This window comes from Magallana gigas, chromosome 7 (genome assembly GCF_963853765.1).
Source record: "Magallana gigas chromosome 7, xbMagGiga1.1, whole genome shotgun sequence".
NCBI lineage: Eukaryota > Metazoa > Mollusca > Bivalvia > Ostreida > Ostreidae > Magallana > Magallana gigas.
The window spans coordinates 35,786,705-35,908,600 of NC_088859.1; the positions used below are offsets into that span (position 1 = coordinate 35,786,705).

The 121,896-nt window shown below is 33.5% G+C and overlaps 16 protein-coding genes across 21 annotated transcripts in view; 9 read left to right on the forward strand and 7 right to left on the reverse strand.

Annotated features, from left to right (window-relative positions):
* The window catches only part of LOC105329754 (mediator of DNA damage checkpoint protein 1), a 20,660-nt gene extending 13,038 nt beyond the window's left edge, over nt 1-7,622 (reverse strand). The window contains exons 1-13 of one of the 2 annotated variants that reach the window (XM_066067208.1): nt 7,486-7,622; nt 5,576-5,674; nt 5,337-5,400; nt 4,701-4,756; nt 4,004-4,096; nt 3,745-3,837; nt 3,343-3,534; nt 2,524-2,599; nt 2,326-2,382; nt 1,899-1,955; nt 1,710-1,787; nt 1,273-1,345; nt 1,089-1,146 (exon numbers count right to left, since the gene is read on the reverse strand). In XM_066067208.1, coding sequence (XP_065923280.1) covers nt 1,089-1,146; nt 1,273-1,345; nt 1,710-1,787; nt 1,899-1,955; nt 2,326-2,382; nt 2,524-2,599; nt 3,343-3,534; nt 3,745-3,837; nt 4,004-4,096; nt 4,701-4,756; nt 5,337-5,400; nt 5,576-5,665 — 987 coding nt within the window. In that variant the 5' untranslated portion in view covers nt 5,666-5,674; nt 7,486-7,622. Of the gene's footprint in view, nt 1-1,088; nt 1,147-1,272; nt 1,346-1,709; nt 1,788-1,898; nt 1,956-2,325; nt 2,383-2,523; nt 2,600-3,342; nt 3,535-3,744; nt 3,838-4,003; nt 4,097-4,700; nt 4,757-5,336; nt 5,401-5,575; nt 5,675-7,346; nt 7,420-7,485 lie in introns of those variants that run through there. The other variant, XM_066067209.1, reaches the window with a different exon arrangement.
* Nucleotides 7,601-12,298, forward strand: LOC105329726 (peptidyl-prolyl cis-trans isomerase FKBP1A). The gene is made up of 5 exons (XM_011431087.4): nt 7,601-7,750; nt 8,760-8,807; nt 9,019-9,131; nt 9,506-9,579; nt 10,907-12,298. Exons 1-5 carry the CDS (start codon nt 7,714-7,716, stop codon nt 10,959-10,961), a joined length of 327 nt encoding a protein of 108 aa, XP_011429389.3. The 5' UTR covers nt 7,601-7,713; the 3' UTR covers nt 10,962-12,298.
* A 5,183-nt stretch (nt 12,299-17,481) lies between these two features.
* Nucleotides 17,482-20,030, forward strand: LOC105329717 (peptidyl-prolyl cis-trans isomerase FKBP1A). Its single transcript, XM_011431077.4, has 6 exons — nt 17,482-17,698; nt 18,138-18,185; nt 18,537-18,617; nt 18,749-18,771; nt 19,590-19,663; nt 19,783-20,030. The coding sequence occupies exons 1-6, from the start codon at nt 17,605-17,607 to the stop codon at nt 19,880-19,882; spliced, it is 420 nt and encodes a 139-aa protein (XP_011429379.2). The 5' UTR covers nt 17,482-17,604; the 3' UTR covers nt 19,883-20,030.
* Nucleotides 20,031-20,751: 721 nt separating this feature from the next.
* Nucleotides 20,752-24,341, forward strand: LOC105329711 (uncharacterized). The gene is made up of 6 exons (XM_011431064.4): nt 20,752-21,167; nt 22,047-22,094; nt 23,014-23,100; nt 23,190-23,212; nt 23,292-23,365; nt 23,492-24,341. Exons 1-6 carry the CDS (start codon nt 21,080-21,082, stop codon nt 24,186-24,188), a joined length of 1,017 nt encoding a protein of 338 aa, XP_011429366.3. The 5' UTR covers nt 20,752-21,079; the 3' UTR covers nt 24,189-24,341.
* Nucleotides 24,342-26,484: 2,143 nt separating this feature from the next.
* LOC105329692 (peptidyl-prolyl cis-trans isomerase FKBP1A) lies at nt 26,485-28,790 on the forward strand. The gene is made up of 6 exons (XM_011431040.4): nt 26,485-26,642; nt 27,404-27,451; nt 27,722-27,811; nt 27,979-28,001; nt 28,199-28,272; nt 28,592-28,790. The coding sequence occupies exons 1-6, from the start codon at nt 26,606-26,608 to the stop codon at nt 28,644-28,646; spliced, it is 327 nt and encodes a 108-aa protein (XP_011429342.2). The 5' UTR covers nt 26,485-26,605; the 3' UTR covers nt 28,647-28,790.
* A 4,138-nt stretch (nt 28,791-32,928) lies between these two features.
* LOC105329677 (ubiquitin-protein ligase E3C) lies at nt 32,929-43,061 on the reverse strand. Its single transcript, XM_011431022.4, has 24 exons — nt 42,902-43,061; nt 42,067-42,120; nt 41,736-41,810; nt 41,281-41,412; nt 40,946-41,058; nt 40,677-40,810; nt 40,403-40,556; nt 39,768-40,006; nt 39,383-39,513; nt 39,012-39,196; nt 38,729-38,815; nt 38,344-38,498; nt 37,889-38,124; nt 37,474-37,578; nt 37,288-37,372; nt 37,087-37,181; nt 36,699-36,840; nt 36,339-36,583; nt 36,106-36,230; nt 35,719-35,812; nt 35,243-35,341; nt 34,632-34,788; nt 34,263-34,393; nt 32,929-33,800 (listed from the first exon to the last, which is right to left on the reverse strand). Exons 1-24 carry the CDS (start codon nt 42,965-42,967, stop codon nt 33,630-33,632), a joined length of 3,210 nt encoding a protein of 1,069 aa, XP_011429324.3. The 5' UTR covers nt 42,968-43,061; the 3' UTR covers nt 32,929-33,629.
* A 53-nt stretch (nt 43,062-43,114) lies between these two features.
* LOC117684754 (diphthine methyl ester synthase) lies at nt 43,115-45,769 on the forward strand. The gene is made up of 8 exons (XM_034458155.2): nt 43,115-43,314; nt 43,692-43,752; nt 43,853-43,916; nt 44,175-44,283; nt 44,405-44,525; nt 44,717-44,756; nt 44,877-44,983; nt 45,135-45,769. Exons 1-8 carry the CDS (start codon nt 43,180-43,182, stop codon nt 45,353-45,355), a joined length of 858 nt encoding a protein of 285 aa, XP_034314046.2. The 5' UTR covers nt 43,115-43,179; the 3' UTR covers nt 45,356-45,769.
* Nucleotides 45,770-47,984: 2,215 nt separating this feature from the next.
* On the forward strand, nt 47,985-55,694 carry LOC105329660 (E3 ubiquitin-protein ligase TRIM56). The gene is made up of 3 exons (XM_011430998.4): nt 47,985-48,121; nt 49,089-52,039; nt 52,214-55,694. Exons 2-3 carry the CDS (start codon nt 49,096-49,098, stop codon nt 52,471-52,473), a joined length of 3,204 nt encoding a protein of 1,067 aa, XP_011429300.3. The 5' UTR covers nt 47,985-48,121; nt 49,089-49,095; the 3' UTR covers nt 52,474-55,694.
* Nucleotides 55,695-58,888: 3,194 nt separating this feature from the next.
* On the reverse strand, nt 58,889-61,386 carry LOC105329749 (E3 ubiquitin-protein ligase TRIM56). The gene has a single exon (XM_011431121.4). It carries the CDS (start codon nt 61,200-61,202, stop codon nt 59,196-59,198), a length of 2,007 nt encoding a protein of 668 aa, XP_011429423.4. The 5' UTR covers nt 61,203-61,386; the 3' UTR covers nt 58,889-59,195.
* A 1,678-nt stretch (nt 61,387-63,064) lies between these two features.
* On the reverse strand, nt 63,065-72,241 carry LOC105329653 (vasculin). The gene is made up of 13 exons (XM_011430985.4): nt 72,081-72,241; nt 71,335-71,879; nt 70,898-70,992; nt 69,341-69,464; nt 68,940-69,124; nt 68,298-68,525; nt 67,947-68,013; nt 67,686-67,774; nt 67,340-67,447; nt 66,887-67,045; nt 66,514-66,611; nt 66,222-66,318; nt 63,065-66,127 (listed from the first exon to the last, which is right to left on the reverse strand). The coding sequence occupies exons 3-13, from the start codon at nt 70,967-70,969 to the stop codon at nt 65,993-65,995; spliced, it is 1,362 nt and encodes a 453-aa protein (XP_011429287.2). The 5' UTR covers nt 70,970-70,992; nt 71,335-71,879; nt 72,081-72,241; the 3' UTR covers nt 63,065-65,992.
* A 3,831-nt stretch (nt 72,242-76,072) lies between these two features.
* LOC105329639 (NAD kinase 2, mitochondrial) lies at nt 76,073-83,436 on the reverse strand. 2 transcript variants are annotated; one of them, XR_010707765.1, is made up of 10 exons: nt 83,079-83,436; nt 81,388-81,476; nt 80,685-80,855; nt 80,281-80,370; nt 79,230-79,463; nt 78,906-79,057; nt 78,375-78,518; nt 78,180-78,219; nt 77,649-77,841; nt 76,073-77,618 (listed from the first exon to the last, which is right to left on the reverse strand). XR_010707765.1 is itself a non-coding variant. In XM_011430963.4 (9 exons), exons 1-9 carry the CDS (start codon nt 83,304-83,306, stop codon nt 77,706-77,708), a joined length of 1,284 nt encoding a protein of 427 aa, XP_011429265.2. In that variant the 5' UTR covers nt 83,307-83,436; the 3' UTR covers nt 76,073-77,705. The 2 variants fall into 2 exon arrangements, 1 of the variants encoding a protein (XP_011429265.2); XM_011430963.4 differs by having other exon boundaries at nt 76,073-77,841.
* Nucleotides 83,437-83,635: 199 nt separating this feature from the next.
* LOC105347294 (zinc transporter 7) lies at nt 83,636-88,076 on the forward strand. Its single transcript, XM_034458157.2, has 11 exons — nt 83,636-83,804; nt 84,143-84,244; nt 84,602-84,715; nt 85,541-85,628; nt 85,873-85,999; nt 86,378-86,422; nt 86,563-86,736; nt 86,829-86,964; nt 87,189-87,279; nt 87,557-87,706; nt 87,884-88,076. The coding sequence occupies exons 1-11, from the start codon at nt 83,728-83,730 to the stop codon at nt 87,929-87,931; spliced, it is 1,152 nt and encodes a 383-aa protein (XP_034314048.1). The 5' UTR covers nt 83,636-83,727; the 3' UTR covers nt 87,932-88,076.
* A 5,220-nt stretch (nt 88,077-93,296) lies between these two features.
* On the reverse strand, nt 93,297-99,781 carry LOC105347281 (eukaryotic translation initiation factor 3 subunit H). The gene is made up of 6 exons (XM_011456280.4): nt 99,681-99,781; nt 98,647-98,803; nt 94,974-95,141; nt 94,443-94,698; nt 93,898-94,033; nt 93,297-93,595 (listed from the first exon to the last, which is right to left on the reverse strand). Exons 1-6 carry the CDS (start codon nt 99,738-99,740, stop codon nt 93,374-93,376), a joined length of 999 nt encoding a protein of 332 aa, XP_011454582.3. The 5' UTR covers nt 99,741-99,781; the 3' UTR covers nt 93,297-93,373.
* Nucleotides 99,743-102,072, forward strand: LOC105347282 (rRNA-processing protein UTP23 homolog). 2 transcript variants are annotated; one of them, XM_011456281.4, is made up of 4 exons: nt 99,743-99,847; nt 100,068-100,294; nt 101,065-101,204; nt 101,577-102,072. In XM_011456281.4, exons 2-4 carry the CDS (start codon nt 100,078-100,080, stop codon nt 101,949-101,951), a joined length of 732 nt encoding a protein of 243 aa, XP_011454583.3. In that variant the 5' UTR covers nt 99,743-99,847; nt 100,068-100,077; the 3' UTR covers nt 101,952-102,072. The 2 variants fall into 2 exon arrangements, with proteins under 2 accessions (XP_011454583.3, XP_011454585.3); XM_011456283.4 differs by lacking the exon at nt 99,743-99,847 and adding an exon at nt 99,872-99,896.
* A 1,661-nt stretch (nt 102,073-103,733) lies between these two features.
* LOC105347283 (dimethyladenosine transferase 1, mitochondrial) lies at nt 103,734-109,882 on the reverse strand. Of its 3 annotated transcripts, none has more exons than XM_011456284.4 (5): nt 109,745-109,882; nt 105,607-105,896; nt 104,928-105,282; nt 104,252-104,405; nt 103,734-103,993 (listed from the first exon to the last, which is right to left on the reverse strand). In XM_011456284.4, exons 2-5 carry the CDS (start codon nt 105,868-105,870, stop codon nt 103,750-103,752), a joined length of 1,017 nt encoding a protein of 338 aa, XP_011454586.2. In that variant the 5' UTR covers nt 105,871-105,896; nt 109,745-109,882; the 3' UTR covers nt 103,734-103,749. The 3 variants fall into 3 exon arrangements, with proteins under 3 accessions (XP_011454586.2, XP_065922090.1, XP_065922091.1); XM_066066018.1 differs by having other exon boundaries at nt 109,755-109,871; XM_066066019.1 differs by lacking the exon at nt 109,745-109,882 and adding an exon at nt 109,310-109,331.
* Nucleotides 109,883-109,953: 71 nt separating this feature from the next.
* Nucleotides 109,954-116,256, forward strand: LOC105347295 (uncharacterized). The gene is made up of 7 exons (XM_011456301.4): nt 109,954-110,111; nt 110,829-111,012; nt 111,173-111,363; nt 111,543-111,752; nt 112,095-112,382; nt 112,647-112,756; nt 112,940-116,256. The coding sequence occupies exons 1-7, from the start codon at nt 110,030-110,032 to the stop codon at nt 115,508-115,510; spliced, it is 3,636 nt and encodes a 1,211-aa protein (XP_011454603.3). The 5' UTR covers nt 109,954-110,029; the 3' UTR covers nt 115,511-116,256.
* Nucleotides 116,257-121,896: the final 5,640 nt, after the last annotated feature.

A 121,896-nucleotide genomic window follows, 5' to 3' on the forward strand; every position in this document is an offset into this window, starting at 1 on the left:
CTTTGATGAACTTGTTAAATTTAATAAACTCCCAAAACATTACCATAATTACCATACTATGTAAAAATATGTAAAAAAAAAAAAAAAAAAAAAGAAAATTTAATATTACAAACAATTTTAAAATTGCCAAAACACTACAATCATATCAGTAATTTTGAATTTCATTTAAATTAATGCCCAATACGGTCACTTCATCAATTTACTTGACAAATAAATTTAAACAACCTCTAAAAATAGTTTAACTTTTTTATTAATAATTATATTATTTATTTCCTTATAATGATAGACCTTTTGGTTTGCATGAAACAGTTTTAAAATAGCCCCAAAACCATCACCCACTTTACAGATTATCAATTTCCCCTAAACACATGCTCCATCTGAACCATGGCTCAGATAATGGCTCCCTTGGGACAAATGAATTCAGCCACACTTGTCTTTGATGTTCTTATTAGCTCCTAAGAATTTATCATTGACAAACAAAAACTTTGCATTGTCAGTTGATAGAATACTTATAAAAAATAAATTTTTTTTATTAATTAAGACAAAAAGACAAAAAACTCCATCTGGATGTATTTATATAAATATATTTTAGAGTGTTTTCTATTAATTAATTAATAAAATCTGTAAGGATTACCTCCCTTACTTTTCAACATTAGTGTACAATATATAGAATAAGGAAAATGAAAAGTGTCATAAAATCATTAAATCTTGTCTGATATTAAAAAAAATTGCAGGTGCACATCTTCAGATGTTGTTCAACATATGTACAAATTTTCAAACTGTTCCATGCAGTAATAAAAAATTCTATAGGGGGGACAAAGTTGCGTCTACAGACAGACGGACAGACGGACAGACGGACAGACGGACGGACAGACAGACGGACAGGGTGAAACCAATATACCCCCCTAAACTTCGTTTGCGGGGGTATAAAAATTTGCTTTACAATTTATTTAATTACTCAGCTTTTGCCTGTACATGTACTCTTATCTACTACATAACTTTACTAATAATGTTTGAAAATTATTCACTGAAAGAGGTGTGCATATTCAAATTGAAACAAGTAGAAATATGCTCTAGATATTATCTACCTTGTCTTCTTCATTCTCACTCTCAACAATAACCCCTTGTGGACTGCTGGTCTTTTTACTAATCAGTGCAAATAAAAAACAAAAGCACTAGAAATCAAGCACATCATTAGTTTCCCATCAAGTCACTTTGTATATGTGCATTTATACTCAATTTGATTAACTACTTATAAATGCATAAATTTACCTTTTATCTTCTAAGAATGACTGGGTTTCTGCACATAGTATTTTCTTTCTGGGGGAATCTTCTTCAGTAGTTTCTAAAGTTGATAATAAAATGCACAAATATAAACTTCATAGAGCATTTTTAACAATGATTTTTGTACTGTAAAAAGGGGATTATCCAATAACATCTTTCAATGCTAATACTGTAAGAATTTTATAAAGCTGAGAGTACACATGCTCTAATAGAGTTCTTAGCCAGCTGTTGTATGTTTCAAGCTACTTCTACACAAAGCAAGTTCTAGTATAAGTACAAATAACTCTCAAGTGTAGAGATAAGGATATGTTTGATTCTTTTCTTCAATGATAAAGTAGAAAACTCTGATAGAAATTTCTTACTATTTACAAAAATATAAGAGAGATAAAAAGTCCTCTAATCTTATGGTTTTCTTGTAATCTCACCTCCCTCAGTCTCTGCTAAAAAGGCCTGGGTGGGAGCCTGAAGCATGCCCTTGTAGCCTGCTGACTCTTTTTTCCCATCTAAAAAAGTTCACAAATAATGAAGTTGAATATACATATGACATATACATTTTTTAAACAATTACACTGGATTGGTTTCCTGCATAGATTTCTCTGTTTCAAGAGAATTACCTTCTTCCTCAGTCTCTGAGCCCGATTCAGGTAGAACAACTGCTGTACTGGCAAGTCCTAAAAAATATAACAACAAGTGTAAATCAGGGATATTGATTACAATATATTCAGTCAAATTTATTTAACCTGTTATGAGGAGAAAGTCAAGTACCAGGAACTGTAATTCAACTTTCATGTACGAGAACTTTATTTCAATCTACCTAAAATAAACTGGTTCCAGGCGACTAGTTTTCACAAATAAGAAAAAGATTTTGTAGAAAATAATATACCAGAGACATTTGAGAAGTGGTTTGCAGGGAGAAATATTCAGTATGACTTGGCTCTGGTGAACCTTACGAAAATTTCTTGCACCCAAATTAAAGTTGGTTTAAAGGAATTCAAAAAAATTCTTCTGCACTGTACCTGAATCTACACAAAGCCAACTAACCTCTGGTCTTTCTAGGTGCTGGAGTTTCTTTTACAGTAATGTCAGGACTCTTCCTGTCTGATAATGGTAATATCGGTTGTTAAAGAGATTTATAAATTTTACAGTGTGCACTGTAGATGTGGCACATTAGTATTTAGCAAAGATTCAAATAGCAAAGTTTCATGTATTTATGATCATCTTGGCAGAAGAAAATCTCACCAGATTCATCTTCATCTGTTTCCATATCAAAGTTGATCCTGCTTTTCTTGTTACCATCCTGTTTTTGCACATATGCCTGTCATTTATAATAAAAATTCATTCTTAACAATTCCCATACGTTTCAGAATTTTCAAACAAATTTTTCATTTTTTAAGTATCACATATCCAATATTCTCACTTTTATTATGACTTTCTGAACCCTTTTATTGTTTAAATACCTATAGTCTCATGCATAGCATGCACTTTCTTCAGACAAAATTTGATCAAAGGTGGGGGATGCATGTTATACAAAGGAACATAATTTTTCCCCATTTTTTCAGAGCGTATTTCTGGATACCATGAGAGAATGACTGCCTATCACATGTTATGCAAGTTTTCTGAGTCTATACTAAACCTGTTTTGTAAAAAATACCTTATTCTTAATTTTATTTTCATGAATTACAATATTTATCCACTAAAACCACTGTTCCTTGCATTAAACAATTACTCGCCAATGTATTCGCCATTGCATAACCAGCCAACTCCTGACTAGTCACGATATAGTATGATATATTGGTATAGTTTAGATCCTCAAATGTTATTACGTTTTAGCCATTTGAATACATAATCAGCAAAACATGCACATCAATGATTTTTTCCTAAATCTTGACTGAAAATGTTGGGGTTTTTTTATGTGTATTATATATAGAAACTACAGTTTTTTTAGCATTTTAAACCCAATGTCGGGGATGCGTATTATACACAGGTGCATGCAATACACGAGACTTTACATTCTGTTATACATGTATTACATACAAATTTTTTTGGGGTAAGTTGTACCTGAGTTGGCTGAAGCAGATCCACGCTATTGTCACTATCATAAGCCTCCTCATCTTCTTCTTCAGAGTCATACACTAGAGTGGTCACGTGAGAGGTCTTGTCTCTTTTCTCTCCTGGATTGGTTGGATCAGTGGGAGCTGTCTGGAATTCAGACTCTGATCCAGTCTCCGAGTCATCCACATCCAGGTCCTCCTGCAAAAAAACACATCCTACAGGGTTTTAAACCATCCCGAATGTACCAAAAATGCATCCTGAATGTGTTGAAATCATCCAAAATGTGTAAAAAAAAAAAAATGCATACAAACAATGTCAAGAGGCTTGTAATGCATGCAGAATTTTTAAATTGAAATAAAAGACAAAAGACTATTTATGGTTGTAGAATTTCTTCTCTAAATAACTTACTGGCTCTCCAATAATGTAAACACACTTTACATCTCCAAACAGCAATGGGTCTTTATTTTTCAATTCATATCGAACATCTGGGATCAAATACAACTGACCATAAAAAAGAAGAAAAATACAAGTCAATATAATTATGTATATTGCAAACAATTATAATGTCCTCTGATGTGTAATAAACAGAAAATAAAGTCCTCATATCAAATATTGTTTACTAGATCAGTGAACATTTACATAAACATATTAAAAATGTGGCTCTAACCTTTCCCCTTTTTGTTTTGTTTCTGCTTCCTTTATCATATATTAGATGATTCTCTCCTCGCACCTCTATACAAGCATGTTCTCTGGATAAAGCCTGAAAAGAATGAAACCCAAACTATACTAAAACTACTTTATCAGGGCATAAATATCCTTCTTAATGGTTATTTGCATTGCATGCTTGTAATTGCAATATGAAACAAGAGGCCAATAGGCCTTAACAGTCACCTGAGTACCATAGCCCATACACAAACATGTCGAGGAGTCTCATACACTGATCAATCAAGAATTTTAAATTTAAACTTAGCTTTAAACATACCCTGTTTAAATACACCTTGATTATCAAGCACTGATTATTTTCCTAGTTTAGCAACAATAAAACACATTTTATAGCTGATGTAAGTTGTAGTTGTAGTTTCTTTTGAAAATGATGAAGCTTTATTTATTTTACAACGATTGATAAACAAGTTTTACAACTTATTGATATCACTCTTTGGCACGGATGTTAGCGCGAGGGGGCGTTGTTGTGGGAGGAAGTCAAAATACCCAGAAAAATACCATGTGTCCAACTGCCATATCCTATCACATACAAACACTGAGGGATCAAACTTAAGTCACAGCGGTAAGAAGCGAGTGCATTGTCCACTGCACTACTTGGACACCTTTTTAAAATAAAGCCTAGGATCCTACATACTGCTCACCTTTAAAGGAATTGCAACATGACAAACATCCTCCTTACGACCAACAATATTTTCACCTAATGAAATTAAAGTATTGGGAATATAATATAAATAAATGAATAAATTTCATTTGTAAAAACATAATGGCATTGAGATATGATTACAAATCTTCATGTTCAATAATACCCTAGTAATAAATTCCTAAAAAATAGTGGTACGGGTGTCATGTAATATTTTGGACCCTGCGATATATTGAACCCGCCAATACAATATTGAACCCCAGGTTCAATCTATTATGGCCATGATATTTTAAACCCACCTCTGCTATTCAATTCCTATTGGAGAGCAGGTTCAAAATATCAAGGCCACAATATCTATTTCAAATTCCCTGTGGAGAGGGGGTTCAAATTCTTACATTTCCATATTTTATATGGATGGTCAATATTTTGCAGAAATATATTGAACCCGGGTTAATGATATCGCAAAATATATTGAACCAAGGCTCAATATTTTGCAGTATCAAAATATTATATGACACTGGTATTTATTTTAATTACATATCTTCAGTTTCTTTAATAAAATTTCAAGACTTTGTCTGTTATAAATCAAATGTATATTTAAGCACCAATAAGTCATAAGCAAGATATAGAAGATTACCTTCATACAAGGGGAAAAGTTTCTCTGGAAAACCTTCCTGCTTTAATACTTTCAAAAAGGAAACCTGAAGTAAAAATTGTTCCAACACAATTCATGCATGAAAAATAGAAAACCAATCAACATTAAGAGAAATTTTAGGCTTGACTTTTCATTCATTTGGATTTGCCTTTTTAACAACATATAAAATAAGTAATATTTTAAAATATAAGATGAACAATATTGCCTCAAAAAATTCTTACAATTTTCTTCTTTCCATCTTCATTTTCTTCATCAGTTTCTTCGCCAAAATCTTCCAAATAAATTGCTTGAGTTTGCTCCAGGTCAGACATTTCCTATCTCTGAGATCAAAATTAAATTAAAATTAACATCATCCTCCAATAACCATCCCATTAAAGTGAGGACTATTTCACAGTGTCCAATCAGGTGGTATTTGGACATTATACCAAGCCAAATCTATACAGATTACATTTCCAACTGAGAAATTCCCAGGATAAAATAAGCCAAGTTTTGCCACGCTCCTACAAGCTAGTGGGTTATCCCTTGATCTAAGTAAGAAACATTAATTATCATTTAATTTTAAACCAAAGAGTCTTGAATTTATGACTATTTGTGGTCCTTAATTTGTTATAATGGCGCCCAACATTGGGTGAAAAGTCTTAGAAAAACTAAGAAGTCCAATGCCATGGGCCTGGAAATTTGCCAAGTGATATTGCCCGGAGTTGCATTTGTTTATTTTCTCCTACGTAGACTGACAATTATCCCTTCCCAGACTGCCAATTTACTGTGATAATTGCCAGTCTACACTCTCTTAAATGCAACTTACCATTCAATTTACGTTCTATTTGGCAATTAAAGCTTTTTCATTTACTGAGTGATGCAGTGTGGTTGCATTCATCATGTTCATGAAGTATCTAGAAATAAGGTATGTCAATTGTCATGCTTAATGCTTACAATAGTCTTGGTAATAACTTCAATGAATTTTTAAAATTTTTAAAAATAAAACACAATGATAGGCTAATGAATGATTTTTGAAAGCAATGCAAAATTCCAAAGTAATAAAATTTATTCCTGGTTTTCATGATCAAGTATATAGAGATTCATTGGGTAAATCAGGTGCATATGCCAAACAGGGGAAAAATTGTTTTAAATGGTGCTGCATCTTACCGGGAGCCAAGATAACACATAAGGGGGATGATCACATTAGAACTCAAACTCAAGAGGCTTCAGTTAAGACAACAAGTCAAATCTCTATCTACTGAGCTATAAGCTAATCCTACAGTTCAACCAGTAGAGCATTGGTTTTTTAAGGCCCAGTTTTAATAGTATAGCTGTTGTTAACATTGTCATCTCCCTATTTTATTGGTGCACAACAAAATAAGCAATAATGGAATGTTATGAAGAGTCTCGAGTATAAAATTTCATATGCATAGAAAACTCAAAAGAAATGGTAAAAAGTATGATATTGCATAGGCGTCGGAACCGGGGGGGCTAGGGGGGGCTCAGCCCCCCCACTTTTTTTGCAAAGTTATACCTAACCATTAGAAACATAGCATGATAGAGGGTTCAGCCCCCCCACTTTTTCTTGCAGGAAAGATTATTGTTCCTAAATTTACCTTGAAAGATTGAAAAGTTAGATTCAGAAGCATACTAGTCCCCCCCCCCCCCCCCCCCCCCCCCCACGGATTAGGAATTTCATAATTTTGGGAAAAAAATGTGGGTAAATAATTTTTTTTTTTGGAAGTATAGGTATACCCCCCCCCCCACGGATTAGGATTTCCATGATTTTGGGAATTACTTTTTTCTCAATATTTCTGAGGATTAGTCTAGCCCCCCCACTTTCAAATTGCTTCCGACGCCTATGTATTGTGTTTACAATATTAATTAAGCTGATTTGGATCGATCAGCAGTATTCAGTACTCCCATGTTTCTTCTTTTGTCACTATAAGTAGGTTAACCCTTAAAGTATAATTGGTAGTGCTTTGGATTAAAACACCGAATTGATTATTAAACCAAAGGGTCTTGAGTTTGATTCTATAGCTGTCCTTTGTGTCACAATGTCACTGGTCTGGTGTGTGGTAAGCAACTTCTCAAAAGTAAACAAACAAAAATATTATAAAAATCAAAACAATGTTGAAATGACAAATCTTACCTTAGAGAAAAAATTTATTGGTTGCTGATTATAAGCCAGACAAAGACATACGTACAAGACGGTTGTGCCTACTATGTACACTATTGATAAATAAGAAGTAAAGTCAGTTTCATTTTTTCAGCTACTTCGCGCACTTTCGTTCCGCATGCGCGGATCAAAAAAGGAGCCGGAAGTTTGATTGTTTATGTCGGACAGGTGCCTCTGTCGTTCCCGAAACAACAACGGAGAATGGGAGTAACTGTCCAACAAGTAACTCCTGGAAATGGTAGAAGACAACAGTTCTTTCAGTTGATTTTCTAAGATTGAAATACGCGTCGCTTCGCTTCCATTTTGTAAGATTACTGCCGTCATTGTTAAAAATTCGCATTCAGACCGAGTTTTCTTTACACTATTTCAGAATTTATCTTTTAACTCCCATGTGTATTTATTGTGGTGCACCGTATTGAAATTATTTAAGATCATTATTTGAAATTTATTGCACTTGTAGTATTACCATCTTCTTAATTGAGTGCTTAATTCTTATTCCTTTATCAACTGATCGATGTGGTACTTGGTCTCAACTGCCGGTATGCACCAGAACTGGTTTAATATAGATTACAGTGTAATTTGTGGGGTAAATTGAACCATGTTGCATTATACAGATAGTCAAAATACACGATAATTGTTTTGATATGAACTGGGTATATATTATAACCAATATTTTTGCTTGGTAGAAGAGGGCTCACCGAGCATCCATCCCCAAATATTGTTTATAGTTAGAGAAAGTATATGCACTCCAAACTGGGTGAAGTGAAAATGCTTAAATGTCCAATCTTGATAACAAAGCAAAAATTCCTTATACTCTACTTTGCCAAATTGCCCATGAAACTTAATACTTCTATAATCATGTCAAGACAAATTAAGTCAGATACTTAATGTCACTTTTACTGTAGAAGCACAAATATTCGTTGGGTTAAAATTTCGTTGTTTTTTTAACCAAATAAAATTTCATTTGGATTTAATTTCGTCATATCTTAATCTTTAAAATGCATCATATATCAACCCTGTAGTTAGGAATACTTGGGTTAAAAATTTGTCGTAAATTTAATTTTGATGATTTATACTTCCAATGAAAAATAACGAAATTAAATCCTCAATGAATATTTCTGCTTCTACAGTATTTAATTAGATACCGTATGTTTACATGGGCATTTTTATCACATATAAAATTTTGACAGGAAAAAGAAAAATGCTTTACTATAACTAAAATTTGTTGTGTTTTTTTTGTTCAACAGGACAGACTTACCCAAAGAAAGGCCAAGTGGTAGTAGTACATTACACAGGTAAAGAACTAAAGAAATTGAAAACTCTTTGGCATCAATGTCAGGAAAAGGGCTGGGGCACTTTCTTCACTTGCTACTGTTTAATATTATTTAATAAGAGCATAAAAGAAATACTTTAATAATGATAAAAGAAAGTTTTCTTTTTGTTCTCTGCAATTACTGGTACTTGTATTACAGATGCAGAGGAATTATTTTTTTTCCACATTTATAGGAACCCTAGAGAATGGACAGAAATTTGACTCTTCAAGAGATAGAGGGCAGCCATTTAAGTTTAGGATGGGTCACCAAGAAGTCATTAAAGGCTGGGACGAAGGAGTAGCAAAGGTCGGTCTCAGAGTTTTGTGATTTATGCACAATGATCTAGACCCAGGACCATAACTTTTAGACAGGCTCTCTTGCCAGCAGTATTATGTTAAATTTGTGACATACATGTATTGTTACATTTCATACCTACATGTACATGTATTATGATCCTCAAAAGTGAGACTTGAGATCAATTTAAACCTTTAATTTTAACTTTTGTGTCCCTAGACCTTGTTTTGCTTCTTTCAAAATTCACAAGAATGTATTTAGTTAATGCCATAAAATGGAAATGTTATCTTTTTTGTGTAGTTCTTTTAAGAAACTCTGATTAAATCCCTTTACATGTATTATGGTAAATTTTTTAAACTTATATAATTTGATTTTTTTTTTTCAAGATGAGTATTGGAGAGCGTGCCATTTTAACATGTAGTCCAGATTATGGATATGGAGCTATTGGTTACCCAGGAGTATATCCTTTTAATTGAAAACGGTTTCTTTTTCTTTTTAGATATACGGTTTAAAGCATATTATATTTGGTGCATACAATATTTGGTAGAAAATGATTTCTCAAGAAATTTTGCATGGATTTGATTTGATGTAGGTATTTCTCGATGTTGTACCTGTTCTTATACAGATATGATTGGCATTTAGTGTATACTTGATGAACTTGATTTAGCAGAAGTTGCTTTCTGTCAAACACACTGAAAGAAATAAACAACCAAATGTAGTTTTTAAAGTATTCTTATGTTATTTGATATTTCTAAAAAAAAAAAATCAACCCAATATGAAAATTAGATCCATTTTAACAAGACCTTGGACTTTCAGTAGGATGTAACGATCTATTTCTTGCGTCAAAACAAGTTAAAATGACGCTGGTTTCAAGCAAAATATACACTGATTGTGTAGTCTTTGCTCTAAAGCCAGACACACCCTGCTGATTTCAGAGAGCCTTGGCTGAGTGGCCTACAATGAAACAGACAGGCCTACATATCATTGCTGTTTGACTCAGCTACATAAAGTCCAAGCTCTTGTTAAAATGGTTCTACAAGTTCAAAAGGTCAATTCTTCAATTCAGTTACCAGTACATTAACAAAGGTTTAAAAACTAATTAAAGCTATTGGTGAAAAAAAGTAACTTGTTTAATGAACAAATACTTTATTATTGACAAATGATTAAAGTTTGGAAAAAGTAATGTATTTATTAATTCATTCATAATTCTTTAGTTATTTAAACAATAAGATGCTTTCTCCGGTGATTCAAGCGGGATATGAAGGTGGCAACATTGCAGAAAAAATACCTGTAAATTTTTTCTGCAATGTTCGGTTCCTTCATAACCCACATGATTCATCAAAGAAGCATTTTATTGTTTATTTTAACATCTCTCTTTTAACTAATTAATAAATTGATCATAAAAAGTAAGAAAAATTCACTATAAAATTACTGTTAATGTACTTAAGTATGTAAGCTAAGAGAAACAGCCAAATCGTCGCCTCTGAGACTTTGAGTCTGACATCATCATGATAATTTCATGCAGTCCGTGATTTTTCTTAGGTTGCTGTAGGTTACAACCACTCGATAAACAGGGCTTGTCGATTTCAGTACGCTGTAGATTTCGAACAATTGATAAATGGGGCATGTAGATTTCAGTCTGGCTGTTTCTATAGAGCTATGAATTAACTATGAGTTTCGGTAAGAAATAGAGGGAATCATACTTGGTAGATGTAAATATATTACAGTAATGTTAAATTATTTAATCATTCATATGCATTGCTGTTATCTTCCTTAATGTTGAATACTATCCCACCAAATGCAAAGCTAATATTTGATGTGGAGCTGTTGAAATTGGAATGAATCTTCAATGGAAAAACTGTATTATACCTAATTTATTGAAATTTGTATTTCTTTTATAAAGAATAGACAATTTTATCCACAAAGGAGGAAAAGAATTATGATTTTTGTCAGACATATTCCCTATAAATTTGCATATCCATGTAATCTGAGATGATTATTGTGTGCAAATGTGTGAAAGTGTTAATGTATAATGAGTTATAAAATATGTTTATATCTTTTGAATCATGAATGAGCAACAACATCATTTACTTATGTGCTTTTTATGACAGGAAAAAAACAGAGAGTGATGAAATATTCTTGTATGAGTAGATTCATATTTTGTTAGTAGGATGGAAATGACCATTACCAGCCATTCTGTATTAGATTGTTCTGGCATTTTCTCAGATTTATTAAGATGATCTTAGATGCAGGGAGCAAATTCTAAGACAATAGAGTGAATAAGTCTTTTTATTGTCATTAATCAGAAATAGTGATGGTAAATACATGCATATGAAACAGGAAAAGTTCAATGTGTGTGTATGTGATAAACATTTACCATATTTGTAAACTTTCTAGAACTGTATTTTAGTTTGAGAAGACATTGTTATATGAAGTTGCAATTATTAGAACTAAACACACTTTGCTATGCTGTAGATTTCATGATACAGTAGTAGAGCTAGAAATCAGTGTAAAAACATTTGAATTGGTACATGCTATACATGTATCTCAAAATGTTGCAGTCAAGGATTGTACACTGTATATGAATGCACATTTGTAACAAATTGTCAAAAGATAATTTGATCTTAAGAAAAATGTAAACATTTTGATTATTTCAAAAATTATTTTTGAAATTAATAGGAATAAAATGTGTAAGTGATCTCATATCTATATATACCAGTAGATGCAATGTTATTTTTGCTAAAGAAGATTCTTTCTTTCTTTTTTTTTACCTGTGGTATACTTTTGTTTATAGTGATGTGATATTCCTGAAAGCTGAGAAAGGATAAGCATTTTATGTATATTTTGCTAATTGCACACCCGGTAATTTAATTTTCTAAAAAAAAAAAATCATATTTTTAAATGAAAGGACAGTTAAATGAGCAATATTTAACTATATGTTGTGTATGATAATACATGGAAACAAGGCTCATGAAAAGAGAAAATGTGTAGATCTTTGATTAGGTTGTAACATCTACCCATATACCCTAATTATTTCATCCGGTTTGTGCAATTAAAGTCCAGCAAGTAAGTCCAGCAAGTACTGTTTTGAGTGAGAGATTATACGGCTATTGAGAGGCAGAGAAATTAAGATAATATTAAACTTGAACTATGAATTCCATATTGTCCTGCAATTGGTATAGTAAAAATATTTAGGTACCTCACTACACCTAGACTTATACTTTTTAAGACGTACACTACATCACAAGATCACAATTTAAATTGTTTGTATCAATTTTATTTGTTGTATATTGTCATAGCTCATTGGTTAAAGTACAGGGCTTGTAACCGCTGATCAGGACTTCGAATCTGCCTGAGGTTTTAATTCATTTTGACTGAACTGAATTTGTGGAAAAATAATTTTTATCCAAAATTGCAATTTTTCAGACTAATTTATATATCTTGACCAACATGCTTTTCATCATTATGAAGTACATCTAATCTTCTGCTGATTAGAGAAACTTTTTTAAGGTGTAGTGAGCCACCTTAATAATTACCGGGTATAACACATAAGTGTTAATTACTCAAGAATCATATTGACTTGTACATGTATTATATACTTTGTGTTGGTATTGTATGTAAACTGTTAACTACAGAGTCAATGATATTCTTTTTGCAGGAAATACATCATTTACAAAAAATATGATGTTCACAATCAGAATTTTCAGTACCTGGGTAGATATAAAACTTGTACTATTAATTTATTTTTGAGGGAGGAGAATAAAAGATGGATTAATTGTAAAAATTACATTTCACATAAACATACAAAATATTAATAATAAATTGTTTAATTATAATCCGTAGGAGATAATTGATTTGGATTATTGTACCTGTTTATTGTTTACAGTGTTTTACAAAATTTATAAAATATCTTTGTTTTATTGCAATTTTTTTGTGAATTTTTATTTGAATAAAATACAAAGAAATACCTAAAATGACAATTACTAGTTGTTTACATGAAAGGTATAACTTTGGTCATAAAAATGTTTGATCTGCTTGTATGTATTTATGTAGGCAAAGGTCTGTTGTTTTAATGATATGAAGAGGTAAAAAAGAGCACACTTAGTATTCGATTTTGCCCAAAATATGCTGCTTTTGCAAACATTAGGCATTTTCAATATTATAGTATATTTAGTCAATTACTTAAGATACGCAAAGAAATGCAAATTACACATGTTAAAAGAGTCTTAATTGATTAAAGTCTCCAGATTTTTTAAGGAATATATAGGAGAATAGCCTGCAATAAATGTTCGTTTGAAAAAATAGCTATATATGTTTTGTCTGGTTCTTCCACTCCGCCGTGATTTTCTACAATACAAAATGATTAGCACCTTGTATTTTACAGAGTTAAAACCTTGGTTTGGTTGTTAAGTTTAAGAGGGTGAAGAAATCATTTAATCTACAAAATCAATGTAATAGAGTCATAACAAAAGTTTTGATGGTGGAAGTTTTGTTTAAATATTATAAATACGCACTTCATCATGTTTCTAATACTAGTACGGTAATCATTTTCAATCGTAAGTATAAAAATAAACAATGCTAACAAGTTAAAATGGATAAAACTATGTATGCACGTGATCAAGATCATGAGTATGCTAACATGCTCATATTAAAGGCTTTCCAGGGTTTGAACCAAATGCTTTCTAAGATGAGAACACCGACAATGAAATATTTTTATTATTAGTCTATTTTGCTTAATTTAAAAATACATATTAAATATGAAAATTCAATCATTTTATTTACAAAACAATAAATCCTTCAAAGTAAAATAAAAACACCAACTCGAGTGATCAATTCAAATGTCATGAAGAAAGCAATAACCAACAGACTGTTTAAAAAGGAAAAATGTATTTCTAAGAAATTGCAATTATTAAGGTCTTCCGTTTCCAACGGAAGACCTTATAGAGATTGTAATGTTTTTTATTATTATTTTTTTCCCATTTTTTGTCCACAAGATATCTCAGAGATGGCTGAATCGATTTACTTCAAGTTTTCAGGAGTGATAGAAAATGATGGTATCTCGAGGCGTTTTTTTCATTTTTTCAAAATGGATTTCCTGTCGTCCGTTTCCTGTCCCGCAACAAAAAGCTTGTCACATCGAGATCTCTGAAACGATAAAGACTTGAACATCCAAACTTTGAGGGATGATAGACCTATAGTTGTAGATGTGTTTAAACACTTTTGTTTTGTTCGTCGTAACTTCCGGTCGTCACCGGAAGCTCTTCAAATTTTTTTGTTTTTACGTATATAATTTATTTTCCATAGAATAAAAATATTAGTATAGATCCTTACATATGTCATCTATGCAATGTTAGATAAACAATATAGTTCTACTTCCGGTGAGATATCTCGATTATCTCAGGAAGCTTTTTTAAAACATATTTTGTACCCGCAAGTTCTCAGGTACTGTACGTGATCAAGACACGAAACTTTCACTTATCATAGACATTTGATTGAAGATGTGTTTAAACAGTTTCATTTTGTCGTCCGTCACTTCCGGTCCACAGCAGAAGAGTTCAAACAAATCAAACTGTTTATCCGTTAAACTGTTTTTATTTTGATAGTTTTAGCAACTTTGATGATAATAATGCATAATAGGAAAGTAAACGAGATATAACCAATTTAAATTTCATTAAGCACTTCTGTTTGTCCGTTTCCTGTCCCGAGACAAAAAACCTTATATCGAAGAGATCTCAAAAACGGTAACGACTTCAACAACCAAACTTTGTAGGATTATAGAGCTGTGTATGGACACGTGTTAACACTATTTTGTTTTATCCGGCGTAACTTCCGGTCGTCACAGGAAGTACACCAAATTCTGATTTTTAAAAAATATGTTGGTTATTTAGCATGGAAGTAACATTTTAGTTACAAAAATACAGGAGGTCATCCACACATGGTAAAAAAAACAAAAAAAGTTCTACTTCCGGTGAGACATCTCAAATATCTCAGGTAGCCTTCTTTTAAAAAAACAAAATACCCCCAAGATCTCAGAAACTGTGAGAGATCAAGACACAAAACTTGCATGGATAATGGACATTTGAATGAACATGTGTTGAACGGGTTCCATTTGGTCGTACGTCACTTCCGGTTTTCACTCTGAGCGTTCAAGCAATAAAAGGTTTTTTGTTTTGTTTTGTTTTTTAACATTTTACTCAATGTGATGAACAATAACGTATCATGGGTAAATGTACTAAAATACGTATTTTCAATTTCTTAATCACTTCCGTTCGTTCGTTTCCGGTCCCGAGACAAAAACCTTTTCTCAACGAGATATTATAACTAACAAAAACTTGAACATCCAAACTTTGAGGAAAGACAAGGCAATGTATGAAGATATGTTTACTATGTTTTGTATGATCCGGCGTAACTTCCGGTCGTCACAGAAAGTACTCAAAAATGACGTTTTGTCTTTTTGTTTTGTTTATTTCTTGGGAATTCCTTTACAGTATAAATTATATCCGTTTTCTGTTGACAGGAGAAATGGATCTTTTGTACAGATTTATACGTGAGGAACGGAAGACCTTTTTGTTGCTATAGCAACAAGAGTCTAGTTATTCATATGATTCTACATGGAAAGTTAAATTTTAATGTTTGGAACATTAATCATTAATGTCCCTCCCTGCTCATTTTTGCTATTTATTTTATTTATTTCCATTATAAAGGCACGTTCACGTATAACACATGTTTTTTTCTGAGTGAAACTACAATATATGCTTTCTAGGGAGTAATATGTACATTATATCTAAAAAAAAATAATTCTAACATGTAAATAAAATGAATACATGTATCGTTAATGTATACAGTATATGAACTGTAATTAAATACCGGTACTTATGTGGAATCATTAATGTCCCTCCCTGCTCATTTTTGCTATTTATTTTATTTATTTCCATTATAAAGGCACGTTCACGTATAACACATGTTTTTTTCTGAGTGAAACTACAAAATATGCTTTCTAGGGAGTAATATGTACATTATATCTAAAAAAAAAAATTCTAACATGTAAATAAAATGAATACATGTATCGTTAATGTATACAGTATATGAACTGTAATTAAATACCGGTACTTATGTGGAATGTTAATTCTGATATATGAAAGTTCAATTGAGTAAATATCTTTAAAACTGAACATTTTTTTCATTAATATACTATAAAATATATGTCCAGTTTTTAACGAATACATAAAAACATGTACAGTTGGTTGTCAACCAGTTAGTTGTTTTTTTTTAATTAGCTATATATAAAATGAATTTCATACGCAAACTGGCTTTGAAACTTGGTTATTTTTACCAGGCAGATCAAAAATTGATAATGTAAGTAAATACATTTATACCCTCTCTACCGCCCTTTTTTATAACACAAATAATCCACACACCGTATCATAGCCACATCGTAACAGATCTAGATAAATTGGATCGAGACACCCCCCTCTCTCTCTCTCTCTCTCTCTTTCTCTCTCTCTCTCTTTCTCTCTCTCTCTCTCTCTCTCTCTCTCTCTCTCTCTCTCTCTCTCTCTCTCTCTCTCTCTCTCTCTCTAAAAGGGGGCTCCAACAACTGTATACACATTATTTCTAAAATCTTATATAGGGAATGACCTTTTACTTTACTCAGTATATGAAAATATCAATTATCGCCTTCCCCGTTTAAAAACCATGCGATTTTCCTGTATAGTTTAGTTATCCTCTAAGGAATAAGGAATCATTCTTTGAGTATTGTGAGGTGATAATTTAGGTCGGTGCGTGATCAAATCCAATAAAGCCCGAAAGGGCGGAGTGGACGGAAAACCGTTGGCTAGCCGAAGATGAGGGAAAAGGCGCTACATCTCTTTTAATTGAAGGCTGGCAACTCATTCCCCTCTAGTTAAAAGGGAAGGAGCTGATTGTGACATTTGGTTTGTTTGGATTCGAACACGATGTCTTGCAGATTTAACCGTAACAAGCTTGCTCAGAAAAAAAAACAACCCTTCATTTAGAAGGAGGATGTTGTTTATTTAGAGCAATGCCTTCAGCTTCTGCCTCCGTGCTACGATAGTTAAACATTCTACTTAACAGTTTCTTTTCTACGAAATGACACGTGTCAGGTAATAAAATGATGACCATTCGAAGGATATGTTTAGATTCCGCAAGGCTTTGTAATGTACACGGCTTTCACATATATATTCAGAGTTAATAATTCATAAACTAGTAGTTTGGTAAATTATAAGTGTCAGATTTTAGAATCAAAATCAAAAGGTTAGAAGATTTCATTAAATTACGTGGGCCGTCCCTAACCTGTGCATCTTTAATTGCTTTGTACAAGGAACTCCAAAGGAAGTGAACCGCTTAAGGCGTTGTTTAATGATTGATGTTTTTTCCCTTTAGTTTCTTGTGATTCACTTTTCTACATTTCAGTTTGAACTTTCCATCTCACGTTTCAGTTTGAACTTTCCATCTGTAGTGAAACATGGAGGGTAAATTTCTGGTGTGTGTTGTCCTCGTGCTACAGTGTATGGGTGTTCTTGGTGGGCTTCAAAAGGACATCATAGTACCAGGTGATGGTATGTATAAACTACACACACACACACACACACACACACACACACACACACACACACACACACAATGGACACTCTCATTGATAAGGTTTAAGTTTAGTTACATCATGAAGAATAATGAGATGGTAAAATGTTTTGAAGGTTTGTGTTCGTTGAACTACGTCCCAAAAGCATTGCATTTCCTCCTTTTATCAAATTTTACAATTAATATTAAACAAATTGCTAATGATGAGACATATGTTGACTTTAACATTAATTGAAATACCTGTTCATTTCTAAATGTTATAAAATATTTCAAAAGAACATATTTGAATGCCATGTAGAATTGTTCTACTTTAACCGTCGCAAACCACGGTTCTGAATGGATGTGATACGTCCATCAACAACCGACGATGATCAGAATGATGCAGTACAAGAGACTGAAATAACTTTCAAATTGCAGGTAAAACGTACCCAGAAGACAGGTGGACAGTGATGGTGCATTACACAGGTATTTTGTCCGCCACATGTTATTGTTGAAATTCTAGATCGATACTATTAGTGTAGGCACGTGTATACATGTATTTGTAATATTTATCAACCTTGTAAAATGAGCTCTTCACAATAAAACGGAAAGACAGGGTTTGCAAACGAATACAGGTGGTCATTATAAACTAAAGAAGTATTTTTAGTTTATAGTAGTATAAAACCTAAGTTGCTTTATCGTTTGTTAGTTTAGTCACAGTGTTCCAGCATATTTCATATAGTAGTAGATAATTAGGTAGTGTGTGTTGAAGTAAGAATATTAGGCAAGTGCCGTTTATTGACTTTTAATATGAAATGACATTTGGATTTTTGACAGAGATGTTTGAGAATGGCACTGTGATTGACAGTTCCAAAGGAAGAAAACCCCTGTTCTTTGTCGTTGGTGAATCCATCCCTGGTGAGTAAAGTGTGAAATTCTGTCAGTCAAGGCGCGGATCCAACATTGGTAATGGTAAAATTGACATCTTACAGTGTTTGTCTTATATTTTCCTTTTTAATTAAATATTCTTGTTTTTTTTTCTATCATAGCTCTGAACGAAGGCGTCAAAAGTGTGAGTATGATCTAAGATTTGAATAATTTAACTTAATTAAAAAAAACAAAGAATCTATTTCGTTCAGTATTAGATTGAAATTAATGCGCTTTTGGAGATTTATCCAATAAGATTTGAACTGTTGTGGCCTTGTCATTTATCAAGCTATGGCTCGATTGTTTTATTATGCTGTCTGCATTGCACTTGATGATTGGGACGGCGCACTTAATTAAATTGATAAAACTGATCGACTAAAGTAATTAAGTTTGAATCATCGATTACGGTCGAAAATTTCAAATTTATCTTTATTCATATATTAGTCTTTTATTTTGGGCAAAGATATTGACTACTTAGTTCATTAGTACTGATACTAATACTCGCGATTGAATCGTCGATAATGTATATGTATAACCTTGATGATACCAAATCACTTGTACTTGGTCTTCATACAGGGAAAGAAAGACATTAGAAATATGCCCATACCATAATGATATAACGTACTACGAGTGGCTTCGACCCCCACCCCCAACCCACCCCACCCCCGTCCCCGTATTTTGCGATGATAAACGTCATGTACCGTCGTATTTGATAAATTCATCTAGCATTCAAATTCCCGTCAAGATATTCGCAGTCTTTTAAAGCAACTTTCAAATAAGACCGAAAAAGAATGAACAGGGGTAAAGGTATTCTTTTTGTTTATTTTTGTCTTCAAATTAAACATCATGAAATACCAGTATATCATAATACAGAATTTGAATGATCTTGGCTTATTGAATCCGTCTTATTTGGCAACATTTATTTCATTGAACATCATTCTGTAACAATTTTCAAAATTTTAGATGAGTAAAGGAGAAATCTGTCAGTTGAGCGCAACTTCGGACTTGGCTTACGGAGAGGAGGGGAAGCCAGGACTATATCCTTTGTTTGGTTATCAGAGCTGATAATTATATATTATAAAATTTATGATCTTATGATAATTATAAGTGATTTGAAATTAACGAAAACATACAGTTGATCCTTGACTGGTGTTACGATTCCACCGAACACCCCCCTGGTCTTTGAGCTTCACTTGGTGGATGCCTGGAACAAACCTTTGTACATCTCTCTAGAAGACGTGGTCATCGCTAACTAGCAACGAGGCCCTAACACTGAACAAACTGACTGGTCTGATGGGAGTTCAGCAGTATATATGTACACATTTTTCCATGTGTAATAATCCTTCAGATTTCCACTTTTTTATTTTGGTAAATTCTATAGTAATAAAAGAAATGTGGCTATTCTCCAAAGAGTTTTAATTTGATTCAATGTAGACTGGTATATAAGATTGTTCAATTTGATTAAAATCGGATAGCGACAATAAATAAAATTAGGAGGGGATCGAGGATCTGATATTCATCATATTGTAATTTGTTAAAACGCTCTTCTTTTAATAAATTGAACTGCTATGAATAGGACCAGGCAACAGCCAAGTACCGTACCAGTCCTCTTAGTATAACTGTAGCTATAGGATGATTCAGGAAGTTGTCTGCGTAAGATACAATCCTGTTTGTATTTATGCTTAAAACTGGAAGTGGAGTTGGCGGTAACAAAAAACTGGCGTTAATCGACCATTAAACGATCATCAGACGAAGGCATGCTGACGTTTTCATGACGATGGTGTTTTATATTAGCTAGATCTCAATTATATGATCGCCATTCCATAAATACAAATATACGTGTATGTAATTTATCGTTATGCGTTCCCTTAATATTTAAAACTTATGGAGAAAGTGGGCACCCTTGCAGAACTCGAATGTTTCGTAGTAATATATGTGTTAAGTCGATATAAGTGGAAATGGTCACCATATCATTATGAGAGCTAAGTAGAGCTAATTAAAATCATGTATAAGTAATTATATTCATTCATTCGTACTTTAACTATTCATGAAGACATTTGTCTTCTTTTCCACTGAATTACACAACGACGCATGCAAATAACTTGCATGGATGTAATCATGAATCATGTTCTTCCGCGATCCCTTGATGTCGCCGCTACAAATTGGTCTGTCATCATATCATCGCTAGTTCTGAAACGACTAAGGTCGTCGTTACAACTATTTATTAAATTATCCTTGGTCTGTGAGTGCACGAACAAAACACAGAGAAATACTCTGAAGGAGCGGTTTAACATTTTTTCGAGCGTCTCTCGAGTGTTTGATTGGTCAGTTAAGGTCAGATAGTGATATTCCGTCTGTCCCTTGTCAATTTTTTGCCTTACTGACCGCTTTGATTAATTGCACGTGAGTGTATTGCTTTATCTGATCTGCGGGGTTTGTAACTGGACTAAAACATGGACCCTCCTGTATTTCTGCTCTTGGTGCTTCTCTTTGGACTAAGCGAAGGTCGTGTTGAAATTAGAACAACAAAGGTTGGGGACGGTAAGAATTTTTGCAAATTGATTTTCCGTCTTTCTTATATTTCATGTACATGTCGTATAAGTGTTAATACATTAGTAAGATACTGCCTTAAAGGCATGAACAGATCGAGACATAAAGCAATAATTGCAGGTATGCTTTAATAATATTAGGTGTCGACGCAAAAATGAATATGCATGATATATAATGTAGTGGAAATTGAAAATGAATGATTCAAATTCTAGATAAAGTGAAATACTGATAATGTTGTATTTGAAAACCCGATGAACTTTTCTTCAGTATCGTGAATATTACGGACACAGAATGTGTTTTAAATTAATGGGGATTTATGCATTTAAGAACGAATTTGTAATGCATTTTACATTTTGATATTGAATAAGATTTTTTAGTGGATCGAGGGGCTATCGCATACTAGCAAATCGTTATGGTTTATAGGAATTGAATATCAAAACATCTATCTTTATATATTATGTTATCTTTCAATAATATAAAACGAAGCAAATTTGTGTCAGAACCTTATTTATGTACTTGGCATGTTAATTTTATAACGAATTTAATTTGTAAGGTCAATTAAACAATTTGCTTTTTATGTTGAAAAATAATCATACACCTTTTACATTTCTAAGTACTCACCTTGTGACCTTGAATAAATTACAATGTGTGTACACCTGTCTGTAACTACTATTACGTCAGGATTTTCAAAACAAAGTTATGATGTCAGTTATATTATGATCGATATCTAAAAACATTTGAAATTCGTGTCAAGTAAATCTTTATTTTGAAATTTTTTTTTTCAATCTAATCTTCAACAGGTTTTTTTAACAAACAAATAAAACGATATGTTCTTGCTTACATTGATGCTTTCACTTTCTTTACCCCCAGATAAAACAATACCCAAAGACGGAGACACAGTGTCTGTCCACTACACAGGTGAGCTTGTTACCTTCTTACCATTATTGATATTATACACCTTTATTGTTTCATAAAAATTTGTTGCGAAAATCCCTGGGTTTTTTCTGACAGTCGTAGTTTAAAATGCGTTCAAGTGACAATACGAATTGTGTACAGCATAAGTAAAGTTGATTAAGTGTAATTAACCTGTCAAATTTTGTGAAATGTCCATTGTTTTAAGGAAAATGACATCTAATGTTTTATATACAAATTATTACCTACGCTTAACTAAACTTTGCAGAAATAGATTTGCGGTGAACATGTGCAGCACAATGAATCATGAAAAAAAATCACTGATTCTGCATAATTTTATTTGAGGATTATACGCCTGTTTTACAACACAAAGAATTTGCTCAGAGATGCTTACTTTGCATTTTGCAATAATATTGATTCTATGAGAAACAGTTCAAACTTATTGACATGTCGTCATACTGTATGTATTTGTGTTGTTACACGATATGATACATGGTTTGGTTGTTAATGGCCCTCTGTGAAGACTTCATGGTTCGCGTTATTACGTTCTAAGGAATATAAGAACAACAAAACATCAAATGTTCCCAAAAAGCATCAGACCTGTTAGTTAAGCAGATTTCAGTCTGCTTATGAAGTCTCAATATTATTTGTGAAAACATACAGCTTATGTCCCACTTACTAGAACTATAAGTATCTAGCAGAAGGATGTACATGCATGTACACATATTTTTATTGCTTCCAAAAACTCTTAGCAAGATCCGAGAACAACAAAACCCTTCTAAAAATGATTTACTGACACACACACACATATATATATATATATATATATATATATATATATATATATATATATATATCTGAAATTCGATTCAAAATAGTAGACGAATTTGTACTTTAAGTTACTTATTCTTTTTCTGATACATAGGTCGACTGACCGACTCCAGAATCTTTGACACGTCACGTGGTCGGTCTCCGTTCGATTTTGTGGTGGGACAGGGATCAGTCATAAATGGTAAGTCCGTATGATACGTGATATGAGTTTATCATCTCTACTCAAACTGCAATGCAAATTAAAATATAAAAATCGTTTGTTTCTTTCAGGTTGGGATGTAATGGTCCGATATGTAAGTACAAGACTGGTGATTGAAATAGATTTCTTTTTTAAAACGCCATTTACGCTACCACATATCGCATGTTTTTCAGATGAGCAAAGGACAGAAGGCCCGGGTCATTATAACCTATGACGACGCATACGGAGACACCGGGATACCCCAGTCATATCCTTTCATAAACAAGCTTCGCGTCTTTTTCCAATGCATTTTGTTTTTCATTAAGATGTTGTGTAGAATATTTGTTTCTTGATTTATTTCTATCGTAAAGCAAAATTCCTTATCTGTTATCAAAAACCCACCCATTCCACCGTTTGCGACTCTGATATTTGATGTGGAAATAGTGGACGTTAAGCGGGGGGACGCTCAGGGACAAGGGAACTCTTTGATCCAAAGCAACGCTGCTGCCACCCAAAATGTCCAGGCCAACATTCAAGCAACTCAGACAGGACAGAGTGCTATTGGCGGACAAATCGGGCGACAAGCAGGACAGACGGCGATAAACTTCCCACAACAGACCTCGGGTACTGCGTTGATGGGACAGACGAACACAGCTGGAGGAATAGCAACCGCCGGTGGAGTTCAGGCTGGAATGTTTGGAACTCAAGCAATGAACCCCCTGTTAACCCAACAACAAAATCAGCAGTTTAATCAGGCCAGTTTGATACAACAGTTGAACGCAGCTGCTGCTGCAGCAGGCGCACAGCAACAACAGCCTCAGCAACAGCAACAATTCATGGCGCAACCTGGTTCGCAGACATTTAATGCTTTGAACACGTTACAAACGCAACAACAACTTCTTGCAGCACAAGCTCCACAGCAACAGTTCGCTGCACGAACGGTTATGCAACAACAACCTCAGTTTGCACAAACAATTGGTATTCAGCAACCAGCGTCCCAACAGATCGGGATGGGTGTTGGTCAAACCCGAGGAGTAGGCATGCCGATGGGGAATACAAATTTTGTGTCACAAGTCGGGCAGACAGGATAGCGCGTGTTTTTAGACTGATTGACAGTTACTGCATTAGAACTGTGTGTATGATCGGTTGTCAGACGACACAACTTCATCGTTATTCTGAGTGATATTTACATAAATATGTACATATTGTATCACAATACCATTATATAAAACAAACTTCCAAATCTGCTGTTTCTGTTTATTTCATACAAAATCATTCACTTATTAACGAACTATTTCGACAGATAGACTCAACCTAGTCAATGAATGCCCTTACAGTTATGAACTTTAGCTGCACTAGACTTTACTTAAACGGAGACTTGTTGTAAATGACGTGTAAGACAAATAGATTTGGCATCAGAGTATTGTACAAACCCCCATGACCCGTAACATAGCTACTCAAAGTATACAGTTAAGAGGATCGCCAGTAAATTAGTTTTTGAAAGATATTATCATATCTTATGAATGAAGAAAAGTTTAAGAATGGCTGTAGAGCTTTTATTTACTTATGATTTAAAATACCCCCCCCCCAAAAAAAAAATAAAAACCCCATGATTTGGCAAAAATATTATACAAATTTTCAGATTTAGATATTATGATGCAAAAAGGTAGTTTACTCACATAGCTTACATTCCCACATAACATTAACGATGTTACGACAAAAATTGAAATTAAATGAAAGGGCATGACGGCCATAAAATCTAACAAATCTTATTTTCCTGCAAATATTATTAATTAAAAGGATCAAGAATCTATGGTGGCATATCTCTGCCCCTTATGTGCAAGTTATTTTTCTATCAAATATGTCGACATGCAAGATAAGTATGTTGACATGCTAGATAGTTATGTCAACATGCAACATATCTATGTTGATATGCAAGAAAATTGTATCAAATAAAAATTTTATAAAATCTCAACAAATCTAAAATCTCGTCAACATGTGACATGCAAGATGCTAGATGCTACTTATTTATGTCGGCATGCAACTTATTTATGTTAACATGCGAGATGAATATGTTGACATGCAACTTATTTATGTTAAGATGCAATTTCATTATGTCGACATGCAACTCATTTATGCAGACATGCAACTTATAAGTTGCATGTCAACATATTTATCTCGCATGTGAACATAACTAAGTTGTATGTTGACATAAATAAGTAGCATGTGAACATAACTAAGGTGCATGTCGACATAAATAAGTTGCATGTGAACATAACGAAGTTGCATGTTGACATGAATTAGTTGCATGTCAGCATATTTATCTTGCATGTTTACATAAATAAGTTGCATGTCGACATAAATAAGTTGCATTTCGCATCTTGGATGTCACATGTTGGCGATATTTGACATTTTTAATAATTTTCATTAGATTGAAATTATCTTGCATGTCGACAAAGTTATGTTGCATGTTGACATAACCATCTTGCATGTCAACATATTTATCTTGCATGTCAACATATTTGATAGAAAAATAACTTGTACACAAGGGGCAGAGATATCCCACCATAAGTCCCTGTAGCGTTTATCAGTTCCTATAAATTTTCAATTATATCAATAAAAGATCTTTTTAAAGCTGATTTTTAAAATTCTAGTTCATTTTTTAACATAAATAAACAGTAGGCCTACCTGTAGCGTTTTTCATTTCTTATTAATTTTGGGTTTGATCCAGGAATTTTCGTTCAAAATTTCATCAAAAACATGAACTGAAATTTGTTAACATAACAAAGAACTGAAAGCTTTGTATGTCATTAATTAACATCTCAACGACTTACACTCAAATTTTGGTTGAGTATTAGAAAATGCCCTACCAAAGCTATAGACATTGAAACGGAAAAACAAATTTTGACAAAAATCGTGAAGTCCTAACTAAATGTCTTAAATCAAAATGTTAATGTATCCTAATAACGCACTTTTAAATTCATTTTTTCAAAGTGGGTTGATTTAACGTACTTTGAAATGGATACATTTTCTGAGGCTTCATTTATTTACGTCAATTTTCCTTCTAATTTATGCGTATCTAGATTCATATAAAAAGCGATGTCCAGTTAGTAGATTTTTAATTGTTTTCACAAAATTAGCACAAAAAAAAGTTCAATCCGCCTTTGCACAAAGTGAATTTGCGCCAACTTAATACAACGAATGTTCTTTTTTTTTCTTTAACTATGGGCCGACTCCACCTCCTCTACCCCAGCTTTAGGCTACCATAGGAAATGAATTCGGTTGAACGATGTGGTCCCTGTGCAGTGCATATTTAACAAGTCTTGGCAGAAACTTTCTGGATAAAAGCGGTCACATTCGCGTTACGTTCCAAAAATATCCGACTACAAAAAATTCCCTTACTTCCGTTTTGCTAAGTAGGTCACTTCAGCCTGGCGTTGAACGATAAGCCGCATCGCTAGACAACGGTTGCTTCCTTTTCTGATTCAAGAACGGAAAGTTTAATACAATGGGTGTAGAAAAGCAAGTTTTGGCACAAGGAGACGGTAGGAATAATTCTTAATGTATCAATGTTTTAGTTTTAGGAAGAGGTGGAGTGATTTAAACCGGGTTAATGCCAGCCCCACGGCACGTGTTTTTTGTGCCGTTTACTTTTTGTCGTCGACTCACAAGACTGTCCAAAACCTTACAACTATGTAAAGTTTCTTTATATATTAGTGAGGATTATGTATGTCTTTTGTTAATTTTATTCAACTTGGACTAGAATTGTCTTCCCTTGTATATAAGCATACCTACATGGAGAGATCCCTTTTTTCCGGTATTTAATTTTAAAAGTGTTCGAATTCCCCTTTTAAGTAAAAATGGTATATTCTCTTAAGATGGACTTTATTTCTTTATTACGTACTTTTTAGAATTAACTTTAATTATAATTTTAGTATACATCACACATGCCATGAATTAAAGCTCAAAGTTTCTTTCAGAAAGTTTCTAACTTCCAATTTTTCTTAATTATTTCATATTTAGAAAGCATAATTTTTTATGTAGCAAATTTTTCAAACTTAAAATGCAGGGTTTGTTTTATTATAGCTGCTGCTTAAGCCTATATACATATTATAAAAGAATTTTGAAACAATACATGTATGTGTCTGTCTATACGATTATAGCGGCGGAGGAAATGTACAATATTATGTATAGCATTGCATGTACTTGCTGGCATGCCTACTAGAAGTGGGATTTCCTCCACTTTGTGGTAAAGCTTATTTTGTTAGATGTCATGATATTTTAAATTATGAATTTTGTTTTAAAGGTAAGACTTTCCCCACAAAAGGACAGACAGTTGTTGTGCACTATACAGGTATTTTCTATGTTTTTCTCTCTCTCCTGTACCATAAATTAAACATGTTTCTGATTCTACATTTGTAAAAAGAACTTACCATCTTATTAGTTTCAATGGAAATTTATGAAAATTCTACATTATATTCTTGTTCTTGTCATTGTAAACAATTTTAATTAATGCTTACCATTCAGCCCACATTTAAAGAATTTGAAAAATATGTTAAAAATTACCTTTACTACAAAAAAATATATACACATTGGAAAATAAACAAACATCCTTTTCATTTAGGAACTCTAACTGATGGAAAGAAATTTGATTCCTCAAAAGACAGGGGCAAGCCTTTTGAATTCAAAATTGGGATGAGCCAAGTCATTAAAGGTAAGTTTTAAAACACACATTTACTGGGTAATACCGTGTTACGCAGAAATGAATACAAGTAAATTGATAAATACATGCATTTTCTTATTGCTGTCTTTGGTTAATGCCAAAGCTATATTCTTTTGATGGTGGTGATAATAATTCTATGATTTTTTTTTCATTGGCAGGATGGGATGAAGGTGTCATGACAGTATGTATTCAAACTTTTAATATGGATCTTAAATTTTACTGTGTAACATTTACTAACTTTAATATTCTGCCTTATCATAAAGTATTGCAACTAAATAATGCAGAAAGCACTGGTAGCTATGATAATTCTTATTGTTGGAAAATATTAAACAAATTAAACAAGAATGTAATTAAATCAATTTACTTTCTTTATTATAGATGAGTGTTGGTGAGAAAGCTATTTTGACATGCTCCCCCGACTATGCCTATGGACCAAGTGGGGTTGGCGGAGTATATCCTTTTATAACTAAAACTAAAATTCATGAATTATTCTGATAGATAAGTTTAAATTGATTCCATTATCAAGATGCTGTGGTTTTGAAATCTGCTTACCGGTATATGTTCCTTCAGAAGGTAAATGAAAAAAAATTACAGGAACATTCCTGATATAGAAGTTCAAATTGATACGTTTTCAGAAGTTTGCTTATGAGTCCCTCTAAAAGGTGAAATATACACAACAATATATATTTTGAAATGCATTTGAACCTGTAAAGTTTTTCACATTGTGCATTGATCATGTGCATCGTCAGCAATTTCCTTAACACTGAGCACTATACCACCCAATGCCACTCTAATCTTCGAGGTGGAACTTTTAGGACTGAAGTAGAGGCCATGTTCTAGTGGCACAGCGATAGAGTACCTCCATGTATCAAGTGTTCTATACTCCATGTAGTGCTGTAGTTTGATTGTAACTTAACATTTTGGGAACATTTATCAGTTTTCTCAACATCCTGTGTTTGATGGATAATGAAGTTCTATTGAGATTGGTAATATTTCTACATGATTCATTTTTAAGAACAATTGAAAATCTGTGAACATGATATTTGATAGTTATCTCACATTTTTGACTCTTTTTTTTTTCTATTTTCACTTTTACACAGAACATTTGTATCAAAATTTTTAATTTTGTTGCTATAATTTATGGAAACAATTTTGTCTCTTGTTGTAAATGGAAAAAATATGATAAAAAAGGATTTAAAAAACAGGCTTGTTTTAGAATTTATTTGAAAATAAGAGAACATGCTAAGTTTAAGCATTACCAAAGCTTCTTGCATAAAAATCTGCAAAACCATGGCCGTTGCAGTGCAGACTACAAGAAAGATCATAAGCATTACAACAAAAATCCGGTCAGGTGGACAAAAAGTCAAGACTGAGGCTGCTTTTGATCTAATGATTTCTGTTATGGGCTCAAAGAAAGAAAAAACACTGAGTGACACGGAGAAAATGGTGAATTTGAGTAAAAGCTTTTAGAACCTTCCCTGAATTTTTCAACGAAAACAGATGCAACTACATGTATTTCATGGAAAAGGAGGATTTTCCTAAACATGAAATAGGCCCCCTTTTATGCAATGAATTATAGAAAATCTACCATGCTTTTGATAATTTTAAAACAAGAGTGGATAAATATGACACATCCTGATTTATAGCGTTGATAGCTTGGGTAGTTTTATTGCCATGATTAAAGCATTATCTATGATTTTGTACACCACTTTCAATTTGCTTCCAACGCCACTCTAAGAATGAATAGAATGAGTGGACTTTGTTGCAATAGACGATATGTTTATGAAGGAGATGAGCAGACTGGACAAGACTCGTTTACATATCACGTGACTATTTATCGCCATATTCTCACCAGAGGCATGCTCAACAGCGCGCTCGCTAAAATTCCTTATTCCTGCAACACAAAATTTGGCGAGCGCTCTCTATGTTGAACACACCTCAGTTGGGAGAAATTTTTGCGATCAGAAATGAAAAATCAGTTGATGATGCATTAACAACTTTCAAATAATGGATTTTTACAAATGAAGGTAAATTGCCTATATAATCATTTCGAACACGCTTATCGATATCTATGTCACTTTGCACAGACGAGTAACACTGTGAAACGAATTCACATCTGGTAAACAACATCAGCTTATAATTTTTTAGAAGTTACATATGAGCACAGCGAGATACATTATCTCCTTTCACATATTGATAGATTTTGAGCTGAAGGAGAAACATGCGCTCGTGTATGGCTTTTAAATGTGGGGCGGAGATTAAAAGATACGGAGATATATCTGCCATAAGTAATGATTTATATCTTCCAAATGATTGTTTTTTCTTTGGTAAGAAAGAAATTCAAAAATATAACTATCTGTTATATTTTATATGTGTAATCATGTAATTCTGTGATATATTAACCTGAATAAAATGAAATTAAATATCAAAGATTAATTAAGTACATGCAAGATAAAACAGATGTTCCCATTATTTCGCCTACACCTGTGTTTGGACGGAAAATACTTTTTACTAAAAATAGCTTTACATACCTTAGGTTTTGATTTTATAATCGGTCTGTAACAACCGATACTGCTTTTTCATATTCGGGAAACCTGCGTCGAGAAATGAGTATATAGACCTCAGTATAAAATGTCAGTTGATTTCTGAACCGTGATTAGTTTAAGCAAAATGCAATGAATGTAAGCCCAAGTGTAAATAGAGTACATGTATCCTATAGCGTTCTTGAAGAGACCTGTATATATTGGGTGAGCCTTTACTCAGACTGAATTATACAAGATAATTATATAATAAGAAGGAAAAAAAATCAAGCAGGTTGAATACCTGCTCCTCTACAACTTGGGTTGCAGAGGAGCATTGGATACATGTATGCAATTTAACCTCTATTCTTATGCTTCGATTAAGTGAAAAAATAATTAGTAATTAATACCCTGAACTCGAGGATATATACACAAATTTAAAACAACGCGGATACTACTTCATGTACCACAGGATTCGTTTGAATGAAAATATCCGGTTATCCATGTTTTGTGAGCATGGAGGGAAAGTCGCCATTTTGCTCACATTTGAAACATGTTTGCAGTGATATACTAAGTAATGTATTTTTCAAGTAGCATGTTGTCAGGATACTTGACTCCCCCGATCATTGGAGGCACAGTAGTGCAGGGAATCGTGGGTAAAGACAGTATAACTATAGATGCCTAGATAGACGTGTTCGATTTGTCTGACGCTAAAACCGAACATCGAACGTGTCACTTCAGATTAATACTGGCAATGAATATTTTGGGAGAAACTCTTTCAGCGTTGCTCTCTGGATTATTTCAAGATGCACTTGGCATAAATGCCGTCTTTGCTTCGATGATGGTACATATCCTTCCTCGTAGCAATTCCATGTATTCGATCTTTCACCCTTATGAATGAAAGAAAACAAGACACAATATCTTGCAATCTGTTCTAGATAAAATACATATTAAAAGGAAACAATATAGCAGTAATATCAAAGCCACGTTCCGGTAACAACACAACGATTTTGATTACCCTTATAATAATGTCAGGTGTGAATCCAATGTGTAAAGTTGGTGAGACAGACATACGTCAACCTTTTAACTAGGACTCGCTTGGAGTCATTGTTTAATGGGAATGGGTATACCATGGGAATGAGTTCACTTTTTATGCCATTATTTGCCAACTAGGTATAGTCACTATAAATCTCTCGAACTCCATGCTCATTTTTTCCTCTTTGCACAAGACTTTCAAACTCAATGGAAATGGGAGAAAATTGGAAACCATTTTTAGCTCAAAGCTTGAAATGAGACCAAAGTGCACTATATATGTAATAAAGGTGTTTAATTGTTAGGTCAAGACAGAAACATATCGATGAAACAACTTTAGTTTTATAGCAGAGACAAGAAACATGATAATACCTAGTATTGTCAAAAATGCATATGGTGCAGGATGAGGGTGAATAATAGAGATAAAACTATCTGTAAGCAAATTTGTCTCTTTCCAACCACTGTCGCCGAGTTCAACGAAGAAAGGAGAACGTGATACTCAGTCCAATGGTGTCTATCAAATGCCACATAATGTTAGCGCATTATGTCGAGTTCAAAACAAACCTCAGGCTCTTGTGTGTAAAGGAAAATCTGCATTTTTATTAACCAAGGCGTATTACTGAAAGAAGGGGTAAGGTGTTGCATCGTCTATATATCTACATACGTCGTCTTTCCTTCGGATGAAATATTAATCTAGGTGGTTCACCCGTGCCGTTTGTTGGTTTGTATTGTTAGTACAAAGCTGCCGTGCGTTCGGTCGGGTGCTGCGCTCATTTTGCAACGGTTATTTGGTTTTGGGAAACAGGAAGCACTAACAATACCTACAAAAATCCGATATTCTGGCAACATCGGTCCAAGATGCGACAGTAATTTTGATGCAAAACTAGATGAGTAAAAATTTGAACATAGCTATCTAGCATCGAATATAATGTCAAAAAGAGATTTAAAGATTTTGCATTCAGTAAAATATGTATGATTAATACGAGATAATATTCAAGATGTAAAATAAACTATGAATAACCTAACGATGTTTAACAACTTTGGCTCCATGTTGCGCTTCTTTTACCCCAAGAGGTAAGAACAGCGAGACTGACCGTGGGTGTCATGGTTTCAGTCACGATACATGGTTACGCGCACTTTATATTCACATAAACACTTGAAATCGCCATCGTATTATTTATACATTTTTAAGTTAAAAATAATTTTTAAGATTTCATACATATATTCATGTCTTTCCTGGAGATGGGATATTATTTATAGAAAAAAAATTGGCGTCACAAATCGGAATTACACGTATTAAATATATGGCACCAATTTTTATAAACATATTGCACTGAAACTTTTTTTCAGCAAACTTTGTAAAATAATACAGTTTTACGAATTCATGACTGTTTATACAGTTCTTGAAAAGTGGAAAAACAATTATATTCATTTGGTATTTATATCAATTCTTAAAACATATATGTCTGAGATTTCATGTATAAGTTGTCCAAACATAGAATTGTAAGCTGAGGGATTGCAAATGCCAACTTAAACAAAAAACCACCAGACATTTTTATTGTAATTATTTTTAATAACAAATAAAAACATACATGTATTATATTTAAAAACATTAAATGAGAAAAGTTTTATAGACGAATGTAAATCCAAGAGTTGGAAGCACAATGAAGTCCAAATAGGTTGTGATCCTAATATTAGTATCATCATAAATCTTAACAAATTCATTTTTTTTTTAATTATATAATAATCAATAAACAAATTTATTACAATTTACTTTTATAACTTTTCAAGTTTAGTAATATTAAAATATTTTTATGTTATTTATGAATATGTATTTAAATACAAAATAAAATTCACAGTATTCAGGGTATCTTCCAGCAGCTTAAATTAAAAAAAAATTTTCAAAATAAATATTGTTTCATCACATTAAAATACAGAATTATCTAACAATTGTCTTGAGAAAAAAAATATGACAAGTTAACAGTATATAACAGTATTTCATGAACAAATTCTGAATAATTTTAACATCAGTGCAAATCACACATCCATCCAATTCCTCCCCACATTGCTGACATTTAAACAAAACCAACTACATGTACATGTATTTGTAACAGAAAATGGTTTCAAGGACTGTAACAAGAAAAAGAAATCACAGAAAATGACTTTTTGAATTTGATTCGATTCAACAATCAACTTAGTGACATAAGAATAGTAAGTACAAAACTGGTTTGAGTATGAGCATGGTGGAATCCTGAAAATCAACTCAGTTCAAACCCTGCCCCTGACTCAATGGCATATGTGAGTTTGGTTCTGAGGGTCTCTTTGTCATGGAATTCGGGCAGCTTTAGAAGGTTCATGCAGGTGCTTGCTGTGGGGAGTCTGTCCTCCTCATTTCCTCCAAAATGGACACAGAATGCTGGAAACAAATCCTGAAACAGAAAAAAAGTCTTAAATATTCAACAATCTTAATGATGATAAACATGTCTGCATAGTTCTGTAAACTTACTACATTTGGCTGTGTATCTAATTAGCATTTTAATGCAGCTTAATCTGCTAAATCAAGCACATTGCTAAAAGCCATGCATATATGTATAAGAATAGTCATATTGAGGAATATGCTAAATCAAATCCACGCCAACTTATTCAATCAAAGTTACATAGAATTCATCAATCATTTTCAAGAACTAAGTCTTGTCAGCAGCAATGATTTGTGCCGAGGTCCAAACACTGTTTCACTTTCGGTTTGTCTGAGTAACTGCATAGGAGAGTTGATTAAAATCAACTCCCAACAACTATTTTCCACAAAATATTGTACACACCAAATATAATTCGCTTACAGTATTTTGTATTCTCACAAGACCTTAGTGTGGACATTGTGTGCGGAGGGTTACCTTGAAGCCTAGCAGTGGAGGTCTTGAGCAGCTTGTGACAAACTTCAGAAGTTGACGTTTCTGAGTGTCTGTGAAGTTTTCTACCACATCCCAGAAATTCTGTATGACTGGGTGATTTATTGTATAGCCCCCTGAAAAAGATATATTATGATGTAATGTTACTCAATTTTTCAATAATCATTTGCATTAATACTGAGAAGCAGGATCAAACAACTAGCACCACATGGATATGAAATAAAATATCATTTCTCTATGAATAATGAATTCTTTGAGGGTATACATACAGTGTATAACTACTTTACACTTAATTCAAACAAATGATTATTATGTAAGCAAACATGAAATGAAGAGTGATATTTCTGCAGTAACCTGAGTAATGTGTGTGTTGCTTCAGGTCCTGAATGTTGACAGGGATCATAGCACCAGATATCAGCGTCTGAAGCTCATGGTGGTCAAACATCCGCAGCCACTCCAAGTTAATTAGGTCGGCCATGCCCTGCCTGAACGCTGTGCAGTGTGTTCTGATCTATAAACAATTTGAGATTTTATTATGAATAAAACATGAGCTTTTCAAAAGTTTGCCTTATATCAGCATTGTTGAAATCTGGTACATAATGATATCCGTGAATCAAGGAATATGGTAATGACAATGCCAGTGTTTTCACATTAGATATATATAGTGACTTCATCATTACCTATGTCAAAGTCAATGGATTTCATTGATGAGTATATCCACAAAATCAAATATTAATTTTCAGTACTGATAAGATACTTTGTGTTGTTAGAACCATAGTCTGCCAATTTACATATCTTCAAAACTTTGAAATTTTTCAAATCCACCCCAAAATATGACCACAAAAAAGTAAATAGGACCAGAGAAAGTGAAAAATACCAGTACTTTGAATTTTTGATTTTGAAATTTTCATATTCAGAACATGTAAACATGATTTCTTAAATGCATCAGTCATATTAATATATACCTGCTTGTTTATTTTGTAGTCTGCCATCAAGTGTATGTACTCTATTTTGTTTGCCTCAGTCACAGTAATATTTCTTCCATTATATTTCAAATCTACCTCCTGTTCAAAACAAATGACATCAAGTATAGCAACTACAAATAATGTCGGTTAATTTGTTCTCTAAAGTTTCATAGTGCATACTGTAAGTCAACTTTTAATTGTGTGCGAGAAATTTTTACAAGGTTCCGGAGAGCCTCATTGTGGCAACTAGCAACACAAAAGTTGATAAGGCTTAATCGGGAAAATTAGTCGCCGCAAAGGCGCAAACCTGTTCATTTCTGGTACATTAGAAAATAGAGTCATAACATATAAAAGTGATTTACATAGTACTTGTATGAGTTCGTGTATTTTTGACAAAACTTGAACTTTTATTATCTTGTCATTAAAGTGTAACTGCAAGTTTGCATTTTGAGAGACATATAAGAAAAACCTCTTACCTTCCTAATTCCAAAATTGTCATCTACTGTTGTGAAATTTAAACCTAGATCCTCCACTTCTTTACCATTTAATGTCTTCAGTGACAACAAGTTCCTAATGATAAAAAAAATGGTCACAAGAGCTGAATTCCCAAAACATATCACTACAGGGACTGATACACAAGTTTATTGAGAAATATAGGAAAAATCTTTAACATTGAAAATGAAGAAAGTTTATATACATGTAGAATGCAACATAATCTTTAAAGATTTCCAATTTATAGCTTACTTTTCATCTTGCATATGTTATAATGCCTGATATAAGAGCATGCAAAAAATGAAGTTTAGTATATTCTAAGCCATTAAAATTAATCAAAAAAAAAAAATGCAGCTCCTTCCATCACTTACCTGTACATTTCAGGGTCAAGAGAAGCCAGGTGATGAATGTCCAAGTCACCTCCGTGTCGACTAAGAATTTTGGATAAAAAGAAAGTAGCAAAAGGAATTTCCACCAGCATGTTTTCATATATGGCCTGTCAAACAAGAAGAAAAAAACAATAAGTTTTTTCTGACTCAAATTCCAGAAAACATATCAATTCTACAGATAGAATATCAACGACGGGACAGTAATCAGATTGTACCTTGCCCAGCATGCGTCCCAGGAAGTAGTAATGCTTGGTATATTTTTCCATCAGAGACACAGACTGTGGATTTGGATACAGCAACCTGTCTGTTGTCATTAGAAACAAGCCTCTGTTTGGATCAAATCCTGTCTTTAGGAGCTCCGAAAGAAATTCTCGGAAAATTCCGCCACCATCTATACCAGCTTCATCTAATCCTGCTGCATTCATGAGCTGCACTCTCATTTTAAGTTTAAGGTTTGGTTCTGAAAAAAAAAACCCAGAATTTTAAGATATTCTTCTCTCAAACTGGCCAAAAATGGTTCATTAAGTTTTCTGAGTGGTATTAAATGTCTTTTTTCCCAATAAAATGTTGCATACCGTTTTCTGGTGAGAGTTTGTCATAAGCATCCTCATAGATGTAGTTCCGTCGAATGGACACATTAATGGAGGGACCCGACAGGAAGTTGTGGGCATCACCCTGGTTCTCATCCTTGTCATTCTGTATGAGCTTCTGTAAAATCTGAAGAAACATTTTATTTTTGAATGTATTTAATCAATTTTTACAATTTGTAAAAATTCAAGAATTTCAGTTTCCATGCTATCAACTAATAAATGTTGGTTTTAAATAAATCATTATATTACTGTTCACATATGCATGCAGTTATTTTTTAATGATCATCAAACAACTACATCTAAAATGAATGGACACAAATAGAGGCACTGTGACAACTTTTTGAACCTGATTTGTTTTCAAAATTTGTTTTACCTTGACTCTTTCCTCAAATGAAACCACAAATGGGAGTTCAGTGAGTATCACCAGATTCTTCACATCTGTGTTTGATAATGGAGGACCATCATCATCTAGAGAAAACAAGGAAGGTTAAGATATATAACTGTGGAAAAATATTTCTGAATTAACTAGATGTTTGGATAGGTATTGCTTGTTTGTTCAATTAATATTTCCCACCTATCTGTACTTTTGTGAGGTGCCTCATTGTGCCAAATGGACGCCGACAGAAGACGGATCCTCTAGCTCTGTACATCTGAGATGGCTTCAAGGATGATTAATAATAGTAAGAACCTTGTGAATGAAACTTACTTCATATCAATCTATCAGGATGAGCAAGAAACAATGACAGGACTTAGTGCTTACCTTATCAGCATGTATCTGTACCCTGTCAGACAGCCAGGAGTTAGGAGGACAGAATCGTCTTCTGGAATCTCTGGTGTAAAGCTGTCTTACTAGGGTCGCAATAACCTACGGATAAATTGAAATTCTGTTGAACTATAATTACATGCACTTTAAAATAACAAAATTAACACACACAGCCAAACTTCATTATCTTGAACTAGATGGGACTGTTTAAAAACTTCAAGATATCAGATTATTCAAGATATCGAGGGTAAAATACTTAAAAAATAGGTGGTTGGGACTAATAATTAACTTTGACATACCCATTGTATTTGAGATATCAGAGTTCAAGATCTCGAAGTTCAGCTTTATATAATCCTAATGTGGTCTACATTTGAATCAATTTAAAAAATAAATTTCAAAAGAAGAAACATACCTTGAACAAATATGCCCATGTTTTGGTGTGTCTATAAGGGGTTTCTTTGTTGTTGACCGACCAGTCGCGGGGATCCTTCATGGCAGTCCTGCGGAGAGCCTCTCTATAGTCTTCGGTCAGACTCCTCTGGGTCTCAGGGTGGGCCAGTTCTATGATCCCCAGACAAGTGTCCCTCAGCATTAACACCATGGGCACCAGCTCCTTCAAGGAGAAGGGCATGCTGCTATCCTTGCTGCCTGATGTCAATAATAAAATTGAGGATAAAAATGACTGCACTTCAAAGATATGTATTTAAAACAAATGTGTTCAAATTTGCATGGAAAAACTCTTTTGATATTCATTTAAACACCATTTACCATTCGTCTAGGTATTTGATAAACATGTTCATGTATCATAATTTCAAATGTGTTCTACATGTTTGTATTAATAGATGGACTATAAAGATAATTGCTTACTTTTCATGTCTCCATAGAAGTCTGCATCATGAAGGGTATAAAGTGAGTGGCTAAACATGGAACAGAAGACAGAGAGCAGGGGGACGATTCTCTGCATGTCCTCATCCGACATCTCCAGTCCACGAGACAGTGTCTGTAGCAATGTAATCTGGGATCTATGGAGAAACAAATACATGTATTGTACACAGAATGGATGACTACACAAAGAATTTTAAATCTCCGCAAATGTTGTCAAAGTTAGATCACCCACAAGAATATGCTTAAGCACTTAATTGACAAAAGTGAAATGGAGAATATTTCAACTAAACTTGCAAGAAAAGTAATCATTGTATTGCAAAATTCTGTTTGCTCTCTCTCTTCCCATTGGTTGATGAAAGAAACTTACCCTGTGACTGTAGTGTTGGATACACGAGTACAGGTTATCCATAACGCTTTCATAAATTTTGTGTTAAAAGCTAAACTATACAATAACCTGCAATGAAAAATGCATGCCAGTACTTGGTAAAATCAAAAGCCAAAACATGTTACCAATTCACAATAAAATATTCCATAGAAACAAACAAGTTACTACAACTTAAATATTTATAAATTTTCAAGTTGTGATTCAGATTTCGTATCAGAGTCAATCCTGTTTTCCTTGCACTCATTTCTATGAATAAGAAACAAACCTAAGTCTGTGAATGGAGATATGCTGTTGTAGCATGAGAGAATGACATATCAGACAGACAGAGGAGAGAAGATGAGCGTCCATTTCTTGATTTAAACATTTCACCACACAGCGCACAAACTTCTGGGAATTTAAAAACTTCACACATTCTTCAGCAACTTCGCGCAATTCCTTTGAGATCATAACCTGAATGATTAATAAAAGGTTTATTAATCTTCTTCATTTCCCATTTTATCACTGCATTTTTAGAAGATCAAAGCTTCTTTTTTTTATCTTTCATTACATATATTTAATACATGATTATAAAGTGATCAATCTTTTCATATTGATGGTCATAAGTCTTGAAGGAATGTGTCTACACGCTATATTTACCACAGAATCCTCCTCATCACTACTGTCACTGTCGCTGTCGTTGTTGGACTCTAACACACCAGCTGGTAGGTGTGGTAGTAGTGTCTTAAGTACCGACAAAAAGTCTGCAGCATCACTAACACTCAAACTCTCTAATAAACAAAACATTCCTGATTAAGAGTTAAAATCCTCACAACAAATTGTTACTGCCAACATTCCTTCATAAAACTGTATCTTTTTCTTCAAATTTATCATAAAAAGATATGCTGAAATTTCATGCATTAAATCATAATTTTTTTTTATGCTGAAAATAAATTTCATAACAATATACAAAGGGGAGATGAAACTTTTAAAAATACCTTGCGTGAATTCTTATCACTTATATTACATGTATTTCTATGCTTACCAATATTTTTGTCTGCAAAAGCAATTACAGATCCCAGAAGCCATGGAGATGGTTCAATGACATTTGTCCTTTTTGAGGAGTTTGGGATGGGGGAGGTCTGCTGAAGGAGAGACTGTATCAGCTCCACAAAGGGGAAGGGGAATTTACTGTAAACCATGGCAGGGATCAGAAACTGTTCCACTTGCTCAGAGTACGCAGGGCAAAACAGGTAAAAACAGGCACTCTTCAGTACCAAATCACTGCAAAAATGTGTAGTAGTGATTACTGTTAGAAATAAAGAGAGAGACAGACAGACAGACAGACACAGACACAGAGAGAGAGAGAGATATGTGCAAAGATAAACAGTGAAATGTTTTAATTCTTGGGCAACATTGAAAAGAACTTCGTGCAAATTCAAGTTTATACTCATTTACTTTCAATCTGAGGTTGAAGTTAACAGACAAAATCATCAACAATATATCAAGTCATATCACTTCTTATGAAGCTAGCCTATTCTAATCCGTGTATCAGTACTCCTAACTATATCTGTTCAAAAGAACTATTATCATATTTTTTCATGCTATTTCATCATGTATTATTCTTCTTTCTGAGAGTTATAAACTTGAACAACAACAATTACAATGGAAGACACTTACCTAAATTCCTTATCTTTGGACATAACAGCAAACTGAATAGGACTAATGATCATGTTAAAGATGCTCTCTGCTTGAGGGGTGGGTGGAGTGGGAGATTTGTCCAAACTCTGGGGTACTTTAGCTTCCAACAGATGTCTCATTGATCCAAAATATTCTGTAACAAAAAAATTAAATACATAAACATGCCCAAAGTACCTCTTCTCAATAAAACAAAATATAATAACATAAACATCAATAATTTCATATTCAAAATCATAATCAAAAATTTACTAACCCTTTTTGATAAGAAATATCCAAATGTTTCCCAAAAGCTTCTTTTTGTCTTTAAAGGTATCCACAGAGGTAAATATTTCCAGCATTCTCATTGGAGGACCCCAAGATCGAGTGTCAGACGCATTCTGCAGGTTCCTTTGATTAAAAAAAAAAACCCAAATCCAAAAGGCTACATTATCACAAATTAACCGAAGGCCATTAAGTAATTATTTACATGCATGTTACTTGTGTTGTACATTTATTATTTTAATTTAATAGCTTTTGGCTTACTTTAGACACAGTAACAGAAGATGCTGGAGAAGAAAAACACCAGACTTCCCACTCTGTGTCACTGATGACTTGATCATATCTTTCTGCTTGATGACAGTCTGGCAAAGCTGAATCTAAACAATATTATCAACTTACATGTAGTTTACTTTTGATCCATTTGGTTTTTGCTTACTGGGATATATATCATTGGATCATTTAAATAATCTGCACATTGATGGAATTTTCTGTTAAACTTTTCCTTCGATACATAGATCAATAGAAATATTATTAAATTCATTTCTTAGATGAACAATATATATTTACAGATTTCTTCTAAATTGAATTGAATAACAAACCAGTCTGTCCTGATCTTTTCCAGAGTCTGTCCTGTAGAAATAACAAAGTCTCCTGATGGCATTGAAGATAGATGCTGGGTCAGCAATCCCTCTGCTCATAAGTTTATCATACTCATCTCGAAGGATTTCCCTCTATGCACACAATGTAAATAAAAAATAAACAGTCATACAATTTTGTCTCAAAATCAATGGAAATAACTTTGATATTTCATTTTGATCATTTCCAATGATTTAAGACACAGAATTGAATTTGAGATACTGGTACATGTATCAATGTTTGAGAAACCAAAGTCAAACTGTATCTTTAATATTCTTACAGTGATTTATTCTACTCAAAAATGTTCATAGCTTTGTGGTAAAACAATACCATGGTGAATTGTAAAAAATCTGACAATCGGTTGAAACAATACTTTATAGCATACTTATGTATGAAAAATGTAAATGAAAGATCTTACCTGTCTTTTCCTTACAACATGTCCACGATAAGCAGACTGAATTTTTAATGATGAGCTATGCCTTTGTCTTATTTCCTGAAAACAAAACAATTAATGGTTTACACTGAAACAAAACCTAAATATGTATTATACATGTACATGTACATACAATTAAGGATTCAGTTTAAAAAAATTCTTTTCTAAAAATATATCCATGTCCCAAGTAAATTATAATTTATTTCTTAACATATATATATACATGCAGCTATTGTGGCTAGTATACTAAATGATGAAAAAAATATTCATCAATTGAAATATAGTTACAATGTAGATACAATTATCATGATTATACCTCCCTTCTCTCTCTCTCTGCCTTTGCTCTTGTTAGTAAGGAATCTGTCTGTTCCTACAAAATGAGAGGAAAACTAATTTGAATTTTACATTGAAAACAAATAAGAAATGCACAGACTGAAGAATAAAAAATAAATGAGTGAAGTAGTTTTCATGCACAAACAGGAACATATGCCCCACCTAGGATCAAAGATCAACTGGCTTTAGCACAGTAAACTAAATAAAACATTTCAGCTCTCTGGATTTGTACCAACTTCAGGATACCGTCACCTCAAACAAAGTATCAGGTTATCTGCTATCTACCTGTTTTCATGAGTCTGTTTTACCCAGAGTCTGTACTTACTAATTCTTGTTCACTCTATATTCATTTTAAAATAAAATTAAACACTAGACCTCAGCCTAAATTAGGAAAACAAGTTTTAGGGAACGACGACAAGCTAAGGGCTAATGGCAATAAAGTCAAAACAGACTCAACTATGGGCTAATGGCAATAAAGGCAAATAGACTCTGTATGAAAAAACATATATTCCAACAAAAAACAATAATGAGGATAGTGATTCAATATAAACAAATAATATGCTTATGTAATACATGGAGTTTGAAGTGTGTTTTACAGACTTGATAGTATGAAACACACTGGATTGTTTTAAGAACATTTGTGGTTTCAATATGATAAATATCATTTGGTAACAATCAAAATTTGCCTGTTTTCTATATTTCAGGTTATTGGCTAATATAATCTATACTTCCCTAGGTATGAGTATTATGATACTTACAGGCATGAAAGTCAAAAGTGTGTTTTTAATAAAATATCTTACATTCAATCACTTAGTTACCTTTTTACTAGCCCCTCTTAAAGATTGAACTGGTTTTCTTCGAAAATCTCCTTCAAAACTATACATCTTGTTAGTGAATTTCTTGAAAAATATGAAGTTCTAGAATGTTGTCAATGTTTTGTCCAGCTGAGCTGAATCATGTATAAATTTATCTTACAAACGATGAACATGATTGGTCTTTCTTTTTCGTTTCGTCCAATAACAGGAAGTTTTACAAATGGTATCCGACTTCCGGTTAACTCTGTTTACATTTTTAGTTTGACACGTGTTTTGCAAAAATGTTATTTTTCGTAGGTCTTGGTTTAGGAGATGCCAAAGACATAACAGTAAAGGGTTTAGAAGTGGTGAAGAAATGTAAAAGAGTGTATCTAGAGGCCTACACGTCGATTTTGACCGTAGGGAAGGATGCCTTGGTATGGATTTCAATTCATGATGTTATTACGTTACATATGATAACGTTATGTATTATTTTTAATTGTGGTTTATACAGTTATAGAGGCATATATGTATCTACTATTTTTACTCATCTTAAGAAATATATTATGAATTATGACACCATGTATCAACTTGATCAACTTGAGACATAATTCTTTTAACCGAACCAAGGATTCTGATTGATAGTGCCTATGACTCAAGCAAGTGATGACACTGGTCTTTGGCTCAAGTATATTATGAGTGCAATGAATGCTATTTCAATATTGCTTTCAAATTCACCCTCAAAAACATAAACATTCACAGATTAATGCTTAGTTCAGGTTGATATGATTGACAGTTGATTTTTTTTCTACAGGAAGAGTTTTATGGAAGAGAAATAATTCTAGCTGATCGTGATATGGTTGAAACAAATTCAGGTAATTTTTCTATTTCGATTTTTGTAAGAAAAGGCTATGATTTGAAAGGAAAAGAAAAAGAAATCATCCCCTTGTATGATATTTTCATTACATATTTCAGATGAAATATTAAGTGGAGCTGAAGAGGAAGATGTTGCTTTTCTTGTTGTTGGTGATCCATTTGGGTCAGTTTATAAATAATTTACCAATGCTTTACATCTCAATTTGTTACATATGTACATGTGCAATAAAAAACAAGACGGAGATGTAACGGTATATATGATAGTTCCATTGTTCTCTGTTTTGCTGCTCACTTTTGCTGTACTGTTCATGAATCTTCTTGAACCCGTCTTTCCAAATGTGTGACAAATATAAACACTTTTGATCATTGGTGATAAACATTTTTTTTTTAATTTGCTCTTTGAATTCCATACTCTTTACAGGGCAACCACTCACACAGATTTAGTTCTCAGAGCAAAGGAGAAGGGGTTGGATTACAGAGTTGTACACAATGCTTCCATAATGAATGCCTGTGGTTGTTGCGGCTTGCAGGTAAAAAAAAACAGTTTGAGTTAATAATTAATAATTTGCATTTCCTGGTGTTGCTTTGAGTTTTAATTGTGTTGTGTATTTGGAATGTTTCATTGTATTTATTTATCATTCTTTAATCTAGCTGTACAACTTTGGAGAGACAGTTTCCATAGTGTTTTGGACAGATCCATGGAAGCCTGACAGTTACTATGATAAAATCAAGTCTAATAGAGATAGAAACATGCATACTTTATGTTTATTAGGTAAAATATTACAATAACACTTCGTCCATTATCTAATTGAAAAGTTTTAATATTCTTTTCTAAATGAACACCAAAATTTTTTTTGAACCTTTTAATAGTTGATAAAATTTTAACTGTGAAGTTGCAATCATTTAGGCCAAGGGCATGGTGATGTAGTGAAAACTTTTGAAATATATTTTTCTGTTATATAGATATCAAAATGAAAGAACAAACCATTGAAAATTTAATGAAGTAAGTATTCTTTGATGAAAAATTCTTTTGATTTCAAATGAAAGATATTGGCTAAATTTGCTACAGGCCGATTTATCTTTTGAATCATATATAAGAACTAAGAATATTTGTTCTGTTCAGAGGGAGGAAGATATTTGAACCTCCCAGATTTATGACAGTGAAACAGGCCTCAGAACAGTTGCTGGAAATAGTCGAAAATAAACGACAAGAAGGAGACAACTCACTAGGTAAACTGTAATCTCAAAAAATCAAATAGAAACACTGGAAATTCTGTAATACTTTACCAAGAGAGCATGAATATTAATGGAAATGCAAACTTGAAAAGCAAAGGCTTGAAAAACGATTTAAAACTTATGTACATGAATTGTCACTTTTCAGCATTTACTGAAGACACAGTTTGTGTAGGATTGTCTCGCGTTGGGTCCGATGCTCAGAGAATAGTTAGTGCCACCTTACAGGAAATGACCCAGATTGATCTAGGGGAACCCCTGCACTCATTGATTATCCCTGGAGAAATGCATTCATTAGAGAGAGACATGCTTTTACAGTTTGCATTTAGTGATAAAACAAAAAACATTTTGTCATCCATATGCATTTGAGACAGTTTCACTCAAATAAAAGTATTTATTATATCATTTTTTATTGATAAATGTTATTTAATTAATTACAGCTATCATACTTCTTTAAGATACCCAAAATGCTTTTTATTAGCTTTTGGCTATTAATATTCTTGTGCAAAACTTTGCAACTCCATGAAGTCTTTTAATGGAAAAAAGAAGAAAATTGACTTAAACATTGAGTTTTATTGTGTTGTGTATTCAGATGCATTAAATTACATTGTATCAATATAATTATCATTCTTTACTCTGGCTTTACTAGTATCCATCGTTTCTTGGACAGATACTTTGAAGCCTGACAGTTACTAGTAGCAGAGAAAGAAACATTCATACTTTATGTTAATTAGGTAAATTACTGTCACCATAATTATGAATTAAAAATTATACAGAAATTTGTCTAAATATTGATTTTTAAATTGCACAAATTGTCGACTTTAGAAATGTGTAGCCATTGTGTCAGAGAAGAGTCAGTTGATCGTGTACAGGTGAGCGATAAGGCCTCAGGACCTCTTGTTAAGGATTCGTGTTTGAGCAAAAATCAAAAGTGTACATGAAAGATTCAATTTTTGTGTGCCTACTGAAGATGGTATGCAATGAATTAAATGACGCTTGATGTTTCACATGCACCAGTACCTTGATCGTGAAGAAAGTTAACATGTAATGTACGACATGTATTAGCTGTAGCTTTCCCATTTGATTTTCAGACAAAAAAAAATAATGATAAAAAGATTTAGAATTTGTTCAAAGTGGCCAAAACGGCAAGAAGAAATTATTCTGTACTATAAATGTCAATTGAGATCAAGAAGATGGATGGATAAGGCGTGTAAAATCTCTTTAGAAGAACTGATAAGATATTATTTAAACAATAAAATGCTTCTTTGGGGATTCATTCGGGATATGAAGGTAGCGACATTGCAGAAAAAATACATAACCCGCTAACGCGGGTTATGTAATTTTTGCCTGCAATGATCGCTACCTTCATAACCCGCATGAATCATCAAAGAAAGCATTTTATTGTTTATATTAACATATCTCTTTTAACTAATTAATAAATTGATTATGAAAAATAAGTAAAAATCACTAAATTACTGTTAATGTACATAAGGGCGTTAGCTAGAAGAAACAGCCAAATCGTCTTCTGTGAGACTTTGAGTCTGACATCATCATGATTACTTCGTGCAGTCCGTGATATTTTGTAGGTCGCTGATGGTTTAGACCAATCGATAGACAGGGCGTGTCAATTTCAGACCTGTCAATATCTTCTCAGTTTCAGCCGCTGTAGATTTTGACCAATCGATAAACGGGGCATGTAGATTTCAGTCTGGCTGTTTCTATAGAGCTATGAATTAACTATAAGTTTTCGTAAGAAATAGAGGGAATAATACTTGGTAGATTTAAATATATAATTTTAAATATCAACAAATCTAATAATTAAAAAAAAACCCATTCAAACCATTATATATTTAACATCGTTTTGTAACTATTAGAATATGTTTAATATTGGTACTTGGAATATGTTGATTTGAAACAGGTGTAAACGTATCAAATCCTCCAAAAAATGTCTTGTTTTTAGAACGTTAATGCCTTTTATAGTGTGGGTCTGTGCTCCATATTTTTTCCATAGTCTAAAATAGGTCTAATGGAAAACTAACCGATTTCAATCAACAAACGCATGGAGAGATGACCCCTATACATGAAAAATACCATTTTGTATCCCCAAAATTGAAAGAAAAATAATGCAAGTCCATAAATTCGTGGCTTAAGACAAATATACCGGTAGCTCTGTGGTTAGAGCACCAGCCATTATGTAATAAGACTTTTTATGTTATGGGTTTGATGCCACCAAAACTCAAGACAATTATTTTATATCGTTTGTTAAAATATTCAAAACTAAATATATACAGTTAGAAATCTTGTATTATAATATTATTAAATTCATTAAATAGAAAACAATTGAATTTGAAATTTGTTTACGACTAAATCTAATGGGAATTTGCGCTATCTTATACCCCATCTTCTTTGTAGCTATTGCGCAAAGGTAAAGGACTTTGGTAAATTACATATGCCAATCTAGAAAACACAATTTTTAAAGATTTCATCAAATATAATCTGTTGAAGAACGAATTTGCACAACCCGTCGTCGTGCAAACACAGTGTTGCACAAAAAGAGGTGTGAAAAGTTTAAGCACGATCGCGTATTTTGGAGGGTACAGGTATGGTGTTAGAGTGACGGTTTTTGTCGTTTTCATGTTGTTGAACTGCGCGAAAGTGCGTCAGTCACAGTTGTTGAAATAGTATATTTTGTCAACGGTACTAAGTAAATTACTGAGTACGTAAAAAAGGGGGACTTTGCTTCGATGGTAAAAATTTGTAGATTAACTATTTGTTGTCTAAACCCTGATGAAGGAAACTATAGCTGCGTTACGGCGAAGAAAAAAAAGGGTACCCCCCCCCCCCACACACACACACACACACGATACGTTGAAAAACAGTGCAGGATGTCTAAATATACTGCTCCTGTAGTGATACCACCTATGAGAAGAAAAAAATATTATGTGTCTATAATTTTCTCTACGTTTTAGTTCGATCTATTCTATACCCCACTGCTGTAGACAAGCGCAGTGTTTGACGTACATTTGTCATTTTACAGAATGCGCACTCGGAATTTTCAGAACGAGTCTACTTTCATTTTAATATTTCCAGTTGCTTCTTGATCGATTGCTAGCTTCAAGAGAGAATTTTATCAAGGTAAATATTGATATATATTAATATTTCGTTTCCAAAAAAGTAAATTTAAATCCAAGCCACTTCTGAAATGTTGGTTTTGGGATGAAACTTTGCTTGTTATAACGTCAGGCCGTCCAGCCGTCCACTCTAGCGACAAGTGCAGCTGAAGTGTTGTTTACGTTGAATTGTACGTCAGCATTGGTTATTGGACTTCTCATTATTCCCTTATTTAAGAAATGCTTAGTTTTTGAAAGGTTCTAATCAGCTTGTTTTATTTTATTTGCAACATGCGTTTTAGAAGAGTGTACAGTATAGTTTTCTTAACGCAGTGTACGTTAAACAGTTCAAATTGACCTTATTGCACTAATCATATAGCCTCTTATGGTTATTTTTACGAAGTACAATAAAGTCATAACATACGGTATTTGCAATCTAATGTTGTATCCAAACCACTGAAAGTAAAATGATATAAATTAACAGGCATTTATATTTTTTTTATACCAGTCAAGTACAGTTAGTTTAGAGAATCAATAAATTTATTTGTAGAATTGTAGCCTAGCAGACAACAAAATTATTGAATCTTGGATAATCATGCTCTTGTTTAATACCCAAACCGTGGTTTAGCGGATAACCTCTAGCCAAATGAAAAACTGGCCTGGTCCAAGTATTAATTAGTTCACTTTGTGAGCCCCTCATCATCCAAAATATGTTATCTTATTGGGTGTTTATTTCTCCAAAACAATGCATACTCTAGTAACTCAGGTGCAAAGAAGACAAAAAATTTTCATAATGATTAAAAACAAAAATAGAATTACGGTAAGTTTTACAATCAGTTACTTCTTCCTCATGGCCCTAGGCCAACACTGCGACTTCTTAAAATGATATCATGGGATGTATTGCCTTTTGTGCCTGTGTTTGTTTATGAATTAAACTTTATTGCTCCATGATAAGTGAATAGAGTGGTTTGAATTTTACATGTTATTTGTAGAAATTTCATGATGTCTGATAATGAAGAGGGCATACAGGAATTTCAACCTGTCAGTGGGATGGTACAATCCCAGGACATCCATCCTGATCCCAGCATTCCATTTCCTGAATCTCAGGTAGTTAAAGAAGGTATAAGTGACATCCCTATGGACACACCTAAACCAGGATCAGAGGACACAGACTTTGTCCTATCAAAGAGCGATGATGGTGGCCGTACGTCTGAATCTGATTCCATTGTTATAAGTGAGATCCCTACGGACACTCCTAAGCCAGGGTCGGATGACACAGACTTAGTTCTATCAGAGAGTGATGGTGGCAGTAAGTCTGAGTCTGATCCCATTGCTAGCATTAATGGCCCTTACACTGAAAATGAAGATGACTGGCAGACTCCACACAACCTTGATCTGGATCAAAATGAAAATCCTCCTAAAATGGAGTTAAGAGATGGTTTTGAAGATAAGAAATCTGAAGAAGCCACCTCTGGAGATCTTCTAAAAGGCCAGCAGGTTATTGTGGAGACTGTTAAAGAAAATGGGAAGCCTGAACTAAATCAAGAATCATCCAGAGCCAAAAAAGCCAGGAAGTTAGAGGCTTATGGTGATAGGTTGAAGCAAATGAAGGGAAGCACAATGTACACAGACTTTAAATGTGCAGTGTGTGAGAAATCTCTCTCTGATCCATGCTATCTGGATTGTTTACATGCCTTTTGTGCTGGCTGCTTAACTGTGGAGGAGGAACAGAAAATAAAATGTCCCACATGTCTCACTGAGACAGGGCTTCCTGAAGGTGGACTTGATGCTCTTCCAAGAATTAGAATCCTAGAAGACCTTGCTGAAAAGAATTCTGAAACCAAACATTGTGAGGTTTGTAAGCTGATGAAGAAGGTTAATGATGCAACTGGTTTCTGTGTTGAATGCAAGGACTACCTTTGCCAAAATTGCTGGGATGTGCATAAGTTCACTAAGTTTACTCTCAACCATGAGGTGATTTCTTTAGAGGGAACATCCATTGAAGAGTTAGAGAAACAGAGTAAAGGGCAGGAGGAACATTCCAAATGTAGCAAGCATTCCAGTGAAGACCTCAGGTATTTCTGTAAGGGTTGTGAAGAATATGTCTGCACTGATTGCATTCTGCTGGATCATCAAACTCATCCATGTATTTCAATCCAAGAAGCTTTTGAAAAGCAGATGGTAACATTTGATATGCTACTGAAAGGGGTTGATGAAAAAATTCAAAGAATAGAAATGGAAGAATTTGAACCTGAAAGAAATGTTGTAGAACTTGCTGAAGAAGTTCAAGTTGAAAAAATCAAATCAACCATTGAAATGGTTATCCAGGGCTTACGGCAGCAGGAAGCAGAGGCAATTGCCTCAGTGCATCAGAAATTCCAGAACTTGAAACAGCATAGTCAAAAAAGACAATATTCAGCCCAAGAGATTCTATTCCATTTGAAAGAGGTTAAGACCATTTGTGTTCGCCTCTCTGCACTTAGTAATAACGAAGAATTCTTGGCTCTTGAGAAAAAGTTTTCGAAAAGACTTTTGAGAGTTCTTAATATGACTGTTATGCCAGAACCACTCTCTTGGTTTTCAACTCCAGAAGCTGAAGTTGAATCTTGGCTGATTGATGATAAGAAATTGAAGTCTCTCTTCAAAATTACTAACCATAGCAAATGTCATGATTGGGTTGAAGATATGCCATGCATTGGTTCATTGAAGGAATTCTATCAGGACAGAGAAGCCAGCAAGAAGGCGGGCCATCCAGAATGGTACAAAGGCAATGTTCAGAAATCCATGGAATATAACCATAAAGTGGACGAGGATCAGCACTTCTTTAACAGAAATGCTGACTTGGATCCAGTGAGGTCTATATCCACACAGAGTGAGAGTGGAAGCACTGCTAATTCTGAGAACTATGAAGATGCAGGAGCTAGGCCAAAGATAATTAGCCCCAAAAAGAGGCGTGGTCGAAAAAAGAAAAATGCTGCTATCTCTATGGAGAACATTACCCAATATCATCCGATGGCTGATGAAGGGTCATGTGAAGTGCAGGAATCTAATTTCTATGATTCATCTTTGTATGGGCAAGTTCCAGGATATGTGGGAATGTCAGAGTATTTGAATCATTCCTTATATACCGGTAGGCCACTGCAGTTTCCTGGGGAGGGTTTCTATCCTGGGGCACACTACATGATGAATTCTGTGAGTCTGAATTCCTTAACAAACATCTCAAAGACAGGCAAAGTTCCAACCAAAAAACCCCAACAACAATCAAGCCAGCCTGCCAAGCCTCAGAGCAAAACTTCTAAGGAAAAAGATAAAATTAAAGTAAAGCCAGCTCCTGCTGAAAGTACCAATAAGCCAAAGAAAGCAAAAGCTGCAAAAGTCAAACCTGTCAATGCGTCAGTTTCCATCACTCCAAAATGGAGACTGGACACGAAATGCTCAGATGACAAAGAAACCCCGTTCCTTACATCAGTACACCCCATTCAACATAATAAAGTGGTGGTTTCTGATAGTGTGAACAACAAGATAAAAATATTTTCCATCGAGGGAACCTTTATCAAAGCCTATAATGTGGAGAACCCAACTAGTGTCATTTTTGTGTGTGGGGTATTAATTTGGACCTCAGGTCCCAATGTTGTCATTCAGGAGATGAATGATGAATTTGTTAAAGTTATCAACTTCCAGAATGCTTCAATTCCACGCCCATTGTCCTGGTATCCCCAGAGCCAGTTTGCTGTAGCCAATGGGGATCACTTGAGGATTTACCATGTGGACAAGGAGAAGTCAAACTTTACCAAAAAGAGCCAAGTTTCTTTTGAACTTCCCAATCAACAGAAGATGTCCAACATCTTCTCTGTAAGGTCCAATGGCAATGGCAAGAGTATTGTAATGACAGACGGGGACTTGAAGGCCGTGGTCATTGGGGACAATGAGGGCAAGGTCACAGGTAAGTCCATCAGTTTCCTACCATACATGGTAGTTTTGCATTGTAATCTTACAGCTTTATATTTCAGTAAACTTTTACCTTATACACTAGAATTAAACAATTTTCAAGAAAGAATGAACAGAAATTCCTTTAAAAGAATTATTTTTTAAAAAGGTTGTATTTTATTTTTAAAAGGGATGTATACCGGTGATAAAGGTACCAGTTGGTACCCAGGAGGGGCCTGCTTCAACAATGTTGGGGATGTCTTTACCCTGGACTACACTAACAACCGCCTGCTGCTGCTGTCAACTGACGGGGAGATGATACAGGAGTGGAATACCGCCCCTACCATTACCCAGCCCTGGTCCGTCATCTGTGGGTCGGCCAGACAGCTGTTCATCACCGGGAGTGACCAATATGTACATGTGTACCAATACATGTATGATGAACAGTAGGGCTGAATGTGAAGTGTGCAATATTACTGGATCTCATTGGATATTTGATGTAAAAGAATGTGATGTTGTGGGTATGATTGAGACTTCAAACACACACATCAATGCTTTTTATAAGGGTTACTGCTCATGGAATAAGTATCATTCTAGATTTAACATCAGAATCAGTTAATTAAATTATAGACCTTGTTGGAACATGTACTTACTGTTAAATGTATTTGTAATTAATTTGATGGGCTACTGGGTACATGTACTATGTAAGGGTTCTACACAGTGCTTGTTTGCTTTATCATCGATAAACTGATAACAAAAAGATAATTGTCTTATCAAGTTATGTGCCGGCGATTCTTCTTTTTTAAATCATATTATGCACATTATCATTGTTAAACACAAAAGTGCAACTATTGTGATTACTATTTTTTTTTATCTGAGGCTAAAGTAAACCGCATACTTACAATTGTTATAGAACCATTTTAACAAGAGCTTGGACTTTGGGTAGTTGTGTCAAACATTAGCAATGTGACGTAAGCCTGTCTATTTCATTGCTGGCCACTCAGCCATGGCTCTTTGAAATCAACAAGATTTGTCTGGCTTTTGAGCTAAGAGTACGCAATCGGTGCATATTTCGCTTGAAACCACGTCAATTTAACTTATTAACTTAGCTACGTCCAACCGAAAGTCCAAGGTCTTGTTAAAATGGCTATATTTTACACATGTAGTTTTTAGTTGGTGCAAAGGGGAGAGTGTTTTGATGTTTACCGATAGCTGTATTTTGTAGCTCTCACGTTTGATCTCATAGGTTTAGTATTACTTATTAGTGAGTTAATGCAATGTTATTACAATCATTTCATCCAAATGTCTGTCTATATCTGCTTCTTTTGAAAAGCAAAACTGCAATCTATATGCATCACTTTTTCTTCATTTTTTTAATCAGTCCAAATTTGATTTCTCCAAGTACCTGTAGTTTTGATAAGTTGAAAATTATTGATATTATACTGATAGATATAGACGTTTTTAATGCTATGTCAAAATTTGAAAGTCAAATAACAAGTTATAAGCACGATACAGAGTTCACAATTCTTTGTTTTGTAAACAAAGCTCAAATATTGTCATTTTTACATACGTTTTGTATTAGTGTAAGTTTCAATCAAATGTATCTTTCTTTTGTTGACACTAGTATTTATGAAGATATCAAGTTAGTTTAAATTGTTTTTTACATGTCATTTTGTCTAAGAAATGGAAAATCTCTACATTACATATTTTGTAAACAACTATAAGACTCGAGCTTTGTTTACATAACAACCAATTCTTACCTCTGTATCTCGCTTGTACCTTGACTTTAACATTCAATATTTTGGTCAATCATTTAAAATGCACTATTAAACCATTTTATACAAAAAATTTAAAATTAAAATTTTTGATCTAAAATCGTGTCCCTTTAGTACAAATAGCATTTGTGATGCTTATAATCTGAAATCTAATAAAATTAGTAGTGATATAGGTAATGAAAATTAATTTCTTCTGTTGGGTTGTGGATAAACATGTGTAAAGAAAATTCAATACTAAGTCATGCGAAACTTTCATTTGAAACAGAGAAAAAATGTATAAAATTGATTGAGAGAATAATGTTTAACTTCAACCAATCACTTTTAATCATTCTTTTGTTATTTTTCGTATTGTTTATAAGGGCAATTTATTATGATAAAACATGCAACATGTTGCTTTTACTGTTCACCATTTCAGCAATATACTAGAAGAACCATGACATTTACCATGCTTAAGTTTTGTTATACCCCACGCAAACGAAGTTTGGGGGGGTATATAGGAATCACCTTGTCCGTCTGTCCGTCCGTCCGTCTGTCCGTCCGTCTGTCTGTGCAATCGTGTCCGGTCCATATCTTTCTTATGGAGAAACATTGGAAGTTCTTACTTCACCAAAAGATTGCTTATGACCTAAGGGTGTGTCATGACCTTGACCCAAGGTCATTTGGGCAAGATCAAGGTCACTGGCAGAAAAAATACAAAATTCGTGTCCGGTCCATATCTTTCTTATGGAGAAACATTGGAAGGTTTTACTTCATACAAAGATTGTTTATGACCTAAGGGTGTGTCATGACCTTGACCCAAGGTCATTCGGGCAAGGTCAAGGTCACTGGCAGAAAACATACAAAAATTCGTGTCCGGTCCATATCTTTCTAATGGAGAAACATTGGAAGATCTTACTTCACACAAAGATTCCTTTGACCTAAGGGTGTGTCATGACCTTGACCCAAGGTCATTAGGGCAAGGTCAAGGTCACTGGCAGAAAAAGTGCAAAATTTGTGTCCGGCCCATATCTTTCTTATGGAGAAACATTGGAACTTCTTAATTCACACAAAGATTGCTTATGACTTAAGGGTGTGTCATGACCTTGATCCAAGGTCATTTGGGCAAGGTCAAGGTCACTGGCAGAAAAAGTGCAAAATTTGTGTCCGGTCATTATCTTTCTTATGGAGAAGCATTGAATGTTCTTACTTCACACAAATATTGCTTATGACCAACAGTTTTAAAAAATAGAGCAGTTGTTATTTAAAGAAAACAGACGGTGAAATAGATTCATCCAATATTTTCTATAATTGGAAAAATACACGCATTATGATTTTTATCTTAGCGGGGGGTATCAATTGTGAGCTTGCTCACAGTACCTCTAGTTTACTTTTACCACAGTGTATATTACATATTGTTTACAATCTGTTCAATTTTGATCTAAATTCTTTGTTGATTAAATCAGAGTTAAAGTTTCACTGTGACACCAATATCAATCATCTCTATGTTTTTGAATTAAATTAAACGTCAATTTTTTGAAAATCCTGCTATGAAATGAGTAACCTCTCTGAATTAGTCTCTTTTTTTGTATGAATTGGATATGGGTTTAATGTACAACAAGAATATATTAAATATTGCCGCTATTTCTGGATTAGAGTATATTGATTTAAGTTTATGCCAATGATATAATATGCTTGAAATTATCTTTATTCAGGGACAACATAAAAAAAAAAACATGCTGTCAACTTTGTTGAACTTGCAGAATCATTCATTCATCAAGTGCCATATATATTCGTTAGCCTTTACAGAACTATGTTCTTTAAAATTTAAATCAATTGAATGGGAATCTTATTTTGTTACGGCATGTATTATCTTTTTTCGCCATTGTTATATCGCTAAATAAAATATTTCTTTTATTTGACTGTATTATGTTTGATGTTATAGTTCTGTAGGCGTGTGATGAAGTATTCATTACTATTTTCCAAAGTGCTAATTTTTTCACTCTTGTGAATTTAGTAACTACTGTAAATTCCTAATATTTCGCGAGTACTTATTTCTGCGATCCTGCTGTTTTGTATCAAATCGCGAGAGTATAAAATCGCGAACGTGGAACTTTTCTCCTTATTTCTTTTAGTTTTCAACTCTCAGAAAATAATGACGAGATATTTAAATCCGCGAAGGATGCTTCTCGCGATTTTACGCGGATATTAATTCCTCGTGTTTAATTAGGAATCTATAGTATGGAATTCCTAAAGGATATCAGACTCCCTTCTTATAATGTTTGCATGGAGTATATAAAAATATTGAAAGGTTTCTAATTTTTAAAAAGGGACGATACTGTATTATTTGAAAATTTGCTTGGAGGGGGTGATCTTATAACTCACATACTTTTCCCTTTAAAACAATTATATGACTAAAATGTTCTGGGTTTTTCTTCCCTGGATCGTGTTGGGTTCAATGATCTATTCTGTGCGTTCATTTTCTATTTAACTAGGATATTTATACCTACTAGTATAAATATGAATTTAGTATCTGAAATTCCAAAAGGGGGGGGGGGGGCAGATCCGTGGCTGTACCATATTACTGATCGAATAAGGAAGCGTAATATTTAAGGAATAAGAAATCATTCTTCGAGTATTATGACGTGATAATTTCGGTTGGGCGTGATCAAATCTAAAAATGCCCGAGTCCTTATACTTATATTTATATAATTTTCAGCAATTGTAAATTAAAATATTTAGTATGCAAACCCCGCTTGCTCCCCAACAATACAGCATTTGAATTTATTGTACAAAGTCGATTCGTAGTGTTATCACGGACAAAGACACTGGAAAATGTAAATATTAAATAGTAAATTAAAAATCTTCAAAAAGCTAATACATTGCATTATTGTATTCGTATAGCAGATTGTCGAAATACGTGCGAGTGCATTTGTTAGAAGTCAAGAAAAGCAGTCTGCAGAAGAACATTGCATTCAGGTTTAAATCGGATGTCAAATTTTAAGTGCTGATATAAATGTTTCACCTTTGGGCGCCTGTAAAGTGCGAAACGAAATCGAAACGAAACGAAACGAAATCGAACGAAACGAAACGAAACCAATCGAAACGAAACGAAACCAATCGAAACGAAACGAAATCAAACGAAACGAAACCAAAAATCAAAAAATCGAAACGAAACGAAACGGAATTTAAACAAAACTAATATCAATTTTGACTACATAAAAGTGAAAATAAATTCATTGAAGTAAACTTTTGAACCATAAAATATAACTACCTGTATGTTTCAGATTTCTAAGCCGATTATCTGAAATTTGCAAAAATTATATAATTATGTAAATAAGTGATGTACATTCCTCTACCTTGACATTCTAAAATCAATTTTCTTTATATCGATTTGAAATATTGTTAGAATGAAACGATCGAATACAATGTGATTTAAAGCATACTGGTTGGTTACCAGTTTCGAACATATAATAAGAATTGTAAGTTGTAATATGTATAGCATGAATTTGGACGTCGTAATTTGACAAAATTAACGTGCAATATAAAGATGATTATACTGTAAACGTATTAAAAAACTGTCTTTACCCCTTTGGCTGTGTATTCTATTTTGCGTTTTTGGCGGAAAACGGCGTCCGCAAAAATCAAGACTTAGTACATTGCCAAATGTAAAATATATAAGTAGATAAAAAGGTATATTCAGAAATGCGCTTAATCAAATCCATGCTAACTTGTTGAAAAATTATATTCCGCCAAATATTGTACACCCTAAATATAGTGAGTTTACAGTATTTACGGAGACATTTTTTAAAACTACACGATATTTTTATATCGAAATGAAATATTGTAAAAATGATTCAAATACATCGTGCGTGCGTGTGAAAGGAGAGAAAGAGGGGATTATGTTTGATTTAAGGTAAAACACAGGTAAAAAAAAACCTCTTTATCTTGCACGTTAATTTTGTCAAATTACGATGGCCAAATTAATGCTATACATATTACAACAATTCTTATTATAAGTTAGAAACTGGTAACCAACCAGTATGCCCTAAACCACATTGTATTCGATCGTTTTATTTTTACAATATTTCAAATCGATAGAAAAAAAATTGTTGTTAGAATGTCCCCTTCAGTATCATCATCATATCTCTATCTCTTTCTTTCTTTCTCTCTCTCTCCCAAACTTGCTTATATACTTTGCTATGTGATGTCGCTGATAAGTTTTAAGGCATCTTTCTCTCTCTCTAAACGTCTGAATATCATTTAATGAAACAAATTAGAAACATTAAAAGGTAGAGGAATGTACATCACTTGTTTACATAATTATATAATTTTTGCAAATTTCGGATAATCGGCTTAAAAACTTACAGCGACAATCTGAAAAATACAGGTAGTTATATTTTATGGTTCAAAAATTTATTTCAATGAATTTTTTTTCACTTTTATGTAGTCAAAATTGATATTAGTTTTGTTTAAATTCCGTTTCGTTTCGTTTCGATTTTTGGTTTCGTTTCGTTTGATTTCGTTTCGTTTCGATTGGTTTCGTTTCGTTTCGATTGGTTTCGTTTCGTTTCGTTCGATTTCGTTTCGTTTCGTTTCGATTTCGTTTCGCACTTTACAGGTGCCCTTCACCTTTGCAATTTATTCCACATTTCGCAAAATTCGATCGCGTAATGCGCGCGTGTATCATGAACAATTTAATAAATTGCCTATTTCTAAAGTGTTTCTAACGCTCACTTACACCAGTTTATCGAGCTTATGAGACAAAAAATGTCAGGATTATGTAATCTTTTATCTAGCACTCAATTTGTTCTGTTGTGACGATAGCGTTATTACTGTCGAATGTGATCAATGGTACAGGCATGACACTCGATCAAAATTCACAAAACTGTCATAAACAAAATATCACAGTCGGTAAGCATAGTTTATCGACTGTAAACTATAGTTTCCAAAACGTAAACTGTAAAATAAGCGATTCGTTAAGTGTAGTTTTCATTTGCAAAATCTTATTGACTGTATTAACTATAGTTTACGAATACTAATCTAATTTTATCTGTTAAGAAAACCTGAACTTTATTTTTTACTTTACAACGATTGATAAACAAGTTTAACAACTTATATTAATATCTCTCGTTGGCGCGGATGTAAACTATAGTTTACAAAACTATACTTTACATCCAAGTGTAACATTATTTCTAGATAAATTTTTTTTTGTTAATTTTGGCGTGCCTATACAAGCATATTAGCACTTCTATAACATTCAGATTTATTGATTAGTGGATAATACATATTTCCTGAGAATGCACACGTTAAAACTAAGGACAAATGCAAAAGTCTACAATTATGATACAAATGCACTGGGGTGTTTTTTTACACCATCTCTATCAGCCATAAAGTACTAATATCTCTTTGACCCATTGCCTACAAATATTTGCACGAATAAATGTTGACGATGCCATTTTTGCCTGCAACTAGAATCTGACCAGAACTGTCAAACGCAATGTTCATGGGTCTCTCGAGGTAGTCCTTCTTCGTTGAATGTTTCAAAATTACTTTAAATTTGGGGCTAAGAATGGTGATCGCACCTTTCTGTTGGTCGGCAATGAAGACGTTGTCATGGATATCGACACACACGCCACCTGGTATCCAGTCCCTCGTGGACTCGCTTTTACTGTGATATTCGTACAGAGTTTTCCCGTTTTTACCCACAAGGAAAATAGAATTTGTCCCCCAATCCGATGCAATGATTTCGCCCTTACTGTTGGAACACATGAAAGACAAGTTTCGTTGTCTGGTCCTTCTGCTTGCTCTCGGTAGCTGGATGCTACTGATGACGTCACCAGCTTTGTCGAAGATGTACACTTCGTGCGCACTGCTGTCGGCGACTGCGAAATTCTTGTTTTCGTAAACGCATGTAGGGTATGTACTGCTGGTGCCATCCATGGCGATTTTACGACTGTACCCTGCCGAAAAGAAAGCAACGGAAAAATTGTCGCTGCAAATAATTGTGTCATCACAGATGGAAATGCTATATGATTTCGATCTCGATAACGTTTCCAGAAATTTTCCAGTTGAACTGAACTTCTTGATTTTTCTATTGGCATTGTCTCCGACTAAAAAGAATCCCTTGGTGCAAGCAAGACTGCTGATCTTCGGACAAGTTTCGTCTTCGTTGGTGAATGTGTTTACTTTCTTCACCATCAATAACTGGGACACTTGAGGCGCTCCGCTGACATCCGAATTCTCCTGCGGCAGTAAAGCTACTGCATTCGACGATCCTGGCAGGAAATCGAAAAATCGAATTGTTTCCACGTTTCCAAAGATATTTCGAAGGCGCACCTCTGGAAACTGGCAGGTTATTTCGTCGCGCAATCGTGGAAGATTTTCCAAGTTGCGAAGCCTATGAAGAATTATTGGCTCTAAATATATAACCTCATCATTTTTTCCAGACTGGGCTACTTCGTTGGAAAACTCGCAACTTTCTTGGATCGTATCCTTTCTCGACCTTACTTGAATGACATGATCCCTGCAAATCTGTCGTTGTTTTTCCATATGCTCATTTACCTTTTGAGTGACATCACGCTTTTCGGTTTGAATTTGTGTAATAAGCTGCTCGGTTGCGTTCTCCAGGTCTGCAAGAATGTGCTCTTCTTTTTCGTTGATGGTCGCCTCCGTGTTGTTTATACCTTCTTCTATGTTGTTCAGATGTTTCAGCTTACTGTCCAGGAACTGTAGAGAGGTTGCTATTTCCTGACGTTGATCAATGTCGGCGTCATCCACAACTACCGTGTGATGACTGAAGTGGTAAGAAAGCTGGCACTCATGACACACTAAGAAGTTGCAGTCGTAGCAGAATATGACCAGCGTCTCTTCTGGATGGGAAGCGCAAGGTATCCTGTTCAGCTGTCTGATGGCCTTGTCGTGTGTGCCCTTTACAACACTCTCCAGGTCTACAACTTTGTGATTGATGGTTTGGCGGGTGGCTGAGTGAGAAGTACTGCAATCCTGGCAGAGAAGATCGCCGCAGTTCAAGCACTTGGATGTAGCGGTGTTTTTCTTCTTCCGCAGGCTGCATATATCACAGACTTTCCCCTTGCTGTTGTGCGAATTATGTACGCCAAGTATCCCGTTCAGATAAACATTGTCTTGGAAGCCCTCCACTCCTCCTATTGGTATGATCGTAGCTTCCTCGCATTTTGGACAGTGGAATTTATCTTTGCTTTTGTTGCTATCGAGAACGGACAGAAGACATCTCGAACACAGCGAATGCAAACATGGAAGGACTTTTGGTCGTTGCAAAAGCTTTTTGCAGACTATACAGTTCAACGCATCATTCTGCTCTTCTTCAATCTTTCCAGACATAGTTGGAAAATCGCAACCCAAGCACTGTTGTATAAACTGCTGACATCTATGGTATGCCGTGCTCATACATAGGAACAGATTAAAGGTATACCGAGCCTGTCAAACATTTTAAATACACAGTTTCGACAGCTTGCATCGACAGAAATAATTTGATTTATAAGAGTGAAACAGATAAGGCTCTGTGTACTTGCTATCCACATGTATTCCTAAGGTGAAACATTCGAGAAATTAAAGACAGATTGAGTATCAATATGTTCTGCATTATGTAATTCTGTCGTGTCTAGATCTGTTGATAATAAGCAGGCTTGTACGCACCTACATTTACGAAAATTTGTCCTGTTTGGTTATGTTTTTAAATCGTGGGTTAAACCGTAATAATGGTATTGCTGCACATATTTCTTTGGTGATTCGATTTTGCATGAAATTCACAACTTTATCTTATTGCATGCAATAAGTCATGTGTATATGACAGTCTCAATGTGTCTTGAAATTTTGTGGCGCAACCTTACGCGCAAGGAATCTAAACCTAATCTTTTTCACCAATTCTATACATTTTTGTAAAACATATTTAATAAGTAGTAGTAATCTGAATTTAATGTAAATATTTACCACATCCTTCGACTGCGAACTGATCATACTTATCAATCTTATTTTCATCTGAATTTTTTTTTTTTTTTAATTTTGTTCCAGAAGTTTCGCTCTCTGAACCAGCCAGTCTTTCTCGCATACGCTTGGTGACCGCAGCGCTCTAGCTAAATTGTTTCGACTTCTCATTCATGCCTTCCAACTTTTAAAAGAAATCTTACCATTCGCGTTTATATGTTTTTACTTATGCATGATTCTATGAATTACTGCATTTTTCAAATCATGGCGCGATCGGTCTTTTCCGTCAAATCGACGAAAAAGAGCGAGCGATGTTCCTATTGTATCAAAAAATCTTAGAAAATCTAAGAGTGTCGATTGTTTAAAATTGAGAAAAATACATATTCATAAGACAAATCATCTTCGCTAGCCAAGTGTCCGATTCGTTGAGAAAAACGAATCGGACACTTGGCTAGCAAAGATGAAGACAAATAATTTGACCATGGTCATCGTGAAATACTCAACGTGAGCCCTGGATATTCACAAATGCTTCACCATACTTAAAAAAGTTCCATTAACGGGAGGTCAAAATCAGGAAATTCTGGGCTCAAAAGATATAATTGTTCCAAAAGCTATTCTTATCTCATTAAACTACAACCTTTGGATCTGCATTTGGCAAAAGGTCAGGTAATTGCTTTAATCTCAGTGTGACGTTGTTTGGCATGTTTCAATCGAAATTAGTTTTACCTGTATCGATAATGAATTTCCCTCCATAAATATACACCCCTTTATTATTACACAGAAGTTAAGAAAGCTTACGGGTTAAAATGCAAGAAAATACTTTAAGTAAACCGCGTTTTAAAACCGCAGTTTATATAACTTCACAAAAAATATTTGAACAACCGAATTCGAAGACACATGGTAGAATTTATAGCAGTTTGTTAAGCAATAAAACGCCCAAAGAACAATCAGTAACGTCCTATCTCTGACACAAACGCATTAAATAGTTGTTGAAATTAAAGAGCTCACGAAAATACAAATGTACTATTTTCTGGTTTTAAAGAAAATTTAACGTTTCCCTTGGTACGTCAATAACATGCGCATCATTATAGAAGGCATTGATGTAATCAAGCAATATTCCTGGCCTATTTAAGAAATAAACTAACGTCAAGGCTTTTAATTTCAAACATGTCTCGATTTCGGAGGTTATTCAGCAACATTCACGAAACTCGAACTTAATTTCTTAATTCTATGCTGGTTAATACCTGCAGACATGAAATTTATTTTGTTCCAACTCCCAGACGCGCGAGCGAAATGTATGTAAACTAAAGACAAAAACACACGTATGCAAATTGCAGTCTTTTATTTCAATACGAAATAGCTGCAGTGAAGCAAAAAATAAAACCTGTATAAACAATCGATCTGGATGTACAAAGTTTCTGCTGATTGGTAGTAGAGCGTGGCCCTGGGCCAGCTACCCTCACTGATTAGTAACAGGTCTCTCACCTATTGCTACAAATGATAAAGGAAACAATCATATCCAATCAACTACCAATGGTCACAAGATACAAAATCATTCAGTCTAGAGGAATGCACCACACTGATGAAATTTGGATCAACTTTATAAGATATTAGGGGAAACCCTAGCTTTAGTTGATATGGTTTGAACTCAGATCTACTTGGAGATGGGTTGTAACCTTAATTTTTTTTACCCCACATCATGTTGATTTAACATAGTTGATTTAACTTATTCCCTAATTTACATTAAACTATCTCTGAACAACCAAAACCTTACTCAATTTTTATCAGCATCAATTTCTGTGATGATTATTATAAACAGTAATAGAATGTACAGCTATAAGATGTTCTATACATCCATTAGTAAATCAAAAGGCAAACTCTTTTCAGGCACAAGTACAAATGGTGAAAAGAAAGTTTCATCAAAGGAAATATGTACCTGATATTATAACTAATGTTATATCAAAAGTTTTAGAAACATTGTTAACATTTATATTTCATCGTCAGCGAGACAAGATTTTTCTAATCTAACAAAAATCATGTCACAATGTACTTCAAGTTCTGCAAATTAACTTTCTATAACAAAACAAAAAAAAATACTGCTTTAAGTGTTCAACAATCTTCACGTGATTAAACAATGCAGGCTGTTTTAAATGCCCTATCCTTTTTTTTGCATAGCATGATTTACCTCCCCTCCATAATGAGGTCAATTTGAAAATTAACTACTACACATACCACTACAAAATTTAACAGTTGGAGTGAGAGCTGTGAAGTATGAATACATGTACTACAGAATGTGCTTTCACAGAAAGTGATCTTGTTGTCCCTTGGTCAAAGTTTCATCGCAGAGAAATCGTGGACAACAAATTCTTTATATCATATTTGGCATAACAAAACCTCCCTATACATCAAAGTGCCAACCAATGCACACATCATTTTTCAACATTCCTCTGTAAAAACAAGTTGTAAAGTCAATGGTTTAAGACAGTATAAGTGTATAACATTGTGCCTGAATAAGAGTAAAATGGATTTGTGTAAAGAATGTTTTAAGGTATACAAGTTTCATTTTATGGATTATGGTTTTTTCTTCCAAGATAAACTGCTGCCATTTTCTTGCAAATGTACTAATAGGATGTTTCTTTCTCTTTTAGCTCTGACACGAGATATTGCATTATCATTTTTTTTATGATGAACATTGAAAAAAATAAATAGAAATTGACACATTAATACTGTAGTTTCAATTCAAATGCTACAAAATATCAGAGCATTTTCTATGTCAATAACCTGGATAAAAAACGTTATACTGATTCCAACAACATCTTGCTACAAAAATAATCAATTTACAACTTTAACAAATATTCTGCAATAACAATGACTAAACTCTCTGCAGATTTTATATTAACAATTCTGGAAAGAATCTGTAATTTGCTTCTTTCAAAAAAATTTTAAGCACCCTTTTAAAAATAATCAATGAAACCATAGTTCAGAAATATTTCCATCTGATAATTTAATATCCTGAGGTCTAACATTGTTTCCCCTTTTTGATACCGGTCGTCGGATCAGCATGGCACGTGCACCTAGTAACAGTGAATCAGTGAGGTGCATCACAAAACTTCCAAGTTCTTTGTGACTTCAACAGTTGATGATTTTCTCTTAGTATTGTCAAATACATGTATTTAACACAACTCTTATAAAGGGCAGTAAAAGTTATGAACAATCAACATTTTTTCAACTATAATTCTTCACAGCATGCTATAATGTGTCTTTAAAACATAGTCATATTATTTGGTAATAGAAACATCTGATATTGATATATGAAAGTGTTCTATCACATCATTTAAAAAAAAACATACAATAATTAAAATACACTCTTAAGAATAGATTTTTTTTCAATTTTCATACACATTTCAAAAGAAAAAATTCATACAAACATAAGTATTAAACCAATCAAATCTTTCATTGTTCATGGGATGCAAAAAATGGTATATCCGCAAATACAATTGAGCACTTGATGACTATATTTGAAATATTTCTTAAAGCTGATATCATTTTTAAAAAATCATGCAAATTATAATCAGTGTGCCTGTGTTTATGTAATTGAGCAAAGTGATAATGACGTAGTTTGACTTAGATGTTATTCAGTTACATCTGGCTGAATCCATACAAGATGTTGCATTTTAATTCTATAAATCTACAAACTACTACAAGTGAAGTATTTAGAAAAGAAAAACCAACATAGATAAATATATTTACATTATGGAAAGCAAGGTTTAAATAATTCCAAAATGCATAATACAAAAGCCAAACAAAGTAAACTATATTCAAATATAGATATCCCAAAATTAATCCACATTCCAAAAGAATGAGCTAATGTTAGATTTTTCAAATGAAAATCTATTTAATCAATTGAATTTAATTATTATCACAAAATGTTAACTTCTAATTTATTGACTTATCTGAGCTCACTTAACCCCATTGAAATTAATGAAAAATGAGGTGTTTAGATAACCAAATTGTCTATTCACAGAACAAGTCTTTGAAAAACTGAATTTCACCTACAAAAATAGAAATATGGGCTTCAAAAAACAATGAAATCCTTCCCAGGATATCTAAGAGAGTTCAAGTTTTAAAAGGAAAAATTCTCCGTAGAGAAAAACTTCACTGGACTAGCAGAGACAGTAGAGTAGACAATGCACCCAGTGCATGACTTGTGGCACAAGATATGTGTGATGAGGATGAGCTGGAAGGATCTGTTATCATGCATTGTCATCAGTGTCTGAATCTGATGAGGATATAGTGTCATTCAGTTCCGAAACATTGGGCTGGTAAATTGGAACATGTTTGGGGCTTAGAGTCTTCTGAAACCGGCCATTGTTTTTCTGTATGGCACTCTACAATATTAAATCACAAAAATGTTCATTGTATAACTGAATTGCATATTAAGCTACAACCATCAAAGAAAAGCACTATGAACAACAAATTAACCTGTTTGGAACATCTGTCTTGAAACTCTTTCTTCTCATCTTCAGTGATTTCATATTCCTCTTCATCACTCTCAGTCCATCCCATTTCCTTTAGTAACCTACAAAATGTACCACAACATGAGTACAATAATCTAAACTATTACTAGACTACACTACTATACTACATACTCTAGACACTAGAGTGTGTGAAACACGTATGCTAAATTGAAAATTCCCCTTGCTGGATGTACATCATAATGTACTCCAGCTACAAATGATGTTTGTTCAATTATCACATTCAAACATTTCATCACCTTTGTTCTGCTTCCAAGGAACTAGAGAGAAGACCCTCAGAGTTGTCATTCATTTCAAGTTCACCAATGCCGTTGGTGACTAAATCCAAACCATCGCTCTGTGGAACAAACAATGGTAAACATGAAAGAGTTATTCATCTTGTTAATCATTTCATCTTTTGAACTCATGGTCTATCGAAATACAGAGAGAACATAAATCTATATAGCTATCTTTTTACAAAACTTAATGACATGTAAAACAATCTACTGTAGTAAAGTCTGAGCAGATGGTTTTGAAAACAGAAACTGATACTAAACTAACAAATTACATGTACACACATTAACAAAACAGTACTGAAATATTCCTGCATCACAGCTTCTACACATCCACTACCTTTTGTCCGGCTCTTTCAACATCTTCTGGTGAATACCCTGAATTTTCTCTTCGCAGAGCTCTTAGAAATTCACTTTTCTTGTCACCCAGATTCCTGGGCTGGGTAACAAGGCGTGTGTTTAGAATCTCCATGGGAGGTGTGGGAGACAGTCGTGATCCCTGCACAAATAAAAGCTACAACTGTTGAGCAACGTTCAACTCATATTTCAATGAAATAGAAAACAAGAGCAACCTAACCCACCCCAAGCTCCAACATCGATTGACGAAACTACATTTGGGTGACTGGCAAATATACTGTGCTTTAATGTTGAAATGCCATTTAATTGTATGTAACACTCTAAACTTTCAAGGTCATTGGATAGATATAATATCCAAAAGTATATACATGTTTATATGTACCCATGTCCAAATACAATCTGAGGGAGTATAATTTTACTGTATATGACAACATACCTCTTTATTGGGTGTCACGCCTGGTGGTGTTAATGGTTTGCTGCTACTCGCAAATCCTCCATTGAATCGAACGTTCTCCTTTGGCTTTCTGTTCACTGAACCCTGGAGCTAAATTTTTCGAAAAATGTGATAAATCTTTTAAAATAACAAAAAAAAATCATACTTCTAAATACGTAACAAAAAAATTTACTCGGTGTGGATTTGTTTGAATCAACAGTAATGGACAGGTTATCCTACACGTAACTGATTACTATTCATTATATTAATATCTAATGATACATTTTAGTAACTATTATATGTTTATCAATGAGGATAATAATATGTCACAGAAGAGAGGTAACTTTACCTTATTTGGCACTAATGTTTTATAAATGTTAGATGAGGGTCCTCGTTCTCCAAACTTAGAAGTATTGTTTTTCCCATGAGGAGGATGTTCTAGAAATAAAAGTTAACAGTTTAATTCAATATCATTACGGAATTCATATGGAATTCATACAAAACCAAAATAAACACAAGTATGCATAGAAAATACTTCAGAGAGAGAGAGAGAGAGAGAGAGAGAGAGAGAGAGAGAGAGAGAGAGAGAGAGAGAGTGTGTGTGCATTACCCCAAACACTTCCACCATTAGTTATCTTGCTGGCTTTTTCATTATTTTCATCTCCATTAAGTGAGGGCTGAAATCATATGAAATGAAAATTTAAAAGAAATACAATCACTACACTATTATTATTTATTGGTTTTATTTAGAAGTGCAAATATTTCTCACTGTCGATTAACATTAGCTATGAAATTCTGAACTTATTTATATCCACAAAAAACAAAGTATAAAGTTGTGGATGAATAGGTTTAAATTTTGAACTATTCATTGAATAATGACAAAGCAATTGATAAGAAAGACAAGTGTTACTGAATATTGATTGGCTTAACAACCCGTAAACATAAACATAATTAGTCATACAAAATCCTCCTGTAGGATTGGCTTCTCCCCTTCCTCATCTTCCTTTGTCTTGGGCTTCTCATTGCTGTCTTTCTCCTTTCCCTCTTTGGAATTTGATCTTCCTTCCTTTTCATAATGGCTTTTCTTGGAATTTCTGTTGCTAGGATAACTACTAAAGAATGGCTGCTCTCCATAGTAATCAAATGGACCAGCATAGAGATCATAGTATCCAGGATAGCCGCCATTCATCTATAAGACACACAACCAATACCAATTCTGAATAACATTTTCAAATAGGTGTATATTTAAAAGTTATGACAGTTTGTCCTGTGATAACTTTTGACAATTCAAGATCTATCGGAGTTACACAACTCTGCTTAGAATACTGTCTTAATATATCGGCAGAAAAACATGCTGCCCACTATAAACTAAATCCATATTCTATATAATATTAATGTTTAATTTTGCTAATGCTAAATATCCCAATGATTAATAAAAGAATATCTCAAAGCAGAACTTTCTGTGGGTAAAAAATTTCATCAATTTTTTTTTAAATTTTAAAATGGTCTTAAGTGAGAAATTGTCATATACTTGTGTAACATCTTGCTGAATTTTCCATTTGAAACTGAATGAAGTTTTAAATCTATTGAACGTATTAAATACCTGTCCAAAACGCATGCTAGGATGTTGGGGGTATTTGGGCTCTCTGCTTGGGGGTGATCTGAATATGGAAGGGTTAGAGTTGTAGTGCATTCCATAGCCATTGTAATATCCATAGTGCCCATAAGGAGGGTACGGGTAGTAATCATCATCTACAGAGTGGTGTCGAGGAGGGCCTCGTCTTTTTCCTGAAATCAAATAATGGTCCATGAGGATTTTTTTATGGTTGTATTGAATATTTTATCAGTATCTCTGACTTTTGATTAGGGTTAAAGCCTCAGCTACTGATCGGCAAGTTGAAAGTTTGAAACATGCTGGCAAAATCTGACCAGTATCTGCAATTTTCAAACTTTATAAGGATGACAGAAACTATTGATTAGTCCCATAGTACTAGAAAATAATACCATCATAATAATTTTCGAACGAGTTCTGTCTGTGAAGTTCTGCGTAGTTTGGATGCCTGCTGTAATAGTTTGGTCGCGATCTTGCTGATTTATCACTCTCCAAAGTTTTGGAACCTGCTGGCTTCTGGAAAAGACAACAGATATTTTTACTGAACAAGCAACTGAACTAAATAACAATCATTGAGATAATAAAAATTTCCAAAAGCCTAGATATAATCTGGACAAAGATTTTAGATAAAGATCAGTATAAACTTGACCAAAGACCTAGAAAGAGTTATCAAACTGAAACTTGTTTATCAAAATTGCATCAATTTTGATGATAATGCATCATTTTCACTTTAGGCTAGAAGGAAGTCATAAATACTAAAAACAAACATCCGAAAAACCAGTATGTTGAAAAGATAAATCTTGATTTCAAACACAAGGATAAGACTGACACACAAGAAGTGTTTGTATAAAACAAATGCCTGAACATGTTGTGATGAAAACATTAGTACTTGACCATACTGTTTTTGTAATTATTGTACACAAAACAATTACAATGAATGCCAATTCTTGACGTATCACCATCCATAGTTATTATTACTGTTTTATACATATTGTGAACAAATCATTCAGTCTTTGAATTGTGTACCTCTGAGAGATCTTTTAAAAAATCTAAATACATTTAAAAAACCTTCCTTTTGTTAATTCCCAGAGTAAAATTTTCAATAACTTTCCTTTGTGTAAGATTAGCCAATTAGATAATTTAAGGGTCCTCAACACCCTGTGACTTATATTTTTATGCATCATAACATGGTGATTTCAATCCTTTGTGAAACTGTATATTGCCAAACTTGGGTGTCTATATCTGTAATGCAATTGGTTAAAGTTCAGTTTACTGACCCTCAGGTCACGAGTTTGAATTCAGCAAGGACTTTTGTTTTTATTATGAATATCAATACATTTTAAAAAGTTGATTTTCCCTCAAAACTTGAACCTTTTATTTGTAATTTCAAGTTGAATACATGCTTGAAATCCCTATCTCTAATGAATATAGAAGTTCAGGCTTGAATGCAATACTTTTTCCAATTGTATAGAGGACACTAAACACACTTCATAGAACTTGTGATTCATTAAATTTTTCTGCAATGATCGCTACCTTCAAAACCCTCATGAATCATCAAAGAGAGCATTTTTATTGTTTATATTTACTATTGTCTCCTATGGGAATTTGAGTCTGACACTATCGTGATTATTTTGTGATTTTTCTTCGCTCATTGTAGGTTTTGACCAATCGATAAACGGGGCGTGTTTATTTCAGTCCTGTCCTGTCAATTTTAGTTGCTGTAGCTTTTGACCAATTGATATAAAACAGAGCATGTAGATTTCAGTCTGGCTGTTCCTATAGAGCTATGAGTTAACTATAAGTTTCCATAAGAAATAGAGGGAATCATACTCGGTAGATGTTAATATCAATTTAAAATTTACAATGGTTTTTTGACATCACCATGTTGGCATACCATAGTATGAAATGGTCAAGGTCATCCAGCCCTCTAGAGTGATTTATATACTTACAGGATTCTCTTGTGATGGAATCTTGAGCCAGGCTGGTGCAAAGTCGTGCTTGGGAGCGTTATGTGCTGCCATCACATCATGATGATGACAAAGGTCTGTTAAAACGAGGAAAAAAACAACCCTAAAATCTTAGCAGTCATATACTGGCGGGCGACCAGTTCTCGCCAAGTACCATTTCTCGCCAGTACATTGTGACGTCATTTTATCAACACATAAAATTATATACGAAAAATGACATCACAATGTACTGGCGAGAACTGGTCACACGCCAGTATAGTTCTTATATGTCTTACAAGATGATTTCTTTCTTTTAGGAAAGATTGAGCATAAATAATATTTGAAAAATTTTGACATCTAAAAATGTGCATATTAGTGATTTAAAATATTCAATATCATCATCAAAGAGAACTGTCAAAAAGTTAAAAGAATATAGTTACCTTTTGTTGTAATCTATATCCAAAGTATTCAGCACTTCCTCTCTTTTAAACAGATGCACTTCCAATATTTTCATGAAAGTTAAAACATCTAAGGCACTTGCACAACGTGATAAGTTTTTGAACAACTCGCACACTCTTGGATTCCGACTCTAATCAATCATTGGGACTTGTAGCTTACACATTCCACACACAGACAAATGCCGTAGCACTTATCCCAAAGAGGATAACCCTCAATCAAAATTCGATCATGTACTCATAATTTTATCTTGGCAATATAAGGATGATCTTCTAATGAAACAAAAATAGTCAAAAACTGATAAAGTATGGGCTAGCTGGCCATGATTCGTTACATATTTTCTTTCCAATATAGAACTATTAAAGTTGTATGTTCCCTGCAGCAGATCTGGACCGATATATAACCATAATCAAAATTTAGGATCCGTCACAAACAGCCATTATTTTCGTCAGCTGGTCTTTTTCACGGAATGGCCTTGAGGTGTCTTGAAGTGAAGATATGTTTATGTTCTTTGAAGTGACCGATGAATCTACAATAAAATCAGATTTTAATGTTCCTTATACACTTAATTACTTAAATAAGCATGTAGTTTTCTCACTCAATGCATAAAGCAAAGATTTTTTCCCGCCGAATAACACCATAATATGTCACATTTCAAATGCACATGGAAAAGTGTTTACGTCAGATAATACTCAATGCATAAAATTCTAAACAAAAGAAAGGCACTCACTCTAATGATTAAATATAACTCTATGTTGTCTTAAGCTTTAGTCTGGTACACTGTCAATCCCTCATAGTTATGCAATTAGAAAATATAAGCAAATATTTTATCACTCTCACTGCAAAATCGCAACAGAAACAAATATGGCGTCAATTATTTCCCACAATGCAATGCCGCGTAAAAATACTTTAAAATAAATATTCACAAATATTATTGCATCTATTACATTTTAATCTAATATAGCATATCTACTAGTTATTAAAGAAAAATATTCAAAAAAATATTTTTTTCAAATTCGACATCCGGTGATGATTAAAAACGCCTCCATTTGGTTTCGACCCGGACCAAAACTTCACGAACATGAACCGAAAATAATTGATTGGATAGGCTATATTGTTTTTTAATACATGCAGCAACATCTGGTCGTATCTTAAACTAGTTGATTAATTACATTTTTAAATAACCAATGTGTGAATAAGGGCTGAATTGACAAAAGGATTTCTTAAGGACTGTACAGTCTACAACAATCGAGCATCTGCGCTCCACATCGCTGACTTTTTAAGGGGATGAAATATCTACATATATGAGAAATTTGTTAATGCTGTTGAATAGGAAAGTAACGGAAATTTAATTGCAATTGGGGAAAGTGTTCTAATCATTATTATCGGGGGAATTTATTGAACAAAATGTTACAGCTGAAATAAAAATCATACCCCCTTCCAAAAAACTAAGATAACACTCTAAGATATTATGATGGTTTTCAATTTTTAAAGCAAATTAAAAGAATCATTATTACAAAAAATATTAATATATCTTGCTTTATAGGACTCGATCCCGAGCCTCAATATTATCGGATCATCTGTTCTGTGCGTTACTGACTAATCTTAATTCTTTTCGAACACGTAAATTGTTGACACCAGCCACTTCAGTTTCATCAATGGCTACTTATACCGGTCATTTTGTTTCGAAATATTTAATCAAAGTACTGAAGTACTGAAATCCGGGCTCTTTTGATGTGTCTTTATGCATATTGTGCAGTAAAGACTGAAAGTCTCTCTCTCTCTCTCTCTCTCTCTCTCTCTCTCTCTCTCTCTCTCTCATGCTTTTAAGACATTAAAACGTCAGAAAGGCACCAAAGTTTGTAAGCGACTATAAACAAAAATATGTCTGTTCATCATTAGAGTATACTTCTACTCTCACATCTTCGCTAGCCAAGGGTTTACGATCCGCTCCTCTCCTCGACAACCCTAGGAGCGGATCGTAAACCCTTGGCTAGCGAAGATGCTAGTCTCATTACTCATTACAATGTAACTTGCACCATCCATGCATGTTTATGAATCTTATCTTCAATCAAGAGCAATTTAAATAAGTCTAAATTCCAGATATTTGCAGTGTAGTTAGGGTAAGATAAAAACAACGAATTATTTTATTCAACGCAGTTTAAAACCCATCTTCGCTAGCCAAGAGTTTACGATCCGCTCCTCTCCTCTACAGAGGAGAGGAGCGGATCGTAAACCCTTGGCTAGCGAAGATGTTTAAAACCATTATGACATTAAATTTCGATTGGAAATTGACCAAACTCTATAACAAATTACTTGAAGTAAAATTAAGGTCAAGATCTGGTAAATGAAAGGTGCCTACAGGTTAATAAAATTCGGTATATATAAGTTCTTTCACTAATGTTTCATAAAAATGGAGTGAATGGGGGCTTAAATTTTTGGTAGACACAATGAAAAAACGTATTTTGAACATTCATTTTCCATGAAATATGAAAAAATTATTTACAAATATCGGAGTCACGTCCATTTTTACATATAAAATGTATCTAGTCCCAATTTTGCTAAACAAGGGACCATCCAACCCCTGTCGTTTTAAGGGAGTACAAAATGGAAATTTTACTCAGATATGTATTTAAAGATGTTCTCAGAATGTGGATGCTTTATATCATGAAATAGAACCATTCTAACACGACCTTGGACTTTCGGTATTATGTAACTATCTATTTCTTGTGTCAAAACAAGTGAAAAATGACGCTGGTTTGAAGTGAAATATACAGCGATTGCGTAGTTTTAGCTCAAAAGCCAGACAAATCTTGTTGATTTCAATGAGCTAAGGCCGAGTGGCCAGCAATGAAATAGACAGGGCTACGTCACATTGCTGTTTGACATAACTACCCAAAGTACAAGCTCCTGCTAAAATGGTACTAAATATCACGCAGAGACAAATGTTTCTAATGCATTTGACAAGCTAGTTATATATGGATACTTGTTTCAAAGTTAGCATTATTGTTGCTCTGGTGAGTGATGTGGTCCATGGGTCTCTGTGTTTAAAAAATTTACTGGTGTTACTTTTGAGAATGCTTACAACGTTTTTGTATCTGGTAAATAACGCCTTGCTCTTATTGTTACACCTTTTGGTAGCTACTTTAATTAATTACACCGTTTTGGAAGGCGTTATAACGCCTTTCTTCGATCCGCTTTATAACGTCATTTGGAAGGACGAGACATAACCAATTTTAATTTTCAGAAATATTAATAGTTCATGAATTCTGTTCGGATTAACTTTTGAGACAACACAAAACTGAGTAAAAATTTGTTAAATGGGGTGTTTAATTTTTTTCCAATCTTATGAAAATCATATGATGTTTTACCGTCCTTACAAAATTTGATAAATATTTAAATTGTATTGGAACCGCAGTCGCTCGGAGCCTCCACATATTCAGAAGTGTTTAAAAATTTTTTGTTCCTTTTCTATACAAACAAAAAAGCATGTAACTCATTGTATGCCGTTTTCATTATACATGTATATGGATGAATTCTTTTCCACTGATTAAAAGGGGGTAGGGCGTCTATGAAATTTTGGAGGCTAAGACGGTCGACTAGCAAGAAAAAGAAGGTTTTGTATTATTATAAATGACGTTGAAAAATATATCAATGACAAAGAAGATGGGAAGATAAGATCGTGCAAATGCCCACTAGTTCGGTTTGGTCGTGAAATAATTTTTTATTCCAATAAAATCTTTTCAAATACATTATAATACAAGCTTGCAAATGCACAACTTCTAACTATTTGCAATTTTTAATATATTTAATAAACGATCAGAAAAAAAAATTGCCTAAAACTTTGGTGATATCGAACCCCCAGTTATCAGTAAGCCTGTCTCAGGTGCTCTACCCACTGAGCCATTTCAGACACAACAAAGTGGGTTGTTCAATTATTATGTGTGACTTTGGTCACGAATTTAAGGACTTTCATTATTTTTTCAAAATTAACGTTCAACTAATGGGATACAAAATGATACTTTTAATGTATAGTGGGTCATCTCTCCACGTTTTTGTTGATTGAAATAGGTTTGTTTTCCATTAGACCTTATGTAGACTATGAAAAATATGGGGCACAGGCCCACTCTATAAAAGAAAGACCCTTGAAGTAAAAAAAAAATGAAACTATTTGGAGGTTTTGATACGTATACGCCTGTTTGAGTCAACATATTCCAAGTATTGAACATATTTAAAGGTTTTAAATCGATGATAAATATATCTTGTCTAAAAAAAATCAGATTTATTGACATTTTAATTTGTCAGTATCATATCCGTCCGTGTATAGGCATTTTACACGCCTTATCCATCTATCTTCTTAGAGAAAAGTTTGTTTCACAAATCCATTTCTTTAAGAAAGTGGAAATTCGTTATTTACAAACATATATTTAATTTTAATTTGATTTTAAACACACTGTCATATAATTATACGCAGACAACCGTAGCCTAGTAAACTTCATCTTTGAGGGCACATCCAAATGAATTTCTGAAATCTATGACCATTGCTGATTACGATACAACATTTATTCTGCTGGTGCTATAACTCTTTACAATATAAATTCACTAAAAAGAATTTATATACAATGTACTGATATACAGTGTTCTTGACTTACATCTGTACATGTACCTGACATTTACTGAAGGTCAGGTTGTACTGTACCAGAATAAATAATTAAAGAAGACTTGAAGATACTGCATTTTAATTCTCAATGTAAAAATAGACACTGACTGTATTTGAGGTTCCATCAGCATACAAGTGAGCATTCTTACATGCATTGAAATCCATGTGAAACACAAAATTGAATGTGGTAAATGTATTTAAAATTTTAAATGTAAAAACATACAAAATGTAGTAAAAAAAAAATGTACAATTACATTTAAAATTTTAGTTCATTACAGTTTAACTTGTCTAGACTATTAAAATCATGTTAAATCTTTTTTACTTTGATTTTCATTTTTGGAGGGACATATATCCTGAATTTTGTTGTTGTTGCCCAACATGTAAGGTGTATACAAATACTGCTGCAGATAACAAAGAACATACAAAAATAACCTAAAAACCTAGTTCTGGAGCCCTCTTAGGAATACAATGTAAACTCATTCATAGACCAGTAGAGTATAGATGTAAACTCACATGCCAAAATTATGACAGTTTATCAAATGCAAAACCTATATAAAATTTTGATAGGTGCTGTATTGCAACATGTACCAGTATATAAAATTTCGATGCTGTATCATTTATCTGTTGAAGGATGCAAGCTCAGAAATGGAGGCCAAAATGATATTTCACAAATACATGTAAGCTACAAAGCCTAAAAAACTCAGCATCTATCTATTCAAATTTTTTTTTGAACAATTCTTTGAAAAAATGTTGGTTTTAAATGGAATAAAGTTTTAGTTAAAATAAAATAAAATTGACATACTATAGGCACCTGGGTGATTTATGGTGGTATGGGACATCTGTCGATATTAATGTAGAATAAAGTAAATTATAATAAGGATACTTTCACTGATTTAGAATTTTCAAATCTTAAAATATTTAACAAAAAATACATTTTAAAAATTTGTGGAAAGGCAAAAATTTTTAAATCCCCAGTGTGATTCAAACTCCTAAAATTGATACTCAAAAACAACACAAACAATAAACTTGAAATGGTATATCGATGACAATGGTAGAAGTTACATTTGTTTAAAGCAACAGTTAAGATGGTATGAGACATCTGTCGATATTAATGTGGATTTAATTACATTATAGTTGTAATACTTTCACCAGTTTGGAATTTTCAAAATTTACAATACTTAACCAAATAATATGTTTTAAAAAATTTTGGAAAGGTAAAAAAATTAAAATACCCATTGGGACTCGAACTCATGACTTACAGATTCGTAGTGGACCCTCTAACCCACTGCGCTATGTTCTTAGGTGACAATTTTGGGAAGGAAACTATATATAAAATCACACTTGATTTCATTGTTTATTTTGATAAACAGTACGTCACAACATGGAGGTGTCCCATACAACCTTAAAAGGTGAAAACAATAGATAATGATGTTCATACATACACTTCATGTTAAAGTAATTTTACATTAAAACATGTAAATCAATTAAAAACAGTCATGACTTATATAAGAGATTGTCATTTGTTATACCCAGTACTTGTATAACTGTTCCCAAACCTGACTACAAAGGGAAAAAAACAATAAACAAAGATCAAAATGATGCTGGTGGGTAACCAACTAAAAAACATGTCATATAAAGGTAATTCAATAAATGAAATATCATATTAATGCTGAATATCACAGGAATTCCTAGCCATTAGTCGAACACTACTGTCTTTAGAGCATCCTCTTCTTTGATTTCTAGTGTTGCGACGGCTCCATCGTTAAACTTAAATGAAGACCCACCATCCACAACTAAACAAGCATCCCACATACGAGAACAGATCTCAATCCTGGAAAACAGATGGTTTTTATCAGTTAACATGGCTTATTTTTATAAGATGAGAATGAGAAAATGACAAAAGCATTCATTACCGGAGGTTGGATTTTAAGGCAACAGAAAAAAATACCACACATTGTATAGCATTTTACATCTTCAGTTATTTTGTGATATTATTTTAATTTGAACAGAGACTTGGCAATGTATACAACAAATAGCATGAGGGTGAGCATCCACAGTGAAGATACAGGTATTTTCACCTGAAATATACTTGTTAGACTTATATTACTGGTATGAAGTAAAAAGGATTTTTCAGACACATTTTAGTTGTATACATGTATGATCACTTACTTTTTGGCAAATCCATTCGGATGTCCCACTTGAAAAACACCTAGAAAGCAACATAGTTCTCGGATTCAGAAAGTGAAAAAAAAAACCAAAACAATAAATGCCTGATACTTCCATAAAATCAAATTTGATAAAATGAACACTAGACAATCAATCCTAAGCTTTTCATGAAATATTACTTAGAGATGACAGATTTACCATTTCTGACAGGGTCCCTGGTTGTAAAGGCCATTTTTGGTTCACTAGGATCAAACTTCAAGGAATCATTGTATTTTTGGGTGACTTTGTAGATCAAATTTGGATCCAACAAATTCACATGTTTACCAGGCATTAGATCACTGGCTGTACAAAGTGAAACAAAATGATAGTGAAAAATAGTACTGAAACAGAATGTGTGAGACAAGCACTAATAACATAGCTCATAGAATACTATTCTCTTATTTGGACAGGCATAGTCTTCAGGCTATACCTGTCCACTTCCCAAAAGAGAATGATAGAATACTTGTACTTGTGCAATTATTTGTGAAATTAAATATGCTTGTGGCAACATAGTTGGCTCCATAAACCTTTGCTTGGTCATCTAAATGCTGGATTGATGTCTACTTCTCATTAAAATTACTGTCAGAAACTTTTCTAGTGCTGTATTTAAGATGTTTATTGGATTTTTACCTTGAATACGGATAATGTACCAAAGTGGTTTTTTATGAATATGGTAAACAAACTATTTACCATATCCCAGTACGGTCTTTATAGCTTGCTGAGGGAGGTTGTTTATATGGTAAAACCATGATGTCGACCCAGTGCCTGTGCAAATGGCAATTCCAGAACTCTTGTGCTTCTCACTGGGATGATCATCAACTTTTATTTCATAGTATGAGACTCTGTCAAATAAATAACACACCAAGGTACATGTATTAATCTGTCAGTTGCAAGTCAAATATGCAAAACTAATTTAAATGTTGTTTGAATTTCATACATTCGCTACTCTATTAAAAAGGTACTAGAAAGTAATACAGAAAGCATTTTGCAAGATTTTAACAAGAAAAATTATACCTGGAGGACAAGCTCTCTCCGATAAAGACCTCATTGAGAGCAAGCACTGGCAAAATTCTTGGACTACTGGCATTCTCAGTAACATTAACATTTTGTCGGTATGTTTCACTTTCCATAACATGTTCTGAAAATCGGTGTTCATAGAACTGTAGCTGTTGATCATGAAGTTCTATTGGTTCATCGTTTTCATGTATTCCGGACATGGTAATACGAATTCTTTGGCGGCGTTTCCACCTAAAATAAAAATAATACAGTGTTTCTCAGTTAATTATTTTCTGAAATATCATTTAAGGTGGCTCATCATACCATGAAATATTTTCTCAAATCAGCAGAAAATTACTTGATTATGATCATAATGGATAAAAAGTATTTAAGTCTAATAGGCAAAAAATGTGCAATTTTGGATGAAAAATTACATTTTCAAAAATTTAATTCAGTTATCATGAACAAAAGCTCCAGGCGGATTCCATCTCATGACCTGCGTTTCAGAAGCCCAATACTTTAACCACTGAGCTACGATGATATACAACCAAATCGAACGATATAAACAGTTTAACAAAACATTTAAATCGCCACCTTGTGACGTAGTGTCTTAAAAAGTATAAGTGTAGGTGAAGTGAGGTACCTTAATTTTGAGTAACAATATATTTGACATTTAGATTGCTGTTATATAAATATGAATGCTAATTCAGTTCATGATTTTTATATAAACCATAACTGAGATTTGGTTCTCATTGATATTTGCACCAATACCTTCAAATATCAAGTACCCAGTACAGTTGAATGACAGCCGAGATTAGAACACTCAACAGAATTATTAACCGCTGAAAAAATCTGTAAGACACAACTTTTCAATTTTTTTTTTTCTTGATCCCATTAAGTTTGGGATAACAAGATTTGACTGTATATTGTGATATTTTTAAAGAGCCTGGAATGTTTTTTCCAACATTGATGTCATATAGTTCTACATAATGAATATCATTGGAAACAAATAATATATTTTAGAATTCTTATGATTTATACAAGAAACTAACTTGTATATTACTGGTACCTAAATTTTCCTTCTAGAAGTCTCTTTAAAGCATGTTCAAATCTGGCCCCAGAATACTTCTCTTTAGGCAGACAAAGACACCCCTCTGACCTAAATAAATATGACTTCATTTGTTATTTTAATTGCAATGCATATTAATGTATGTAGCAATAGATAATAAATAAATAATCACAATAGAGTACAACATCTACGGTACATGCATATCATATTGCAATTTTTTCCCATACTTCATGTTTTTCGGAGGTGTAATTATTAAACCATGTGAAGACACACCTTCCTCTTTGAAATACTGGTTATCGAAATTGCAAAATTGAACTTTGATGTTAATGGCTAAAGAAAGGTAAGAATACTACACTTGTATAAAAAAAACTCAGGGCATGATAGTTAATCATCAATAAATTTACCTGGAGGGGTCAGTGTTAATTCCAATTAGTGGTTTGTTTTTGTCTGTTACTTTGCTTGCAGCTAACAAGTATGTGCCATCTCCTCCAGCTGTGAATAAAACATCAGCCCACCGAATCAGGTCTGGAGTGAACTGGTGACGTGAAACAACTTTTGTTTCTATTCCGTGATTCCTGAAAAAAATAACCACAAGAAAACATAAAGATACCTCAAATCAATCCCCAATAGTGCCATGATAATCAAATTTACTGTCAATATCAAATAACAAATACCTGATAAAGATTTCCACTAATAAATATATGATTGTACATTGTAATCTGATTTGAAAAAATATGTGAACAGAATTGGAATATGAATTATTAATTCAACAGTTACTATAATAATATATCCTACACATACCAGTTGTCAAAAATTGAAGAAAAAAAATGTGTACAGAACTGGAATATGATTCATTAATTCAACAGTTTCTACAATAATATCTACTGCACATACCAGTTGACAGATCAGTTTATAAATATCAGCATTTCTTGTTGCCAATAAATGTTTCCAAAGATAAGACTTATCCAACATTTAAAGCTTCTTAAAGATATGTATAGTTTTATGTACTGATAACCTTTAAGTAAGCATCTCTCGTTAATACAAAACAAATTTATGAATTTTTGTTAAAATTTCAACTAGACTGTAATAATAAATGTGAAAACATACACCAAAGACTTTGTGATGCTGTCAATACTTCTACAGTGGTTTTCATGGCGGCTTCGAAGTCCATTGTAATCAGATCGTTTTCCTTCTAGCTGTAAAATAAAGTTAAAAACTAGGTTTGCATTTATGTTCAGTTCCAAGTTAGGGCAGCTTAACTTCGATAGGAGGTCATCTTCACATTGCCTTTACTTCCGACCAATCGGGGAAGGACTGTCACAGCTTTAGAAAATATATTTGAACTCTTCAAAAGGTGATAGAAAAATTAATTCCTGCTTGTTTTCTATGTATTAAACCTCCAGAGTTGAAGAGTTACTTGTTATTTTAACAAGGCCTTGGACTTTCAGTAGGACCTAACAATCTATTTCTTGCGTTAAAAAGTTAAAAATGACTCTGGTTTCAAGTGAAATATACAGCGATTACATAGTCTTTGCTCAAAAGCCAGACAAATCTTGTAGATTTCAAAGAGCAATGGTGGAGTGGCCTTCAATGAAATAGACAGGCCTACGTCACATTGCTGTTTGTGGCAACTACCCAAAGTCCAAGCTCTTGTTAAAATGGTTCTAAAAGCAAAGCAATACATTACATGTATTACAATATATTACAATTGTATGCAAATGTAGAGATCATGTGGAGATGATCTCTTATCAGTACCTCTCAGACCATGACGAGTGAAAGGAAAATGGGTTGTGGTGGTTTTAATCAGTTCTTAAATTCCGTTTAGAATGAAACACACAAGACTTTGGTGGCAAGAATATGTACTTTTGAGAATTGGTATAAAGCCAGTATAATAATTAGTTTATAGCACACATACACATGAGTTTACATAGAATCAGAACTGTAGCTCGATAGGAAATTTGGGTTAACTAACCAAATCAAATAACTTTATATTTATTTCGTGCACAAAAGGTTTCGCATGTTTTGGACTTGTTTACCTTATTTATGTATAGTCTGTAAAAATATTACCGGTAATACAAAAAAAATCCAGAGACATTTCATTACTTTAGATGTCATTACTTTACTTTTCTCTAAGCCCTCACCAGCCCCATTAAGTGAAATGGTATGGTTCGGTATCAGTGTGGTTTGTTTACAAGTAAAAATGGCAGCATTTGATATTAATGTTAATTTAACATTCTTCACTTTTTGAGGTCAGTTAGGTTGTTTAGGAAACATTTGAGGCAAGTAAACTGGTGAATTAGTTACTGGGGTGTTAAGTTTTGGACTTATTAATTTAATCATATTTTCTAAAGATTTTCGTAATTCCCGAGAGATTTTACTACCGTACTGGCATGCGACCAGTTCTTGCCGAGTACCATTTCTTGCCAGTGCATTGTTACGTCATTTTTCATATATTATTTTATGTGTTGATAAAATGACATAACAATGCACTGGCAAGAAATGGTACTTGGCAAGAACTGGTCGCATGCCAGTACTGTAGTAAAATCTCTCAGGAATTTTTTGGTACGAAATTTTTAGAAAATATGATTAAATTAATAAGTCCAAAACTATGCGCAACTTTTTAGTGCGCAATATATATACAGTTTTTTGCATGCATGGAACTGTAAATCTACAGTCTGTCAACTGTGTACCAAGTGCTATGCCCTGCACAATACTGGAAGAAAAAGCCAAACCTAAACTTCCCGTAGAGTTACAGTTCTGCAGCGCAGCTATAGACTAGAGTTTACATATTTATTTACATAATGTTTAAGTTCCTCCTCGGTTGATCCTTTGTGTACTGTTTTCTCAAATTCATATCTAGTCATTTTCTTCAAAATCACAGCTTTCTTGGGTTGAAATTGTTCGCTACCATACGTTCTTATAATACTATACGCAAAGTTGCAGTTGTTCAGCACTTGCAGGTGCGTGACCTTGCTGGCAAAAATGGAATGGAGTCCATGGAGTTGGGTCAAAATTTGACAAGCCATGTTTAAAAGGAGCTGTCTGACAAGGAATGTTTACATCTAATCCTGTAGCATTAATGCTCAAGTCTAAAGACCATTATACACATTTTGTGTGCGCATTTTCTGTCAACATCACATGACACCATATTGAAATCAAAAGTAGAGTAAAAAGGTTGCCTTCGTACAATTACTAATATGTACATGAATGAACATAAATTTTGTTTTATTAAATGTTCATTTTTTTTTTGTTGCATAAAAAAAATAAAACTCGATTTATAGTTTGTATTTTCTTATCGTAAAAAAATTGCCGGAAATGTGAAAAGATACGAAACCATCACTAAATAAAAATTTCCCATTGCAAGACGAGATAGTGACACGACACCGGTAGTCTGGTGAAGATAAAACAAAAAATTACATCTACAGGTATACTCTAGATAATAAAATAATGTTACCGCTTCATAAAGACGATGGTAGCTACCGACCTGGTTGGAGGATCAAAGAAAAATTCATGGGATGGATGAGGTAACGTGCATCATCTGTTGTTGTTGATGAGCATGGCATATGTTCATATGTTATGCATGTTTACTATATTCATGTCATGCAAATTGTGATCTGCAGATATTTTTAAAAATTTTATGTATAGTAGATAAGATTGATTTTATAATAAAACTTTATTCATATTTAATTATCATTAGAAATCTTCTTAGCTTTAATTATTTATGCATAAAGTATTCTATAAAATGAAATTTAAAAAATTAAAACCACACAATGAAAACTGTTGAAAAATTGAAATAAATTATGATTAAACAATGACATTTGGATTTAAACAATGAATTGTCATGTGTTTTTTCTCTTTGCAGGTTGATATTTTCGGAGAAGACTTCAAGAAATATTTTTTTCTTTCTTTTACTGAACTTATCATTTGCTTTTGTGGAACTCCTGTATGGGGTTTGGACTAATAGGTAAATATAAAGCAGTCTGTTTGAGAAAATTTTTGTTCAATGTATCTAAATAAATTTCAATAATTTGCGTGCTATTTTAATATTAAAAAGAGACAATATTAGAATGAAATGACACTAAACGTTGTATCTTACCGCAAATGCATTTTAGATGGGGTTGCTTTTGTAAATGTATTCATTTTCATTTTGATCCTATATACTAATACTATTACAGATGGATATAAAATGTACCTTTTTAAAAATAAAAATTACTGGTACACACCCAGATCTATAGTGTTTTGTTGGATAGATTTATATTGTTTTTAATTTTTTAATATATTGAAAAATAAATTTAGATAATGGATTTCCTTTTCATTGTAGTCTTGGGCTGATTTCCGATTCCTTCCATATGTTTTTCGATTGTACGGCCTTGTTAGCGGGATTGGCAGCTTCAGTTATTTCCAGATGGAGGGCAAATGAATCATTCTCTTATGGGTAAATACATTACAGTACATACATGTATTTTTTGATATCATGTTCCTTTTTGTAGAACCCCACTCTGTAGGTCCCCTTTGCTGATCAGTCTGTCTACCCATTACTCTTTCCATCTGATGTCAGTTTATATCAAAAAAATATTTCTATTTTATATTGAAAAATACTTTCTTTTTTCCATGGCTAAATTTGACCAAACTTCACACATAGAGTACCTATGTGTAAAGGGTTTTTGTGACCAAGTTTTTGATCAGAGGTCAAGGTTAAAATCACCTTTGTGTAAAATCCTTGTCTGATGCACATTTTCTCTTATCCTTGTATATGGCTCATACTTTACCTAAGGAGTGCCTGTGGGTCAAGGTGCAAGTCAGACAATATATCCATCTCTTTGTCCTTGCCTGGATATCCCTTGCCTGCAGTATATTTCTCTCCTTTATATGGCCCAATTCTTCTTAAACTTTATCTGTGTGTAAAGGATATGATACGTGATGGGTATGCTGTTATTTAAAAGCAAATTCCTAGGTCAAAGGTCAACATCATGGTAAAAAATTTATCTTTTTTACAATCTTTGTCTGACTTATGTCCTTTACTAAAAGTGGCACCCTTTGAGATTTTGGTTTTCATTGTTTAAAGAATATACAAACCTTAAAGCCAATAATTTAATGTTGTATGTTGAAAATTTTATTAGGACTGAAAGTTCAAGAATAGGGAATATAGCAACATGTATTTGTAAAAGATTAGATCCTTGAAGAAAATATAACTTATGTGTCTGCAATCTATATCAAAACAAAAAATATTATCTAATAAAGTTATGTATGTTGTAAACAGGTATGTGAGGGCTGAAGTTCTGGCTGGCTTTGTGAATGGGCTCTTCCTGCTTTTCATTGGATTTTTCATTTTCTCTGAAGCTATTGAGGTAATGATTTTGAATCTGTGATATTATTATTAGTTTATGAAAAGGAAGATCAAACATATAGTCTTTATATAATAAAACTCCCACAGAATTATCTCCATATCAGAACCAAAATGTTATATCAGTTTTGATAAAGATCAAGTTCAATGAAGTTCAATGTTACTTTCTACATTCATGTATAAGCATTGCTTTTTTGTAAAATGTACCATTATATGTGTAATTTAGTGTCTATTGTGTTTTTGATCAGCGTTTAGTGGAGCCTCCAGAGGTTAAACATGAGCGTCTTTTTCTGGTGTCGGTTGGTGGATTCATTGTGAACATGATAGGAATATTTGCGTTCCAACATGGACATGGACATTCCCATGGAGGAGGAGGTACATTGCCAATCAAAAAATTGTTTAAAATTTCTTAGATTCCATGTCAGCTCTCTTTCACAAAATGCTTGTATAATAATTACCTTTGTTCAATGTCTGGTAATTTTGCACAGTTCTGCATATAGGTAAACTTATGTGTATTACACAAAGCATCAGTGCGTATAAAATATGGAAGCAAGTTTGTGTAAAGAAGAGAGAGAGAGAGAGAGAGAGAGAGAGAGAGAGAGAGAGAGAGAGAGAGAGAGATATTATTCCCAAGAGACTCTTTTAATGCTTGTACATTCGTGGAGCAACCCTATATCACTCTTTTACTAAATTTTCCTGTTAATTTTTATATTGTGTGAAGTATTTGATACTTAAAAATTTGTTTTAATTTAGGTCATGGGCATTCACATGGAGGTCATGGACATAGTCATGGTCTGGGTAAGAGATTTTTAGTTGTAGCATTTTTCTTGGTCAAAACTCTATTCTAAAGACTTTAAAACTAGAAAAAAAATTAAGATCTTCTGTTGTTTTAATAGAATGGTGAAAAATTTTGACTGGTAGTATTGATTTTATTTCAGGTCTAGATTCTCCCGATTCTGATTGTTCTAAGGATGAAGGTCATGGTCACTCTCATGGGGACTCGGGTCATGGTCACTCTCATGAAGGAAAAGGTCATGGTCACTCCCATGGGGGAGACAGTCATGGACATTCTCACAACACAGCCAAGGCATCTCAAGCACAAATCATGCAGGGTATAGAATGGCTTAAACTCTTTTCAAGGTTTCTTGCAAAATAACCTAAATGTTGTTGCACCTTTTTATCACTTATTTTTTTTTGTATGCAGGTGTTTTTCTACATATACTGGCAGACACTCTAGGCAGTGTAGGAGTGATTATCTCCTCCTTACTTATATATTACTTTGGCTGGATGATAGCTGATCCTCTGTGTTCCATGTTCATTGCTGTCCTCGTTACAATAAGGTTTGAATCTGGTACATTTGTACTATAGTACTACTATCTGGAGGATCTCTCTTACACTTCTTTATGGTTATAAGGGACGCTGTCTCAATTTCAGCTGCAAATTTACAAAATTACATTTTTCTGATTCTAACATTTGCAATGCTTGAGTGAGGTATTTAAGGTCGACTAAAATTTTAACCCAGTAAAATTACATTAAATAATTAATTGATGTTATCTATTTACAGTGTCTTGCCTTTGTTAAGAGATTCTGTTGGGATATTAATGCAGAGGACTCCCAGAGAATTAGACCATGTGTTGCCCGGTTGTTATCAAAGAGTAAGAAATTTATCTTATGATATTTGTAGAAAGTACATTGAAGAACTTAAAGTTACTGTTGCCAATTTTTAAAGTTCTTTTGGGTGTAATTCTGTGGATTTGAAAGTCTTGTACATGTATTAATATAATTAGAATTTTCAGTTAAGAAATGCCTTTTTTTTAAGTGTTCTTTCTGTTTACCTATATATCTGTTTTGATAATGCAGTGTGTCTTTCTGGTCATATGCTGACAATGCACTAGATTTCTACCAAGGTTTGACTCTATGTTTTTGTGTCAGGTCTCACAGTTAGAAGGGGTATACAGTGTACAGGAGCCTCACTTCTGGACTCTGTGTAGTGAGGTGTATATAGGGACCATCAAGTTAGAGGTAGCCATGAATGCCGATACTCGATACATTCTAAGTCAAACGCACAACATTTTTACTCAGGTAAGAATCATTAGATGATCAGACTAATCAATCATTAGTTTACAAGATTATATACATCAAAAAAGTATACATGTAAATTCATCATAGTCAATTTTAAAACATGTATCAATTTCTTGAACCTTTGAGAGAATTTTTAAATAGATTAGTGTTGCAAAGTGTGTTTCTATGTACTTGCAGGCTGGAGTGAGGCAACTTTATGTACAAATAGACACTGCACCCATGTGATCCATCCATGAAAACTTTAGATCAAACACTTAAAATAATGGACATCAAACAAAGGTCATAATAATTCGTAGTTACTACTGAGCAACTGTTAACATTTTATTACATTTGGCGGACAAAACAGAAAGAGCATTAAACGCCAATTCAGCAGCCATGGCAGTGCTCAGTAGGGTGAGGGAGTAAATTTTGTTTAAGTGCCATCACTGTGGGGGCTTATGTAGATGTAGAAGTATTTGGGATTATGTCACTGTCATTAAACAGTGTGAAGACTCTGATCCCTGGAATGGTCGTCTTACAGGGGAGACTTCAGTGTCTTTGTCATATAGCTGTCTGTACGTGCATCATTGTGCAAGAGAGTGTCTGTGAAGTATGTGCCATTGTACTTGTCTGCAAGTGTGTGAGGTATTAAAGTGTTGTGACAAAAGTGCGATTGGAAAACAAGTTGCTTAATTTATTTTTTTATTGTTTTAAAAAAATATTTTTATAAGTATGAATGTAATTGTTTATATGTATGTCAAGCTTATGTGTAAAAAAAAAATTTAATGTGTATGAAACGGAATCACTGCCATGTCATTTAAGAGATCTGTGTATCTACGATAGGGTTGTATATTAAAAAAATCATTGTCCATGGTATATATGTCATGATTTGATTATCTAAAAGCAGTATAATTAATAAACACTATGGAAATAGCTAAATTATAAATGAAGGAATGCAGCACCTTTTAAACTTATACTTAATGGTGTTACGGCACAAATGTATAAACGAAACAGTTCAAAAGAATCAGTGTAGACAGCATTCTGTAAAAATAAACGTCTCTTATAAGTACTGATACAATCCTCAGCAGTAATGTTAAGTGTTTTAATTGCTTGTTAATGTCAAAGAGAGATATTGTTGGTGTTGATGAACGTTGTTGGATTAATTTGAAATTATCTAGTCTATGAACTGGTACCGTTGAAGGACCAAGACATTAAATGTACATAATTATAGTTTATATATGGTGCTGGTGCAATAAAGGCACAGCTTTTATGCTAAAATAAAATGCATTATTTTGTCTTTTTGTTTTCTTTTTTACTTGAAGTACACTTTCTCAGTGTTCAATTGTAACACTTTGTTTTAAAATATGTTAATATTTTGCCGACGGTGATCTGATAATTACTTCCGTTACAGCTTTAAATTTGTTATAACCGTGTTCGTTATGAACTGTAATTTTCTATAGGTTTTTATAAGAACTTTGCCGGGATATGAATAATTATTCGTTATAGCAGTAAATGCATTATGACTATGTTCATTATATTCAAGTTTTGCTGTAATTTGAATTAGTTGATGTTTAAGCACTTTCAGGTCAACCATTGCATAGTCACAGATCACACCAACATTGATGTATTATAATTTTTCATCAATGGCATCGACTTTAATCTTACAATTATAACAAACATTAAGAAGGGATAGGACACCCATTTGGTGATGATCCTTCTTGTAGAGCTCTATCCTATACATGTTTATTAATAATTTCTTCAAATGTAAAAATCACATTATATTCCTCCTTATATAAATATGTGTTTTATTGTGAGGAGTGTAATGTCTTAAAGCTGTAACATGTACTCTAAGGATATAAACTCTGCTGGTTAAGAGTAAGGTACTAAGTTTGAAACTCGCCAGATTATCAGTAAACAATTTCTAACGTTTATTATTGTAAAAGGACTACATATGGTTTGAGCCCAAAATGGCCCCCAAATAATGAACGTAGTCATTTCACTCTAATTGTTTGTTTTATTTGTATAGATATACATTTGAAGTTTTTTCATAAATTTCATTTTGATTAAGTGCCCGCAATTTAAAAATATTACATTTATACAAAGTTTATGTTTTCCCGCCATTTTCGCATTTTTAGCATAAAACAGCTTGTTTTCAAGCAGTTTTTTTTTTAATTAAAAAACATTAAGCAATTGCTTGAACAAACAAAATATTTTCACCAAAGTGTATCTCTAAAGTACTTATAAGGGACAACAAATTTGTTCTTGTTCAAAGGGTCGCTCTATATTTCCCATTTGAAAAAAAATAGGAAAAATGTCAAATATTGACAGATTTTGATTTAATTCTAAAAGTAGCGTCACTTCTGACATCATTTACTGACAGAAAGTGCATATAATTAAAATAAATAGGTGAAAAACATTTTATGTCAACTCTTCTAAAAAATAACACAAAAAAATTAATGTACCTGAAACACTTTAAAAAATTGCTAATATAAGGTCTTTCGATTGTCGCATGAAGTCATTGGGAGCATTCCGGAATATTTTACTGTTATAAGTGTTATGTGATGTATGGTTTTGCCAATCTTTCTTAATTTAACTTGTGTTTTACACATTTTAAGCTATGAAAAGTGAAATGACACTAATGTTTAACAATTTATGGAGGGTAGTTTGAGTTGAAATCACTGAATTCAATGAAAAACTGATAAAACCTTACATAGGAAAAGTTGACAGAGACTACAATGCATTATTTTTCACCTGGCAAGGTATTCATTTCTTTGCAGATTTCGATAGGATATATGAGTTACAAATGTACCAATTTTCAGTGAGTTTGCACCATTATTTTAGAAGTTATAGATGTTTTATGTTGCTAAACTGTACTTATTCATGGTTGAAAAAAATGTATCAAAATTCACTCTAACTGTGATGGCTTTCATACTGGCAATTAAGTTTAAATGGCCTTTAAATGTTAAAATACATAAAATAAAGGATTGCAATTAATTTCTTTAAAAAATTGCTTTATTATATAGAAATCAGTAAAAAAAAATGTGATGTGTGATTGGAGAGCAGTCATCGCTATAATGCGTTGAAAGTGTACCTGTGTTAGCTCCTACAGCATGAACAAAATATTTACAACATACCAATATTTAAAGGACAGGTGACACAAAATCAGTTTCTTCTAAAAACATTTTCTTTGATAAATATAAATCAGTTTATAACAATTTTTCCATTTGACTAGCATCAGATAAGAACACACAGCTCAATTAAGTGTGCTGAAAATCCCAGCTGCAACAGATCTCCGAGTTTTGCCGATCTTTAATGAGATAATTAAGAAACCCCTGTGTGTTATTCGTCAAAGATGACATAGTCAGCTATCGGCTACATAGTAAACAGAGCAATGGACGATTATTTACTTACACATACAGGATAGTGTATTTGTGTTCAAATGATGATTTTGAAATAAAGCACTAGCTATCAGATTAAACTGAATTGATTAAAAGCATATTTATTAAATAGCTTAGTGTATGAACCCTCCCTGAAAACAAAGTAGTAAGATTATAGGTTAATGGAGTTTTTGAGAAATTTTGTGTACATAAGATAGTGGTAATAGAAATTGAAAAAAAGTAATTAAATTAGAATGAATCTGAAGATTTTGTAATTGATAATCATTTATAGCAGATTATCATCCTGTCAGCCAGACAGGCAACAACTTGTTCAGATTCTCAGTATTCAGTAAATATATTGTTTGAATATGCAGATTAATCCAATCTTGCAGATCCAAAACATTGATTGCATGGAACAAGTTGATATCAATCTAAATATTTAAAAAAAAAAAAAAAAAATTCAACTGGGAGCACGATGAGTTGGATTTTTTTTATATCGCATATAAATCCTTTTTTGTGTACTATTTGTAACAATTAGTGTTGCTGTAAAAAAAAAATAATTCATTGTCCATCTGAATCTAATGTCAGTATATAAGAATTAAGTCATCAGTGTGCATAACAGCTCGTTTTTGGGCTTTTTTTAAGGTTTGATCAATAGAGAATAAATTATACACAACTCAGAAGTACTACCAAAAAATGATCTTCATAAACTATTAAAAGAAAGATCAAATTGCATTTGGATAAAATTCAAGGAGTCTGAGCTAGATTAGTACGTTTTTAAACCTGAATACTATGTTAAAAACTACTGTTTCAGTCTTAACTGATTTTGAAAATTGGTAGTTCTTTTAATTAAATTTCAATAAACAAACATGATCAAATACCATACTAAAAAATGAAATTAAAAGATGTTTGGGTTACTAGTATTGAGATTAAGGTAGACCCCCTGATTTTGTGGAACTAAAGAAATTTACAAATATATTTGCTTACATGCAAGTACCAGGATTTCTGGTAACACTTCTTAAATAAAAAAAAATCCTTTATTAAGTCCAATTAACTTAACTACGGTTTATTTAGGGTTTAAGATCCGGTGAAATTCCTGGTTACGAAAAGTCTCTATACATTATCACTTACTATGTGTTGACAAAACAAAATCCTTCCTTTAGCAACAATGATTCCATGTTTTTGATGATTTTTATCTTTTAAAAATGCAACATCTGACATGTATATTTTTTTCCAGCATGAAGCACATATAGATTAATGAAAAGTTAATAGAACAGGTCATATTTTTACTCCTATTCATAATTGCTGAGGAAACAGAAATGGGGTTTCTAAGCTTAGAATAACTCTGTTTATGTACAGGGTTCTCAAACTTTTAATAGCAATGAGCAAAAGTTAATGACTTCAGATTTTAGATAAGAGCAAGTTAGAAATCCCTATGATTGAAAGATACAGCGAATGGGCAGTGTGTCGGCTATTACGTCGCACCGAAGGTTTCCGATCTCAGAGGCTTCAGATATGCATATTGAGGTCACGCGTCTTATCAGCTCAGTAATTCAGCAATAGCTGTGAAACAGATGGGAGTAGTAAGGACAATTTTGCAGAAATTGTATCCCACTCACAATCCAACTTGGTGGTCAATGTTTTTGTGATTGTGTCACCTGTCCTTTAAGTTCAATTTGAATGTTTACATATTTAAACTTCAAATTTAAACAAATGTTTCACGGATTTAACCAAAAAAAAACCCATCAAGGGTGGAGAAACCTTAAGGGGGCAACATTTGACTAATATCATATACATTCTGTATTAATAGTTATTTGTAAATATAAAATAAAATTTTGAATTTCACCCATTTCCATTATCTCAAAGTACTGGGATGAGCCATTCCACTTAAAAGAAGAACAATTCCTGTCTCATACTCTGTGTTATTCCTACATCAAACTGGTTTTCAAAATTTCAAGAAGGTTTTAAGACCTTAAAATTGGAAAGTTGTACCATAATATATAATGTAGAACAATTTTTGGGATTTGACATGAAGTACATGTACATTAGGAACGGGATAAAACACAATTTTCATCGGAAATGATATTTCATAGAAAGAAAAATTGGATGTTAATGGTGTTAAAAAGTTGCCTCAGTATGTAGACAAATACACAAGTAAGCATAAATGCACTAATAAGTGCACTTGGCTTGGAGATATATTTTATAACTAAATGAACTGAAGTAAAAAATCCAGATACTTGTACATTAAGTGAGTTTATCATACATTGATGATTGACAAACAAGAATAATTTGATTGACAAACAAGAATAATTTAACTTTCTTTAGCTTTACTCTGCAGACTGTCAGCCATGAACAATTTTCCAAAACTCTGAGAAGCAAACTCCTCAATTTGATGACAGTAATTGTTAATCTGTCCCGCCAAAAGCAGGCTGTCCAGACGGGCTGGAGTGGGGATCGGCTTGAAGATCTTGTTGATATCTTCCTCAGGAAGTGCGGTATCTCCTTTCGATACTCTCTGTTGGTTCTCCTGTTGCTGTAATAGTAACAAAGGAAAAGTAAATAATCTCTGAAATTTGTGTATGATCAAGTGACAACATATGTGTCTCTTGTACATGTACAAAACAACCTTTAAAAAATAATTAGTATCAATAGGTAACTGGATTGTGTTGAGAACACTGAAAGTAATTTTAATTTCTATAGAAAAGAGAGAGAGAGAGAGAGAGAGAGAGAGAGAGAGAGAGAGAGAGAGATCTACTTGCTTACTCTTTTCTGTAGGTATTGTTGTTTTTGGATCAACTGAGAGAGAGAGAGAGAGAGAGAGAGAGACTTGCTTACTCTTTTCTGTAGGTATTGTTGTTTTTGGATCAACTGTTTTTGATATTGTCTCTGATAGTTCAAAAATCTGTTGGCATCCATGGCCACCTCATCAACACATCCCATCAACTGTCTCAAATTCTTTTCTAACATGGAGCTAGAAGTGAAAAGATGCTATTTATTATTACTTAAGTGAGAATTAAATTAGTTAAAATAAGTTTCTAACCATGTCACTTAAAGAAATTCACAAGGATTCCTGACTCTTTTTCTCCCACTGCCTAACAATTATCATCATTGCCACATGTTCAGTATAATTAAATTTTAAAAAACCAAGGGTTATAGAAGTTTATTTCAAGTAACACAAAATGGGTTTTATGTCTATTATTTTAGCTTCATTTTCTACCTATGGCGTCTTCACAGTATTCATTATACAATGTACATGTAAATGAACTATTTGAATTCTGTCTGATATATGAAAAAATTTCTGGTACAACTAACTACTCGTATTCGATAGAAACAATTAAACAATCATTCTTGTACCTCCAAAAAAAGAACACAAAACAAACCTTGTTGCCAAATCCAAAAAGTTGTAAGTCTCTTCTTCTCTAGATTTAGGACATTCATCTACTTCACACAACAGTGCATTGACCAGATGGGAATTCTTTACCACGACTGGTATTTCTTCAAACATTGATTCAAAACTAATGCTTGCTGCTTGTATAGCCTCAGGTGTGAAATCTCCATCCCTGTAGAAGTCCATCATTTTGGGTGTCAAACGGTAAGCTTTCAAGGCAACGAAACCCTGAGTTGTACGCAGTGGGTCTAAAAAAATTATGAAAGAAGTATTACTCAAACATTTGTGGGTACATTTGAATGTAGTTCAACATCTGTGGAAAAATCACAATTGATAAACAAATCTAATTTGACCAGGACTTATTTTTTTTGCATGTTTATCATGCAAGTTAAAGAGAAACATACACCACAATTTTAACTCCTTGAATTGCATTTCAGTACAAACTTAAAAGCAGTTGCTATTTCATCATGGTTGTGAAAATGACAAAATGTATGAAACTTTAGCATGATTTGTAATTCCTTACCATAAATCAGCACCACTGACTCTTCAATAGAGTGCTGGTAGTTAAATTGAGAATCAACAAAAGCTCTACTGATGAAGGAGCCAAACAAAGTGCTTTGATACCATCCAACATGAAGATGGTCAATATTCACATGCCTCAAATTCCTCATCATTTCCATCTGGTACTGAACTGTAAAAGAGACCAAAGTCTAAATATCTCAGGAAACAAGATTCTGCTTTCAGCATATGGATAAATATGTTTGTAAAACTCATTTTTTAAATCACTAATCTCAGCAAGATGTCTGGAAAACTGTATGATGTAAATAACAAATGGACAACAAATCAACTCTAGGAAGAATTCCTTGGCAAAATTCTCAATAAATATGATAAATGAGTGCACCATTAAAAAACATAGGTAATCACAGATTACAAAGCTCACCGAGACGAGACATCACCCTTATGAGACTTCACCTTTATGAGACCACCTTTATCATATTACATGAAAATCATACTTTATGATCTTGGATATTCATGGATTCTGTTTTGACACAATATCGTATATCATCTGTTACAAAATTGTATAATAATCATATGTTAATCGCTACAATATAAAATCAAATATTGCATCCTATCATATTTACAACATATATCATATAATACAATAAAATACCATAATAAACAATGATGAGATATGATATTGTAACATATGGTATGGCATTGTATTGTGTTATACGTTATTGTATTTGATCACATAATACAATATCATAATATATAAAACAATATAGTATTATATTACAAAATCATATTACATAATACATCATAACATATGATATTATATTGTATAATATAGTATGATATTGTATGATACTGTATCATTTTTGAAACCATATTATAAACCAATATCATATTATACAGTATCGTATGATACAATATTATATAATATTACAGTATCATATAATACAATTTCATGTGATATTATATAAATAGTGCCTGTTTGGGAGGGTAACAGTTGAAATTGACACCCCGAGAAAACCATTGTCAACCGACGCGAAGCGGAGGTTGACAATGGTTTTCGAGGGGTGTCAATTTCAACTGTTATCCTCCCAAACAGGCACTATTTATTTTGTTATACTGAATGTCTTTTTTAAAATTTTTAAGAAAATTTTACTGCTTTTATATAGGAATAACGTGAATTCTACAGCGAACCGTACGCGCATAATTTTCGCGCATGTAACATTTTTTAATGTTACCCGTTGCCAAGTGCGTTGCTAACGCTGAGGGTAATAGTAAATATTATTAACTGCGTCTTAACCAATCAGATTTCAGTATTTAACATGAAAGTATAACAAAATTCTATATTACAGAAACTAATATCATATTGTACAATATCGTATGATACAATATTATAGAATATACAATATTGTATCATAGGATACAATATTATATTTTGCAATATCTTATGTAATAGTACCATGTGATAAAATAATAAATTAATAATACAATATAATATTATACAATATTGTATCATAATATACAATACTATACATAATGATATCATGTTACAATATCATAATATATAAATAGTGCCTGTTTGGGAGGGTAACAGTTGAAATTGACACCCCGAGAAAACCATTGTCAACCGACGCGAAGCGGAGGTTGACAATGGTTTTCGAGGGGTGTCAATTTCAACTGTTACCCTCCCAAACAGGCACTATTTATTTTGTTATACTGAATGTCTTTTTAAAAATTTTTAAGAAAATTTTACTGCTTTTATATAGGAATAACGTGAATTCTACAGCGAACCGTACGCGCATAATTTTCGCGCATGTAACATTTTTTAATGTTACCCGTTGCCAAGTGCGTTGCTAACGCTGAGGGTAATAGTAAATATTATTAACTGCGTCTTAACCAATCAGATTTCAGTATTTAACATGAAAGTATAACAACATAAAATATCAAAAAAATTGATACAATATCATATCGTATCATATTTATATACTTTTTATAATATTACATATGATATTATATTGAATCATATTAAACAATATTGTTTCATACCATACAATACTATATCATAGGAATCATGTTGTATCATTTACCAACAAACACATCTATCTATCGAGCAGGTTTGAGTGAGTTAGGAGATTTCTTTAGCATCCTTGATAATGGAGATCAGGCTCTGCATCTGAAGCAACCTCTGCGTTTCATTTATAATATAGTTAAATCAACTATGCAAGCTATCATCTATAAAACATGTGACATGTTCCAAAAAAACTAAACCTCATCCAGCATCCAAAACCTATAGCGCAGATTCAGCATTCAAGCCTGTCTGGTGCATCAGTATGCATAAGACGCATCTCCATGCAAGTTTGGTGAAGTTCAGACCAGTAATAACTAAGATATTATCATCAGAGGGCACTACCAATTAAAACCTAAACCTGCTCCAGCATCCGCAACCTATGGCTAAGATTCAACATCCATGCCTGTCAGGTGCATCTGTATCATAAGACACACCATCCATTCAAGTTTGGTGAGGTTAGGACCTGTATTAACTAAGATATATTTTTTTGCATCCTTGATAATGGAGATCAAGGTCTGCATCTGAAGCTTCCTCTGTGATTCATTCATATTACAGTTTAATCAACTATGCAAGTTTGAAATAGTACTATTATCTATTAAACATGTGACCTGTTCCAAAAAACTTAACCATATCCAGCATCTGAAACCTATGGCTCAGACTCAGCATTCAAGCCCGTCAGGTGCATCAGTATCATAAGACACACCATCCATGGAAGTCTGGTGTAGTTAGGACAAGTAATAACTAAGATATGATCATCAGAGGACACCTGTTTCAAAAACTTTAACCAGCTCTAAAAACCTTAACCTCCTCCAGCATCCGAAACCTATGGCTCAGATTCAGCATTCAAGCCTGTCTGGTGCATCAGTATCATAAGACGCATCATCCATGGAAGTCTGGTGAAGTTAGGACAAGTAGTAACTAAGATATAATCATCAGAGGGCACCTGCAACAAAAACTTTAAGCAGCTCTAAAAACCTTAACCTCCTTCAGCATCTGTAACCTATAGCTCAGATTCAGCACTCAAGCCTGTCTGCTGCATCAGTATCATAAGACACACCATCCATGCAAGTTTGGTGAAGTACGGACCTGCAGTAACTTAGATATTGCTATCAAAGGGCACATGCAACAAAAACTTTAACCTGCTCCAAAAACCTTAACCTCCTCCAGCATCTGTAACCTATAGCTCAGATTCAGCACTCAAGCCTGTCTGCTGCATCAGTATCATAAGACACACCATCCATGCAAGTTTGGTGAAGTACGGACCTGCAGTAACTTAGATATTGCTATCAAAGGGCACCTGCAACAAAAACTTTAACCTGGTCCAACAACCTTAACCTCCTCCAGCATCTGAAATTTAGGACTCAGATTCAGCATCCAAGTCTTTCAAGTCTATAAGTAGGTTCAGATGCATCATCCATGCAAGTTTGGTGAAGATAGGACAAGTAATAGCTTGGATACAGGACCTGCAACAAAAACTTTAACCAGGTCCGGACGCCGACGCCGACGCCGACGCCGACACCGACGCCGAGGGTATAGCATAAGCTCCCCCTGACTTCGTCTCGGTGAGCTAAAAATGAATCTGAATATAGTTATACATTTCTAAAAAGAAAAATACCTTCATCAAAGTCTTCTTCTTCATTGTGTCTTGGGAAGGGAAAGCAGTTGGTAATCTCTAGGCGATTGTCCACCACTAATCCCAGAAGAACACCCTGTACAAGATCTGTGCCTCCCGCCCCCTCTTCCTGGCAGTGTTTGATAATTTTTAACACAACCTGCAAAACATACTCAACATTGACTTCATATAAACAGAATTTCACTGTTTCTTATTTCAATGTGAGTCAGACCGGTTTTAATTCTGGTGCCAGATAGCTCAGTAATTAGTAGGGCTGTCATGGGCCACCAAAATAACAAAAAATCACGGAACAATATGTTTGATTCAGATTCCATTCTGATTTTCCCGATTTCGGTTTGGTTCTGATTTGTGTAAAAGAATCTGTATTCTATAAAAAATGGCATCAAAATTGAAAGGTTCATTAATGTGGACTTGTTGTTTGTACTGAACATTGACTTGTATACAACTGGCAATGCATACTGATGGTTGTTAACTCATCCTAAAGAAAAATATCATGCAATTTAACTGTGTACAAAGGAGAAACACTAGTTCAAAGCCCGAAATCAAACTGAAATTTTTTTGTTCCGAACCAATCCAAAATTTTTTAGAAACATGACAGCCCTAGTTGGTAGAGCACCTGACTAGAGATTCAGGGGAATCACAGTCTGGTCCGTCATTATTTCTCCCATCCCATAAAATCAATATTTATGCTTTGGAAATAAAACTTTCTTTTGGGATGAATGGACATTTTGAGAGAATTTAATCCAACGCTGACTAAAACTAAATTATATCAGTTTATTAGTTGTCTGATTTTTTAAATAATTTGTTAGAAAAGCAATTAACTAAAATTCTACAATTGCTACCGCTCACCGGTTTGTTTACATGACATATTCTGAGAAAATTCGAAATACGTAATTTATGCTGAGCGATAATTCTGACTGAAAAGAGAGCGAGAAGAGTTACAACGTAAACTTATGTTAAAAATCAACATGATATGTGGTATATGGATTAAACAACTGAAGAGAAAATAGCCATACCAGTCCATCTATCTGAACATATTGCACAGGAACAGTTGCATGCTTCTTCGCCGACGCCATGACGGAAGTAAAGACTGAATCTTTTAGACGCTTAAGGAAGAGAAAATTTGCATTGCTGCAAGCGTCTCTTTCACTTCGTTAGGCCACTGTACATGCTGTAGATGAAGGTAGACAACAGTCTGTATAACAGTCTGTATACTTTAAAGGCTTGTGCATGTAGTAGAAATCTCATTTAATTTTTGAAGTAACATAAATTTATTTTGATTATCTTATCCTTAATCATATGGTCACATTTTGTTGTTTATCATGTTTCTCAGCATTTGATTTTCAAAAAAAAAACTCTATCAATCTATACTTTATCATCATTTGTAGCTATTTGTTTTACAGATATGAAGCCATGGGTATCAAACGCCAGAAGCAAGTACGGAAATCATTAGCATTTTACAAGAAAAACTTTGGATACTCTCCCCCATACTATGTTTTAGTGGACGGCACATTTTGTCGAGCTGCATTAAAACAGAAAATCAACATTAGAGAACAGCTTCCTAAATATCTAGAGGCAGAGGTCAACATCTGTACAACACAATGCATTCTTGATGAGTGTGAAGCCTTTGGTAAGAACCCCTTTATGAACAACTATGGTGTTTGCATATGTAGGGCCTTCACAAAAGCCCTACAGCATGTTCAAATTGAGTCCTATCAAGTACAACTCGAGAACACACCTTTGCACAACACGCAGTTGCGCAAACAAAACTTTACGCAACACACTATCGCACTGTCACAGAACACATCTACATATATGGCCAGAAATTAGTCCTGACTTTTACCCCTTTTTATTTGTAACCAGTAATATTGGTTATATCAGTAACAAACCATCCAGCGGAAAGAAAATAATCAGTTTTGTCATATATGTTACTTTTGTCACCAGAAAACAGTGCATTGTTACTGGTTACAAATGAAATGGGGTAAAAGTCAGGACTAATTTCTGGCCATATCTAACAAAACATGCAGCAAGAGTTTTGTGAAGTGGCATGTTGAGTGACAGCATAATGAAAAGTTGTGTAAAAACTGTAACAGTGTTAATAGTAGTAGAAGTTTTGCTAGCCAAACTGCATGACAGCACAATGGCTAGTTGTGTGAGGTATTGTTAGCGCAACATTAGGTTGTACAAAATTTTGCTGGTGCGACAAAATCTTGTGAAAATTGTGTGTTAGTGCAATGACCTTTTGTACAAAGTTGAGTTAATGCGATTGCATGTTGTGTGCTTTATATGGGTACCGGTATTTGCATTGGCGCAACAGTGTGTTATGTGAAGTTTAGTTAGAGTGACTGTGAGTTATCTGGGATACAGATGTTTATTTATGAAACTTTGTTGTCTTTCTAGGTTCTGTTTTATATGGACCCCTAAAAATACTTCAACAATATCAGAAAGCCCCATGTGGACATTCAAAAAGCATCAAAGGGGCAGATAAATGCATCCAGCACACAACCAAGAAGACTGTCAAGTATATAGTAGGAACACAGGTATAGTCGTTGCCTATCAGTATATCAATTTTATAGTACTGTAATTGATGTTTATATTAAAGACTTAGAATCTAAATGCATGTAGAATTTATTAGTAAAATGGGGGGGGGGGGGAACAAATGTATTTGTTCTCAGACACCACCATATTAGGTCAAATGCAGACATACTGATTATTTCATTGCCATATTGAAAGGGGGAATAGCTCAACTTATTAAGTTAAATTTTAAAATTAATTTATTCCCCTCTGCAAGTCCTAGCTGCAATAAAAATGGAAATAAGATACCTGCCTCATTATATCTTGAACTTTTTGGCTCAAGAACCAACAAATGAAATTTGTTTGGCCTTACAAAACTATTTGTATCTTGTTTGAAGGACCCTGTCTTAAGGGAAGTCTTACGGAACAGGACAGGACAGCCGATTCTCTACATAGCTTTCAATGCGATAATGTTAGAAAATCCATCCACAGCATCACTTATGGCAGCAGAAAAGAAAACAGAGACTGAATTAAAACCGACCTCACACCAACAGACTGTGATACAAAAACTAAAAATACAAACATTTGGAGATGAGAAGGAGGTTGTAAAGAAAAAGAAGAAGAAAGTGAAGGGGCCAAATCCACTTTCATGTAAAAAGAGTAAAAAAAAGAAAACTGATATAAAACCTAAAACTGGTTCAGAAGAGACAAAGAAACGCAAGAAAAGGAGGAAAAAACACAAGTCTGCTCACACTACTGAAGCTGTGTTATAGACTTTTGTACAATTGATCCAAACTGAACATCATGATTTAATACAGTGAGACACATACTGTACTGTTTAACTGGTAGTCATTTTTACACTTTCCTAATAAACTCTGTCCAAAGATATCCTCACATCATATTTTGCTTTATTGTTTGATATTTATAGAAACCTCAGGGTTTCAATGATATTTATTCAGGAGTGCTTATTCCTATAACTTTAATTTCTCTGTTTGTTTCCTTATTTTGACTTCATTATTTAACGTGCTCCCAAATCAGTGGGGGGCAAACTCCATGATAAGTTTATTTTCTATATGTACCGGTAATTTAAGAAAAATGTTAGCTGCGAAAAAAAGTGGATGTGGGGGGTGGGGCAGGCTCACCCTGATTTTTCCACATAAATCTGCTATGACCTTAACCTTAGATTAAGAAACTTGGTCCAAGGTCACTGTACACCCTTTACCTAATGCCGTCTTAATCATTATCCTAATTTTTGTTCTTTAATATTTTGAGACTTATACAGTAATATAAAACTGGTCAGTTGATGCATCTTGGAACTTCTGTTATGATGTTCCAAATGTAGGTTAACCAACTTAAATATATAAAAATTCATTACAAGAGGCCAATAGGCCTTAACAGTCACCTGAGTAGCATATAACCCATACACAAACTTGTTGAGGAGTCTCATAAATGCTTCTAATTAGGTTCCATTCTGGAGTAGAAAAATTATAAATTTGTAATGATGACCACCTCTTTGCCTGAATTAATTAAATCTTTCAAAAAGATCTATGAAACCTATAATTTTGGCGAAAAACTTAAAGATCTGGTCTACAAAATCATGAATTCAGTTTTCCTTTCAGGTGCGAGAGAGTAAAGAAGATAATTTTTTAACATATATGCATTAACACCTATACATCCATTTTGGCCCTGCCCTAGAGTCAAAACCCATACTCTAGGGGACATGAAATTTAAAATTTTAGTAGAGGACTTCTAGGTAAACATATATTAATATGAAGTCAGTTTTTCATACAGATGTGTGAGAAAAGAGAAGATGATTTTCAAACATTATATGCATCAACACTATATTGCTATATTGCCCCCCCCCCCCCATATCCTGAACCCTGACCCAGGGGCCATGAATTTCACAATTTAGGTAGAGGAGTTAGTGGACACCATAACCATTATTCAGTTTTTTTTGCCCACATATGTGGAAGTAAAGAAGATTTAATACATTTTTACTATATGGCCATATTGGCCCCACCCTAGAGCCTGAACCCCTGACCCAGGGGCCATGAATTTCACAATTTTGGTAAAGAGCTTCATGGACATTATAACCATGCAACCAGTTTTTTCCTCACGTGTGGTAGTAGAGAAGATTTTTGAAAATTTATTGGCCTTTTTTTTTTTTGCATATTTGGCCCCACCTGTGGCGCCCCAGGGGTGGTAGAGCCATGAATTTCACAATTTAAATTTCTCTTACCATAGAGATGCCTCATACCAAAAATGGTAACTATTAGCCTTGTAGTTTCTAAGAAGAAGTTAAAAATGTAAAATTGTTAACGGACGACAACGGACAAAAAACAGATAGCAATAGGTCACCTGAGTTTACTCAGGTGACCTAAAAATACAGACCTCGTAGCAGCATATCATTATAAATGGGAATCTTTGAGGATCTGATTTTAATCAGACAAGGGCAATTACCAGTACTTTCCAAAAAGAAATTTGAATGTGAAAAGCATTGATGACAGACAACCAATGATCTCACAATTGCAGTTATCTAAACAACTAATGAAACCCTCAGATTTTTATAATTTATTGTAATTCATTCAGATTTGAAGTTCTGACAAGAGGTGATGTTGTAAGCATGTGCTTCGCTCTTGGTTCTCTGTAGTTATAGTCAATAAGTCCTGGGTTTAGAAGACACAACTGTTCATATGCATAACATAATTCCCTCCACTCCTCCATAGAAAGTCGGAATGACTGCTTTGTGGGATCCACACGTGAAATTTTGAAAAAGTCATCCACTAAGTTTGACATAATTGGTGGGAACAGATCTCTGAAAGACAAAATTTGAGGATGAAAAATGAATTATTTCTTTGATGTTTTATTCAGAATTTAAAAAGTACCGGTATATGAAAACAGGTTTAATAGATATAAAGAGCAAATGGGCAACCCTTGAAAGCTGTTTTATTTGTTTAATTATTTTTTTTCGTAGTAACTCTACATACCAGAGTATCTGTGATAGATCAATAATCATGTCATTAACTTTTTGATGTAAAAAGGAGTACAATTACAAATGTAAAAATAATCTTACTGTGCTCCCCTCTTGATATGCTTTTGTCTGTAGTGAAATATTGTAGATACAACTTTCTCAACCAATGAAAATGGTTGGTCTATCAGGGGAGTATTTAATGGTTCTATGTATAAAACTGCCGCATGTACTTTTGGTGCTGGTACAAAAACTTTGCCTGTTAAAAAAAACATATACATGTATAATTTTTTTAGGATTGTTAAAAAGTAACCTGTTATTTAAGTAGTTTAGTACCTGTAGGGTGGACCAAGTACTAAATTTAAGAATCAGTTCTCAATGAAAAACAAAACTTTGCAATATACTCTTTATGGTTCGTCCCTCATTTTAATGTACCAATATCTCAATTATCAATATCCATAATCTAACATTAAATCAAAATCTTGTCCTGTTTTAATAAAAATTAACAGAATACCTTGGTCATCTATTTCGTTGTTGTTTTAAATTGGGGGTATGAACTATGAACATGCTTAAATTTTGAATTTTATCTTGAATAATAAAGTCCTTCAGTAATCAAACAGAGAGGCAAGTTAGTACGGTAACCATTGATAAATAGGGATTGAATTGACAACTCTAATGCATTATATATATTTCTCAATATACTTGTATTAAATATTTACTGTATGTTTAAAAAATAAGGATTCCCACACCCTTTCAAATTAGAAAATACAGCAGTCCTTACCAGGTATATGATATCTGTATTTTATTTTACACAAATACTGACTCATGATTGAAAGTCTACATCTGTGTTCGGAATCTACATCTGCTAGAATTCTCTCTGCCACCTCATGTTGAAAAGTAAGAGTCAACGGCACACGTCCAAGTTGCCAAGGTCCACTTTTCTTGGAAATCTGTTCCAGCCATTTTAATAAAAGTCCAAGAGACACATTGAATGGCAAATTTCCAACTATGTTCACTTTGGGGGTCATTTTTTGCCATGGTCTTGCACAATAAGGTGGAAACAAACTGTGCATGTCAAAATATTTTGCATCTCCAAGATGCACATCTAATCTGCCTCCAGATGCTGCTCTTAAAGCCTGAAAAAAGTTAAGTTTAAAACTTTGGCACAAGCAAACAAAATTTATTGAGAAAATTCAATTTTTGGTCAAACCTCTAAGCCTTTTATAAATCAAGAAATCTTGTGTCTTAATAAAATAAACAATTCTGAAAATATATTATGGCACTCTTCTCTCTTTTAAGAGCATAGAAAAATATGGTACATGTACCTACACCCAATTAAAAAGATAGAAAAATCTGAAAGTTTATGAAAATTAAAGGGATAGGATAAATTCTTCAATGAAACTACACATGCATATTTGAACAGGTTTATGATATATGCTCTATCTATACCGGGTACTTACCTCCAAAGGTGGCAAAAATCTCTTGTCTTTTTCAATCACATGAACTTTTTCTGCATCACTTTCTAGTAATGCCCTAGTTATTCCCCCTGGTCCAGGCCCCACTTCACAGATATGTGATCCTTTTGTCACTGAGATGCAGTTCACAAACTTATGACACACATTCATGTCAAGGAGAAAGTTTTGAGAAAGCTTCTTTGTTGCACTAAGTCTGTAGAGTTTTACAATTTCAGATATCCTGGGCATTGGTGGCAATCGGCTCCCCATTCTGCTTTTTTTTCTTCACAAAATGACTGTAACATAAAAAGAAGACAGAAAATTGATAGTTATCTTCCACAACGACCACAAGTTTAAATCTAAATAATAAGTAAGAGGCCCTGGCCTACATCATTAATCTAAGTTACAATACTGAAGTGAATTTTGCAAAACTTTAAACAACCATTGCATCGACACATTATCTTTGCATCTACACACTATCTTCATGTTTCATTAATGAATTGAAGACTTTTATTCTTTACCATACAAGAAAGCATTTCTATGTATCTATAAGTTTTAGGCATAGTAATTCCTAAGATAATAATTTTCCAAAAAATTGTCCTTAGAAAAACTTTGCACCTATCAAGTGGACCCATTATTTTTCTGTTGTCTCAATTAAACAAACTTGAATTGCCAAATTTAGATCACAAATTAAGGTCTTCCGTTTCCAACGGAAGACCTTATTGTTATTGCTTTGTTTCTTTTTCCCTTTTATTTTTTTTTTTTTTTCTTACGCTTTTTTGTACAAGCGATTTTTTGAAAACGACTTGACCGATTTTCGTGAAAATTTCAGATCTTGTAGATATTGATAAAAACCTTATATATAATTTTTTATTTTGATGACGTCATTTCCGTTCGGGAGATATTGACGTTTTAGTGATTTTTAGAGGGTCATTTTGTCCTGCTATCTCCTCCTAAACGAAAAAAGATATTGAATTTAAATTTTCAGGGATTGTAGACAAAAGATTGTAGATGTGTTTAAAGGCATTTGTGTTTGTCTGGCTTCAAAGGCGTCGAAGCTCGCCTGGACCCGAAAATCGAGTTTAAAAAAACGACGTAATTTTTAATGGTTTTCGTTCTTTATCTCCTTTCCTGAAAATATTTTACCATAAGATATAGAGCAAATAAAAATTATATTAACAAGATCTTCCGTTTGATAACAAGAAAAAGGGGCTGGTCCCTCAAATTAGGGGCCAAAAGGGCTCTAAAGTCTTTCACCCATAACACTTTACTGAGAAATATTTCGTAATATGTTTAAAAAGCAAAAATGTTTATCTTTTACTAATAAAACTATACAATATAAATTTTTTATTATGCGTTACGTAATTAGGGGTTTTAAGGGGCCAAAAGTCCAAAATTTCGATCGAATATATCTCAAAAAGGACAAATATTTTGAAGAGCAATATAGAGTAAAAGATGCTTAGAATGATGATTTAAACAATATTCAATCATAAAATTTTCGTTATCTGGCCCCAATAAGGAGATTAGGGGTCGGCCCCTAAAACGTCATATCCCAGATAGCTCAAAAACGGCAAAGAATTTCTAAACACTTGTTGAACAAAATATGTTAAATATCAAAAGAACTTTCGTATGATGCCAAGAAAAAGGGGCTGGTCCTTCAATTTAGGGGCCAAAAGGGCTCTTAAGTCTTTCTTCTATAGCACTTTACTGAGAAATGTTTTGTAATATGTTTAAGAAGCAAAAATGTTCATCTTTCACTAATAAAACTATACATTATAAAAATTTTATTATGCGTTACGTAATTAGGGGTTTTAAGGGGCCAAAAGTCCAAAATTTCGATCGAATATATCTCAAAAAGGACAAATATTTTGAAAAGCAATATAGAATAAAAGATGCTCAGAATGATGTCTTAAAAAATATTCAATCATAAAATTTTCGTTATCTAGCCCCAATAAGGAGATTAGGGGTCGGCCCCTAAAATGTCATATCCCAGATAGCTAAAAAACGGCAAAGAATTTCTAAACACTTGTTGTACAAAATATGTTTAATATCATAAGAACTTTCGTATGATGCCAAGAAAAAGGGGCTGGTCCTTCAATTTAGGGGCCAAAAGGGCTCTAAAGTCTTTCTCTAATAGCACTTTACTGAGAAATGTTTTGTAATATGTTTAAGGAGCAAAAATGTTTATCTTTTACGAATCAAACTATATATTATAAAATTTTTATTATGCGTTACGTAATTAGGGGTTTTAAGGGGCCAAAAGTCCAAAATTTCGATCGAATATATCTCAAAAAGGACAAATATTTTGAAGAGCAATATAGAGTAAAAGATGCTTAGAATGATGTTTTAAACAATATTCAGTCATAAAATTTTCGTTATCTGGCCCCAATAAGGAGATTAGGGGTCGGCCCCTAAAACGTCATATCCAAGATTGCTCAAAAACGGCAAAGAAATTCTAAACACTTGTTGAATAAAATATGTTTAATATCAAAAGAACTTTCGTATGATGCCAAGAAAAAGGGGCTGGTCCTTCAATTTAGGGACCAAAAGGGCTCTAAAGTCTTTCTTCCATAGCACTTTACTGAAAAATATTTTGTTATATGTTTAGGAAGCAAAAATTTTCATCTCACATTTATTTAACAACATATCATAATTATTTTATCATGTGTTCCGTATTAAGGGGTTTTAATGGGTTTTAAGGGGCCAGAAGTACAAAACTTTGATAACATACCTCAAACAGAACAAATATTTTAAAAAGCATTATTTTGAAAATCAATATAGAATAAAATGCTGAGAATGATGTTCCTAACAAAATTCAACCATCAATATTTTTTGTTGTTGCCCTTATAAGGAGATAAAGGGTCAAATATCAAAGTCAAGGTCAAATGACCTTCAAAAAATCGCACGGAAGACCTCCTCGTTGCTCGCAACGAGATCGTGTCTAGTTGTATTTATGTTCTCAAGATTAAAGATCATTGTTGCAAAATGCTGAGAAGTTCCTGCAAAGTACAAAGAAAAAATATGTTATTTTTATTGCAAGCAATGTAAAGGTGTCCTGGGGGAGAATGTTTCAAGCATATGATTTCCTTTATTAATTTTTCTACAGTGAGAGGTCAACTTATGAGTAAACTGTGTGCAAAGTATAAAGTAAATTGAACAAATAGTTTATCTGTTTACCGCACTCAAATTTTAATCGTATGTCCGAATCATTCCCAACATTTTATATAAGATTATATAGGGAAAAGGGGGTTTTCATTTTCAACATCATATGTAAAAAAAATTACAAAGTTTAACATACAATTTTCTTTTAATTTTCAGCGATGGAAGGTTAATGTTGCCAAATTAAAACAAAATTAAATGAATATATTTTATGCCATCTGCCCTGATAGTTTGATCCTATAACGATGTCTATTTAACATATAGAATTGTATAGAATGAAAGGATGTTTACGAATCAAATTACTGTAAACCAACTTTTATTTGTGACAACTTTATTTGGCAATTTACTTTCGAAAAACTGGTTTGTGACTACTTATGTTCGCGACCAAGCCGCACCCAGACCCGTCTTGTTAAAACAACCATTCGACAATGACTAGTTCATTGTGAGAAATTTTTGTGACGACAATGTCCTCGTGAACCTCGCAAAAATTTCTTGCACGCAAACAAAAGTTGGTTTAACGTAAATTATATTTGTAACAGATAAAAAATACCTTTCCACTCACACAGAACATGAAAGGATCGCTGCGCATATGCTCTTTTTGCAATTTATATTTTCAATTTAAATTATTAACGCTGCAATAAAAATGCACAAAGTTTTTTTTTGTCAATTGTTACATCACAGTCTCTACTGATATCATCATAAGATGTTGACTCTGACATGGATAACATTGATTTTGAAGAAGGGAAAAAATGATTAAAATACTACTGAACATTATTTTAACGATTCATTTCTACTAAATACTAATTTTTTATCCCCAAACTGCAAATCATATCTTTCATAATTAAATAATTTACTGTTAATATTTGAGTGATTTTTTCCAGATGCAGATGTGTTATTCCACCTTAAAATTCATAAACCTGTAGGCACCTTTCATTGACTAGATCTTGATCTTAATGTGCATGGTTTCTACTTCTAAAAATGTTACCTCGACTAACCTTGTGAAATGAACAGACAATAAATATCACGACTGTCACTATGATTAGACTAGTAATGTTTCTTCCATCAATCCATGTTCGAATGTTCCATGCCTGGAATATATAAAGAAGGAAATTTGAAACGCTCGATAAAACACTGAAACAACTACGGTGATAAAATAAATTTCCGGATTTTTATTCCGGACTTGAATAGATTTTAACTATTATGTATACCCAAGATGGCAGCTAGTGTGCGCCAAAATTTGAAATAATGAATCGTTAATACCATTGTAACCATGTATAAGAAGACTTTTACACTATATGACATATTTGTGACAGTTTTGTCATTTTTCTCATATATACTAGACGTAGTATCAGGTAAAGATATTGTCGCTTTATTGCACCAGAAATGATTTATTTCTTAAGATATGGCTACAATTCTTTTGTTGTGTTTTAAGTATTAAATGGGGATTTAAAGTCATAATATGAGATTGTTGACCGATGTAGAGAGAGTATGTAGGAGTAGACTACAAATAGATTTGTCCAAATTATCTGGATCTTTGAGTTTTAATTACTAACGTTATACCAACATGAATTTAGGTGGCTGTGCTATACCAATAATATTCCAGACATTGTTTCATATGACCAATGCCAGGTTCATTCTTCAATATTAGTGTTTTGCATTTTCTTACCATTTCTTTTATAGATAGGGCTGGTTCATCCCAATTACATGTCATTCAATATCTGGTTAAAATTTTTGGAGGTATGACATGTACACTGTATAGAGGAAGCTACACAATGCTCAGTATTACAATGTCTTAACTTAACAACTTAGGGGTATAATTTAGTTACCTGTTAAAGTATACACCTCAACTTTAAATTGGGGGAGGGGGTTTATTTTATACTTGGGGATAAATTTTCCAGTCCCCTTTTTTTCTGTACGCTTTTCTTGCCTTTCATATTAATTCTACTTATAAAATGCTCTCTTAACTTCAATGACAATAACAAGTTTATGAGTCTATAATATCAATATCGTGTAAATAAAACTTACTTTACTGCTGTTATATTATCAATATACATTTATTTTTGTCATAGATGTGGCTGTGATAGTAGTCTTTTTCCTTGATGGACATGCTGTATGGGGAGCTATATCACTGGCATTTGTGGCACTTTCCACCTTTGCCATGCAGATTTTCAGCTTTTGTTGGCACGTTACAGATGGGTCCATGACAGTCAAGAACTTCTTGATTCATGCCTTTTTCTTGGCTCCTTTACACAGGTATTAAATGTCTTCTTGCTCCTTCATAGCAAGCAGTATTTTGGTATTCACTCATATGCACCTATGTGTTTTTTAATCTTTATTTTATTGATATTTCATCAGTTTTGTATGTAAGTACATACAGTCTGTATACATAGTGTAAATTCATTTTCTACCATAGGTACTGGAGAGTATTAAAGCTTGGAATTAAGTCAAGAAGAACCAAAAACCATGATGATTTGGATGCAGTTTACTGTGCTAACAATGACATCTGCTTGCTGCGACTATTTGAATCGTTTTTGGAGTCGGCTCCCCAGCTTTTGCTTCAGCTCTATGTCATCATCACATTCCAGCATTTTGATTGGATTATTGGTAAAGTGTCATCAACAACTCAGAAAATTTTTGTCAACCTTTCAAAAATTATGTATTTTTTGTATATTATTCAGTGAAGATTTCCATTTTAAAATGATTCAATTAAATCTGATATATTTTGTTTGATGCATCCAGTGTTTAATAACACATTGACTATAAATCTAATTTTTTTTTTTTAGGAATATCGACCTTTTTTTCCTTGACATCAATTGCTTGGTCTGTGTCGGCATACTCGGATGGTTTGCGCCTGGCTTATCAGACAGAGTATAAAAGGAGCGGACTGACAATGCTTGTACACACACTATGGCAAACAGCCATGCTTAGTGGCAGAGTCCTTGCTATTGTTGTATTTGCATCACATTTCAAGGCTTGGACCTTTCTGGTTTTGGGTAATGTTTGCATTTTTCAAAACTACACTTTCAACTTAAAATCTGATAAGCATTTTAAGGAGGCTGGTTGGTCAACTTACTCATCAGATCTGCCTTAAAATTTTAAATATATTTTTGGCCATAAACCATATTTTATTGATTTTTAAAAAAATCTTAATACAAAGCTCGAAATGAGATTATTATAGTCTAAAATTGGCCACAACCATCCAGTCCTCTTGATGATAAGCTTCCTTTTACATAATTACATTGAAAGCACACTGCAATCTATATTATGCACTGTATTGCTTAACTCTCAATACAAATTGTTGGAGGTTTAAACTTGTTACTGTTTGTCTATTGCAGGATTACATTGGTTGCTTATGACAGCATGGATCACTGTACAGAACGCTGACTTTGGTGATACAGCTTGTGAGAAACGTATCTTCAACGCAGTGTCTGGCTTTATCTACGTCTTTTGCTTCTTGAACTTGAAGGATGGCTCTTCACGTAGGCGACTGGCAGTGTACTACATTGTGTCTATGGTAGAAAACACAGCTCTGGTTATTCTGTGGTTTCTTTATAAGAGTGAAACTTCACCAGATTGGCTGAGCATTGTAGCACCCACTGTCATATATGGAGGATTTGCCTTAGGTATAAAAATATTAGAATTTTCAGAACAAATACCAAGATAAGACATATAAAAAGACATATTGATTTATGTTATCACTATAAAATTCCATTTAATAGTTTTCTTTTATTTAATCATTATTAAGAGCAATAGAATCTACATGTATACTGATTTGTGAAAGTGTATTCATGAATGTTCAGTTATTAAACAAAAGAACAATTGTTTGATTTCCTTCTTTGACATGGACATCATTGGTAAGTTATAGGGTTCTCTCTTATCCTATTCAGGTTCTATCATGATGTGTCTGTATTACTGTTGCTGCCATCCATCAATGCCAAAAGTCAAACAGGAAAAAGAACAGGAAACAAACTGGTTCAAACGAATTGTTGCAATGAAGGTTCGTATGTTTAATACACATTGATAAAAAATACCAAATTGCAATAACTTCTATGAAAAGAAAATTTTAAAATACATGTATATGAAATGTTATCCTAGATCTACAGAAAAATGTATATTTAAATAATTCAAAATTTTTAAATTAAAGGTAATCTGCAACATTTTTTTTTGTTTTTTGTATTAGCGCCAGGAGCATAGAGATTCTTTCTTCAATACATCAGACTCATCATTTCGTATCTCTGAATGGCTAACCACATCAGTAAACCTCAGCAATTGTGACAGACAAAACAACAGTGTTCAACTATCACTGAATTCTGCTGTACCAGATGTCATTCCAGTGAGAAACTCTACACGCTTTTTGAGTGGAAAATCCTTATCAACTTACCACAGAGCCCCTAGTATAGAATCTTCTCTTCAGGAATCTGACGGAAATCTGACCCTTGAATCAGGCCGTGTGTCATATATCAGTGCAAGCAGCTCAAAACAATTAATACCCTCCAGCTCCAAAACACTTTCTCATAAAATTAAAGCAGAAGTTAATCGAGCCTTTTCTCGCGATCATGATTCCTCCAGTGGACTTGTGTTGACACCTCAAGATAGTCCACAAAGTTTTCAAAGTTGTATGGATTCAAGTAATGAAATATCTACCAATAAACATTTCTCTCTATTAAGCCAAAAGAATGATCAACAGCAAAAGAAGAATAGTCCACAAAGTCTTCAGAGCTGGAAAGAGGATGTGGCTACTGGTAGTGGAAGTTCTTCTTTTGAGTATGGCAGGAACAAGTTGTCAATGTCACCACTTGATCCAGCAAAACTTTGGGAGCTGTCACAACAGAGAATTACTCTGGAACCTTCCAGTTATTTCAATGACTCTAAGCAACAAAGTGTTTCCCAACCAGCCAGAGAAAATGATTCATGTCGCCTGACTTCTTATTTTCCAACTCCTGTTGATTCCAGTATCAATGGTACTAAGAGCTCTTTGGCTAGAACAAGCCATCGTAGCACCACATTTAGCGACTCTCAGTACAATTCAAACTCGGAGGTCTCAGGAGAAAGATATGACGGAAGCTACAGCTACAGTGGTACATCCGGAAGTCAATACAGATCGCAGAGTAACACTGGAACGTCCGATCAAGTGGAGTCCTCAGAATTGTCCAATTTCTTTGCTGATATTTCATCCCTTCATGTGCCTGTTCCCAGCCATGGTAGATATATTTCTTCTGTGTCTGATATTACCGACCAAATGAATGCCTCATTTCCATGGCCAGATGACCATGAGGTGTTTTATGATGAGGGTGATATATCAGAAATGGTCTACAAGCAGAACATAAGGGAATCGTTGCAAGGGAAAAGCTACATGTATCATATTTGCCAAATTTCTGATTTCACTCAAGCTGGTGAAACTCCAAGAAGGCTCTCCTACAGTGGACCATCCAATACAGAACCTCGTCCTAATAGCAATGGAAACCAAAGAATTAATTCCTTGCCTGGAAATTCATTTGAAAAAAATACAGATGATAGTGGATATCATTTTTCAGAGACAGATGAAAACTCAAGTTCAAACATCAACCCTTACAAAGGTGCTTTCAATTTTGAAAATCATCAGAAATTAAATAAAGCAGTGATAATTAATTCCTCATCAAGTGATATGTCCCAAATGAAATCAGATAACGCAGAGGGTGGGACTCCAAGAAGGAGGTCCCTTTTACCAGGTTTAAGCTATTTGATGAGCGATTCGGATACAAGCTTCATGGATAGCTCTACTGAGCCTGCAAAATTTCAAGCTTTTACCCCTGAAGTGAATGATAGCCCAGAAAGCTGGGATAAAAATGGCTACTACACATCCCATCAGAACAAAAAAGTTTCCCCATTGCAAGTCAGCACTATTGAGACATCTCCTATGCGATTGGGAAGAAGTGTTGATCTATTTGATTCCAGCAAGCTAGAAATGAGTGATTTGGAAACTCCAAAAGCTATTTGCTCGAAGCCCCCTATCATTCCTCCCATCTCAAGACTAGAAGAGCTGCAAGTGGTGGATCTCAAGGAATCCCCATACAAATTTCGAGGAAGATCCCAAGACAATGTACTTCACTGCTCTTCAAATGAGAACGAAAGAGATGATTTGAGTATATCTGATTTGACCGAATCTCCTTACAAATTCCGCTCTAAGTGCTCAGAGAATATCATTCAGAGTAAAACTAACAGAAAATTTTACACCATTCCTGAAAAGAGGGTGGAAGGGGTGAATATCCCCCACAAGAGAAGTCAGGCTAGATACAATGACAAAGAGAACAGAATGGATGAAAATAGATACCACACTGCTCCAATGTTAAGAAACAAAAAGAAAAAAGGAATCAAAGCCAAATCAGCAGAAAAACATTCCAAACCCAAAACACATGTCAGTGCCCTCAAGTACTCATGTTATGCCTATTCAGATACTGACTCTGATGGAGACATTCCATCAGATTTTAGTGCAAGAAGTCAATATGGAGATGCATCTGAACAGGAATTTGGATTCTCTCCAATGAAAAGCTACAGAAGGGAATCTACCAGTAGAACTGCTCTTAAGTCTGTGGAGAATAGCCCCACCTTTACTCCAATAATCACACCTGACCGTATGAACAGGGAAAAGGTGTGCAATGCTAATGGACCTCTTATGAAACCATTTGTCAGTACACCTGTACCAAGATCTGCACATGGGGGTTCAGAAAATGCACTTTATTTGGTTGATGAACCCTCAACAATAGCTGTGTAACCAATTTGTTTCATTTCATTGTGAAATATCTGTTTCAACTGTACCAAAGTATTATTGCCATTTAAAAAAAGCATTCCGTAAAGAAAACAAGGTGCCAATACTATATCTGTACCTTTATAATTTTATCTAACATCTATTATTTCAAATCTTATGCGAGGGATTTAAAATATTGATATGAATTCTGTACACTGCAGTGTTTGTGAAATGTATTGTCAGCCTTGTTTTAATGGGCAGTTTTACCAAATCAGTTATTCATATATTTTAATGATACATGTACTTGTATCCTTATTCTACATTTCTTAATGTATCTAAAGAAAGTAAAAAGTAATCAAAACCGAATCAATTTTTTTACAAGTATGTGTAGGGTAATAGAATTATAATGAATTAAACATGTCCTGCACTTTTTAGTGCTTTTGCATTACAAGACAAGGGATATGATAGATTCCAGTGCATAAATTATACTATAGGTTTATTGGCTTTGTCTCAGTAATTAAAAATTGTCGAGCTGGAAGTATTTGTGATTAATGAAATAGACAATATTATTTACATTAACAAACAATCTGTTGATGCACATGGCTTCTTGTTATTTGTTGTACCTTTATAGCTTTTGTAGTCTAAAACAATCTCTTTTGTAGATTTTTATGCAGTAGGCAGCTTTATAATACAGTCATATCATGCAGGCAGGGTTTTTCTGTGCTATTTTATATCTGTAAATTGTTAAAATACCAGTACCCTTTTAGTTTTTAATAAAGAAAATAATGTTCATACAATTTTTCATTTTTCTGGAATGTGTATGAACAACTTCTGTAATGTCATGTTTACAAAGGTCTTAAAATAATTCATTTAAAATTTACATATTGAGACTGAACTCAATTGTAACTTGTATCATATACCCGTAGAATGTAGACGACGGCTCTCTTGATCTCCACGGCAGCAAGACATTGACCTATCATGGACCCATCTTCGCTAGCCAAGGGTTTACGATCCACTCTGCTCCTACCCTTGTTGTAGAGGAGCAGAGTGGATCGTAAACCCTTGGCTAGCGAAGATGTCATGGACCTTGACCAAAAGAAAGGAAGATGTCGCAATGTTAAATTGATTTAATCTTCTCGAATATTTGCAATTATTGTGTGAAGGATGAGATCCTGTAACATGTTGGCCCCTTTTTATGAAACGAAATCTTCCATGGTTATGACGGTTTTCTAGAGTCAATAAAATAGACAACACCTCCTGATAAGTGTCCATAGTTTTGACCATTTTTAATGTGATGATTGACATAGTACATATATCAATGATTATGTATATGGACCCAATATATGCGAATTTTGTTTTAGTTTGAAACCCTCTGATTAAGATGAAAGAAAAAGAATATATGGGTTGGCCTTAGTACGCTTGATGATGTGATGAACACAGGCACGTAACATCAGGGGTTCTTAAATTTACCCATAAAAATGGAAGTATTCGAAAATGCCTGAAACGATTTATGATAGATTTGATCACACCCAACTGTACCCATGTCTTGTTGAATTATTGACATTTTAACGTTATTTTCATTTCATGTAAAAGTTATGCAAACCCCGCTTGCGCCCCAACAGAACGTCATTTGCGTCATTGATAAAATGTACGTTACAAATTTGATTCGTAGTCTTATCACAGGGAAAAGACATTGGTAAAAGTAAATAATTGTATGGATATAAATTATAATTCAAGTGACATACGTTCAACAAATTTACAACGTGGTTTACATATGGGAAATCGGATCTCCTTCAATGCTTAACGGAGATCTTATATCTTGTATTATATTTCGCAATGCAGCACTTTTCGTGGTAAAATTTGTTGGTTCTTCGACATAGTTACTTATACCAAGTCGCTGTAAAAGATCTTAAATAAATTACCAGATACCAACATGTTCACATTAAAATCACCAAGGATGAATAATTTCTTTTTTAGTATCTATAACGCCATAGCTTTTTTTTTTATTTTCCTAGAAACAAGATCCCTATCTAGGAGGTCTATATACGATATCAACTTCTTAATATCAATTTGTTTCATTTAAATTTTTTGGTTTTGTGAATTCATTTCTACTCATAAATTTCAAAAGCAGAGAGGTTCTAGTCAGTTCTATCTACAAAACTTTATCTATTTGATATAAATGTATACAGAACTACTTTTCCACGATATCTGTGCATGTATTGAACTTGGTGGTGAACATCTGATACAAGTTCAATATTGTCAACACACACTATTTATTGCTTTAATTTGGAACAAAAGCAAACAATCTAAATTTATTTGAATCATAAAAACCTATCGATGAAAGTAGAAACAACATATAATTCTTGAAAGTAATAAATCGGGGGATCGTCTGGATACTTTCAAAACTAAACATGGTATCCAAATAAGAATCCCCAACCAAAAAAAAAAAAAAATCAAACGTCAGATATAAGTAACCCTCTAGAGAGAAACGGTAGGTACGTACATGTATATAAAGTCATTGCGCTCAGTTTGAATACCATACTGATTTATGTAATTATACTCATTAAATTCACGTTTTAAACTACGTGCATTTCTTGTTTTGCATTTATTAGATGTCATACAAACAGGATTGAAGATTGTACCAAAATTCTGACGGAGTTTGAGGAGAGTTTTTATTAATTCACGATGGCAACTTCCAAGACTCTAAAGAGTAATGCCCAATATGTGGTAGAGTGCAAATTTTGCGAAAACTTTTATGTTGAGTTCTATTGTAGGAATTGCGGGGATGAGATGTGCGAAAATTGTCATGATTCACATATAAAGCACCCTACCTTTTCAGGTCATACAACTGTACCTTACCATCTGAGACACATAGCTGGAATACCATGTCGGGATCACCCTAATCAATTTTATGATCAAGGCTGTAAGACTTGTTGTATACCAATATGTAGCGAATGCAAAATAAGGTCTCATTTATCACATACACCGACTGATCTCAAAACAGTATGTGATCTTGCAAAAAGGGTAATTCAGGAGGGATTAAAACAGATGCAGATCAGAAAAAGAGAAGTAGATACTAGTATCAACTATAACAGAGGTTTGGTGTTAAATCATATTCAAGATTTCACCCAAGCCAAGGTAAACCTGAAAAGCAGAGCAAAGGAATTGAAATCGTGCATTGACGGTATCCTCTCTACGTCAATTGAAGAAGTTGAAAATCAGGAAATGCTACATCGCAGAAGTTTTAAGGGATGTTTTGGCGAACTTAAAAGACAGAGCGAAAAACTTGGAGAAAAAATAAGGTCGTGTGAAATTTCTCTAGATACATTAGATCCTATTAGTTTAACTTTTTACAGAAAAAACACAGCTTGGAATGGCATTTTTCGACCATTTACCAGTAAAACCAAGATACCAAAGATTACCCGCATTATGCCAAAAGCTTTGGATCAATATAACATGGAATGCTTATTTGGAGCTTTGTGTTTTGAAGAGGAAATTCTTGGACAAAAAGAAGAGATTTCTCCGGCAAACCGACCCCACACAGCTGTACCAAAACCAGTGGCAGTACCAAGGCCTTTGCTGGAGGAGGGACAATTTCCACATCGTCACATACCAAAAACTCGAAGAGAGAGAGATGAACGCAAACGCCCAATCTCTGCTAGTTTTCATAGTCCTGAAAATCTGAAACGCTATGGGATGGGACTACTTGAAATACCCTCGCAGCTCGGAGAGTTCAAATCATGTTCAAACTTTCTGTTTCATATTGTATACAGCGAGCAATTGTCATGTGTTTATGTCAGAGGTGACAAATCTAATGTCTATGCATATCGGAATGTTTTAGAAGTTAAAAATCCTTCATCTAAATTAAAAATAATAGATGTTTCACATGAACCAAATGGACTTGCGATCGGTTTCAATAATTGCCTTGTATATTCTGTTGGCTACTATGGGGTCTTTGAGATTGGAAGAAACATCAATTCTGACCCTAAACGGCCGGTTTCTGAAACAGTACAAAGCACCGGTCGGTTAATCTTCCACAAAGAAGGATATACTGTACATGGTGTGTTTTACACCATGTCTGGGGAGTATTTGATCTGCATGATACCTTATAATAACAATAACCGTGCCGCTGTTGTAAAAGTTGATGTACATAAAAAGGTAAAACGAGAATGCATGTTCATCTATAATTCCAAAAAGGAACCACTTTTTTCAAGACCAACATTTGTTTGTGAAAACAGAGTAAACCAGAATATTTGTGTCTCAGACTATGATATGAAAGTCATTGTTTTAACTTCTAGAGGAGATTTTGTTTTTAATTACACAGGTCAACAACCAGTAATTAAAAGAACGCCATTTTCTCCTCGAGGAATCGCTTGTGATGGACGGGGAAATATATTAATTGCAGACGTTGGAAACGATGTAGTACATATGTTGAAAAGTAATGGAGAATTCATTACTCATATCCTGTCATCCATCAGTCCGGTGTCTAGACCTTGGGGCATCTGTGTAGATTCTGAAAATAGAATATGGTTGGTTTTTTATAGAAGAAAACACTGACTCAGAGTACGTCAAATCATTAAGGTCTTTCAAATCTACAAGACAATTGCACGGTCGAAAGTCATATAATGTAGTTAAAGATGACGTCATAATCACAACTTCTAATGTCTATAGTCTGAAGTTGAAGCATCTTCGCTAGCCAAGGGTTTTCGGTCCACTTCGCTCCCCTGGCTAGCGAAGATGAAGTTGAAGATGACCTTCGATTATTTTTAAAGATAACGTAACGTATAAAAATTACATGTAAATTTTGAAAAAATTATTAAACAAAAATATCATTTATGACAACGGCAGACATCAAATGTATTATTTACGTACATTACATGTATAGTCTGTCCCAAGATATCCTGAATTTAGATTTTGCTTAATTGCTTGATATTTATAAAATTTCCAAGATTTCTCAGTCAAAACGCCCGTGTCAGGTTATCAGGTTTCAAAACAATGCTAAAAAATGTTATGTCTACGGGGATTTTGTATTGCAGCAAGCCCGGGTGATAACGTTGAAAAATTGCGCGATGTATTCCGAGTGTATTCCGAACGGAGAAAAGATGTAAACATTCCCCATTATAAATATCCGTAAGGAATCTGTTAATTTTTGTTCCTGCGAATTTTTCCGAGTGAAAGATAGTAATGTGTCAATGAAATTATCTTGGAAATTATCCCTTTCAACTATTTCAATTGCACTTCTTTCACAGGTATGTGTATTTTTATTAAAAAAACGTCCAAAATGTGCTGCAAAAATATTTTGGGACAGACTTTATATAGTTATTAAATTGAAATAATCAAAGAAATTTGATATCTAGGAGTTCTGTTTTCAAAATTGTTTAATCACACCAGAAAATATGTTGCAACAAGAGATTTGAATGCCATAGTTAAAAAATCCAGTGTAAATATATCGATTGGTTGTCAAATTCGGATGCTCGACATGGTTGCTTCAATGTTGTTCTATGACTGTGACTTACGGGGGTTTAAAAATATATATTTTATTGAAAAACTACATTTTAAGATTTCATAAAACAATGATATACCCAATCTTAAAGGGGCTTTATCACCGCAGAAACATTACTTTATATGTGTATACTAGTATGTAAAATATTGTTGAAGTGTTTGCTCTACAGAATTTAATCAGAAGACCAACCAAGTTCATATTCCGTTGAACTGTTTAGCTTTACTGTTTGTTTCTGAATTGAAGCCGATATAGCATTTGTTTTTTGCGTTCAAGTTTGAGTTTTATCATAACAAGCCATATGATTTATGATAAATATGCTAGCTATTCATCATCTGTAAATCTTAAACTGAGAATGATAAGCTTTTTTGTTTTTAAGTTAGAACAATGTAACATTAGGTTACTAAACAAAAATGATAATTTCAAATGAAATTAATGTATATATACAGACAAAAAAATGAAGTAATTGTGTCTAAATGATGCAAAATGTACGTAGAAAATGAGTAGACCTGACCCCGACAAGGCTTCACCTATTGAATGCTACATATATGTACTTTTATCATATTGTATCAAATAATAGCTTAATGTATTCTATATCATGATATGGTACAATTCATTTTATACATCATTCTATTCAATGCAATGAGATATATTGGATATGACTAGCATTTATTTCAATCTAATCAAAAATGCATTTATTTTAAAGCATATACAAGGTAAATAATCTTATCATATGATTAGATATCAAGATGCACCATCCATCAATGCTTTTTGAATTAATAAAGATTGAACAATTTAGACATGACGTTCACAAAGGCACTTGCTTCAAAAACTTTAAAATGTTTGAAATAGCATGTTTATTTTGTCTGTGTTGTTTAATACCATGTAAGAATAAATGATTGAATTGCTCAGG

Coding starts and splice junctions, on each gene's coding strand:
- LOC105329692 (XM_011431040.4), top strand. CDS start 26,606: ATGGGTGTAGAAAAGCAAGTTTTGGCACAAGGAGACG. Junction 27,812..27,978: donor GATGAGCCAAGTCATTAAAG/GTAAGTTTTAAA, acceptor TTTCATTGGCAG/GATGGGATGAAGGTGTCATG. Junction 28,273..28,591: donor CCAAGTGGGGTTGGCGGAGT/ATATCCTTTTAT, acceptor AACACTGAGCAC/TATACCACCCAATGCCACTC.
- LOC105347294 (XM_034458157.2), top strand. CDS start 83,728: ATGTTACCGCTTCATAAAGACGATGGTAGCTACCGACCTGGTTGGAGG. Junction 83,805..84,142: donor AAATTCATGGGATGGATGAG/GTAACGTGCATC, acceptor TTCTCTTTGCAG/GTTGATATTTTCGGAGAAGA. Junction 86,737..86,828: donor TCAAGCACAAATCATGCAGG/GTATAGAATGGC, acceptor TTTTGTATGCAG/GTGTTTTTCTACATATACTG.
- LOC105329711 (XM_011431064.4), top strand. CDS start 21,080: ATGGACCCTCCTGTATTTCTGCTCTTGGTGCTTCTCTTTGGACTAAGC. Junction 22,095..23,013: donor AGTGTCTGTCCACTACACAG/GTGAGCTTGTTA, acceptor TCTGATACATAG/GTCGACTGACCGACTCCAGA. Junction 23,366..23,491: donor GACACCGGGATACCCCAGTC/ATATCCTTTCAT, acceptor ATCTGTTATCAA/AAACCCACCCATTCCACCGT.
- LOC105329717 (XM_011431077.4), top strand. CDS start 17,605: ATGGAGGGTAAATTTCTGGTGTGTGTTGTCCTCGTGCTACAGTGTATG. Junction 18,186..18,536: donor AGTGATGGTGCATTACACAG/GTATTTTGTCCG, acceptor GATTTTTGACAG/AGATGTTTGAGAATGGCACT. Junction 19,664..19,782: donor GAGGAGGGGAAGCCAGGACT/ATATCCTTTGTT, acceptor GACTGGTGTTAC/GATTCCACCGAACACCCCCC.
- LOC105329749 (XM_011431121.4), bottom strand. CDS start 61,202: ATGAGCACGGCATACCATAGATGTCAGCAGTTTATACAACAGTGCTTG.
- LOC105347283 (XM_011456284.4), bottom strand. CDS start 105,870: ATGGGGAGCCGATTGCCACCAATGCCCAGGATATCTGAAATTGTAAAA. Junction 105,283..105,606: donor GATTTTTGCCACCTTTGGAG/GTAAGTACCCGG, acceptor AACTTTTTTCAG/GCTTTAAGAGCAGCATCTGG. Junction 103,994..104,251: donor CATATCAAGAGGGGAGCACA/GTAAGATTATTT, acceptor TTTGTCTTTCAG/AGATCTGTTCCCACCAATTA.
- LOC105347282 (XM_011456281.4), top strand. CDS start 100,078: ATGGGTATCAAACGCCAGAAGCAAGTACGGAAATCATTAGCATTTTAC. Junction 100,295..101,064: donor TGATGAGTGTGAAGCCTTTG/GTAAGAACCCCT, acceptor TTGTCTTTCTAG/GTTCTGTTTTATATGGACCC. Junction 101,205..101,576: donor AGTATATAGTAGGAACACAG/GTATAGTCGTTG, acceptor TCTTGTTTGAAG/GACCCTGTCTTAAGGGAAGT.
- LOC117684754 (XM_034458155.2), top strand. CDS start 43,180: ATGTTATTTTTCGTAGGTCTTGGTTTAGGAGATGCCAAAGACATAACA. Junction 44,284..44,404: donor GTGGTTGTTGCGGCTTGCAG/GTAAAAAAAAAC, acceptor TCTTTAATCTAG/CTGTACAACTTTGGAGAGAC. Junction 44,984..45,134: donor AGAAGGAGACAACTCACTAG/GTAAACTGTAAT, acceptor GTCACTTTTCAG/CATTTACTGAAGACACAGTT.
- LOC105329639 (XM_011430963.4), bottom strand. CDS start 83,306: ATGGCTTGTCAAATTTTGACCCAACTCCATGGACTCCATTCCATTTTT. Junction 81,477..83,078: donor AGGAGGAACTTAAACATTAT/GTAAATAAATAT, acceptor TTTATTTTACAG/CTAGAAGGAAAACGATCTGA. Junction 78,220..78,374: donor CAGGGACCCTGTCAGAAATG/GTAAATCTGTCA, acceptor GTTGCTTTCTAG/GTGTTTTTCAAGTGGGACAT.
- LOC105347281 (XM_011456280.4), bottom strand. CDS start 99,740: ATGGCGTCGGCGAAGAAGCATGCAACTGTTCCTGTGCAATATGTTCAG. Junction 98,804..99,680: donor ATGTTCAGATAGATGGACTG/GTATGGCTATTT, acceptor TATGTTTTGCAG/GTTGTGTTAAAAATTATCAA. Junction 93,596..93,897: donor AACAATACCTACAGAAAAGA/GTAAGCAAGTCT, acceptor TTACTATTACAG/CAACAGGAGAACCAACAGAG.
- LOC105329677 (XM_011431022.4), bottom strand. CDS start 42,967: ATGTATAGTTTTGAAGGAGATTTTCGAAGAAAACCAGTTCAATCTTTA. Junction 38,816..39,011: donor ATCTCCATTCACAGACTTAG/GTTTGTTTCTTA, acceptor TTTTCATTGCAG/GTTATTGTATAGTTTAGCTT. Junction 34,789..35,242: donor ACTACAAAATAAACAAGCAG/GTATATATTAAT, acceptor AATTGTTTATAG/ATCAGAACACACTGCACAGC.
- LOC105347295 (XM_011456301.4), top strand. CDS start 110,030: ATGTATAAGAAGACTTTTACACTATATGACATATTTGTGACAGTTTTG. Junction 111,013..111,172: donor TTCTTGGCTCCTTTACACAG/GTATTAAATGTC, acceptor TTTCTACCATAG/GTACTGGAGAGTATTAAAGC. Junction 111,364..111,542: donor GCATTTTGATTGGATTATTG/GTAAAGTGTCAT, acceptor TTTTTTTTTTAG/GAATATCGACCTTTTTTTCC.
- LOC105329653 (XM_011430985.4), bottom strand. CDS start 70,969: ATGGCAGCACATAACGCTCCCAAGCACGACTTTGCACCAGCCTGGCTC. Junction 69,465..70,897: donor TTCCATCACAAGAGAATCCT/GTAAGTATATAA, acceptor TGTCTTTTCCAG/AAGCCAGCAGGTTCCAAAAC. Junction 68,526..68,939: donor CTAGCATGCGTTTTGGACAG/GTATTTAATACG, acceptor TGTGTCTTATAG/ATGAATGGCGGCTATCCTGG.
- LOC105329726 (XM_011431087.4), top strand. CDS start 7,714: ATGGGAGTAACTGTCCAACAAGTAACTCCTGGAAATG. Junction 8,808..9,018: donor GGTAGTAGTACATTACACAG/GTAAAGAACTAA, acceptor CCACATTTATAG/GAACCCTAGAGAATGGACAG. Junction 9,580..10,906: donor GCTATTGGTTACCCAGGAGT/ATATCCTTTTAA, acceptor AATGTTGAATAC/TATCCCACCAAATGCAAAGC.
- LOC105329660 (XM_011430998.4), top strand. CDS start 49,096: ATGATGTCTGATAATGAAGAGGGCATACAGGAATTTCAACCTGTCAGT. Junction 52,040..52,213: donor CAATGAGGGCAAGGTCACAG/GTAAGTCCATCA, acceptor TATTTTTAAAAG/GGATGTATACCGGTGATAAA.